Source organism: Juglans microcarpa x Juglans regia, chromosome 8S (genome assembly GCF_004785595.1).
Source record: "Juglans microcarpa x Juglans regia isolate MS1-56 chromosome 8S, Jm3101_v1.0, whole genome shotgun sequence".
Taxonomy (NCBI): Eukaryota; Viridiplantae; Streptophyta; class Magnoliopsida; order Fagales; family Juglandaceae; genus Juglans; species Juglans microcarpa x Juglans regia.
Window position 1 is genome coordinate 18,489,896 of NC_054609.1, and position 101,352 is coordinate 18,591,247.

At 36.4% G+C, this 101,352-nt stretch overlaps 7 protein-coding genes and 1 pseudogene across 11 annotated transcripts; 7 read left to right on the plus strand and 1 right to left on the minus strand.

Annotated features, from left to right (window-relative positions):
- Window positions 1-254: 254 nt before the first annotated feature.
- On the plus strand, window positions 255-5,410 carry LOC121243939. Its single transcript, XM_041142000.1, has 3 exons — window positions 255-531; window positions 980-1,533; window positions 4,002-5,410. The coding sequence occupies exons 1-3, from the start codon at window positions 438-440 to the stop codon at window positions 5,028-5,030; spliced, it is 1,677 nt and encodes a 558-aa protein (XP_040997934.1). The 5' UTR covers window positions 255-437; the 3' UTR covers window positions 5,031-5,410.
- A 1,766-nt stretch (window positions 5,411-7,176) lies between these two features.
- On the minus strand, window positions 7,177-9,895 carry LOC121243940. Its single transcript, XM_041142001.1, has 4 exons — window positions 9,007-9,895; window positions 8,154-8,224; window positions 7,670-8,063; window positions 7,177-7,566 (listed from the first exon to the last, which is right to left on the minus strand). Exons 1-4 carry the CDS (start codon window positions 9,121-9,123, stop codon window positions 7,390-7,392), a joined length of 759 nt encoding a protein of 252 aa, XP_040997935.1. The 5' UTR covers window positions 9,124-9,895; the 3' UTR covers window positions 7,177-7,389.
- Window positions 9,896-20,178: 10,283 nt separating this feature from the next.
- Window positions 20,179-26,322, plus strand: LOC121244579 (annotated as a pseudogene).
- A 4,005-nt stretch (window positions 26,323-30,327) lies between these two features.
- On the plus strand, window positions 30,328-34,859 carry LOC121244580 (disease resistance protein RUN1-like). 2 transcript variants are annotated; one of them, XM_041142712.1, is made up of 5 exons: window positions 30,328-30,836; window positions 31,143-32,244; window positions 32,694-32,969; window positions 33,085-33,921; window positions 34,022-34,859. In XM_041142712.1, exons 1-5 carry the CDS (start codon window positions 30,343-30,345, stop codon window positions 34,631-34,633), a joined length of 3,321 nt encoding a protein of 1,106 aa, XP_040998646.1. In that variant the 5' UTR covers window positions 30,328-30,342; the 3' UTR covers window positions 34,634-34,859. The 2 variants fall into 2 exon arrangements, with proteins under 2 accessions (XP_040998646.1, XP_040998645.1); XM_041142711.1 differs by having other exon boundaries at window positions 30,328-30,833; window positions 31,140-32,244.
- A 19,117-nt stretch (window positions 34,860-53,976) lies between these two features.
- LOC121244581 (disease resistance protein RPV1-like) lies at window positions 53,977-56,505 on the plus strand. Of its 3 annotated transcripts, none has more exons than XM_041142715.1 (2): window positions 53,977-54,470; window positions 56,457-56,505. In XM_041142715.1, exons 1-2 carry the CDS (start codon window positions 53,977-53,979, stop codon window positions 56,482-56,484), a joined length of 522 nt encoding a protein of 173 aa, XP_040998649.1. In that variant the 3' UTR covers window positions 56,485-56,505. The 3 variants fall into 3 exon arrangements, with proteins under 3 accessions (XP_040998649.1, XP_040998648.1, XP_040998647.1); XM_041142714.1 differs by lacking the exon at window positions 56,457-56,505 and adding an exon at window positions 54,768-55,995 and having other exon boundaries at window positions 53,977-54,474; XM_041142713.1 differs by lacking the exon at window positions 56,457-56,505 and adding an exon at window positions 54,764-55,995.
- Window positions 56,506-56,537: 32 nt separating this feature from the next.
- Window positions 56,538-57,760, plus strand: LOC121244584 (disease resistance protein Roq1-like). Its single transcript, XM_041142721.1, has 2 exons — window positions 56,538-56,732; window positions 56,815-57,760. Exons 1-2 carry the CDS (start codon window positions 56,538-56,540, stop codon window positions 57,373-57,375), a joined length of 756 nt encoding a protein of 251 aa, XP_040998655.1. The 3' UTR covers window positions 57,376-57,760.
- Window positions 57,761-58,365: 605 nt separating this feature from the next.
- Window positions 58,366-70,030, plus strand: LOC121244585. 2 transcript variants are annotated; one of them, XM_041142724.1, is made up of 3 exons: window positions 58,366-58,494; window positions 69,262-69,754; window positions 69,793-70,030. In XM_041142724.1, the coding sequence occupies exons 1-3, from the start codon at window positions 58,366-58,368 to the stop codon at window positions 69,870-69,872; spliced, it is 702 nt and encodes a 233-aa protein (XP_040998658.1). In that variant the 3' UTR covers window positions 69,873-70,030. The 2 variants fall into 2 exon arrangements, with proteins under 2 accessions (XP_040998658.1, XP_040998657.1); XM_041142723.1 differs by having other exon boundaries at window positions 69,262-70,030.
- Window positions 70,031-70,196: 166 nt separating this feature from the next.
- Window positions 70,197-71,929, plus strand: LOC121244293 (signal recognition particle receptor subunit alpha homolog). The gene is made up of 7 exons (XM_041142302.1): window positions 70,197-70,231; window positions 70,379-70,404; window positions 70,542-70,660; window positions 70,815-70,940; window positions 71,027-71,110; window positions 71,218-71,439; window positions 71,673-71,929. Exons 1-7 carry the CDS (start codon window positions 70,197-70,199, stop codon window positions 71,676-71,678), a joined length of 618 nt encoding a protein of 205 aa, XP_040998236.1. The 3' UTR covers window positions 71,679-71,929.
- The last annotated feature ends 29,423 nt before the right edge of the window (window positions 71,930-101,352 follow it).

A 101,352-nucleotide genomic window follows, 5' to 3' on the forward strand; every position in this document is an offset into this window, starting at 1 on the left:
AGATGATAATACACTTACTATCTGCTTACCACCCTTTTACTACTCTAGAGTATTTGAAATTTTTTTAATTATTTTTTTAGGTATTTTTTAACATTTTTAATTATTAAGAAAAAATTAAAAAAATATATAATTTTATTAATAATTATTAATTAAAAAAACTTAAAAAAATTAATAAAATAAAATAAAAGAGGGGAGGAAGGTAGAAAGGAGGCAATCATTAGTTTCCAAAACCTCTCCTTTTCCTTCGTCTTGTTGTTTTCTTCATACTTCGACATCTACCCTGTGTTACTTCAGATCATAGCATCGTCAACGTCGCGTCCTTTTCACACTCCATCTTTGACTCTCAACCGATCCTTCCGCGGGACATAGCCAGACCTCAAACTCATACAATATCTCATATCCTCTGCCTCCCTCAGCTGTTCTTTTTCTGCAATTCCATGGAGTTCAAGTTTCGAGCCGTTGATGACCGACAGCCACTATATTGCTCCCCTTCTTCCAGCCTCAGCTACTTCACCGACCAAGCTTCGAGAGGTCTGTTAAAACACATCGTTCCTCTATCTCTATCTCTATCTCATGGTCTTCTGTTTGGTTACTAAGAAAAGGGGAGAAACGATAAGAAAGTAAAATCTTTCGCATATTTTTTTTATGCTCTCTGCTGTTTTTTTTTTTTTTTTTTTTTAAATGGAAAGTCTTTTCATAAAAAGAACAGTTTTTAAAATACCATTTATGAAACTCTGTTACCTTATGCGCCTTGATTGCTGAGTAAACCCAAGAAAAGAAAGAAAACTTTCTGAATCTTATGTCTTATACTGCACTGGTCCACATAGCTAAATTGGATGAGGTTCAGTTATTGAAATTCAGAGCTTTAAAGACCATAAATATCCGTTTCGTTTCTTACTTTCTCTCGGGATCCAAACATTCCGCTCATTCTCTTAAATCTCTTTTATCACTGAATTTTGAGTAAACCCTATATTATCAGCCGGCCTTTCAAGCACTGATCGGAAGCCAAGCCAGGAGCAAATGCGAAACCCGAATGACGTTCGAGAAGCAATCCAGCGGGAGCTTGAGAAGGAGCGGATCAGAGAAGAGATAATAGTAGCGGACATCGCTCGACGGAGGGTGCTCGACGAGGAGGTGAGAAGGGAGGTGATGATGGAGCGAGAGATAGCCATGCGGAGGCTCACAGGCGAAGGGTTGTCATCCGAGGAATTATTGATGAAGGAGCGTATCAGAGAAGAGATAATCGCGGCTGAAATGGCTCGGCGCAGGGTGCTCGAAGCGGAAGTGAGGAGAGAGCTGATGGTTGAGCGAGAGATGGCCATGCGTAGGCTCACGGCCACGGGCTTGTCATTGGAGGAGCCATTGAGAATGCGGTTCGACTCGAGGCTGCCACCGACGTACCCATCTGACGGGAGGACATTTCCTGTTCACGGCAGCGGGTTCGATATGTTTCCAACGTCACTGTCAACGGAAGCTATGAAGCTCGATATCAGGCCTCCATCAGAGATTAGCAAGGATAAGTTGATCATACTGGTCAGTTACCAATCATTCATCACCTTGCTGTTAATTTTGGGTGTCATATACTCTGTTGATCTTATGATGCTTTCATAGAATTCTGATTTATCTATGGAAAACCATTGTGCTATAAATTTGAAAATCTATTGTTTTATGGAGCTTTTAGTTTCTGTTTGTGGAGTCTGTTCTCAGAATTGGGATGCATGCCGTCTTAAATCTATATTCGGTCTTGAATTGCTTGTAGGTTTAGTGCCACTTCGGTGTCTTTTCCCGGTCAGCTTTGTATGACATAGTGGCTATCCATCGTACAGATTATCTTCTTGTGTGAGATCCCTTCTGAATGAACCAACCGGAAATATTCTTGTCTGAGTCAATTACCGGTAGCCTATCTCTTTTGCAGACCTTTTTCCTGAGTGATGAAGATATTTACATGCAATCTGTATTTACATATTTTGGCTGGTTTTACTAGGAAAAAAAACACTATTTTGACTTGTGTATGCTAGTGGTGCTACCCACACCCTACGGGGTGGGGTTGCCCCCTTCCCGTACCTTGCTCCCCCACACCAGGGGCGGGGCGGTGGACACAGGGTGGCAGGGGGCAGTGCCCCACCGCTCACCCCTAGTGTATGCATCTGGGAGCCCTTTTTCTTTAGGACCACCATTTCAAAAGCCAATCCTATAGGGGCATCACAGTCATTAATGGGGGTTGGATCACCCTAGCTTGCTATTGTGATCTTGACAAAATTTTATCTAGATTGGTGCCTCTAATGGTCCTTGAGTATTGTTTTTTGATCTGTGGGTTCAGTTTGAGAAAGCTACCTTTGGTGTGTGCAGCAGGCCACAGTGGTGCCATTGCTTCAATATACGCTCAACAATCACATATGCTCAAATATGATAATAGAAATCATAGTTGTTGAAGTCATATGATCTACAAATTGAGTAAAGAACTTGAACTGTAACGAAAATTAATAGAATCTTAGTTATTTATTCTCTGTTCAAATTTCTCGACTTTCTCAAAGGTCTTGGATTTATGATTTGTTTATGTAACTATTAAGACTGACATTCTAAAAACCTTCAACCTTAAATAAGTGCGGTTTAGTCACAATGATGAACTTGCTTGTTTTTGTTGATTGGTAAACAAAATTTTATTGATCATGAGAAGCAATGATGAACTTGCTTTTAACCTTATGTTTTAAAGGTTGCCATTTTCTTGACATATTGTCTTTGTTGAAGATACAAGATCCAAATTATTAATCTTACGGGTTTTGTAACTGTATTCTCACAGTTATCTTATATAGGCACAAGGAAAGCCTAAGTCACTTTATTTCTAGTTTTTGTGAATCCGGCTATGTTCCAAACTGTACCCAAAGATTTGGGCTTTACTCTGAATTTTGTATGGGATGGAGGTGAATGTGATCTCATATTGCTTGGGAGGGAGAAGTTCTTACGGTGTATAATGATTTCAAGGGGGTCAAGTTCCACAATTGGCTTATCCATATGGAGTATAATCCCAAATGTGACTTAGAATTTCCATGGTCATTAGAAATGATATCAATGTTAATCCCAACTAGAAGTGTGGGACTTGAGCCATGCCATTGAAAAAGGAAGGTCTTGTGAGGATACCAGAGGCTTCTTGCACTATTCAATCACCACCTTTTGTGATAAAGCAGCTTTGTTGTGTTTCTGATTATTAGGATGATGAAAAATAGACTTATGTGACACAATCTTCACTCTATTTTAATGAAGGGTGCTATTTGACAATTGACAGCAGTTTGGGCTGCAATTTATTAATTTGAGCAGTTGGGGTGTAAAGAACTAAACAATTCTTGGTAGGGTTGGAGGGGGAAATGCATATCCTCCATTAAAATCAAAGTGGGAGGTCACACTATTTAGAATGAAATTTGTTATCCACTTCATATCCGTAAGTCTTCCTTTGCAGGGGTTTAAATTTGGTGGATAAGATCTGAAAGGTTCAAATTTCCTTAGGTGCAAACAATCTCTAGGGGCTATCGGATTGGGGGATTTCCCCCTTGAATTACCCGAGGTGCACTTGCGGAAAACTCCTTGCCGAGGGCTTGTGCACTCCCGGGATTAGTCGGGACGCTTTTCCTGGAACACCTGGTGCCAATCAAAAAAAAAAAAAAAAAAAGAAGAAGAAGAAGATATGAAAGGCCGCCTTTGCCACTTGTATTTCTTATTAAAACTGTTGAAGACAAGATAATTGAAAGTTATACTTACTCCATTTTTTCTTAAAGTGTTGGGACGAAGTTATGGGAAATGGTGCTGAGGCTTTCACCATTCATGAGGTGATTGATATATTACAGGAGTTCCTTGGTATGTACTCTTTTTTAGGAAAGGGAAAAAAACATATTTTCTTTGCACATAAGTGATAATTTCGTGTATTAGTTTTGAAAGTTATAGTTAGTCGTGCATATCGTTTGACATTATATACATGAATTATTGGTATGGACATGAGTTCCTTGCAGGCCAAACCCAAACCAAATCTTTCTAGAGCAAAGGAGAAAGCTGTGAAACCATCAGCAGGAAGCCCTAGTGAGCCCCCAACAATTGGTTTGAAGAAGATGCCCAAGGAGGAGTGGAGTTGTGCTCTCTGTCAGGTTAGTGCCGCAAATGAGAGAGGTCTGAATGAACACCTTCGAGGAAAGAAGCACAAGGCCAAAGAAGCAGGGCTTAGACAGAGAATGGGCAAGATTGCCAGCTCAACATCACTGCCAAAGGAATGTACTAAGCCTTCTCAGCTTACAGAGATAACCGATAATGGAAGCTCAGGACTGCAGACAAAAATTGAAGGGGAATCACTTCAGCATAACAAAGTTGGGGTTTGTTCATGCAATAAAGTTCAAGTAACAGAAAATTTGAAGAATAAAGTTGAGCAGGTTTCAGTGCAGAAAAACCAAATTGCAGGAGATTCTAAGAAGGCAAATGGCACAGCAACAGGGCAGGGAGACGAGAAAACAACAGAAAGTAAGAAGCCGGAGAAATTTGAGTTTTGGTGTGAAATTTGTGAAATTGGCACCTACTCTCAAGCGGTGATGGAGAATCATAAAAATGGGAAAAAGATAACCGATACTGGAAGCTCAGGACTGCAGACAAAAATTGAAGGGGAATCACTTCAGCATAACAAAGTTGGGGGTTGTTCATGCATTAAAGCTCAAGTGACAGGACATTTGAAGAATAAAGTTGAGCAGGTTTCAGTGCAGAAAAACCAAATCGCAGGAGATTCTAAGAAGGCAAATGGCACAGCAACAGGGCAGGGAGACGAGAAAACAACAGAAAGTAAGAAACCAGAGAAATTTGAGTTTTGGTGTGAAATTTGTGAAATTGGCACCTACTCTCAAGCGGTGATGGAGAATCATAAAAGTGGGAAAAAGCACAGGGCTCGGCTTCAGAACCTTGGTATAAAAGATGAAGTAGTTGTAAACAAGGTCGCCAAGGCATCATCAGATCATACTCCGAAGGCAGCAGATACAGATTTTGCGGCCAAAGAAGCTTAGGCAAATAAGTCAGATGCAACTCAAAAGACACAAACTTTTGCTGATGTAGAATAATCTGGTCCATTTCCATTAAAAATTAATTAAATTTAGATGGTGGGGATAAAGAAGCTCAAATGATCTGACAAAGGTACAGTTTTTCACTCCAGATTTAGGTTCCAAGTTGCAAGCACTATTTCTGTTTACTTGGAGAAAAATATGAGTAGACCCTGTATATTAAGAAGTGGCTCAGGTTAATGACAACAATCATTTGATGCAGAGTTCAACGATGATTAAAAGATAGGTTAATGACACCAATGTAAGTGTTAACATCGCTGGTTGATTTCAAACGCAGTGATTGTGAGAGTTCTGCGTTGCAACTTCTCTAGGCAACGCTTTTAAAAGTGTAGTTCCTTATCATATTTTTTTTCCATGCTTTACATGAGTCTGCTCATTTGCATATCAACCTAATTATATGAAGAGTATTGCTTAATCATCTCTCCTAACTGGCATCAAACAATTAAAAATTTATTTGTTATATTGTGATATTTTACTTAATTACTAATCATTTGCTGTTGAGAAAATGACTGAAAGGAAGTTGATTAAAAGGATAGGATGATGAATATCATCAGATAAATGATATTTGCAGTCTTAGAGTACAAAAGCCGTTCGGACTCCCTTTGAAAGAAGTTGATAAGTTTAAAGTTTATATAAAAAAAAAATCATTTTTAATAATGAATGCAACAATTTTTATAAGTAATAATCGAGATTTGCATAAACCTAAACTATTCCATGGCCGTTGCTCTCTTACCCAAAGTCATTTACAGGCGTCCTCCTCCACGATCTCTATTCCCTTAACAGCAAACTATCTTCCACGCAAGCTGAAAACAATGGCTCCCCCACCGATAAAACCAAAAATAATCAAGCAGCTTGGCGGCCATTGCTTCCCAAAGATTGGAACCTCCATGAAACTTCCCAAAGATTGGAACCTCCATGAAACAAATAACACGAGTATTCAACAAGGTTAGTCAGAGGTAGTTCTTTATAGAAAAAATCATTGTTTCTCAAGTTTGGATGGTAAGATATTTTCAAATATTCTGTCTACTATTTATTATTTTATTATTACTTTTCATTTACTTTTTACTACTATTCATTACTATTCAAAATTTTATCACGACTTTTTCATTACTATTTACAAAATACCTGAGAATACTTCACTACCCAATCGCATTTGCCTGAGGAAGCTAAGAGCGATTGCCTGAGGAAGCTAAGAGGCCATTTTCTGTCACAACCATTAAACAGAACAAATATAATTATCTTACACAGTAAGTCACTTGGCCAAGCAATTAGAACAACTAAAGAATAGGTGTATGCGAACACATTTGATTCCTGATCATCAATGAATTCCATTGTTTCAACTATATATTCAATCTATAGAACTATTGTTACTTTACACTGACTGGAGGAAAGAGCCCCAAAACCTAAAATGGTAAGCTAACCATTTTTACCCCAAGCAATATAGAGGATCTTCAACACCAATTGAACCAACCAAGATCTCAAACTCTCAAAGCCACCTGGTCTTGCCATGAAATCTTCCATTATTATTTCAAAAGTAATAATGGAGACTTGCATAAACCTAAACTATTCCGTGGCCGTTGCTTTCTTACCCAAAGTCATTGACAGGCTTCCTCCTCCACGATCTCTATTCCCTTAACAGCAAACTATCCTTTTTAGTGGTTAGCTTCCACGCAAGCTGAAAACAATGGCTCCCCACCGATAAAACCAACAATAACCAAGCAGCTTGGCGGCCATTGCTTCCCAAAGATTGGAACCTCCATGAAACAAATAACACGACCTTTTATTCAACAAGGTTAGTCAGAGGTAGTTCTTTATAGAAAAAGTTGTGTTTCGTAAAGTTTGGATAATAAGATATTTTCAAATATTCTGAAAATATCTCACTATTATTTATTATTTTATTATTACTTTTCCCTATTATTTATTATTATTCAACATTTTATCATGACTTTTTCACTACTATTTACAAAATTCCCGAGAATATCTCCCTAGTCCCCACCCAAGGGGAAGCTAAGAGGCCATTAAACAGAACAATATAATTATCTTACACAGTAAGTCACTTGGCCAAGCAATTAGAACAACTAAAGAATAGGCGTATGCGAACACATTTGATTCCTGATCATCAATCAATTCCATTGTTTCAACTATATATTCAATCTATAGAACTATTGTTTCTTTACACTGACTGGAGGAAAGAGCCCCAAAATCTACAACAGAAAAGAAGATTAAGAACATGGAATGGTAAGGTAACCATTTTTGCCCCAAGCAATATAGAGGATCTTCAACACCAATTGAACCAACCAAGATCTCAAACTCTCAAAGCCACCTGGTCTTGCCATGAAATCTTCCTTTTCCCTGCTCGATTGGATCCATTTCCGATATTCCTACAAATCGATAACTTCATATCATTGTGCTGCTCATCACTTCCAACCCTAAGTAAGCTTTTCCTTGATGGCTCAGAATCAGTTGGTAGTTCCTCCTCTGTCTGCAAACAGAAAAATCAATGAGAACATTGGCTCATTGAAAAACAAAAAAGAGCAAATGGGTGAACTTATAGCTCATGCTTCACACAGGTTAGAAAATAATACCGAAATCTGGTTCAAGTCAAAAACCGGAGTCATCTGTCGCTTGGTGGCATCTTTTCCGCTAAAGATCCTTTCCTTCTGGCTCATATCAAATATTGGTGCAGAAGTTTGCAAAGCAGCTCCCTTTCCATTGAAAGTCCTAGCTTTCTGGTTCAAGTCAAAGACCAGAGCTGGTTTCTGCAAATGGGCTTCTGTCACATTGTATATCCTTTCCTTTCGGTTCAAATCAGGGGCTGGAACTGGTGGCCGTAATGCAGCTTCTTTTTTGCTGTAGTTCTTTCTATTTGTAGTACTAGTGCGTCGGATATCAAATTTCTGGGTTTGCACAAAATCTTGCTTTGGCAGTTGGTTGGAAGACTCGTTTGCAATCAAGTGTTTGTATCGTTTCCTCAGAAATCTGCAGATTAAAAATATACAAGATGGCCTAAGCCATGAATTTCATGATAGTAAATTTAACCAAATCCACCAAAAATGTAAAGGAGTATACCGGACTTCCGCGGAAAGGGTCAATTTTTTCTGTTTCATTATCTGCAATTTCCTCTTCATGTCCTCTGTTTCCTGAAATATGCTTTAATATTATATACCCATATCTGGCTACCACAAGAAAATTAAAGCCCTACATAAAGACTAGCCAAGATCTCATAAACCAAAAAAAATAAAAACACAGTAAATAAAATTCGCAAGAGCAAAACGCAAATACATACAGGGAAATTTTTTAACAAACACAGAATACGGGGAGACAAAATACAAAATAAAAATGAAGAGGAAAACAAACAAATTTTACTAGACAATAGTCCCAAACCAAGGAAAAATACGATTGAACTCATGAAAATACTAAATACCTTCAGTTTCTCCCCCAATGGTCAGTTTGGATGATGGGAAAGGTTGGAACACAGCGGAGACTAAAATAGGAACCCACCCTCCATTAAATGCATTAGACATCGTCGATGGCCGTTCATTATTAGAAAGAAATCATATTTCAAACCTCAATTTCATTTCCTTTAATATCAGTTTTTTCTCAGCAACCCACCAGAGGGTGAAGTAAGAAAATAAAATCAACAGAGGAAAAAAAATCGAAGAAATTCAACTTTTTTGGCTTTTCTTATGCAAGATCTTACCTTTCCTAAAACTAAAGCCAAGAAAAATCAAACAAGGTATCAAAAATACTGATTTGTTCAGCATATACTACTTTTCTAAGCAACCGAACACCTAAAACTCTCAAAATCAAGGAAATCTAGGAAACTATGAATTCAACCCACCCTAAAATCAAACAAAATGTCAGATCTGATGAATCCCACAAAATAAATTCCAAATCCGTGGAAACACGTAAATGAAATTACCTTCTGTAATTCTTCAAAGTCCTGCAAAAGACTCTGGTGCTTGAATCTGGTCCTTGGGTCCTCATACACAGCATATGGAGAAGACTCCATAACAACAGCCCGTTTCGTTTTCTTCATCAGAGCACAGAAAGACGGAACCCAAAAGCCAAGAACGAGCAATTATAGAGAGAGAGAAAGAGAGAGATAGAAAGAGAGATAAATAACAAAAAGAATGAGAGACGAGTAAGAAATAATGAAGAGAGGAAGAGGCTAGAGAGACGGGATGGAGATAAAGTAACAAGAAAGAAAAATAAGAGAGAGATAAGGAGGAGGTAAGAAGGTTCTTGCTTTCCCTGTTTCCTCTGTGAAACTCTGACCGAGACAAGAAACCCAAAAAAGCCCACATAGCTCGGTGAAAAATAATGCTCTTTTGAACGACAGTGATGAAGATGGGGATTTTTTGGGGGGTTGCAGAAGGGTATTCTTGGGAACATGTTTTTACGAGAGAGTTGGTTTGGTTGGAGGACATTTGAAAACTTCTATCTTCTCTTTCTTTTCTTTCCCATTCTTTCTTTCCTTCTTTTTTGTTTTTCTTCCACATAAATTTTGGTCCAGCTGGGCCATTGAAGAAAGAGAGAGAGAGTTGGGTGGTGTGGACTCTTCCTTTGTAATTTGATAGGGAGGGCGGGTGCGTGGAGTTTTCATGTTTCTTCTGTCTTTGCATTTGTTGTTGTGGCGTCTGTGTTAGAGAGAGAAAGGGACAGTCTTTGGAGAGAGAGAGAGAGATGAGAGGTTAGACTTGGGGCCGAAAAAAGCAGGAGCTATGTGGTGCTGTTGCAGTATTTTTGTTGTTGGTACTACCTTAATTTTAGGCTTTGAATGGGTTGCGTTGGGTCTGCCAAGGTTGTGATGGGGGGTGTTTCTGAATGGCGAAGCTGCTTTTTCCCCATTTCACATTATTGTAGCATGTCAATTGAATTGGATGTGAATTTACAGGTACAACCAGTTTGGTCTTTTGCTTCGATGTCACGGGTGCTGTCTCCCATCTGTTTCACACCCAATAAAAGCTTTTTCCTGCATTTAGCAGATAAAAGTCGTCCTTTTATCTTTAAAACTCATTCATGGATGGTTCTGGAATGGCAGGCATCCCATAGACATTTTAGATCCCATTCAGGGGTATATTGGTAAATTCACGTTCCATCATCAACCTATTGAATACAGAAACGTTTCCATCCACACCTACCTTCTGGACTTTTGTGTGACAGACACCACCCTACCTGCCTTCCTAGCCTCTAGAAAAAGGTAGAAAAAATACTTTCAAAACAAAAAAAAGTTGGAAAAAGATTACAAATTACACAACCTTGAAGGTAATGTTGGGCCAAGTCCAACCAAAGATGAGATTCTACCGCTTCAAAAACCATTACAATCCTTATTCCTTAAAAAAGAAGGTTAAAGTGCGAATCTGCTAAATGTGGCCCCCTGAATGCCTTGGTGCTACACACTGTGAATTACCCACCATGTTAGGAGCTCTATTGAGTACTGAGTTGATGAATATTGCCCATGAGACTCGGACACCCCTTTCTTCCTGCACAGAAGCTAAATCTGAGAATGTGAAGGAGGAAGGGGGAAGAGAAAAAGAGCTGCAGGGTTTCAAAATTTGGTTTCCTTCTGTAAACAATCTTTTCAGTGACCACGACCACCACCATAATCCTTGTGATTATGATATGGAGAGAACTGTATCTGTGTGCGTGTGACTGTATTTTCACTTGAGAGGAGAAAGAGAGGATATAATTAATTTTCCATTGTCCTGCTTCAGTGCTTCTACCTTTTTATTAATTTTCCAAACTCAAATGTGTATTATTTTGTGTGACATGGACCGACATGTGAGTGTGATAGAAAAGAGAGGTTCTTTAGCCTTAAAAGACTCTGGGAATGATGCAAAAAGCACTTTCATATGCATCCTTGATCATACGCCCACCCATTAAATAAATTTAATAACATTTGTTAAGAGACGTTGCCTAGACAAAAACCTTACTGTATTCTCTCGAAACAAAAACCGAAAAGAAAAAAAGCTCACAACTTTCTCACAGAGCTTGCCCTTCGTCTCTCTCCTTCTATAATCTCTCTCTCTCTCTCTCTCTCTCTCTCTCTCTCTGTGGCTTTATTGCAGGTTTGGTTCCGGAGAAAACTTACGAATCCCGAGCATGGTGTATAAATATATATATATATATATCATTATTGGATTGGATTTGCGAGATTTTTTTGCGCAGTGCGGTCTTCTGGGAACAAATCATGTATTGCTCAGCTCATATGTTTTATGAAATTGTCCTCTATTCGATCGCTTTTATGAAGTTGATATCTTGTTTCAAGATGAGCTGACTAGTTTGGTATTGTTTTTACTTGAAATTTTTATGAGATTGAGCATCGTTATGGTCCAGGGAGTGCTTTGTTTTGGAGGGTAATAGTTACAGTGACATGAATGCTTTATTTGTGAAAATTTTACTACTTCCAAACTATAGAAAAATTTATTTATCATTCATTCTCTCAACATTCATTTAATATTAAATGATAGATTGAAATATAATAAATAATTTCTAATAATTTAATACAGGATGATAGTAAAAGGGATGATATGTAACATTACTATTGACATCTTATAAAACTACGTTTTTTTAAAAAAATCTTGAACTTCTCATGTCTGTAGAATGTGGTTTAGAATACTATGCCCACGAGAATTCTGGTCTAAAAAAATCATTTGCAGTACTGATTCTTTCCTTAAGTTCGTGGCTTCCAGTTTGTCCTGCTCAATGCAGGTAACCTGACATCAAACACAAATAACTGGATATGCAGATGTTATCTTTGTGTTGCCGTAAAATATAACCATATAAACTCAAACTGACGATTGCAAATTTTGAGGAGCTTTCTTTGAGGTGCGTTGTGATGTCTTTGAGAGACCTCTGAGCCTAAGTTCGTGATAGTCTCAATGTATTTGGAGGTTTCTCTCGTGCATGCCAGTGAGACATCCACAAAGGAGATACTGTATCCATTTCCTGACCCTCGTTTGAAACTACAGTGTGTAGGACTTTAATCCCCTACCGGCAACTTGAATGTTGGGTGCTTGATGAGATGAAGCATTTTTGTCTGGCTTGATTTTGGAACTTGTCAAAGTGTCTGCCTTTATTTTCTGAAAGACTGTGGAGAAGCATATATATGATTTTTCACCTTTTTATTCATTCATCGTGATATTACCCTCTAGCCTATAGACATGCATATACACATTCATATAGACATACAAAAGATGTGCTTTTTTTTTTCTTTAAAAAAAAAAAAAAATCATCCAATAGCTTATATACCATGCCTGGGTGAAGAGCTTGGAGAGTTAGGTTGCGTTTGAATGCTGAGCTAAGCTGAATTGAGTTAAGTTTTTTATGAATAATAATGAGTTAAGATGATAGAGTGAATTTTGTAGGGTCCACCTAAAATGAGTTTAAATGTGTTTGGATGTTAAGATGAGTTTAGATGTATTTATGGAAAGTTAAAAAAATTTGTGAATCCCACATATAAAGAAGTGTTGAATTGAAAAAAGTTGAGGTCCCACGTCTAAAGATATTTTGAGTTGATATGAGTTTAATAATTTGAGAATTTGATGTTTTGATGTTAGACTTAATTTAAACTTAGACTGAACTGAGTTGAACTCATATGAGTTTAACAATCAAAGGGGACTTACAGTTCGTCTGCATCACATGTTTTCAGTTATCCCTAAAATAGTTATTTCCTTCTTGTCAATAGTATATGAGATTTGAAATCAAATGAAACATAAAGCTAGTCAATACCAACAATGATTTTTTATTTATTAAACAAACTGCATTCATTAATAACGGACATTACAACTTTGACATGAAATTTTCATTATAAGCCAATTACAACATTAATGGCTCCCCAGTACATAACTGTGATTGATATGGTCTAATTCATGCTGCAAACATCTCTAAGACCACCTGAGAGATAGGACAACTCTGTCCAAGACAGAGTTAACAAACCCCATACTCTGTCTAAAATGGAGTAGAGGACATACTTTATGGACAAAAGTTTAAGAGACACACTCTATGGATAGAAGTCCAAGAAACAATGTTTTTTGTTTTGTTTTTATTTATCTAAAACAAAAGACATAACAAAAGTAAAGATACATGGGACAAAATAACTTACATATTGGAAATATATAAATCCGTATTATCAACTTTGGAGAAAAAAATTACAAACAAAGTGATTGTGATGGCGCGTGAGAGCCACGCGCCACCCTAGGAGTATGGCAGCTAGTTAGGTCTGAAGTAACTAATGGCTTTGGACACAGAAAAGCTGCGCGTGGTGGCAGAAGAGCACCCTTAGCAGTGGCGTATAGATTTCACGCGACCACTTTGGATTGAGCGTGTGGATCACACGCAGCTTCGTTCGGCGAAACACTTTGCCCGTCTGAAGGCTCGATACCTTGGAAAATCTACGGTAGGGCACATGGTGGTTGTCGGATGCCGGACGCTAGAGAGTAGTATATCAGCCTTCTGCCATACTTAACCTTGAAAAAAATAACTAAAAATAAAAGGAAAGAAGAAAGCTAGAGAGGAGAGGGAGTAGGGATGAAGGAGAAAGGAGTCTCCTCTCCCCTCTGCGCATGTTTTGATTTTGTGGTGGTTTCTAGAGAGAATGAGGAGTCTCTCTCTCTCTCTAAAATAGGGCCGGCTCCCAACCCACTTAGAATATTGGTCAATACCAACAATGATTGAAATGACTTCTTTATCACTCAATTAATCATAAAGCAATGCCTCAGAGGAGTGTCAAGTTTTTTTTCCCTTTGTGACAATATTTCTCCGAAGAATCAAGTTTTTGATTATATGGCAATACTGATAATGACTTATATCTCACTGTCAAAGGCCATAAACATATTCTTAGGAACTTATAAATGATAGTGTGGATGATGTCATGTGTTTCTTTGACAGTGAGATATACAGGTGAATATAAGGGAAAAAAGAATATGTTTATGGCGAAAATTAAACTTATAAGGACGATCTTTTTATATAGTATGGTATATTTTATTTGCATGATGGCTTGGAGCTGGACTGACATCACTGGGCTAAGACTACTATTACTTGTTAATCGTAGGCAGGAATTTTTGGAAACATGTAGAAATCCTTATGAAACGGTGAAGAAGGCATATTAGATGCTTGTCCAAGTTGAGGCAGTATGGGTGCAAAAAGAACTTGTTGCATAGGGCTTAAAACTTGCACCTATCTCTCTCTATGCATGCACGTAAGCACTCGTCAGTCGTCATGGGTGCTTACTAGCTAGTTTTGGTATTGGATATTTGATGGGTGAACTAGCAGGCTCATTTATTAGATCATAATCTCTCATGTTTCAATAAGGTCAATATTATTATGTTTGCTGTTTTGACTTGCAAAACACTAAAAACTTGTTTGTAATTATATGGTGTCCTGGTAATTGAGGGCAAAATTGTCTTTCTTGGGTTGGAAGCAACATCAGGATCATTGGGGAAAATAATGATTCTATACATGATATGAAATTCATCACTCTCTCTGTTACTTGGCACGTTCATTGCAGTCACTCATCCCCTTATGGTTTTGGTATTTCCCAATTTAGTAAGTTGGGGATAACCATTGGGGGTGGGATTTCTGGGAAAGTTGAATATTTGACCATGCCAGTATCATTATGTCTCTCTTTAAAGAAGATGTGGACTCAAAGTCGGGGCGGGTCAGGTCGGGTTGGGGGGGTTGGGAAGAAGGGGGGGGGCAGGGGGGGGGGGGGGGGGGGGGGGGGGGGGGGGGGGGGGGGGGGGTGTGGGAGGAATATTTGACCATGTCATTATCATTTTGTTTAGGGAGTGGAAGGCACATCAGCTGGCCTTAGGTTGTGCAGCAGCAGACTCGCGCACACGGGACTGTAGTGGATTTTTTTTTTTAGTTTTACTTGTTCCTGAAGCTGCAGTTTCAGCGGGATTTTTGGTTTTTATTTTTCCGGCTTTCGGGATAGCGTATTTTCATTTCCTTTTAGTGGATTTCCTTTGATTTTATTTCTCTTGCTTTTATGCTTGGTTGGGGTTTTATTATTTCGGGGGATTGGCGCCTTTTGAACTGCTGGGTATTTTCAGAGACCATTTGTTTTGCACTTGAGAGTTTATCTCATTTAGGATTTTTTTTCTTCTCTTAGATTTTAATATGGTTTTGCTTAGATTAATTTTTGCTGCTAGAAATACCATGTGTAGCTAATTTCTGAAGCTTGGGTTGTGGAATGAGACTTGACTTGTTTTGGGTTCTAGTTTAATGCAATATTTTGTTGATGAATATTGATTTCACTAGTTGCTAGTCAGATTTGAATTGAAAATAGAGTGCGGCTCTTGTTCTTGATTTATTGTTGACGTAAGACACAACAAATGCTTGAAAATTATTAAGGCTCCTCTCAGTTGATTGTTAAAGTGTGTTTGGTTAGTAAAGTTATGAATCCCTTAGGGAAATATTGCAAAACTTGAGCATAACTTTTTATCTTCCTTTTATCAATGCCTTGACTGGATTGTTAATCAAGAAAATATTCTAGAAACCGAAACGAGGAGAGTTCTCATACCCAACTCAAGTGTTTGTTAAATCATTTCTTTGGAATTGTTATTTTCAGCTTTAAATTAAAATTTCTGTTTGTTTCTTGTAGGAATTAGAATTACAGTTCTCATCATTTAGAATACCAAAATTTTCAGCAACTATTTCTTGCATTGTTTAATCCATCTTTCTAAAATTTACAAAACCGAGATTCTCAAAGCACAACCATATATTCTATTCTCATTAAATCTTTCTTTGTGAATACATTAATTTCCATTTTGCTCATTGTTTATACATACATAAAGAAAAATACAAAAATGAAAGAATTTTATATTTCATTTTACTTTTTCACACTTCTCATACATCATCATACTTTCCAATTAAATTTCACAAATATTTTGATAGTCCTTTGTCCTTGTGGAAATGACCTTGGAGCTCCTCCATGTACTACTTTAATAACTTCTGCACTTGGAAGATAGATTTAGAAAGCCATCACTTTGAAAATGGAGGAAATAGTTTTATTAGTGAATTGGTTTGGGTTCAGGGATCTTTTTAATTGTGCATATGGTTAATGTGAGGTAGGGGTTGCCATCAATCGACTTTGCACAAAAAAGTAGAATTATTACAAATGCAATCTGCCATACCAGACATCATGAACACAACTCAGCAAGTCGATGACACCCAAAATGTATCCTGGAACTAGAAAATAGTTTGGACCATATTCTGACACACTAACCTCAGATGAAATTCCCTTGCATACTTGCATTAGTCAGTGGAAAACATAATTAACAATACCACACTACAAATCAGAGACAAAGTTCTGCAAACAGTATTTGTTGTTTGTTAGAAATGCCCTTGCTTACTTGCATTATATGGTTTTCCAGGTAATTGAGGGCAAAGTTTTGTCTTTCTTGGGTACAAAGCAACATAAGGATCAATGGAGAAAATAATGGTTCTGTACATGAATATATCTATTTTATTATAATAAGTGGCTATCTAACCGTGAATAGTAACTTTTGTTGTTTTTCCGTAAAGTCATGTTTTACCAAAATGCCCTTAAAATCCTTGATCATTTGACATGTAGTTTCCTTATAGAATTTAATGAAGGATCATGTTTTACCAAAAGGTCTTTAAAACCCTTAACCATTTGACGTGTAGCTCTTTTGTAGAATTTAATGAAGGATCATATTTTACCAAAAGGTCCTTAATATTAAATTAATAATATTTTATTATTATATAGAGAGTAAATAGATAATCTAATATAGATGCAGACTAATGCTCATACTTTGTTGAAATTTAGATTTTTTTAATCTTATTTTTTTGTCTTTCTTTAACCTTGTATTTTCTTTTCCAGACAAATAAGCTACTGATTTTTTCATTTTTTTTTGTTTAAATCATTATGTCAGGTACACCCCAGGATTAGCACACCAGAGGCCGTTCCCTAGTGTGTGTATATATATATATATATATGTATGTATGTATGTAGGAGTATACAAATGTATATATGTGGTATTTCTCAATCTAGAAATTCCTTAATTCAGAAGCCCATGCTTATTAACTCATTATTCTTTCACTTATTTTTGTTTTTATTTTTTGCATTCCTATAGGAACCAACCTGAAATTATTCAAAAAATTGTTCGAAAGGTTTCAAGATTAGTAAAGTGTAAATATTTAAATGTTGCCAAGCATCCAGTCATATTGGAGTCTAGAGTACAATACGTCCATAATAAGCTTCTACTCGAGGGACTGAATGATACATGCATACTAGGGATCTTTGGAATTGGTGGAGTTGGTAAGACAAGTCTGGCAAAAGCGATCTACAATTCATTTACGGATCAGTTTGAAGATAGTTGCTTTCTTGCAAACGTGAGAAAAACTTCAAATTGAGGGCATGTTTTAATTCGATTGCACGAGACACTTCTTTGCGAGATCCTAGGAGACTCAAGTTTGAAGGTTGGAAATGTTGATGACGGAACCGGTCTCATAAAAGAGATGCTTTGGAGTAAAAGGCTTCTTTAGTTCTTGATGATGTGGATCAACTGTTCCAAATTGAAAACTTACTTGGAGGATATGATTGGTTTGGTTTAGGAAGTATAATCATTATAACAATAAGGTGAATCAATTGGATTATAACAAAGCTCCTCAGCTATTTTGTTGGAATGCCTCCAAAGTCACCTAGGTTCTATAGGGTTTGAGTCATTTGATTGCATCTCCTATCAACTTGAAAAACTAACACATTTACCTTTTAATATAAGTGAATCTTTTTCGACTGCACCTTTTGATTTGATTCACTCTGGTATTTGGGATCTTGCACCTACTTCTACTGAGGGGGGATCTTGTTATTTTGTTATCTTTGTTGATTATTCTCATTATACATGACTATACTTGTTACAACATCGATTTGAGCTTGTTCTTTACCAATTTTTTCACAAAATGGTACAAACTCAATTTTCTTGTACCATTAAAGTCTTTTGTTCATATAATGCCATGGAATACATTGACAAATCTCTCCTTGAGTTTCTGAATCAACAAGGCACACTGTCACATTATTCTTGTCCCTGTACCTCTCAACGAAATGGTTGTGCGAACAAAAAACATCTTCATATCCTTGATACTGTAAGAGCTCTTTTACTTTATGCTTCTTTACCTAAAAATTTTTGGGATGAAGCTGCTCTTACCGCTGTAAACACAATCAATCGGGTACACTCACCTATACTTTACAACAAATCTCCTTTTGAATTTTAGGCTATATCAAGGGTACTCTCTTTCATGGTTTGCACTTCTCATCACACTCTTCTTTGCTGATACGACATCTGAACTTTTATGGTTATGCTAGCTTCTAAAAAATATGAGAATTCTTCAATTAATAAGTTCTCATCTTTACTGTGATAATCATAGTGCTATCTAGATTGCACACAATGATGTGTTTCACGAGCGTACCAAACGTATTGAGATTGATTGTCGCTTCATCCGCCATCATCTTCATCATGGTGTCCTCCAGTTACACTCAATTCCTTTTGAAGATAATCTTGCTGACATTTTTATGAAATCACATCCACCAGATCGGCTTGGTGATCTTGTTTCCAAACTCTTGTTGACTTTGCCACCAAAAGTTTGAGCGGAGATGTTAGTGTATATATTTGTATCTTAGAATATACCTAATATTCTTAAAATATTAGGATAATATTTTTAATTTCTTGTAATTATGCTAGGTGAGAATTTTTCCTTTTACATTGTATTTCCTTATTTACTTTGACCATATTTCAATTATATATAGGCCTGCTTTGTATAGTTTGATACACAGAGAAATACATACTTTTATGATTCTCCAAAACTCTTTCTATTTCAACAATATTCCTGAGTTTTAACGATAACTATTATCAATCAACTCGTTCTATGACTTGTCCTCGTGCGGACGGGATTTCTTATCTATTATTTTTCTATTTGTATTTTTTTTTCCTAATATTCTTATTTACATTATCACATCAAGAAAATGTGTCTAACAATTTGACAAATATCTTAGATTATGACGTGGCACAAACCTCATTGGATGACCAGTCGCCTGATCTCTATCAAAGGAAGGTCCCAATTCACCGAGTTTAGAGGCAGTAATAAATGCAGTAATATTTATTACTGGTTTGGATACATAAAATCAAACTTTTATTTTATTTTATATAATTATTATAATATTTTTATAAAAAATATAATAAACGATTTACTTTTTTTTTTTAAAAAAAATCTCAAACAAAAATAATATTAAAAAATAATATTTTATTTAATTTTTAATTTTTATCTCATCTCATCTCATCTATGTAACCAAACTTAAAATTTTCATCTTAATATATTTTATATATTAAAACAATTTTATTTAATAAAAATTTAGATATTTTAAAAAAACTAATCTAAATAATAAGTTTTATATAAAAATCTAATTTTACGGTCAGTTTTTGTTCTACTTGTGTACGTGTTAGAATCAAGCAAGCAAAATTAATTACTAATCTCATGATCTACTACAAACAAATTGATATATAGCTCTGATTATTTAGGCACAAGATAGACATTATTTAACATATATATATATATATTGTATATACGCTTAGTCAATTAGAAATTAACACTAAGCAATAATGGTTAATTATTAAAACAGTACTCAAATATCAACAAGATCCATCTAATTTATAAACATATACATACATATATATGTCCTTGTAGGTAGCCAGAGGGGAGTTTCTGGGTCCGTTCATCGGTTTGCCTTGTGAAAACTCTAGGTACGTAATTGGTCTTTCTCTAGTCTTCCCCTTTCCACGGGGTAGAATTTTGGAGAAAGTTGAATATTTGACCGTACGTGTCATGAGCACTATATATCAATATTTATTCCACTCTTTAAAAATGACTTTTGAATATGTATTAGACTCTACAAGTCATGATGGGGGTAGTTTTTTGGGAAGAAAGGAGAAGGAAAGTTGAACATGCGTGTTGAATATGTGACCATGCCTAATTTATTATTTATTCCAATGAAAGGTACCGCAAGGAATTAATTGCCAAGAAACTCATCGTCTTTGTTTGATTTATCCATTCTCCAAGAAACTCATCAGTAGTAATCCGTCATAGATAAACAATAACTTCTCTTATGGCCTTTCAAGGTCGTGCATCTTCCTCTTCCTTTTTCCCGTTTATTCATTGGTGGAAATATGATGTATTCTTGAGTTTTAGAGGCGAAGATACTCGTCAAGGTTTCACAGCCCATCTTCATGAAGCTCTGGACCGAAAGAAAATAAATACTTACATTGATGACAAGCTTCCAAGAGGGGATGAAATCTCACCAGAACTTGTCAAAGCTATTGAAAGCTCAAGGATTTCAATTGTCGTGCTCTCAAAAAACTATGCATCATCCACATGGTGCTTGAATGAGTTGATAAAGATCCTTGAGTGTAAAAACACAAAGCAGCAAAAAATTCTACCAGTGTTTTACGATGTAAATCCAACAGAGGTACGACAACATAGAGAGAGTTTTGGAAAAGCATTGGTTAAACTTAAGAAAAGGCTCAAGGATGAGACGAAGGTGCAAAGGTGGAAAGCAGCCCTTACAGAATTGGCCAGTTTGTCTGGATTCACTTTAGGAAATAGGTATTTTACTTCTACTCGCTCTTATGCCTTCATTTAAAAAAGAAAAATCTGATCATAATACATCTTTATGATACTTGGGTATGCCTGTATGTATGTAGGAACTCATTAATTCAGAAGCTCCATACTTCTTAACAAGGAAAACCAAATTCGAGAATGGAACCAAAAAAGTTAATGAATTAATTAATAGATCGTTGACATATGTTAACTCAATTTCTTTTGTTTCTTTGTTGTGAAAACTCAAGAGGCTTTGCTTTTTTTATTTTTTATTTTTGCATTGATAGGAATGAACCAGAAGTTATTCAAGAGATTGTTCGAGAGGTTTCAAGATTAGTAAAGCGTAAATATTTAAATGACATTGCCAAGCATCCAGTCGGAATGGAATCTAGAGTAAAAGACGTCCATAATAAGCTTCAAAGTGTGGGAGTGAATGAGACACGCATGCTAGGAATCTATGGAATTGGAGGAGTTGGTAAGACAAATTTGGCTAAAGAAATCTACAACTCATTTATTGACCAATTTGAAGATTGTTGCTTTCTTGCAAACGTGAGAGAAAATTCAAAGCATGACTATGGTTTAATTCAATTGCAACAGACACTTCTTTGCTAGATCCTAGGAGACTCAAGTTTGAATGTTGCAAATATTGATGAGGGAATTGGTCTCATAAAAGAGATGCTTTGGGCTAAAAGGGTTCTTTTAGTTCTTGATGATTTGGATAAGTCGGTCAAAGTTGAAACCTTACTTGGAGGATGTGATTGGTTTGGTTTAGGAAGCATAATCATTATAACGACAAGAGATGAACATTTATTAACTAATTATAATGTTCAGTTACGATATAAGGTGAAGGAATTAGATCAAGATGAAGCTCTTCGGCTATTTTGTTGGAATGCCTTCAAAAATGAAAAGCCTAACCATGATTTTGTAGAACTCACAAAAGATGTACTGCATTATGCTGGGGGCCTTCCGTTGGCATTAACAGTGTTAGGCTCGGATCTATATGGTAGAGATATTCATTATTGGAGAAGTGCTTTAAAAAAGTACAAAACAATTCCTCATAATGATATTCATGAAAAGCTTAGAATAAGTTATGATGGCTTGGAAGAAAGCCAGAAGAGTATTTTCCTGGACATTGCATGTTTCTTTATAGGAGAGGAAGAAGGATATGTTACTAAAGTACTTGATGGTTGTGGTTTCTTTCCCAACTGTGATATCAAAGTACTGATGGATAAGTCTCTCATAACCATTGAGCATGGCAAATTAATCATGCAGGACTTACTCAAAGATATGGGTAGAGAAATTGTTCGTCGAGAATCACCTAATGAACCTAAGAAACGCAGTAGACTATGGTTTCATGAAGATGTTCGTCGTGTATTAGAAGAAACTAAGGTACGTAAGAGTTGCATAAAAAAAAAACATATATAAAAACACATTTCATCTTTTGATTGTAAAATTGGATTGAGAATACATATATGTGAACCCATTTATTTCTATAACTTCATCTACCACGTATTTATCTCATAATAGTTATTTTGTTTATGAGTAGAATGCCTTAAACGAGGAGAAACAAAGAAAAATCTTTTGGTTACAACGAGACAATTTCTTTTTTAACTGTATATCCTTTTTTTTTCTTACATTAAAAGATTAATTAATTGATAGGTAAATGTGAAAGCAAACATGGACATTTTGTGTTTGATCACTAAGTTTGGGACATTCTAAAAATAAAAATCAAACATTAAGATTTTTGTTTAAAAAAAGGAAAATACATGAACAATGTATATAAACAAAATTATGATTCTAGCAAGTGCGTGGTAAAATATGAAGAATTTGATGCTCTGATTTTGTTGGCACAATTTATGCATTGTCTTACTAGGGAACAAACAAGATCCAAGGAATATTGATAGAATTGCCAGAACAAGACTCGATAGATTTGATTCCTGGAGCTTTCACGGAGATGAAAAGTCTAAGGATATTTATAAATCGTAATGCACGTTTTCCAAGAGGGCCTAATTATCTCTCAAACGAGTTAAGAGTACTTGATTGTCGTGGCTATCCAAATCATTCTTTCCCACAAAACTTTAATGGAAAGAAACTCGTCATTTTAAGAATGGATGAAAGCTTGATCAAAGAATTGGGAGATGGATTGAAGGTACATTCGTTTTTTTTCTTTTATATGCTGTAAACTTTCTACAAGCTAACATATTTTTCCTTGTTTTGTTTTATTTTTTACAGAATTTCCGAAATTTGAAAACTATGAAATTCTCTAAATGTGAATTCATAACAAAGATTCCTGATGTCTCGGGACTCCAGACTTTAGAGAGATTGGAAATTAAGTATTGCAATAACTTAGTTGAGTTACATAAATCTATTGGCTTCCTTGATAAACTCGTCGAATTGGAAATTGAAAATTGCGAGAGCCTTACTAGTTTTCCAAGATTCCTCAAGCTGAGATCTCTAAAAGAGCTTATTCTTCGTTATTGCAAAAGGCTGCAAAAGTTTCCTGAAATTGAGAGTGAAATGAAATGTTTAACATGGGTTCAACTAGAACACATGACTGCTATCAAAGAATTGCCTTCATCTATTTGGGATCTCACTGGACTAAGACAATTAAAAATAAGCAAATGCTACGAATTAAGGCATCTCCCTATTGGGAGCCAAATTCTAACTGCAGCCTGTTATTCCGCATTGGGATATTTAGATATATCGGGAAGCAATGTCATTATCCTTCCTGAGTGGATCAGAGGATTTGTTCAATTATCGGTACTTGGGTTGCATAATTGTGTGCAGCTCAAAGAAATCTTAGAACTTCCTCCAAATATAGAAGAGGTAGGCGCTAGTGGATGCATCTCATTGGAGAGTTTTGTTGAAGTATCAAATAAGTTTGAATTCAATACAAGCAGCTGTCGTAAGCTACGTTCGCTTGACTTGAATGGATGCCATAAAATGGTTGTAAATCCTCTAAGGTTTGAGGTATCTCTCTCTCTCTCTCTCTCTCTCTCTCTCTCTCTCTCTCTCTCTCATTCTCATGTTTATCTTTGTCTACTAATAATTATGATGCATGCTTGTTCGACAGGAAAATGTAGAGGACCAGGAAGAATGTCGACTTATATTTCCGGGAAATAAGATTCCAGATTGGGACTACCATTACAAGCTGGAGATTCCAAATAATTATGTATGTGATTGGGTAAATGTTGATTTGCTGTTTTCGGATGAGATTAAAGGAATCATTGCATGTACTGTTGTTCAGTCCGATCCCTCCCAAAGGTCGTCCCGCATTGATATGCGTTGCGATGTCTACTATAATGGTGTATTTCAGTATTCCACGTTTGGAAAATGTATTGATCTAATTGGTGGCTCAGATATTGTAGTCTTGCATTACCACAAACTAGATGGAGAGCATTTCAAACCAGTGGAGGGAATTCTACAACTTGAGTGTTATAGCTCCAGCGGTAGAGACCTAATTAGAAGTATAGGAATCCGTGTGGTATGCAAGCAGAAGGAGATCAATACATTGCAAGTTGCAAGTTCAAATCCCGGTCTTAACGTCCAGCATTGTATGAGGCCGCGTGATAATGACGACGATGATTCAGAGAATGATAAGCACGATGAGAATATTCCAAATGAAGATTTGGAACTTGGGGTCCATTTGGTAGAGAAGCATGAAGAGAAGGCCGCAAGAGATCGTGAAGATGTTGGTGCTCATGATTTTGATGCATCCAGTGAAGAAATTGAAGGTTGGGTAGAAGTAATGGATGGTAAGAGGCGTCGTGATGAAGATGATTGTAACGGCCTGGAATTCAATTGGTATCCTCATCAAAAGAGGCAGTATTCTTCAACCATGGGTATCAGAATGACAAAATTAGAGAATGACGATGAGAATTCAAAGGAAGATTTGGATTTAGAGCTTAAACTTGGGTTGTAATTAAAGGTACAATCTTCAATTTTGTTTATTAAAATAATTTTCTTTTATTAAAAAATAATTTAAATAATAAATTTTATATAAAAATATAAGAAAAACTTCGGTTTCAGCTTTATTATTAATAAAAAAAAAAATCGTAACTTTTCTTATGTATATTGTGTCAGCCTCCCTGTCCTTATAATTCAGGCTTTATGCCTCCTTTTGTGCCTCTTTTATTTGTATTTTTTATTTAGATTTTCACTTGATTTATGCATTTGAAAAAATTTGTGTAATATAATAATTCATATTATTTTTATTTTTCCGTTTCATCAATCAATATTCAGATTATCAATATTTAATGACCGTTGATTCAAGTGATGTACAGTTAGTGTAAAATCAATCGTGGATCAAAGGTTGGTGGCGACTGGCGTGCGCCAAGATTTGTTTTCTACACCGAACCTTAAAAACCGCAGCTATATATTGCAGAGCATTCAGAAAAAAGAGAGAAGTAAATATAGACTTATCCATCTACTACTTTTTTACTATTTTTTTATTTTTTTATTTAATAATTAATAAAGTGACTATCAATAAAATTATATATCTTTAATTTTTTTTCAATGATTAAATATGTTAAAAAATACTTAAAAGAAAATAATTTTTTAGCAATCTTTATTTTTTTTAGTTTCTTTCTAGTTCTTTTTTTTTCTTCGTTTGCAGGTTTTCTCAAAGATGAGAAGTAGGTATATATTTGCTCTCTCTTTTCCGATTTCTTCGAATTCCCCTCTTTTTCTATTTTTTTTTTTTTTTTTTATCATTTGTAGATACACTGATCTCAATTTATGTGGATGTTGTTGTTTTTTTTTTTCTTTTTGGTGTATTGATTTGATGAACCCGATCTAGTATTGATTGGGATTTGATTGGCCTCTACGATCTGTCTTTTAATTAAATTTTTGAGGAGGACTTCGGTTAATATGCATATATTTTTGGGTAGTTTGTTCATAGAAATGGGTAAAGATCAGAAATTGATTTATTAAGTATGATGGTCTATGTCATGTATATTATATGAGGATCCTTCCCTTATATATGAGCTTGCATTTTGCGTGATTAGTGAGTGAAGGTGTTTCTTGTATCCAAAATTGAAAAAATTAATTATAAAATTTAAATTGAAATTCGTGTTTCCTTTTAGTTTTAGTGGAGATTTCCCCTTTTCCCCCCCATATGTCCTATTTTCCAATCCATATTTGAATTTTTGGTTCTTATATTTTAACATTTTTCTAGATTCAATTACAGGGTTTATACAAGTATAGGAGAATGTTAGAGCAGCTACTAATATTTACTCGTGGAGGATTAATCCTCTAGACATGTAAAGAGCTTGGAAATGCATGGATCACCAATTGACACCTTGATCTGGTCTTGTCTTTTGGAAGAGCGGTCTGGTTCAGCATCATACAACTATGATGGTGCTGTTCTGCTTACGCACTCAAATGGACCTTCCATAACGAGCTTGGCCTTGTATTTGTTGCTGTATATCAGCGGATCCTCCATATGTTGTATGTGAACGATCTGCTTGCGATGGTGAGGCGTGAGTTTTTGGAAATTTATGATCCGAAACGGACAGTCTATAGTGATTTTGATGAAACTTTTAGGCAATTGAAAAAAGAAGCTGAAGCTCGTGCTATCTGAAGATTTGAAGAGATAAAAGTAGGTGGTGGGCAAGCCTCTATAGTAAGATGCAAGGGCAGATACAAAATGCTAGATTTGAAGGAGTAATTAACAATTTCCTACATTGATGGGATATATTGCGTAATATTGCGAGGAAGTTGCCTTGCAAGGAACTTCACTCCTCATCTTCCTTCAACAAGCGTATGATCCATATCCTAATGCAACTGGGCAAGCAATAATTTCTTATGCAATTACTCATATCATGGTCAAGGGTAACACATATATATATATATATATATATATATATATCTATATATGTATATATGTACTTGTCTGCCAAATGCCTTGTAAATTTTATTTGAAAACAAGTTGGTTTATTGGCACATTAAGCATTATTACAGTAACTCTTTTACGTCTAAATTCCGATTACACTTTGTAACACAGATGAGTCGGAGAATTACTTATTGTCACTTAACATCATATTTCAACCATCCAGTCATAGACTACAAATTCTCAATTATACATAGATTTCATTGTTTTAAACTACCTACCTCAAAATAATTAAAATAAGATACCACTAAGCCTCAAAATAAACATCCACCTCTCATAATATCAAATCGACAGAGCAAAACAAAACTACTAAATAAACTCTCTGATAATCAAAGTACAATCTTTGTACTTAATTTGCTATGCTCACACAGTTTTACCCATACTTTGACTAAACATTAGAGCAATATTTCACAAACTATTCATATTTAAAGATCTTTTGTATAATATGACTAAACATCTTCATCTTATCATATCATTTCATATCGTATCATTTCATATCGTATCATGTTTAGCCCTCATGGTAGGGTTATGCTATCCCTGGTGGCCAAACCAGACAGTATCATATTGTGAAACTTTTCCTTATTTATTCTCAGAATTTCGAGTGTGCACATATGAAAGAACACACAGAAAAACTATTTTGTTTCTAAAGTGGGTGCACTCAGATCAAAGATGTTGATACTAACCATGTAACATATTAGAATCATCATATCACAACTAGAGTTAGAACATAATCAAAAAAGTCATGCTAAAATTTTTTTAGATGTATATCATATCAAGTAGATTGCTTAACAAATTACAATAAATTTATCTATTTCCCACAAGTCTTTTTTTTAAGACATAAGCTGCTGGTGAAAAATACTTACTTGATGTTACAAACACCGTCTGTGAAAAAAAAAAAAACTTTCGCCCTGAAATCACGTTCGGCGACCAAAACGTCCTCTGTAAAACTAACTTTTTGCGGCGATTTCGTGTTCCTGCAATTAAGTCTGCAGTTAAGAGTGAGCCAAATAATAGAGGTCGCGGTAATATTCTAACTTTTACGGCGAGTTATTGTCGCCGCAAATAAACCTCCCTACGACCCTTTGTTAGCGAGGATATACTAACTTTTTGTCGCCGCAAATAAATATTCAACCCTTATTTCGTCTCTCCCCCTCCCTCCCTCCCTCCCTCCAAGTGCTGTCAACGCCCCCTCCCCAAAATCGAAAACTCCCCCAACGCGCCCCTCCCAGCAAATCAGCGCCGTCGCCGACAGCCACTCTGGCCAAGACGAGCACGCCGTCGCTGGCCATCCACCCTCTCCTACCCCTCGGCTTCACCCTCACTTGTAGATCTCTCTTGGTAACTCCCTCTCCTCCTCCCGATTTCTCCCCCTTCCTCTCTTCTGGCCACCTCTCTCCACCACTTTGAAGTTGATGCACAACCTCAGACCTCCGCCACCACGTCTATCTCTTCCCTCCTCCCTTTCCCTTTCTTTCCCCGGAAACTGCCTCTCCTCCTCCCGATCTTTCCTCCAACAGAACGTGGGGCTTCCTTACGCTTGGAGGCAGCAGCGGTTATTTGTGGAGATAAGAGACTCACGATGTGGAGGGGATCTGGTTGTCTTAGGTAGTGTAATGTTTGAGGTGGGGTGGGGGCACAAACGCATGGTGGGGCTGGGTGTTTTCGGACGGAGTTGATAGTGGACAGTGATACTCCAAGAGGCACCCTGGGATCTGGCGGTACAGGGACGACGACGGATGTTGGCTGGCAGTTGTCTCCATGTATGTGCAACGTGCGTGTGTTCGTTATGTTCTCGATTTGCTGAAACAGGGCCTCAGTGATGGTGGTTTGCGGTGCAGGGTGGCAACGGTGTGGGTGGTTCTCAACCTGCCGTGGCTTGAGGGAAAGAACGCTTGTGGGAGAGAAAACCATGAAATTGAATAACTGAGTGGGTTTTCTATGGGTCTTGGCAGGGTTGTGGCGTGTTGCCGTGTTTGTTGCAGGGTGGTTGCTGGACGTGGAGACGTTCGTCCATGGGCTGGGGGTTGGTCGACCTGGGACATAGCCTTGGCGTGTAAACGTGGGATGCAATTGGCTTGGGCTGGGTGTTACACTTACACTCAATAAATATGAATATTGTGAACAATAGACGTCGTAGAATATATAATGAAAGGAAAGAATGAATTGGATCATTCAATCCGGTCATGAGACAACGTCCAAATAGGACCTGAGGCAACATACATATATACTTCAATCTCAGATGAGATGTTTGTGTTTTGGCACCGAGTTGCTTTTTTATTATGACATAACGGAAGCTAGGAAAAAAAAAAAAAAAAAACAAAGGCATAGCTGTGTCTTCTAGAGATCTGCAACTTGTAAAGAATAATATTACATATAGTCGTAAAATGTATAAATATCGTACAATTACTTTAAAAAAGAGTGAAATTTATTATTAAAAAATTAATTTCTTTTTATATAAATTTTATATTTATTTATTTTTTTTAAAGCGACTATATAATATTTATATATTCACAATTATAAATATTATTTCTCTTATAAAAGGCAATACACTTTTATTATAATAATCACGAGATATTATTATACTTGATTAATTTGGGTTTGGCCATTCTTCGGATTGGGCAGAATATTTGCAGATGAAGGAAATAGTTTTTTAAGTAGTGAATTCGTTTGAGTTCAACAAGCTTTCTAATCGTGCATATAGTTATTGTGAGGTCGGGTTCGCTTTCTAAAGAATTAATAACTTTTATTTCTTTCCCTTTTGCTGCAATACCCAAATAATAATAATAATAATAATTTCGTTAAAAATAATTCTATTTAAAAATTTTAATATTACACAACATTTATGTGACATAATTTAAATCAAAAGATTCATTTTTAAAATAATTCTACTTTTTTTATTCGGGAGGTCGAACTCAAAACCTCCGTTAACTCTATTTGATTTAATGGTCTCCTGTCTAAAACAACTTAGTTTGGATATTGAGATATTCTCAGAATACCTCACTACTATTTATTATTTTATTATTATTATTTACTTATTTTTTATTACTATTCACTACTATTCAATATTCTATAATTATATTTTTATTACTATTTACTGAATACCTGATCTTCAAAATCCTATCTCACTTTCATCACACAATATAAAATGATCCAAGAAAAGAATTTAAATTTTATTTAATGAAAAATATTCCTAAAATGTCAAAAAAAGAAAGAGAAAAGATCTCAACTCTTAAAGCATCCTAATTAACATATTATTTCCATTTAAAATTATATTTACTCCCTATAAAAAAATTATATTTATTCAAAACAAAAATTAACTCCGGACATGATAGGAATAATTCTTGTAGCAAGATTAATGCATGGTTGCTATTTAATTTTGTGGAAATGATTGGTGGCATGGTTTGATTGGAGCGTGAACACTAAGCTAATTAGAACGAATTAAGTATATATCCTCGAGTAAATACCTGCCTAATTATAACACTAGAGGGCATATTTTTCCACAAGACTCGCAGCTTATTTTCCACAAGACAATCATTAAACGCGTATGCATGCTTTTCCTGAAGCCGCGTATGCTTTTCCTAACAAAAGAAAGATGCCAAGAAACCTTTCGCGTGTTATTTAATTTTCTGCTTATAACAAACGCGTATCCTTTTTCATGTGTTAAATGATGCAACGCGGCTTCTAACCCAATTTAAGCAGAGTTGTTTTGCAGGTTTAGTAATCAGTCATAGATAAACAGTGACTTCTCTGATGGCCGTCCAAGGTGCTTCTTCTTCTTCCATTTCTTCCTCTACTCGTTGGTGGACTTATGATGTATTCTTGAGTTTTAGGGGAGAAGATACTCGTCAAAATTTCACTGCCCATCTCCATCAAGCTTTGGATCAAAAGAAAATATACACATACATAGATTACAAGCTTCCAAGAGGTGAGAAAATCTCAGAAGAACTTCTTAAAGCTATCGAAAGCTCAAGGATCTCAATTGTCGTCCTCTCAAAAAACTATGCGTCATCCACATGGTGTTTGGATGAGTTGATGAAGATCCAAGAGTGTAAAAAAACAAAGCAACAAAAGGTTTTACCAGTATTTTACGATGTAGATCCAACAGAAGTACGACATCAGAGAGAGGTGTTTGGAAAAGCATTAGATAATCTTAAAGAAAGGTACAAGGATGAGTTGAAGGTGGAGAGATGGAAAGCAGCCCTAACAGAAGTGGCCAGTTTGTCTGGATTCACTTTAGGAGATAGCTATACTGCTTCTACTCACTAGTATGCCTTCATTTAAAAACAAAAATGTGATTATAAGACATCTTTTATAATACAAGTATACGTATGTGTGTATATCAAATTTACGAACTCATCATTAAATCAAAAGCCTCCCTGCTTCTTAAAGAGGCAAACCGAATTCAAGAATGGAAGCAAAAAAGTTCATTAAATAGATCATCATTGTCATTTGCTTCCGGATAAAAAGCTACGTACTAGTTTTTCTTTTTATTTTTTATTGTAAGAATTCTACCTTACTATTCTTTTATTTTTTATTTTTTGCATTGCTAGGATTGAACCAGAATTGATTGAAGAAATTGTTCGAGAGGTTTCTAAAGTAGTAAAGCCTAAATATTTAAATGACGTTGCCAAGCATCCAGTCGGAATGGAGTCTAGAGTACATGACGTCCATGATATACTTCTACGTGTGGGAGTGAATGATATACGCATACTAGGGATCTATGGCATTGGTGGAGTTGGTAAGACAAATTTGGCTAAAGAAATCTACAACTCCTTTACCGACCAATTTGAATGTTGTTGCTTTCTTGCAAACGTCAGAGAAACTTCACAGCGTGAGCATGGTTTAATTCAATTGCAAGAGACACTTCTTTGCGAGATCCTCGGTGACTGGAGTTTGAAGGTTAGAAATGAAGATGAAGGAATGGGTCTCATAAAAAAAATGCTTTGGAGTAAAAGGGTTCTTTTAGTTCTTGATGATTTGGATCAGTCGGTCAAAGTGAAAACCATACTTGGAGGATGTGATTGGTTTGGTTTAGGAAGTATAATCATTATAACAACTAGAGATGAACATTTATTAACTAGTAATAATGTTCATTTACGATATAAGGTGAAGGAATTGGATCATGATGAAGCTCTTCAACTTTTTTGTTGGAATGCCTTCAAAAATGAAAATCCTAACCATGATTTTGTCGAAATCACAGAAAATGTACTGCATTACGTTGGGGGCCTTCCGTTGGCTTTAATGGTGGTAGGCTCGGATCTATTTGGTAGGGACATTCATTATTGGAGAAGTGCTTTAGAAAAGTACAAAAAAATTCCTCCCAGAGATATTCTTGAAACGCTTAGAATAAGTTATGATGGCTTGGATGAAAGTGAGAAGTGTATTTTCCTGGACATTGCATGTTTCTTTGCGGGAGAGGAAGAAGAATATGTTACGAAAATACTTGATGCTTGTGGTTTCTTTCCTAAGTGTGGTATCAAAGTACTAGTGGATAAGTCACTCCTAACAATTGAGTGTGGCAAATTAATCATGCATGACCTACTCAAAGATATGGGTAGAGAAATTGTTCGTCAAGAATCACCTGCAGAACCCGAGAAACGTAGTAGGTTGTGGTTTCATGAAGACGTTCGTCATGTATTTGAAGAAACTAAGGTAAGAGTTGCACAAAAAAACACATTTCATCTTTTGATTTAAAATCGGATTGAGAGTACATATACGTGCACCCATTTATCTGTATGAGTACATCTAGCACGTATTAATCTCATAATAGGTAATTTGTTTATGAGAAGAATGCCTTAAATAAGGAGAAATTAAAAAAAAAAAAAAACTTTTGGTTACATTTAGACAATTTCTTTTTTAGTATCCTGCTTTCTTCTTATATCAAAAGATAAAATTAATAGGTAAATGTGAAAGCAAACATGAACATTTTTTGTTTGATCACTTAGCTTGGGACATTCTAAAAATAAATATCAAACATTAAGTTTAAAAAAAACAAGAAAAAGAAAGTACATGCACAATGCATATAAACAAAATTATGATTCTACCAAGGTGGAAAATATGAAGAATTTTATGCTTTGATTTTGTTTGCTTTGTCTTGCTAGGGAACAAACATGATTCAAGGCATATTGATAGAGTTTCCAAAACAAGACTTGATAGATTTGAATCCTGAGACTTTCTCGGCGATGAGAAGGCTCAGGATATTTATAAATCGTAATGCACGCTTCTCAAGAGAACCTACTTATCTCTCAAATGAGTTAAGAGTACTTGATTGGCACAGCTATCCTAGTGATTCTTTCCCACAAAACTTTCATGGAAGGAAACTCCTCGTTTTAAAAATGGATGATTGCTTCATCAAAGAATTGGGAGAAGGATTAAAGGTACCGTTATTTCTTTCTTTAAAATATATATATATATATATATATATATATATATATATACTGGAAATTTTCTACAGCTAACATATTTTCCCTTGTTTTGTTTTCTTTTTTACAGAATTTCCAGAAGTTGACTACTGTAAAATTCTCTAAATGTAAATTCCTAACAAAGATTCCTGATGTGTCGGGGCTCCAGACTTTAAATAGATTGGACATTGAGGATTGCAATAACTTAGTTGAGGTACATCAATCTATTGGCTTCCTTGATAAACTCGTCAAATTGTCAATTGTATATTGTCAGAGCCTTACTAGTTTTCCAAGCTCCCTCAAGTTGAGATCTCTAGAAATGCTCATTCTTTCTTATTGCGAAAGGCTGCAGAAGTTTCCTGAAATTGACAGTGAAATGAAATGTTTAACATATGTTCAACTAGAACACTTGACTGCTATAAATGAATTGCCTTCATCTATTGGGAATCTTACTAGCCTCTTGGATTTACAAATAAGCGATTGCTACAGATTAAGGCATATCCCTAACAGCATTCATCAGTTGCAACATCTACGTTGTCTCATTCTCGAGCGTACGTCAGATGATCAAAGCCAATATCCCTTACCCTTCTCCACTGCAGAATTGTTCTCTTCAGATTTATCGGGAACTGCCTTCAATTCCACCTTGGAAGTTTTAGATTTATCGGGAAGCAATATTGTCGTTATCCCTCCTGAGTGGATCAGAGGATTTGTTCAATTACAGTTACTTGAGTTGTGTCATTGCGAGCAACTTCAAGAAATCTTAGAACTTCCTCCAAATATGACTACGGTAAACACTAGGGGTTGCATTTCATTGGAGAGTTTTCCTGAAGTATCAAATCAGTTTGAATTCAATACAAGCAGCCTTAAAGTACGTTCGATTAACTTGAGTGGATGCCATAATATGCTTGTAAATCCTCTACGGTTTGAGGTATGCTCTCTCTCTCTCTCTCTCTCTCTCTCTCTCTCTCTCATACTGTGTACTACCTTTGTCTACTAAAAATTATGATGTTAGCTCACTTGTTGAACAGGAATATGTAGAGGATCTGGAAGAAGATTGTGAACTTATATTTCCAGGAAATAAGATTCCAGATTTGGACTACCATTGCAAGCTGAAGAAGACTCGAAATAGTTATGTATGTGATGGGATAAATGTTGATTTGGTGTATTCGAATGAGATTAAAGGGTTCATTGCATGTGCTGTAGTTCTGTCTGATCCCTCCCAAAGGTCTCCCCGCAATAATATGCATATCGAGATCTACTATAATGGTGTTTATCAGTATACCAGTACGCGTACATCACCTATTGATCCAAGTAGCTCAGATCATGTATGGTTGTATTACCATAAACTAAAAGGAGAGCGTTTAAAATCAGTGGAGGGAATTCTGCAACTTAAGTTTGATAAGGACCAAGGTAGAGTCCTAATTAGAAGTTTTGGAATCCGGGTGCTACGCAAGCAGAAGGAGACCAATACATTGCAAGACGTTGCAAGTTGGAGTCCCTGTGTTAACGTCCAGCCCTCTTCAGAATCAATAATTTCTGATTTAGAGAATGGCAGCCACGATGAGAATCCAAATGATCAAGATTTGGAACGTCATGGGGTCCATTTGGTAGAGAAGGATGAAGGGAAGACGAGATCATGATACAGGTGTGCTCCACGAAGATGTTGGTGCCCATTTTGATGCAACCAGTGAAGAAAATGAAGGTTGGGTACATTTAATGGATGGTAAGAGACGTCATGATGAAGATGATTGCAACTTGGAATTCAATTGGTACCCTCAACAAAAGAGGCAGTATTCCTCAACCATGGGCATTCGAATGACAGAATTAGAGAATGACGATGAGAATTCAAAAGAAGATTTGAATTTAGAGCTTAAACTTGGGTTGTAATTAAAAGGTACAATCTTCAATAAATCTAAGAAAAACTTCGGTTTCAGCTTTATTATTCATTAAAAAATAAAAAAATAAAAAAAAATCCCAACTTTTCTTATGTATATTGTATCAGCCTCCCTTTCTTTCAAGCTCATGCGCGAGGGGGAAGCTACAAGCTGAAGATTTTCTAGAACTTGCCGTCTCTCCTTATAATTCAGGCTTTATGCCTCCTTTTGTGCCTAGCTCTTTTATTTTTATTTTTTATTTAGATTTTCACTTGTTTTATGCATTTGAAAAATTTTGTGTAATATAATAATTCATATTATTTTTATTTTGCTGTTTCATCAATCAATATTCAGATTATCACATTTCTTAACAATATTTAGTCATGACTGTTGATTCAAGTGATGTACAGTTAGTGTAAAATGAATCGTGGGGCTAGTAAAGGTTGGCGGCGACTAGCGTGCGCCAAGGTTGGGGCTATATATTGCGGAACATTCAGAAAAGGATAGGATAACTACAGAGTTACTAGCCTTCTATCACCTTTTTTTTGTTTTTTTTTTTTTATTATCAGTAAAATTATATATTTTTAAATATTTTTTTTAATGATTAAAAATGTTAAAAAAATAATTAAAATAACCAAATTTTCAAGTACATCAGAGTAATAAAGTGGTGGTAAGACGGTAATAACTTATCATTATTCTACATATATCTATTACTATTATATAAGTGGCTATGAAACGGTATGAAACGGAAATTCTTGTTTTCCGTTTACTTTCCGTCAAATCCCCGTTAAATTATTACCGCAGCTTTGGCCTTTCTCTAGAAACCAGACCCTATCTCTTGGTCCCAGATTTTATTTCCTGATCCTTACGGCTCAAAAGCTTAGTCCCAGATCTTTGTTTCTTTTCGTTTTAGATCTATTTTCTCTCTCAGCACCATCTTTCTCTTTCATTTCTGTGTATCCTCGCATGGTGCTGCCGGTGCTGGGGCTGAGCTTTTGAGCCGCAAGGACCAGGAAACCCACATGAGATGGTGCTCGTGCAATGGTGTCGTGCGTTGGTCCAATGGTGTGGTGCGAAGGTCTTGTGCCGTGCGATGGTGCGATTTGTGCCGTGTGCGGTGCGATGTCGTGCAAAGGTGTGTCTGTGCCGTGTGAAGGTGTGATTTGTGCCGTGAAGGTGTGAGGATGCCGTGCGTTCATGCTCGTGCGATGGGTGGTTGTTTTTGTCCGACGGGTACTTGTATGGCCTTTGTTCGTGCGATGGGTGGGCGAAGCCGGGGCTGGGTGAGAGGGACAGTGGAGGAGGCTATTTTCGAAGCCTAGGTGGAGGTTGCCGAAGCTCGCACGGAGGATGGGCGGCAGAAGAAGATTGGGCGACGGAGGAAGAGTTTCGCACAAAGGATGGGCGACCGAAGCTCGACGGTGCCATGTTAATCGCCACCGTCGATTTCCATCTTGGCTAACCCCATCACAGCCTAATTCGGACCGTTGTCGCATCGTCGTTCCTACTTCAATCAGCCCACACTTACGGTAATCTTTCCAGTCCCCTGCGATTGATTTCTTGTGGATGAGTGTTTTGATATGGGCATGCTTATGAAGAGAAAAATTCTGATGGGAAATGATTTCTCTATTTGTTGGAATTAAATTTTGCTTAAACTGTGTATGCACATTCATTGCCAGGGGAAAATGTTCTTAATTTTCTATTTAAGGATAATCGTCTATGAACTAATTGCTTGTCTGAGTGGCACCCAGTGTATAAGTTAGTTTATTGTTAGTGGGATTTTAAAATGAACATAAAAGAAACTTTTTTTGTCTATGCATATTCTACCCCAATTTCTTGGGTAGTGCATTCTACTCCACTGGATGTCCAATTTGAGCTCTTTAACTAGATGGCAAAGGCATCACATTTGATACCTTGGGTTTATTTGACGTCCGAATCTTTTTCTTTAGCTTTCTAATGTAAGTGTCATCTTTTGCTTCGATTCCTCTTTGGTATTTTCCCCCCAGTTCATGTTGCTTTTGTGTGAATAGTGATTTCCATTTTTAATGTTTTTCTGTATTCTTTTGCCATGTTAATATTTCCTTGTAGTTAATAACCTTTTTGGTAAATGTTTGTTCACCTGAAAATTTTATTGTTGAGGCAGATTTCAGATTTTGAGAGATATCATACCGCAGAATGATAAAAAATGAGACAAGGCTTCGTTCTTGTTAGAGGTATGCCTAATGACGATGTTCTTTTTTTATGATTTGGAAATTAGTTCTAATGACTCATAATTGACAATTTTTCATATTTATTTGCAGGTTATCGAGTACATTCAGTTTTTACAAGATAAATTAAATATGTAGGAAGGACAATATCATGGGTGGAGTCCAGAGCCAAAAAATTGATTCCATGGGTAAGATACTGATGGTAGACATCTGTTTCTCTATTTTTTTCACTTTAACCTGTTAATTGTTTTGGACTATTATTTGCTTTTGCATGGCATTCTTAGTTTGTCTTCAGTTTGGAGCTTTGTGTTTTTGGGCTCTATGAATATAGGTTAAATGGGTTGATCGTAGCAGCCTGTACAACATGGTTATGTATATCACATATATATTGAAGATTATGCTTGCTTGACCAGTGCCAAGCACATGTTTTCAACATGGTCCTTTGTTTGTAGAGTTTGCAACAGAAAATTAGGTAGTGTGCTCCTTTGGTACATGAAAATGACCAGAGAGGCCACTAGGCTGATGTTTTGTTTCACACTGGGCTATGTTTGAATAAGTAACTCGGAAAAGTTTGAAATTTAGCCTTTTCCTGCACCCAAGCATTTGGAGGGCAGATGGACCCTAACTCTAGACACAACCCTGCCATTGAAACATGCTGGTGTACCAAAGTCCATGTAAGGTAGGATTGTTTCTTGTGACTGGGAAATAAATGTTCAGGTTTGGTATATGTGACTTTCTGTTTTATGATGTGACAAAATTTGAACCAGAACCAAGACTTTAAAGTGTCATGCTAAATTCAAGTTGCAACATCAATTTTTCGCCAATGAGTGTATACTGTTCATTAATTAATTATATTATATTTTGTTATACGAGGAGTGTTAAGTCTGAATTTTATATGCTTGTGTTGTTTCTCTATATTGAAATCGTAAATTGCAAAGATGACAAGAATTATAAGAATTCTGCGCTTTGATTTACAGAGTCTGTTTAAAGGAAACTTGTTTTATGGAGTCTTGCATTTGATAAATGTGCTTTGTTTGTGTTGAAATCATACCGAGCTGTCGGTTTTCTTGGAAGATTTGAATTGTTTGTAAGTCACGGAAAAAGATAAATTCTTGGAGTGAAATATACGTAAGAAATGTTTGTATGTCACTGCAAATGCATGTTTCTCCTACCTTGAGCCAGTTGTTTCATTTTTTATCTTTGGTAAATTATATCATAGAGTGAGAGAGAGGAGATAGAGAGGGAGGAGACAGAGAAGATGAAAAGGCTATTATTTGTGAATAAAATTAAAAAAGTCAGGGGACTTTTAAGGATTTAATTAAAGAACGGAAGAAGATTGTTTGTGGCAACCATGAACATCTTCAAGAACAAAATCTCAACACAAGTTTTAACTATAAATCATGCTGCTCTAATTTTTTATGTTCTTTTCCTTTCTATTTTCTTAATTTTCTCTGTGGTGTTTGGTTCTAAGAAACTGAAATGTAATTGGGTTTTGTTCTTGAACACATTTGTAACTTAGTTTTCTTGTATTGAAAACCATGATTGATAGCGCAAATGTCATCATAGAATGGCTATTTGTTTTGACAGGTTGCTCAGGTTGTTGCCACCGAGAGGTATATGTATGTATACTTTTTCTTGCCATTGAGTGTTTTTCTTCCTGATATTGTATTATATACTGCATTTTTCATTACTTATATGTGTTTTTCTTTTCAGCACTCCTACTATTTTGAGACACCTGATGTTATTGACCTTCGAAAGTAGCAGAGAAAGGAACTTGAGAGGTGACCTACATTCTGTTGAAAGTTATGCGTATAGTGTTTTAGCATTGGCCAAGAAAGTGAAGGAGAGGTGAGGGCCTTGTAAAGATAGGGAGTGACTTATATTTTCACTTTGATCTTTTATATCTTTTCTTTTCCCCACTTCTCACATTATTGTGAGAATCATATTTTCTACGGCATAATTTTAATTCCATCTACTCTTTTCATGTTGAAACATATACTCTGAAAAATTTTTAACGGAATTATAATTTTTCGTAAACTTTTGTTAAATCCGTCTGGGCATCCAACCTCACTCGTCTCATTGGTTGCTGTAAAATAATATTTATGAGAAAGGAAAATAACGTTTCGAGCACCAACCGCCTCTTCGTACTAATCGCTCTCGCTTCGTCTTCCCCATGAGAGTTCCCTTTTGTCGCTTATATAACCGATGGCATGGGTAATGAGCTCTTCAGGGTTCGCAGGCCTTTTTGGTGGATAACCAGCTCAATATATATGCAGAGATTAATGGTAAGGAAGTTGGTGTGGTTCACAGACGATGGCATCTCTGGAAGAGAGTTTATGACCAGTAATCTAAACATGATGCTCATTCAACTGTTGTCAGGGATATGTGCTTGGGAACCCAAAGACAGATTCATTTATCGATTACAATTCAAGAATCCCATTTTCCCATAGGCTCACACTCATATCAGATGTACTCTATAAGGTATGCCATCTCCTCATCTTGTTGCATTTTTTCTCTCTTGCATTTCACCTCACATTACCATCTAAATCTTCTTTTAGTTATTTTTTATATCACACTGATTCGAATTAAAATGTTCTGTTCTTTAATTTTGTAGTCTGCCAAAGAAAGCTGCAATGGTGATTTTGTGAATGTAAATGATAACAACGTAACATGCCTGTCAGATATTCAAGTCATCATGAGGTCAGAGTCTCTACCAATGCCATCTCTTGATATGCTTAGATATGTACTCTTACCATTATTAAGTACTCTAAGCATCGAGGCCATTCTGAACCTTTTATGTTACAGTTGCTTCTTCAAATCAACACCATGCAAGTTTTGGAGCCCAATTGTCAAGTTGCATCTCCAAAATCAAGTAAAGATTACCTAAGCAGGAGATATATCGAGGAGAACCTTGACGAAAGTCTCCTTTCTACAACATCTCTTGCATATTGGTGCTGGGTAAACACCTCTCTCTCTCTCTCTCTCTCTCTCTCTCTCTCTCTGTGCTTATGTGTCCATGGTTCTCTTGTTATCTCACATTCAGCAGTATTAAAGCATGAGAATAGGAGAGCCTAAAAGGTGTTCTGTGAAATGCCTTAATGGGCGAAATATATTGAATAATATCAGTCTTTTCACTTGCAGCTTCCTTTTACATTTACATATATTTATACACAGAGCCATAACAAACTTTCCTTCTAGAATGGTGACATGTGTATGATGTAGTACATTTATGTTACAAGGGTATTCCATTAATCTGCTCTGATGCATTTGCTGAGTGCTCCTGAGGACTTTGCCGTGTGCCGTGTCCTTCATTGCAGAGTATTTGGTGCCCATTGTTTTGCTGAGTGCTTCTGATCCTTTTGTTGTTGGTTGTGTCCTTTATTGATGGGAAGATTCTCTTCTTCATTTGAGCTGGTATTTATGACAGTGGGTATTCTTTCCTTAGCATGTAGGTCCAATTTCAATAATAATAATAATAATAATAATAAAAGGGACCCAAGCCGAACAAAGGGCCATTAGGCCATAATATTCATACAAAAAAGTGATTACTAAGGGATGTGCTTCCTTTCAGGACTACAATTATGTGCTGTCTGCGGTATGGGCCAATAATAAGAGCGTGTGAGAAGCGTTGGAAGAGGTGCAATAGCAGCTTAGCTTACACAAAACTTTAACAAAGTGTGTTAAAAATAGTATTTTCGTGGGCTTTAGTTCCCACAGGTTAGTTTTTAAAATGAGCTGTGTTTTAAATCAGGTTGGTGAACTTTTTTAGTCAATTGGGTTTGAATTAACTGATTTATCACTAAAAGCCATATGGTTTGAATTAACTGGATTTGTTTTAATGGTTGCTTATTCGCTAAACTTGCATTAATTATGGACTGTTTTAATTTTATACTGTTGCACTTTCTACTTTATGAACAGTTTGTAATTACTTTGTATATTTATTTAATTACTTTATGGTTGGATGTTAAAATCTTGGTTATGCGTACTTATAGTGTGGTGGTAGTATTTATTGTGGCGGCAATGATGCTATTTTTATTTGTCTATGTTATTCTAATTAATCTTGACTTTAATTTTGAACGAATCTTTTTGTTTTCTAATATATTCAAATATGTAATTATTATACTTACCGACTTATTATTATCCAAAGATTTTTGCTAAAGTTTACTTTTTTTGTCTCTATGCATTAAATTATTCATTAATCAAGTGTGTTTTTAACAAATCATATTATTTTTGTAAAAAACCTGTTTAACCTAACTAGGCAAACGTGCTTTGCACGTGCTCCTGACCTAGTATATATATATGTGGCAATGTCGTAATTATCCTTCCCGAGTGGATCAGAGGATTTGTTCGATTATGGTTATTTAAGTTGTGTCATTGCGATCAACTTAGCAATTTAAGTTGAATTGAGTTGAGTTAAAAGTTGAATAAAATATTATTAGAATATATTTTTATAATATTATTTTTATTTTAGAATTTGAAAAAGTTGAATTGTTTATTTTATTTTATGTGAAAATTTAAGAAAATTGTAATAATTAGATAAAATGAGTTAAGAGAAATTATGAAAATAAACGATTCGGATAAATTTTAGAACTTGCTCCAAATATAAGAGAGGTAGACGTTAGTAGATGCAGTTCATTGGAGAGTTTTCCTTAAGTATCAAATAAGTTTGAATTCAATACAAACAGCTTTTGTGAGCTTATAAGTTGGATTAACTTGAATGGATGCCATAAAATGCTTGTAAATCCTCTGCGGTTTGAGGCATGCTCTCTCACTCTCTCTCTCATAGTACTGTGTATACTAAAAGTTATGATGCTAGCTAGCTTGTTGAATAGGAAATCTCATAGGAGTATGAAACTTGTAATCTTATTACTATTCATAAAATTTTCATTTTATCTCATTTTTTAAATATCTCTTAAAAATAGTTGGACACATCTTTGATATTGTTTGGTTACACATATGAGATGAGATGAGATGAGATGAAAGTTGAATAAAGTATTATTAAAATATAATTTTTGTTTTAGAATTTGAAAATATTGAATTGTTTATTGTATTTTATATAAGAGTTTAGACAAGTTATAATAATTAGATGAGATTAGATTAGATGAAATTGATTGTATAATCAAACGAGACATTAATATTTTAAATAATATCTCTTTGTAAAAAAAAAAAAAAAAAAAAAAAAAAAAAAAAAAAAAAAAAAAAAAGAGAAAACTTAATATTTACCTTATTACTTCAACAAAATGTGTAAAAAACATTGACAAATATCACATGTAGGTATCAGCGTCTATGACGTGGCACAAACCTCATGTGACAAAAAGTCGCCACTCTATCAAATAAAGATACCAACCCCGAGTTTAGAGGTAATATTTATACAAAAGGCCTCATCTTAATATATTTTATTTATTAAACAAATTTATTTTAATAGAAAATTAGATATTTAAAAAAAATAAGATAAATAATAAATTTTATATAAAAGTCTAAGAGAAACTTTGTTTTCATCTCTATTATTCATAACAAAATTGCTGACTTTTCTTATCTATATTGTGTAGCCTCCCTTTCCTTCAAGCTCATGCACTTTTTGGAGAAGCTAAAACGATTCTTTGGAATTTGCCATCTATTCAAGTGATGCATAGTTAGTGTAAAATCAATCATGGGGCTATCAAAGGTTGGCGGCCACCCGTGTGCGCCAAGTTTTGTTTTCAACCGTCAAAAGAAGTAAAGAAATAGTCTTGAAGTAGCAAATGCGGTGTAAGAGTATCATTATCCTTTCCTCATATATCCTATTTTCCAATCCATATATGAATTCCTGGTTCTTATATTTTAATGCTTTTCTAGATTCAATAAGAGGGTATATACGAGTATAAGAGATGTTAGAGCAGCTATATACTAATATTTAGTCATGGAGAATTAATCCTCTTGACATGTAAAGAGCTTGGAAATGCATGCATGCGCTCAAGGGATCGCCAATTGACACCAATTAATTTTCCAAGCACAAATGTGTATTGTTTTGTATTGACATAAAAGAGAGGTCATTTAGCCTGACTCTCTGGGAATGATGCATAGACCAAGAAAAGGAGGCACTTTCATGATATGCATCCTCGATCACAATCCCACCCATTAAATAAATTAAAAAATATTTATTATTATTTGTTTGAATTTTTTTACAGCCTTAAATGCTGATTAAAATATGTGACTTAGACAAAAACCTTGTTGTATTCTCTCCAAACAAAAACCGAAAAGAAAAAAAGCTCAAAACTTTCTCGCAGCGCTTACCCTTCGTCCCAAGAAACTATAATTTCGTCTGAAAAGGTTATTAGAAATGAAAACAATTTGTCTATAATTTGTCCCAAAAGGCCTGTCTCAAAAGGTTTCTTGGGAGTCCCAAAAATACTTTTAAAGACAAAATCGGGCGGAACCAGTCGAAAGCATTCAAATGAGTGTTTTTTTTATCGAAGCATTTTCATCCCAAAAATATGTTCGAATGGAACATTTTATGTTCGAATGAACTAGAATCTGCTCTAACACTTTGATTCGAAAGACCGAATTTATTTGATCATGTTTGAATTGACAGAGTGTTCGAACAGTTTATTTCTGTTCGAACATATATCTATGCTCGAACAAAATTAATCTGATCGAACAAGATTCATTTGCATTCGAATTGAAAATATTTGTTTGAATGGGTGGTTCAATGTTTGTGTTCGAATGGTGTATGGTACATTCGAATAATGACAAATGTGTTCGAACAAAATATTATTTGTTCGAATGTTAAGACATGCAGTCTGTTCAAATGAAAAATTTATATATTCGAACATAATTGATTGTTCTCAAGTCATTCAAATGGTTTTGGTTGCTAGTTCGAACGGAAGCTAAAATGCATTCGAAGGTTAAAAATTGCAATTTACCGTTCGAACTGGATATTTTACGTTCGAATGGTACTCATGGTACAGAACTCTTACTTCAAAATATGAAATTAATATTAAATATTGTAATTAAAACATCATATTTGTTCAAATGTTCAAGTCAGAATAAAAAATTAAAAGGCAAGTAAAGAAAATAAGTTCTAGGATTGTGGTGGCATAGAGTTTTGAGACATCATTAATTGCCCCTATTCGAACATTTTTTGGGATTGAATCTCCAGCTCCTTCTGCATGTTTTATTTTAATCTCGCCTCTAAATCCGCTGCCTAATCTAATTGAGTCTACAACTCTCTTTGTGTGGACCTTAAATGTTATATCTCGAGCATTGCTTGCTCTAATTCCCAAGAGTTGTTATTTGATCTGACTTGAGAAGATGATGATGATGTTGAGGAAGGCTTCACACAACGTCCTAAGCATCTCAAATATCTAGAACATGATCCAAGAATTTGAGAAAAAAATCCTAACATCGTTGACAGATGATTCATCAGATGGAGCCGCAACAGTTTCTTTAAGTGATACTATCTTGTCCTATAACAAAAAGATTAGAGATAATATAAACAACAAAAATACTATTAGACAATATAAATAAAAAACTTAAACTTACATAATTTGTTTCTGCTTCGGGACTGATCGAAACACCATCATGATTTGTATGTGATTTAGCATATAATTGGGTCAGATTAAGTCAGTAGGATTTTCTTGTTCGTGCAAAAGAAAAATCTATATTATAAATTCAATCAGAAATAGCTGTATGTTAATATTTAATAGGGACTAGTATAACATTACTAAATTTTAACTAGTCGATGAAAAGATTGAGAACTCGCATAATGGTGTATCGTTAAATTTGCTCTATTTGCTTTGTTCATAGTACTTCGCTGGTATAAAAAGGAAAAAAAAATATTATTTCTATACTTACTTAATGCATCTATCATATACGATAAATAAATATAAAAAAATTACCTAATATGCAGGATCTTCAAACGAATCACAAAACTTCTCCCATTCGTTTGGTGGCATTTATTGGAATGGATTTTGACGTGCTTTTGTTGCACTACTGAATTTCTGATAGTGTACATAACATCTACCTTTGTACCTCTGGAATGCTTTGGACATCAACTTCTCAACCGTTAGTCGATCCTTTAGCCAATCAAAATTAAATTCAAACTTATCCTTGAAAAAATTATAAAAGATTAGTCCAAATACAAACTAATTATAAATTAACATGTTATATTTAATTGTTTTCTAAGTAACTTATTACCAGACAATGATTTTTTATGTGATCTTTCACATCTTGGAAAACTTTAACCCAGGAGAATGTAGTCATCGGTGCATATGTGCAAATAAGGGTACCAACATAAGAAACAAGCCAAGCTGCCGAATCCTCAGAGCCACCGGTGTAATCATTAGGAATATCAACTTTAATTTTTCCTATTTTCTTTACTTTCTCTAAACAAACACCCCTAGTAGTTCCTTGACTTCAGTGATGGCTTACAACAGTTATATAGTAATTAAAGCACATAACATAAAAAAAAAATATTTTATCTTTAAAACAACTATTACTTAATATTAAGCTAGATGATAATTGTACAGAAATTAAGAATACTCTAGAAAGTATCGCAGAGAAGTCTCTGTTGTTATGTAACCATTTTTTATTCCCTTACTCTTGTATAAATATCTGGTCATCTGTAAATGAAATACAGGGAAAAATATTCTTCATTCCAAACTCTGTTATGGTATCAGAGCAGCACGACTAGCTGTCTCTTTCTGATCCATGGCCCTCTCAAATTCGTCTGTCCCAAATACCTCCGTAATCTCCTCTTTCTCCCATATTGTAACCACCAAACTTACATTCGAAAATTATCCCTTATGGAAGGTGCACATTAGCACCTATCTACGAGGCCAAGACCTCTTCCAATTTGTCGATGGCTCAGTGCCTCCTCTTCCTCAGTTTCTGCCAGACCAAACAACCACCATTAACCCAGCGTATACAACCTGGAAAAGAACCAATCAACTTGTGCTTAGTGTTCTTTTCTCATCCCTTTCAGACTCTGTTACAGGGCATGTTCTCTCATCCACTACCTCTTTGGAGCTATGAAATACCCTTGCTTCTATGTTTACTTCTCGGTCATAGGAAAAGGAAGTTCATATGCGTTTTCAACTCACTCACCTTTCCCAGGGTACTCAAAGTATCATAGAGTATTTCGGTAAGGTGCGTTCTCCTGCCGACACATTAGCTTCTACAGGTAATCCTTTACCTGACAAGGAATTTGTAACCTATCTACTTACTGGCCTTGGTGACTCATATGAGTCGTTTATTACTTCTATTTCAACACGGTCTGATCCCATTTCTTCTCATGAGTTGTAACAACTGCTACTAGTCCATGAAAGCAGGCTCTCACACTCGGCTAATAAAAATGGAAATGGCATTGAACCATCGGTTAACTTTACCTCTGCTGGAGATCGTTCTTTTGGCGGATGTGGAGGAAGACAGGGCAGAAGTGGGCGTGGGCGATCTGGCTCATTCTCTTGGGGTGGACGAAATTTTTCCTCCCACACTCAAGCACCTCAACAGGCTCTCCCTCGCCCAACCTGTCAAGTGTGTAACAAAGAGGGTCACGTTGCCTTACAGTGTCGGTATCGCTTCGACCATTCGTATCAGCTCGATGCCCCTCCTTCCTTCTCGGCAAACTACACTTCATCTGGATCATTCTCTAATGACTCATGGTATGCAGATTCAGCAGCTACTCACCACGTGACTATTGATCTTCACAACCTCAATTTGTCTTCGGAGCAGTACAATGGCAGTGAGCAAATTCGGGTTGGAGATGGGTCAACTTTGCCAATACAACATCTCGGTGACTCCTCCTTCTCTTCTCATACTTCCTCTTTTCTTCTTCATGATTTATTACACGTTCCTTCCATAACCAAAAATCTTGTGTCTGTATGCAAATTCTGTGTTGACAACCATTGCTTCTTTGAATTTTATGCTTCTCATTTCTCTATGAAGGAAAACCAGAGCGGGAAGACCCTCCTCATCAGACCTAGTCAAAACAACCTCTATGTTTTTCCATCAGCGTCACCATCTTCCATTTCTCCTTCTGTTCAACTCGGTGAACGCACCTCCATAGCCAACTGGCATCACAATTGGGTCATCCATCACTTAAATTAGTTTCTCATGTTCTGCACAACAACGATTTGAAGTCTCCCCACTGAGTCTTCTTTCACCTGCTCAGATTGTCCCCGTGCCAAGAATCATCAATTACCATTTAGTCCTAGTCGGACCCATTATACAAAGCCCTTACAATTACTTGTTGCTGACCTTTAGGGTCCAGCTCTTTATGTCTCTAGAAATGGTTTTAAGTATTATTTGTCTTTTGTTGATGCGTATACCCGATTTACTTGGATCTTTCCTATCAAATTTAAATCAGATGTTCTTAATATTTTTACCACATTCTTGCCTTACATTGAGCGACTGTTTAATTCTAAATTAATCACATTGCAAACGGATGGAGGAGGGGAATTTGTACCTCTCACTTCATTATGTAAAAAATTTGGAATTACTCATCGTCTCTCTTGTCCTCATACACATCAGCAAAATGGTCTCGTTGAACGCAAACATAGACATATTGTAGAAACCGGGCCTGCCCTCTTGGCCCACACCTCACTTCCATAAACCTTTTGGGCCGAAGCCTTTGAGACTGCAGTCTATCTAATCAATCTCTTACCAACTCCAATTCTCAATCAAAAAACCCCTTACTTTCTTGTCCATAATCGTCCTCCTGATTATAATTTTTTGAAGGTTTTCGGGTGTGAATGTTGGCCTAACTTGAGACCATACAACAATCATAAACTCCAATTCAGGTCCACCTCATGTCTGTTTTTGGGAACTAGCCCAAACCACAAAGGCTACCGCTGCCTTGACCTCAAAACAAATCGGACTTATATCTCTAGGGACGTCCTATTTGCTGAAGATTCTTTTCCCTATTCTCAAACACGGTCCAAGCCCAACAATTCCACTCCAAATCCTCCCATTTTCGTAGCCCCACTTCCACTCCTTACTCCATCTATTCTTGGCCCAGGCCCACCTACAATCTCACAAAGTTCACCCTCAACCTCACAACCCCCCTTCTAATTCCTCTGTCTCTTCTCAGTTGCCTATTCTCAGATCGTCTCCTACCCATCACGTACCTGACCCCTCTCCTCTAATTCCTCCTAGATCTCCCAATATCACTAGATCCCATACTAACTCCTCACGTCCTCGCACCTTTCACGATGGCACTATACCATACCCATCCCAAAATTGCTTCACTGCTATTGTCACTGTACCTGATGCCCCATCAAGCTTCTCTACTACTTCAAAATGGCCTGAATGGGAACATGTGATGTCATAGGAGTTTCTTGCTCTCACTCGAAACTCTACCTAGAGTCTTATGCCACCAGATTCAGCTAAAAATGTGCTTGGGTGTCGCTGGGTTTACAAGACTAAGTTGCACGCAGATGGGTCACTTGAACGAAGGAAGGCACGCTTGGTTGCCAAGGGGTACCATCAGCAGCATGGCATTGATTATGATGAAACATTCAGCCCAGTGGTCAAGATGCCCACCATTCGTCTGATTGTTGCCCTTGCCTTCTCTCATGGTTGGACTTTGAGACAGATTGATATACAAAATGCCTTTTTGCATGGTCCTCTTACTGATACCGTGTACATGCAATAGCCTCAGGGCTTCATTGATGCAGGTCATCCCACCTATGTCTGTAAATTGCACAAAGCAATTTATGGACTCAAGCAAGCGCCCAAGGCATGGCATGCTCAGCTGAGTTCGTGGCTTGTTGGGTACAGTTTTCACTCATCCAGGGCAGATCCGTCACTCTTCATTTACAATCAAGTTGATATCCACATTTATCTCCTTGTATATGTAGATGATATCATCATTACTTCTTCACATACCTCTGCATCCAATAAATTAATTGATGATTTGGGTACTACTTTTCCCGTGAAAGACCTTGGGAAATTGTCTTTTTTTCTTGGAGTAGAGCTTGAGTATTTACCCACTGGTATTTTGCTCTTTCACTGCAAATGCCTCAAGAGGCGTGATTTAAAAAGGCACTAAAATGGTTTAAGGCACCGCTTCATGCAAGCGCCGTGAGTCGGCATGCAAGCAGATGAAAAATTCATCCCTAACCTTCATCCAGAAACGAAAAAATTCTCGTTTTCTTGCAGGAAAAAAAAATCCGTGAAAAATCATACAAAATAACAGATAAGATGTTGAACGTAAATCTCGTTTCATCAACAAATTCACAAGGATTTTTTTATTTACAAACTCAAAAATATTTCAGATCTCTCTGAAAATAAAAACAAATTGAAATAAACAAGGATGAATAAAACATGTATGGGTAAAAAACACGAAAATGATAAACTCTAACAAATAACAACAACCCACATATCGATATCAACACAGATCATGTCCAGACATGTGTTTCAACAAACAATTAATCCACGTAACAATCGAAATCTATACTAAACAACGTGGCACAAGAGTTGGCTCTGATACCACTATTATAAGATTTGGAAGAAAATCTAATAATAAAGAATCATTAGAATACTAACATTTGACCATCATTGATCAAGTATTTGTAAGACTAAATTGTGAACCCTCACAGATTTCTATATGGAGAGTATTTAGTAGGGGGTTTTCAGCCATCTTTCTTTATGTTAATCAAAAATTGTGACGGATGGAGAATCATAGGCCTTTATATATAGATAGGCCAATACCCTTATCCACGATTTTCTAAGTGTTGCTTCCTTCCATCGAGAAATGTAACTGTTGGTTTTATTAAATGAATAGTATCTTTATTTTTAATTACCTAGAGTTTTTAATATAAATATAAAACTAATAAAATAAATAAATATATATAATATATTTGAAATGGTGTGGCATGGTAAGACACCTTTAAGTCTTCCAGGAGGAGACTTGTTCTTTCAGATTAAGCTCGTGCTAAAGATTTGAAAATGATGAAGAGGTAAAGGAAATAGAGCAGGTTTTAAAAAGACAGAAGGAAAGAATTGCTCGTATGTAGTATGTCATACTGCAAGGCATTGTTTCACTAATCTGATTGGTAGTTATAGTAACTATCTTTGCACAAAAAATTAGAATTAGAACAAACGCAATCTGCCATACCAGACATCATGAACACAATTCAGCAAATTGATGGGACCTATAAGTGAATCACATGTCATCTATAAGTCATAGAGATTAGAGTATTTGTTGTTTGTTTGATTTTGTTATAAATCACATGTCATCTATAAGTGAGGTTCTATACAACATTATGGTAAGGACTGAAATTTATCAACTGGACAAGTGCCTGAGGACTTCTAGAAGGCTTTGGATTGAGTGCCAGACACAACGAAAGTAACTCAAAGGCAAAGTCAGAGCAACTTTGGACAAATATAATATTTGACCATGTCATGAGTACTATATATCATTTTGTAATTCTCTCTCTTTCCCTTCTTCCGAGGTGGGTTTTGGAGAAAGTTGAATATTTGACCATGTCATGAGAACTATATATCATTTTGTTTCTCTTTAAAAATGACTTTTCACTCTCGAAGTCATGAATATTTGACCACTTAGTTTGGGACATTCTAAAACTAAAAATCAACATTGATCCCTTTAGACTTTCTTTTCTTTAGAAAGAAAAAAACTTGCGCAAAATATATAAACAAAATTATGATTCTAGAAAGTGGTAAAATATGAAGCACTTTATGCTGTGATTTTGTTGGCAAATTATGCATTGTCTTACTAGGGATCAAACGAAATTCAAGGCATATTGGTAGAGTTGCCGGAACAAGACTTGATAAATTTGAATCCTAAAGCCTTTTTGAAGATGACAAGGCTCAGGATATTTATAAATCGTAATGCACGTTTTTCAAGAAGGCTTAATTATCTCTCAAATGAGATACGAGTATTAGACTGGCACGCCTATCCTAGTCCATCTTTCCCGCGAAACTTTCATGGAAAGAAACTCATTGTTTTAAAAATGAGTGAAAGCTTGCTCAAAGAATTGGGAGATGGAGTGAAGGTACAGTTATTTCTTTCTATAAACTATCTATGTATAGATGTTGTAAACTTTCTACATGCTAACATATTTGTTTTTTTTTACAGAGTTTTCAGAATTTGAAAGCTATGAGATTCTCTGAATGTAAATTCCTAACAAAAATTCCCGATGTGTCGGGGCTCCAGAGTCTAGAGAGATTGGAAATTCTTTCCTGCACAAACTTAGTTGAGGTACATCAATCTATTGGATTCCTTGATAAACTCGTTGGACTGACAATTGCTTTTTCCCCAAATTTTACTAGTTTGCCAAGATCCCTCAAGTTGAGATCTCTAAAAACGCTTTGTTTTTCTTATTGCAAAAGGCTGCAAAAATTCCCTGAAATTGAGAGTGAGATGAAATGCTTAAGATCTGTTCAAATTAATGGCACTGCTATAAAAGAACTGCCTCTATCTATTGGGAATCTCACTGGACTTGAATATTTAGATTTATGTGAGTGCTACAAATTAAGGCATATCCCTAACAGCATTCTTCAGCTGCAACATCTCAGATATCTCAATCTCGGTTGTTATTCAGACAAAAGAAAAAATCGCTTACCCTCCTCTCTTACAGAATTGATCTCGTCACCTCCTCCAATGAATTCAGTGTTTCAGAAATTGCAAAAGTTGAATCTTCACTGAATATTTCTATCAAAAATAGATTTGGTTTTGTTAATTGCTTGCTATTCCGCATTGGAAAATTTAGATATATCGGTAATCAATGTCGTTATACTTGCTGAGTGGATCAGAGGATTTGTTCGATTACGGGATCTTACTTTGAATTATTGCAAGCAACTTAAAGGAATCTCAGAACTTCCTCCAAATATAGAAGAGGTAGACGCTAGTACTGGATGCATGTCATTGGAGAGTTTTCATGAAGTATCAAAGAAATTTGAATCCAAAACAAGCAGTTTACGTAGGTTAAACTCGATTTGAGGTCTCTCATTCTGTCTACCTTTGTCTACTAAAAATCATGATGCTTGTTCAGCAGGAAAATCCAGAGGACCATCCATGCTGTACCCTTATATTTCTGGGAAGCTGAAGACTCCAAAAGGTTATGTAAGTGTGATAAATGTTGATTTGCTCTATTCGGATGAGATTAAAGGAATGATTAATTGTAATGATTAATTTGAAAAAACTGTAATGATTAGCTTGAAAATGTTTATATCTAAGTAATGTTTTGGAAGAAATGAGATGAGATGAGATATAATTATTAAAGGAATCGAGTGTTGCGCGCATGTTGTTGAGCTCAAACCCTCCCAAGGGCAATCCAGTAAAATTCTTATCAGGATCTACTATAATGGTATATATCAATATTGATCTATGTATACGTAAGGTATTTCAATGGGCTCAGGTAATGTATTGTTGAATTACCACAAACAAACAAATTAATATGCTAATTAATTATATATACCTCTGATTATTTACTCACAAGGTAGACATTATTTAACATATTGTATGCTTAGTCAATTAGAAATTAACACCAAGCAATAATGGTTAATTATTAAAACAGTACTCTGTGCGCACACATACGTACATACATATATATACGTACGTACACACGTACATATATACGTTATCCAAATATCAACAAGATCCATCTAATTTAACATATACATATCTAATTCCATTAGTGATTAATCGATCTATAGTAATATTTTGGTTGAGGTTTTTGTGTTTTGGCATTGAGTTGCTAAATTCAGTATCATCATGTCCAGCTTGTACCCATAAATGATAGGGGAGTTTGATCTGGGACCGTTCATCGGTTTGCCTTGTGAAAATTCTCTCTCTCTTTCCCTTCTCCCGGGGTGGAATTTTGAAGAAAGTTGAATTGAAGAAAGTTGAATATTTGACCATGTCATCATGAGTAGTATATATAATTTTATTTCTCCCTTTGAAAATGACTTTTGAAGATGTATTTGACTCTACAAGTCACGATGGAGGCATTTTTGGGAAGAAAGGAGAGGGTAGCCGGTTGTACGTGGGAAACAGCAAAGAATATGAATATTATGAACAAGATTATAACAGAGTTGTATTTTATTTTATAGATCAGTAAAAGTAATGGAAGGATACAATCTCAAAGGATTTGCAATATTATATTGAGCTGATCAAGCTCGTGCTGAAGATTTGAAAATGATGAAGAGGTAAAGGAAATCGAGCAGGTTCAAAAGAAAGAAGGAAAGATCAATTGCTCGTATGTAATATGTCATACTGCAAGGCATTGTTTCTCTAATCTGATCGGTAGTTATAGTAACTATCTTTGCACAAAAAATTAGAATTAGAACAAACGCAATCTTCCATACCAGACATCATGAACACAATTCAGCAAATTGATGGCACCTATAAGTGAATCACATGTAATCTATAAGTCGTAGAGATAAGAGTTGTACAAAGAGTATTTGTTGTTTGTTTGATTTTGTTATAAATCACATGTAATCTATAAGTGAAGTTCTACACCACATTATGGTAAGGACTGAAATTTATCAATTGGACAAGTGCCTGAGGACTTCTACAGGGCTTTGAGTTTGAGTGCCAGACAGCATTGAGAAAGTAACTCAAAGGCAGAGCAAGTTGAATATTTGACCATGTCATGAGTACTATATATCATTTTGTTTCTCTTTAAAAATAACTTTTGACTCTCAAAGTCATGAATATTTGACCATGTCATCTATGGGTGTTATTTATGTTCCTTCGAAGCTGCCAAAAGCTAAGGATCATTTGTGTTATTTATTATTTGTCTCCATCAAATGTTCCTCAAAGAAGATGCCAAGAAACCCCTAATATCTCATTGAGCGTGAAATATTCAACTTTTACGTAATATATTAAATGATGCAACGCGGCTTCTAACTCAATTTAAGCAGAGTTGTGTTATGATAATCAGTCATAGATAAACTCTGATGGCCTTTCAAGGTGCTTCTACCTCTTCCCTTTCTTCCTTCACTCGTTGGTGGACTTATGATGTATTCTTGAGTTTTAGGGGTGAAGATACTCGTCAAAATTTCACTGCCCATCTCCTTCAAGCATTGGATCGAAAGAAAATAAACACATACATAGATTACAAGCTTCGAAGTGGGGAGGAAATCTCAGAAGAACTTCTCAAAGCTATCGAGTGCTCAAGGATCTCAATTGTCGTCCTCTCAAAAAACTATGCATCATCCACATGGTGTTTGGATGAGTTGATGAAGATCCTAGAGTGTAGAAAAACGAAGCAACAAAAAGTTTTACCAGTGTTTTACGGTGTAAATCCAACAGATGTGCGACATCAGAGAGAGAGTTTCGGAAAAGCATTGGCTAAACTTAAAGAAAGGTTCAAGAATGAGTCGAAGGTGGAGAGGTGGAAAGCAACCCTAACAGAAGTGGCCGGTTTGTCTGGATTCACTTTAGGAGATAGGTATACTACTTCTACTCCCTCGTATGCCTTCATTTAAAAACAAAAATATGATCATAATACATCTTTATAACACAAGTATATGTACGTGTGTATATCAAAATTTAGGAACTCATCATTAAATCAGAAGCTCCTTGCTTCTTAACAAGGCAAACCGAATTCGAGAATGGAAGCAAAAAAGTTCATTAAATAGATCATTGTCATTTGCTACGTACCGGATATCAAATTTTAGAAACTCATCATTAAATCATAACTCATTTTATTTTGTTTCTTTTTTTTTTTTTTTTTCATTATAGGACCGAACCAGAATTTATTCAAGAAATTGTTCGAGACATTTCTAAAGTAGTAAAGCCAAAATACTTAAATGACGTTGCCAAGCATCCAGTCGGAATGGAGTCTAGAGTACGTGACATCCATGATATACTTCTACGTGTGGGAGTGAATAATACACGCATTCTAGGGATCTATGGAACTGGAAGAATTAGTAAGACAAATCTGGCTAAAGAAATCTACAACACATTTATCGACCAGTTTGAAAATTGTTGCTTTCTTGCAAACGTGAGAGAAAATTCAAAGAGTGAGTATGGTATAATTCAATTGCAATTTACACTTCTTTGCGAGATCCTTGGTGACTGGAGTTTGAAGGTTAGAAATAAAGATGAAGGAATGGGTCTCATAAAAAAAATGCTTTGGAGTAAAAGGGTTCTTTTAGTTCTTGACGACTTGGATCAATCAGTCAAAGTTGAAACCCTACTTGGAGGATGTGATTGGTTTGGTTTAGGAAGTTTAATCATTATAACAACTAGGGATGAATATTTATTAACTAGTAATAATGTTCATTTACGATATAAGGTGAAGGAATTAGATCGTGACGAAGCTCTTCAGCTTTTTAGTTGGAATGCCTTCAAAAATAAAAATCCTAGCCATGATTTTGTAGACATCACAAAAAATGTACTCCATTACGTTGGGGGCCTTCCGTTGGCCTTAACGGTGCTAGGCTCGGATCTCTATAGTAGGGACATTCAATATTGGAGAAGTGCTTTAGAAAAGTACAAAAAAATTCCTCCCAAAGATATTCTTAAAATGCTTAGAATAAGTTATGATGGCTTGGATGCGAGAAGAGTATTTTCTTGGATATTGCATGTTTCTTTACAGGTGAGGAAGAAGAATATGTTACTAAAGTACTTGATGGCTGTGGTTTCTTTCCTAATTGTGGCATCAAAGTACTTGTGGATAAGTCTTTCAATACCATTAGTGAGTGGGGCAGATTAATCATGCATGACTTACTCAAAGATATGGGTAGAGAAATTGTTCGTCAAGAATCACCCGAAGAACTTGAGAAACGTAGTAGGTTGTGATTTCATGAAGACGTTCGTCATGTACTTGAAGAAACTAAGGTAAGAGTTGCATAAAAAAACACATTTCATCTTTTGATTGTAAAATTGGATTGAGATTACATATACATGCACCCATTTATCTGTATGAGTACATCTACCTTGCATTAGTATCATAATAGGTATTTTGTTTATGAGTAGAATGCCTTAAATGAGGAGGAAAAAAAAACTTTTGGTTACATTGAGACAATTTTTTTTTTTAGTATCCTACTTTTTTCTTATATAAAAGATAAAATTGGTAGGTAAAAGTGAAAGCAAACAAGGACATTTTGTGTTCAATCACTTAGGCTCAACTTGTTTTCGTTTTCTAATATTATTTTTGTTTTGAGATTTGAAAAAATTAAATTGTTTATTTTATTTTGTATATGAATTTGAAAAAGTTATACTGATGAGATGAGATAAGATGAAAGTTTTGTGAAAGTGAACAAGGCCTTAGTTTGGGACATTCTAAAAATAAAAATCAAACATTAAGTTTACAAAAATTGGAAACGGAAAGTACAAGCGCAATGTATATATATAAACAAAATTATGACTCTTGCAAGTGGTAAAATATGAAGAATGTTATGCTCTGATTTTGTTTGCATTGTCTTACTAGGGAACAAACAAGATTCAAGGCATATTGATAGAGTTTCCAAAACAAGACTGGATATATTTGAATCCTGAGACTTTCTCGGCGATGAAAAGGCTCAGGATATTTATAAATCGGAATGCATGTTTTTCAAGAGAGCCTAATTATTTCTCCAATGAATTAAGAGTATTTGATTGGCGTAGTTATCCTGGTTATTCTTTCCCACAAAACCTTAATGGAGAGAAACTCATCGTTTTAAAAATGTATGAAAGCTTGTTCAAAGAATTGGGAGACGGATTGAAGGTATAATTATTTCTTTCTTTTATGTCTTGTAAAGTTCTACAAGCTAAGCTATTTTCCTTTGTTTTGTTTTATTTCTTTGCAGAGTTTCCAGAATTTGAAAATTATGAGATTCTCTAAATGTAAATTCTTAACAAAGATTCCTGATATGTCGGGACTCCAGACTCTAGAGGATTTGAACATTGAGTATTGCAATAACTTGGTTGAGGTACATCAATCTATTGGCTTCCTTGATAAACTCGTCAAATTGTCAATTGTCAATTGCCACTGCCTTACTAGATTTCCAAAATCACTCAAGTTGAGATCTCTAAAACACCTCCGTCTTTCTTGTTGCAAAAGGCTGGAGAAGTTTCCTGAAATTGACAGTGAAATGAAACGTTTGACATTTGTTTCACTAGAGGACATGACTGCTATAGAAGAATTGCCTTCATCTATTGGGAATCTTACTAGCCTTGAGTATTTAGTTATAAACGGATGCTACAAACTAAGCTGGCATCTCCTTAACAGCATTTCTCAGTTGCAACATCCATGTGGGCTCAGTTTCAGTTGTTGGTCACATGAAACGCAAAGTCCCTTTATACCCTCCTCAATATATATAGCGTTTCCAGACCTAGAATCTTTGTCTCTTTCCACACGGACACAATAAAAAATAGATCATTTTAGTCTGTCAATTGGCCGCTATTCCACATTGAAAACTTTAAATATATGTGAAAGCAATAATGTTATCCTTCCTAAGTGGATCAAAATATTTGTTCGATTACGGGAGCTTGAGTTGTCATATTGCGAACAACTTAAAGAAATCTCATAACTTCCTCCAAAAATAGAAATCCTAGATGCTCGTGGATGCAGGTCATTGGAGATTTTTCCTGAGGTATCAAAGAAGTTTGAATTCAATACAAGCAGCTTACGTAACCTAAGTTTGGTTAACTTGAGTGGATGCCATAAAATGGTTATAAATCCTATACGGTTTCAGGTCTCTCTCTCTCTCTCTCTCTCTCCCTCGTAGTACTGTGTACCTTAATTGTCTACTACAAATTATGATGCGGGCTTGTTCAACAGGAAAATCTAGAGGTCCAGGATGCAGATTGTAGCCTTACTTTTTCGGGAAAGAAGATTCCAGATTGGGACTACCATTGCAAGCTAGAGATTCCAAATAGTTATGTATGTGATGGGATAAATGTTAATTTGGTGTATTCAGATGAGATTAAAGGATTCATTGCATGTGCTGTTGTTCAGTCCGATCCCTCCCAAGGGTTTTCCATCACTAATCCTATGCATGTCAAGATATACTATAATGGTGTATATCAGTATGACAAGTATATAACATGTTTTACATGGGACTCACATGATTTGTTGTTGTATTATCACAAACTAGATCATGTAGAGCATTTCAAATCAGTGGGAGGAATTCTGCAACTTAAGTTTCAAATTAGAGGTACAGTCATAATTAGAAGTTTGGGAATTCGTGTGGTACGCAAGCAGAAGGAGATCAATAAATTGCAAGATGTTACAAGTTGGAGTCCCTGTGTTAACATCCAGCCTTCTTCAGAAACAAGAATTATTGAATTATATCCAGAAAGCAGCGAGGAGAATCCAAATGTAGTTTTGGAACTCGGGCTCCGTTTGGTAAAGAAGTATGAAGAGAATGCAAGAGTGCTCCGTTGGGCGTCGTGCTGATGATTTTGATGAAACTTTTAGGCAACTTAAAAAGGAAGATGAAGCTCGTGCTGAAGATTTGAAGAGATTAAAGAAGGTAGTGGGCATGCCTCTTGTTGAGGAAAAAATTAGTTGATTGGCATATTCTTGTGAAAACCTGTGTAAAATTGAGTTGTAACAAGTGTTGAAGCAGTGTAATATGAAAAAGATTGAATTGTGCTCAACATAGCTCTACTGGCGCTCGAGCGGGACCTTCCAGAGAGGTTCGCTCGACTTGCGCTCGACTTAGCGCTCGAGCGGAACCCATACAGAGTGGTTCGCTCGATGTGCGCTCGACGAAGCGCTCGAGCGAAACCATACAGAGAAGTTCGCTCAAGGTGCGCTCAACGTGGCACTCGAGCAGAACCCATCCAGAGTGGTTCGCTCAAGGTACGCTCAACGTGGCGCTCGAGCAGAACCTATCCAGAGAGGTTCGCTCAAGATGCGCTAGACATAGCGCTGGAGCAAAACCCATCCAGAGAGGTTCGCTCGATTTGCGCTCGACGTATCGCTCGAGCAGAACTCATCCAGAGAGGTTCGCTCGATGTGCGCTCGACGTCGCGCTCGAGCAGTTTCAGAAGACAACGTGCGCTCGACACCTTGCTCGAGCCAATGTTCAAGACAACCTAATTTTGAGTGCCATGTCTTGCTGGGACTATAAATAGAACAGGTTATTTCTGTTCTTTAGGTGAAGAAAAATGGAGCAAAAACACAATCTCTTTTCAAGAGCATTTGAGAGAAACTTTTCTCTCATTCAAAGTTGAATCTCTTAGAAGATTTACCTTCACCAAATCACACTCAAGATAAAAACACTGTAGAGTCCATTGAAGTGGACATATTCATTGGTCGGAAGATTTCCGGAGCTGCAGAGATCGAGAGGTTCTTGTGGGATACTATAGAAAGGGTTATTTATGGAGTTACAAGCCAAGATTTAGCTACTACAAAGGTTTTGTAAGTGTTTCTAAATTGGTTGTAACGAACTTATATTTCTATAGTGGATTTGTGGTAGTGACCTACACCCGGAGTGGTTTTATATTTTGAAGAAGTTCTTCAAATGAGTTTCCACTCCGTGAACAAATCTCTGCTTTGATTACTTATGTGATGCATATTTTTATTAGTTGTATGGGTGTCAATATGTTTAGTAGACTAAGAGAATTTTGAACTACACCTATTCACCCCTCTCTAGGTGTTGTGTTGGGTAGAACCACTGCTTTTTCAGTTGGTATCAGAGCGGGTTCACTCTGCTAGGATTTAGTTCCTGAGTGTGATCCTGCTGTAGTGGTTAAAATGGATAGGTCTCAATCTCTAACATCGCCACCATATTTTGATGGTAGCAACTATGCTTATTGGAAAGTTCGAATGAGAGCTTTTCTAAAGTCTATAGATGAACGAGTGTGGGTTTCCTTGACAAGAGGATGGAAACAACCGGTTACAATCGTTGATGGAGTTGAAATTCCCAGAGATGTGGAAGAATACTCTAAGGATGAAGTCAACGAGTGTAATTGGAATAGTAAAGGTCTGAATGCGATTTTCATGGCCGTGTCCCAGGAGGAGTTCGAACGAATCTCCATGTGTGAAATTTGTAAAGAGGCATGGGACATTATTGAAATTACACATGAATGTACCAAGGCTGTCAAGAATTCTAAGCTTCAAATGTTAACCACTAACTTTGAAGAACTTAGAATGAAAGACGATGAAACATTTGATTCTTTCTATGCTAAATTAAATGATGTTGTCAATTCTCGCTTTAATTTAGGGGACAAACTCCAGGAAAACAGGATTGTAAGAAAAGTCCTCAGATCTCTTCCTGAAAGATTTCGCCCCAAAGTTACAGCTATTGAAGAAAGGAAAGATTTGGACACTATGAGGATTGAAGAGCTGGTGGGCTCTCTACAAACCTATGAACATACTCTTCCTGTGTATAAGAAAAATAAGTCTATAGCCCTCAATACCATTAGAGAGGAGTCAGATGAGTCATCAGATGAGTTGGCTATGAGTGACAAAGAAATAGCATTCTATGCTAAGGAATTCAGAAAAATGTTCGTGTCTAGAAATAACAAGAATCAGAGACAAGAGAAGAAAAAGTTTGAAAGATACAATGGAAATTCGAGTTCAGGGAACAAGGAGAGGAGCTCTAAGAAATACACTAATGCTAACAAAGACAAGAGCCAATCAAAGATACAGTGTTATGAATGTCATGGATTTGGACACATTTGCTTAGAATGTGCAAATTACAAAAAGGCCAAAGAAAGAGCTAAGATTGCATCCTTGAGTGAGAGTGAGTCAAAGTCAAGTGACTCATCAGAGAACTCTTCTTCAAAAAGAAACCTCAACTACATGGCATTTACTTCTACTATTGGTGACAAAAGTCAATGCAGTGAACAAGTGTCTGATGATGGGAGTATATCTGGAAATGAATCTGAGTGCGAAGATCAGTTGCAAAAAATATATGAGAAGCTGTACAAGGAGTGTGTTAGATTAAGAAAACTCAACAAAGCACACATTGAGAAAATAGTTTTCTGCAAATGTGAAAATGAAGGGCTTCAAGACAAATTAAATGAAGCCATCAGTTTATCATATCAGTTAAAAATGAAGAATGCAATTCTGGAAGATAAGTTGAGAACTCAAGAAAGTGAGATGATTTTGTTAAATGATAGACTGAAAACCTTTTCTACTGGGAAACATAACCTTGACAAAATCCTAATCTTAAGAAAGTCCTCTAGTGACAAAAGTGGTCTGGGATATGTAAAAAGGGAATTCGATGTGGCTACAACCTCCTATAGAAATGTGGGAAGGACTGTGTTTGTTCGTAAATCAACTGCCAATAGGAATGCCAACATATCGGAAAAGGTTAAGAAATCATTACAGGTGCAACAATTTGCTCCACCTCCAGAAAGACAAAGAGCTCGCAATACAAGCCCTATATGTCACTACTGTTGAAAGATAGGTCATGTTAGAACAGAGTGTTCAAAATTGAAAAGGTACACTATGCATGGTCCTACATCCTCTAAGAGTAAAAATGTGGATTTGTCAAAAAGGGATAAGAATCTCATAAATGCCCCTAAGTATGCCTCACCCTTCATGAGACAGAGAGATTACAAAGAAAATTATGTGTACCATAATTGTGGTAAGGTTGGTCACATCCGACCAAATTGTTATCAGCTTAGAAGGCATCCCATGAGAGATAAGAATAATCATTCAAGGAAAGGGCATCAAAATCTGTGGAGTCAAGTCATGGCCTTAACTAGACAAAATGATAGACTCAATGTCAAGTTAGACCAACTGACTACTAGCCAAAAGGCTGCAAACTCACCAAAAATCATAAACATGTGGGTCAAAAAGGGAGAAAGGAACACGTGTCATGTTGCACACATTGCTCTGAAGACCAGGGATACTTCTTTGTGGTACCTTGATAGCGGATGCTCTCGTCATATGTCGGGTGATAGAACCTTATTTAAAACTGTTGAAGAGTACAAATGCGGAACAGTTACATTTGGAGATGAGGGAAAGGCCAATATAATTGGAAGGGGTGAAATTGAAATACCTGGACTACCTGTCTTGAGGGAAGTCTTGTTTGTTGATGGATTAAGAGCAAATCTACTCAGTATAAGTCAGATGTGTGATAACGGTGCTGAAGTCTGTTTTTCAAAAGAAATATGTACTGTTTCAGATAATGATGGAAAGTGTGTAGTGCAAGGAATCAGAACATCTGATAATTGTTATGGCATCACTCCTAGTTCACAGTACAGTTGCAGTAGCGCTAAAAGTGAGACTACTGATCTTTGGCATCAAAGGCTTGGACATGTGAATCACAGAAATCTATCCAAGATTGCCAAGAAAGAAATGGTGGTAGGATTGCCTGAGCTGGGTAAAGTGGAGACTCCTGTTTGTGGGTCATGTCAATTGGGAAAACAAGTCAGAACAGCTCATAAGAATACAACAGCGATCCTAACCAAACGACCATTAGAGTTATTACACATTGATCTTATGGGACCCTCTAGAACTGAGAGTCTGGGGGGAAAGAAATATATACTGGTGATGGTAGATGATTTCACCAGATACTCTTGGGTAGAGTTTTTGAGAGAAAAGGGTGAAGCTTCTGACGTGATTAAAATATTGTGCAAGAAACTTCAAAATGAACAAGGAAAATCAATAGTCAGAATTAGGAGCGACCATGGAAGAGAGTTTGAAAATTTTAGTCTTGAGAGATTCTGTGATGAAGAGGGTATCAGTCAAGAATTTTCTGCTCCTATCACTCCACAGCAAAATGGAGTAGTTGAAAGAAAGAATAGAGTCATTCAAGAAATGGCTCGTGTTATGATGCACAGCAAAAGTGTACCTACTCATTTTTGGGGGGAAGCTGTGAACACAGCTTGTCACATTATGAACAGAGTCTATCCAAGACCGAGCACTTCTAAAACACCATATGAATTGTGGAAAGGGAAGAAACTAAATGTGAATTACTTCAGGGTGTTTGGAAGCAAATGCTATATTTTGAGAGATAGGGAAAACTTGGCTAAGTTTGACCCTAAGAGTGATGAAGGAATTTTTCTTGGGTATTTCAGAAACAGTCGTGCTTATAGGAGTTACAATCTACGCACCCAAACTGTCATGGAATCAATAAATGTGGTGGTGAATGATGCTCCTAGAGAGGAATTGAATAGTGAAGAACAAGTTCACATACCTAGTGAAACTGAAAAAATGGGTGTTGATGAGCACAATGAAAACTTAGAGACCTTTTCTGGTGAAAAGGTAATTGTCCACAAGGAGCCATCGTCAAGAGTGAAGTTAAATCACCCTCAGGATAACATAATAGGGAAGATAGATGAAGGAACGAGACTGGGGAGGAAAGTGATAAATCAACTGGCTCATTCAAGCTACATCTCACAGATTGAACCAAAAAGAGTTGAAGAAGCCTTAAATTATGAGAGTTGGTTAAATGCTATGCATGAAGAAATAAATCAGTTTGTGAGGAATGATGCATGGCACTTGGTTCCAAGACCTGAAAATTACAATGTGGTTGGTACCAAGTGGATTTTCAAGAATAAGTCAGATGAGTATGGTACGATTGTGCGAAATAAAGTAAGATTAGTTGCTCAAGGGTATGCCCAGATGGAGGGAATAGATTTTGATGAGACATTTGCACCAGTTGCCAGACTTGAATCAATCCGGATATTGTTGAGCATTGCTTGTCATATGTGTTTTAAACTGTATCAAATGGATGTTAAGAGTGCCATCTTGAATGGGATTCTTCAAGAAGAAATGTACGTTGAGCAACCAAATGGGTTCAAGGATCCCCAACATCCGAATCATGTCTATAGGTTGAAGAAAGCCCTATATGGTCTAAAACAAGCTCCCAGAGCTTGGTATGAAAGGCTAACTTCATATCTGTTAGATCATAAGTTTTTGAGAGGAAGTGTTGATAGGACACTCTTCATAAGAAAAGCTGGGGAAGACATAACAGTGGCTCAAATCTACGTGGATGACATTATGTTTGGATCATCTATCGATGCTCTTGCTCTTGAGTTTGCAGAAGAAATGAAAAATGAATTTGAAATGAGTATGGTTGGTGAACTGACATTCTTTTTAGGACTCCAAGTGAAACAGTTGGACGATGGGATGTTTATATCCCAATCAAAATATGCGAGGGATTTGATTAAAAAATTTGGATTAGATGGCAATAGCCATGCCAGAACCCCCATAAGCACAACTGTCAAGCTTAGCACTGATGTGTCTGAGAAAAATGTTGAACAATCCTTGTACAGGAGCATGATTGGGAGTTTATTGTATCTCACTGCGAGTAGACCTGACATTGCGTTTAGTGTTGGGGTTTGTGCTAGATTTCAAGCAAATCCCAAAGAATCACATCTTGTAGCTGTCAAACGTATACTTCGGTATGTGAATAAGACAGTTAATTATGGGATTTGGTACTCTAGAGACTCTAATACTGTGCTTGCGGGCTATTCTGATGCTGATTGGGCCGGTAATGCAGATGATAGAAAAAGTACTTCTGGTGGGTGCTTTTATGTAGGCACTAATCTTGTAGCTTGGATGAGCAAAAAGCAAAATTTCATTTCCTTATCCACAGCTGAGGCTAAGTACATTGCCGCTGGGAGTTGTTGCACACAATTGTTGTGGATGAAACAAATGTTATGTGACTATGGCATTACTCAAGGTGTAATGAGCATTTATTGTGATAATACTAGTGCCATAAACATTTCAAAAAATCCTGTCCAACATTCTAGGATCAAGCACATTGATATTAGACATCATCTCATTCGAGAACTTGTGGAAACACATATCGTAGCCCTTGAGTACATTCCCACCGAACATCAACTAGCCGATCTCCTTACCAAACCTTTGGATGGGCTTCGATTTGAATGTCTTAGAAAGGCTATTGGTATTTGTGCATTGACCTAAGGGCTGGAACATACATTACATGCATTACATGCATTCTCGTTTTATTTGTTTTGTGTATTTTCCCTCTCCTCATGCTCCTCCCTTCTATTAAATTTTTTTTTTGCTTGCTGTTGTATATAGAAAGAGTGCACATGTGTGTGATAAAGATGGTTAGTGATGTCAATTCTGAAATTTTTGTAGACATATGTCGTTTGAAAATTGTATCATGTACATTTACAAGTTACAAAGGTTTAAAACATGTGTACTATGTGTATTTTGTGACCTGCATCACACACTACATTTCTAGCTCAATCAATTGTTGCTTTGCCACCTGTGAGTTCTTGGGGAGGCAATCAAAGGTGTAAGGGAGCTCTACGTGTATACAGAATTGACCACGGGCTAGATGACCTCTTGATTTTATATCAAAATTCCACTTGTGCAGTCTTTGCATTTAAAAAAAAAACAAAAAAAAAAAAAAAGAAAAGGGGAGAAGAAGATGAAGAAGAAGAAGAAAATGGGTCATATTACTCGATAGGCAATACTGATACAGGAATTAAAACAGAATTTTTTTAGGTCCTAGCAGCATTAGGTTTTACTTTCTGTATCATGGAAAGGCTTTCCAAGCACTTATGGTTTCATGTTTCAGCCTAACCCCACTCACATATTTTGGTTGAAACTTCTTGATTGAGTAGGAATTCTATAAACACGCATGTACATCTTACCTGTAATACTTTGTTTCTACTACCTGTGTGAATTGTGATAATATGATGATCTTTTACATGTGATGTGATTTTCAGGCTTCAAAATTGACTTCATTAATGCTTGAATCACTGAATGAGAAATTGTGCTTATATTTGTGAATTCTGGATTTTCGCTCGAGCGAAACTTAAATTCCGCTCGAGCGAAAAAACGTTTTAAAACTGCTCTGCGACAGTTTCTCTTTCCCGCATTTCCTTTTATTTCTGCACCGTTTTCTCTTCCCTCTTCGTGCGATTCTTCTATTAGGGTGCGATTCTTCCCTCTCTGTGCGATTCCTGCACCATTTTCTCTTCCCTCACGGTAAGTTTCCTTCCATTGGGTTTATTTTCCTAATTTTGGTATTAGGATTTGGTTTTTTTTTTCTCCATTGGTTTGTTATATTTGGGGTTTTTAGTTTTGGGTTTCGAAATGGAGATCTTATTTGGAGTGGTTGCTGATTTGTGATTTGGGAGTAGAGAGTGATTCTCTCACTCTTGTATTGAGGAGGTTCATGGAACTCCCAAGAGTCTTTTTCATTTGGTTTTTGCTTGGATGCACACCAAGTGTTCTGTGAAATGCCTCAATGAGGTTTGGATGTTCATTTTCATCATACATCAGCATAACATTGTTCCCATATTCATTCCATTGGGTTAGTATTTGACATTGAGGATTGGGACCTCCATTGGGTTTAAAACCCAACATTGGCTTAGTTGCACTTGAAATGCTCAAAATGCCAAATGGGTTGTTAAATTGTGCTTGTGGGCATGTGCATTGTGCATTTTAAAATGGTTTTTGACAACATTCATGCCTTGATTTTGAAATTTTTTTATATAACCTAATTTTGGCAAAGTATACATTGGTTTGAATCATGCATTGGGCATTTTAGACATACATTGGACATTTCACATTTCCTTTAACCTTGTCTAACAGTCACTGATTATGTCCACAGTCAAAAGTATGTCTCGACGTGTTCGTCCACGCCAAAGTCCTCCTGCCCCCGCTCAAGCACTTTTCCACGATACTCGTGCAAGAGAACTTTACGCTCAGAACTTTTCTAACCGTTCTCCTATTGTCGAGCGGGTAGTCACCCTCGGTGAGCTTTCTGAGACTATTATCCCACATATTTTTGAGTCTCGCCAGTGGCTAGCCTTGACCACTGGTCATCCCACTCCTTCTATGGAGTTGGTTAAGGAGTTTTACTCCAACATTCATGCCATCTCTGATGATGACTCTTTTGATCTTAGTCTCCGGAATATTGTCTTTCGGGTGACTCCGGGCATGTTAGCGGACTTGCTAAATGCCCCGCGTGTGGCAAATCCTGTGTATCCCTATACACGGACTTCCCCTCCTAGTCCGTCAGTCATTGTTGAGTGTCTAATTGGTCCATTTTCTAGTTGGGATGGTAAGTCACCCATTCTAACGGCACGTTTTCCACCTGATTTTCTCATTTTCAGTAGGATAGTCCTTACAAATCTCTATCCTACTGGTCATCAGAGTGATGTGGGTCCTGACCGTGCCACTCTTTTGTATGCACTGATCAACGATGTTTACATAAACCTGGGGAGTCATCTGTGCCGGGTTATGCTTGAGGCTTTTAATTCCCTAAAACACGGACTGGTTTGCCTTTCGCTTGCCTCATCAATAGGTTAGCCCTCTCTCGGTCAGTTGCGCTTCTTCCACATGAGCCTAGAGTCCCTCTTAAAGCTCCTATTGGTCCTAGGACCATGCAACTGAGTCGGGCTCACATTGCCCCTCAACCTCTGGATGTTGAGCATCCTCCACCACCCTCTGGATGTTGAGCATCCTCCACCACCCTCTTCTCAGCCATCAAGCTCTCGGCCTTCAAGCTCACAGCCACATAGCTCGGTACCATCTACATCGGCACCTGGTTTGATCGAGCCCAGCCTTCAGCAGGTCGTTGAGTACCTTGCCCTTTTTGAAGCACGGTTTGATGCACGGTTTGATAGCCTTGATGCTAAAGTTAACAGCCTGTAGTAGCTTGTGACTCAACACTTCAACGATATAGAGGAGCGCTTTGATGATGATGGCAGTCAGCCTAATGGTGATGATGATGATGGCAATCAGCCTCATGGTGATACTTGAGACCCTTGGCTTGTCATGACGAAAAGGGAGAGTAGTACATATTCAGGGGGAGTGGTATAGATATAGGGGCAGTAGCAAGAAAGCTATAGGGGCAGTTTTTGTTTTGTTAGTAATGGTATCACATTGTTTTTGTGGGGGAGCAGCTTTTGTTGTTAATTGCATGCTGCTATTGTTTGTCTATTGAGCTCAATGTCTAATTAATTTCTTAATGAAAAGTTTTTTTATGAAAATTGTGCAACTGACATTGTTTATGCTTATGAGATTATTTATTGCATATTTTTAGTGGTTCGTTTAACCGTTTGCTAAGTGTTTGCAGAAATTTCTCAACATGTTCAAGATTTTGTCTAAATCAAGGGAATCCTATTTGGGGTGTGTCAGGATTAGGTCCTATGTATAGGTTAGAAGTTTTGTCACAGAAATGCCAAAGGGGGAGATTGTTGAGAAAAAAATTAGTTGATTTGCATATTCTTGTGAAAACCTGTGTAAAGTTGAGTTGTAACAAGTGTTGAAGCAGTGTAATATGAAAAAGATTGAAATGTGCTCAACATGGCTCGACTGGCACTCGAGCGGGACCTTCCAGAGAGGTTCGCTCGACTTGCGCTCGACTTAGCGCTCAAGCGGAACCCATATAGAGTGATTCGCTCGATGTGCGCTCGACGAAGCGATCAAGCAGAACCATACAGAGAGGTTCGCTCAAGGTGCGCTAGACGTGGCGCTCGAGCAGAACCCATCCAGAGTGGTTCACTCAAGGTGCGCTCGACGTGGCGCTCGAGCATAACCTATCCAGAGAGGTTCGCTCAAGGTGCGCTCGACATAGCGCTCGAGCAGAACCCATCCAGAGAGGTTCGCTCGATTTGCGCTCGACGTAGCGCTCGAGCAGAATTCATCCAGAGAGGTTCACTCGATATGCGCTCGACGTATCGCTCGAGCGGTTTCAGAAGACAACGTGCGCTCGACCTTCGCTTGACACCTCGCTCGAGCCAATGTTCAAGACAACCTAATTTTGAGCGCCGTGTCTTGCTGGGACTATAAATAAAACAGGTTATTTCTGTTCTTTGGGTGAAGAAAAACAGAGCAAAAACACAATCTCTTTTCAAGAGCATTTGAGAGAAATTTTTCTTTCATTCAAAGTTGAATCTCTTGGAAGATTTACCTTCACCAAATCACACTCAAGATAAAAACACTGTAGAGTCTATTGAAGTGGACGTATTCATTGGCCGGAAGGTTTCTGAAGCTGCCGTCCTGCAGAGATTGAGAGGTTCTTGTGGGATACTATAGAAAGGGTTATTTATGGAGTTGCAAGCCAAGATTTAGCTACTACTAAGGTTTTGTGAGTGTTTCTAAATTGGTTGTAACGAACTTATATTTCTATAGTGGATTTGTGATTGTGACCTACACCCGGAATGGTTTTATATTTTGAAGAAGTTCTTCAAATGAGTTTCCATTCCGTGAACAAATCTCTGCTTTGATTACTTGTGTGATGCATATTTTTTATTAGTTGTATGGGTGTCAATATGTTTAGTAGACTAAGAAAATTTTGAACTACACCTATTTACCCCCTCTAGGTTTTGTGTTGGGTAGAAACACTGCTTTTTCACCTCTAAATAACAGTAAGAAGCAAGGGCAGATGCAAAATGCTAGATTTGAAGGAGTAAGTAACAAAAAGAGTGAAAGTACTTCCCCCAATGATGGTGGGGATGGTGATAATACGAAAGGCCACAACTTGGAGAATGGGCACTCCAGTGGTAACTATGTTCATAATGAAGATTCTAAGGTGAATGGTGGTGTTAACGGTATAGGAAATGGGAGCTCCGACGCTGGGGCTTTTGATGTAAATAAGCTTCAGAAGCTTAGAGCTAAAGGTGGGAAGAAAGCCGAAACCCTTGTTAGCAAGGGCTCTAAGGCAGAGCCAAAGAAAAAGAAAACAAAGAAGAATAGAGTTTGGGACGATTCACCACCTCAGGCCAAATTGGATTTCACAGATGATGTGGGTGAGAATGGGGACAATATAAAGGTTGTTGCAGCAGATCATGGTGAAAGTATGATGGACAAGGAAGATATTTTTAGCAGTGAAAGCGAGGCTGAAGAAGATGAGGAGGTGGGGAAGGACAGCAAGCCTGAAACTAAGAAGAAGGGGTGGTTTTCAACAATGTTCCAAAGGTTAGTTTATTAATTTCAATCCTTTGGTTATTGTGTGTGCATGTATGACTTAATTTAGAGCATACACGTAATTTTATTTTTATGACTTCCATTCACTATCTGCAATCTTTGTAGTTTTAGGCATAGTTATTTGAAGGATATTGCTTGAGTTTTTCAACATTGTCTTTCTTCATGAAAAAAATATGATACTGAGTTCTTCATCTCCATCCCGGCGATTGTTATTTCAACAATTCAATACAATGTTTTGGGCCATAATTTAGTTTTTACATCGTTACTTCCTTTAAAATCTACTTATTTTTCAATTTAGACAGTGCCATTAAACTGTAAATGAAGTTTAAGTGCCTAAGTTACCCTACTTCTGTATCGTAGAGGATGCATGTGCGTGTGTTTTTGCATACATTGGTGCTGTGAGCACACTTATTATATTCTATGAATTTTTGAGTGTAGAGTTTCTTTAAAAAGTCACTTTGCAGGTTGCCTACTGGCTTCTGCAGCACGTGATCAATGTCATGATGGCTGCTTGTGACACTTTCCGATCTGGAGCGGTTGAGCAGCTGTGACTCATGCGCAAAGGCTCCAGGTTGAACATTTGATTTTACAGCCTATTACCAGGCTATCTGGCTTCTTTACTCAGAGAGGGTTTGTTTGTTGAATAAAATATGTAAGTAATACAAGCTGGACCCTCATTGCTGAATTGTCACCTTTTTCTCTTGTAAGATTCTATATTTGAGAAGGGCTTTGAGAAAGATCCTGCCATTGTAGCAAAGGAAGCAATCCGGGAGGCAACACATAATGGTTCTGATGTGGTTCTTGTTGATACAGCTGGTCAAATGCAGGTATCGCGCTTAGCTGGTATTATGTTATAAATACGTGTTGTTATCTGCTATATGTATTATACTGGCTTTTATAGATAATTAGGGCTATGTGTTTCTCTGCCATGTTTGTTTTTATTCCATCATGGCCATTTGATACATGTTCTCCATTTTTCAGGATAATGAACCGTTGATGAGAGCACTCTCAAAGCTTATTTACCTTAACAATCCCGAACTGGTCTTGTTTGTTGGAGAGGCACTGGTTGGAAATGATGCCGTTGATCAACTTTCAAAATTCGATCAGGTATGACTTTTAGATTTAGGATTGTCATCTATTGTTGGGACCTTTTATTTATGGAGTTATTTAAGCTACACTTGTTTTCTATACAGAAATTAGCCGACCTTTCGACTTCAGCTAGTCCAAGACTGATAGATGGGATCTTGCTCACAAAGTTTGATACTATTGATGATAAGGTAGTTACTCCTCAAACAGCAAGGAGTTTTGAGAGTTTTGATTGCTTGATTTGCGTCCATTGTTGTCATCTGTTATGACTAATGTATAACTGAAATTGATGGCGTAGGTTGGAGCTACACTTTCAATGGTTTGCATATCTGGGGAACCAGTCATGTCTGTCGGCTGTGAACAGTCATATACAGATCTCAAGATGCTCAATGTAAAATCGATTGTCAAGACCATGAACTTGAATGAGAATGTGTTGGTTTCATTCTTCATGGTGTGCTGTGTGTCTGTTTGTCACTCGGCATCTATGTTGTTGCATGCTGAACTTTCAGTGTCATCCCTTGAATAAAATTACTTTGCCTCTCACAACTGCTCAAGTTGACTGCTTGACAATTTTTTATTTATTTAATAATTAAGAAAATGATTTTAAGTGTATTGAGATATTTTTTATTTTTTTAAAATATTTAAATATATTAAAAAATGTAAAAAAAAAAAATCCAAAACAACGGGTGGTCACGTTGAGCGGGCTACTCTGGGCCCAACTCGTCATCCCATATGAGCCCATGAACTTGCTCGAAGTGAATCAGTCACTTGCATCTGTTTCTTGTATTATGGTTAATCCCACGCGTTCAATCTCTCTCTCTGCGCACGCTAGTTGAGATTGGGGCTTGGAAATAACTTCCAAAATTTCGGTCAAAGCATAGAAGAAAAATGTCTGAAGTTGGTTATGGGAGGGAGCCCTTGTGTGCTTTACATACAAATCTTATGGCGTTTCTTCATAGAACGATGCTATGTGATGCGTATGGAACAAAAATAATGTTGGGGTTGGTGTCGCTAGACTAGAAATATGGAGAAGTGTTTTGTGAATTGTAGAGAATTGATTGTGAATAGCAGTAAAATGATTGTAAATTGTAGTGAAATGGTTTTAGTAAAATATTTTACTCGATTTTGAAAAATTAGAGATAAAAAGTTGAAAAAAATTATTATAAAATGAAAATATTGTTATAATATAATTTTTTTATTATTATTTTTGTTTTGAGAGTTAAAAAAGTTGACTTGATTTTTGTGTTTTGTTTTGAAGTTTGAAAAAATTGTAATTATTAAATGGAAAAGTTGAAGATTGGAAATTGAAAAGTGTTTTTGTATTTGAATAATATTTAGGAAATAAATGAGATGAGAAATTCTAAGATGATATAAGATGAAACCATTTTAAAAGAATTACTTAAAAGAAAAATAGCTCTCCTGTTTCAGGCCAATTTGTGCACCGAAGTGCACCAATCGCTAACATGTTTAATAAAGCAGAACATTTTGGTTTGAAAATTACTAGTCTTACCATTTGTTTTTATCACTAGTTTTTACCGCTGTGAGTTTTTTATTTTTATTTTTTATTATTATTATTTTTAATGATTAAGTAAGTATTATTTAATAATATTATTAATTTTTTTATTTTTTAAAATATATTTAAATGTATTAAAAAATACATGTAGAAAAATACAAAAAAAAAAAAAAAATCATCCCAAAACCATTAACGGGAGCCCCACCAGGAGCTCCTAGTGGTGGAAGTAGCACTGCTCTTTTGGTTTTACTTGATGTGAATGAGTTTTGGGCAGGATTTGAGCTCAAATGAAAATAACTGAAACGCTTTGTTTTGCTTTGTCTCCTGTCTGCTTCTCTTCTCAGCGTGCCATCTCTTCTCCGCGTGCCTAAAAGCTCCATTCTCTTCTCTCTGCGTGCCTTCTTAGGCTATAGACACTTGTCTGGTCTAGATAAAATAGTCTCCAGTTCCTCTAAGACTCCAACCCAGGCTTCCTATTTTCATTGAACAAAGAGAAGATATAAACATTGAGATCCTGTCCGGGCTTTGCAGGAGTACGAGCATTGTTAACACTACAACACAATTGCTTTTTAGTGACGGTTGGGAAATTGTGACAGTCCCTAGACCGTCACTAAAAGGCATTTTCTGTGACAGTTTCTGGAAACCGTCACTAAAGATAGAATGAGATTTTTTTACGTTCCAACGTATGGGAAATATGCGTTCGAACGTTACATATACGTTCGAATGTTATGTCTGTTTACGTTTGAACGTAAAATGTTTTGGCGCAACCGTTCGAATCTTATTAATTTTACGTTCGAACGTAAAATGTTTGCACTAATGTTCGAACATTAAGTAATAACATTCGAACGTTCATTGTAAATGTAAATTAAATTACTTTAATTTAAAAATTATGTGGTTTTTATTGTGCATAATTTGTGAACAAGTCTAAAAAATTGAATTGTATATATTTATATATACACATTTTGTAATATATAAATATATATTATTGATTTGTATATATTTGAAATGCAGTGATTTAGTATTAAAGTTGAAAAATATAACATCAAAGAAGATTAAAAATTGAAATTAAAAAACGATAGAAATATTCAATAATATTTTTCGTTACAAATATTAAAAATAAAATACAAAATTTGATAGAATGTAGTAAACAACAGTCAGATGATAACGTTATCCGCAAAAGTCGAACTCCGTACCTCCTCAGTCAAGGTATCAACCTTGTCGTTGACGATAGTTACACGATGGGTGAGTTCGGCAACAGACGCCGATATAGCCTCGAGCGATCGATCGATCTTATGATCGATATGCGCAGTCAGCTATGAGATGACCGCATCAACCCAAGCAGGCCGCACATCTCCTGCAGATGTACTCGGCGTATGTTGACTACTACTCCCGACATGACCTGGCTCAGGCTGCGTCGGAGGAACTAGATCCTTTACAGGGGGTGGCTGACGTCCCCTCGCCTGTCCAATGCTACGTCGATGCATGGTCATGTCGAGGGGGCTCATCTGATCTTTGACCCTCTCCTCTGGCTGGGTCTGCACTCCCCGTGCAAGTAATAGTCGGCTGATTAGGACACCATATGGGAGATTATCCGTGGAGACGATGCTCGCCTCGTAACGGATCCTCTGAAAGATGTGCAATGGCAAATCTATAGGATTTCCACGTGCCACTCGTATAAAAAACTGTGCCCGAAGCCGACTAAATGTGGTTTTATGAGCCACATGATCGACATTTGTTGCAACAATAAGGTGCAACATGCGGAAGAAATGCAGTAGATGGTTCTGGTTGAAGGCGTTCTTCCGCTCGATCTGCATGCGATCCCTCCCGGTGAGGATGTAGAAATCATCGTCTTGGTCATCATCCCGAACCTCAACGCCAGTATCCTCAGCCTCTGACTGGCCTGCATCTCTGGCTGATGCTGGCTCACATCCCCGGCCAGTAGATGATGTAGAAGTGCCTACATCCTCACGGGGTGTCGAGTGTGCAAATGTCTCCACTCCTCAACGAATCCCAAGGTGCTCGCCGATGACATCTGCTGATACCTCAATGGAAACACCGCGTACAGTCACGGTGTGAGAGGATGCATCCTGAGGCATGTCACACATCCCCATATAGAATTCTTGAACCATTGAGGGGTATACATTCCCCCTCAATGTGCAGATATTTCCCCAGCCTCTACTGAGGAAAACATCTCTCAGGTTCGTCTGCTGCCAACAGAGTTCGTCGAACTCATTAATTAAGACCTCTCACTCTACCATAACAGTACAAGCTCCGATACGGGCAGTGTCCGACGTGGCTCCTTCCCTCCCTCGTTTCCTAGTTTGCAGTGGAAGAGCCATATCCTGAAAATAGAAAAGGAAAAAAAAAAATTATTTACAATAATGCATTTTTTTGTATTAATTTTAAGATGCTCTGCCGTAACGTTCGAACGTTTTATCTTTAACGTTCGAACGTTAAAGATAAAACGTTCGGACGTTTATTTATACATTCGCACGTAAAATAATGTCAATATATTTACATTCGAACGTAAAACAAATACGTTCGAATGTAACAATGTACGTTCGAACATAAGCAGTAAATAAATATTGGCTGACGTACATTAGGACGTTAAAACATATACGTTCGAACGTATTTGTTTTACGTGTGAACATAAATATGAACGTCCGAACGTCGAAGCATGAATAATGTAGAAAATCATTACGTTCGGATGTTATAATTAAACGTTCGAACGTGGAAGCCGTAACGGCTCTGTAATTTAAACGTCGTATGTTCGAACTTCTTGGTGAAAAGTTCAAACGTTTCGACGCAGGATGGCTGAGTCAACTCAGCCATTATTGAAATCTCAAAAATTTCTCTACACGGTTCTAGATACCGAAATGTCACCGTGGAAATGAAATATACACTTGAAGAAACATTTCTACGGTGACTATTCGGCCAATGACTAGCCGTGGTGGCCGGAAAATGAAGTTGAAAATCCGGGTACCACTTATCCGGTTTTAAACAAAACTCAATCCAAATCTCAATAAAATACATGTTACTTGAATAAAAGATGAATGCCTACCTTTAGTGACGGTTGTGGCGGAGTTGACGGCGGCGGTGAAGGAGGAGTGGCGGCGTGCAACGGAGTAGACGATGATACGTATTGGAAATGTCGTTTCGACGTTCGGTTTTGGCCTTATATACACAGAACGTTCGAACGTACTTATTATTACGTTCGAACGTTTTTCAATTTAATATTATATTATAAATGTTTATGTTATATATTAGGATGTTATATAATATTATTGACAATTAGATTATTGGTTTTTTTGTGAGTGCTTGTTATATTTCTAAAGTTTAGCAATATGTTTATACATATTGTGATTTTATGCTTACTCTTGAAATAATTGTGATTATTGTTTGTGAATTTTGTGAATAGTTTATGAGCTTATGGTGTTTATTGATGATTTAATAAGTAGTATATAGTTATAGATATATAAAATGTAGTATATATATTATAGTATAAGTTAGTATATAATAAAGAATTTAATAAGTAAAAATTTAATATATATTATTGATTTATATATATGGTTTAATTTATATATTATATACATTTATGTTCTCATTTAAAGTATTATGCTATCATACTATACAATGTAGTATATAGTTATAGATATATAAAATGTAGTATATATATTATACTATAAGTTAGTATAAAATAAAGAATTTAATAAGTAACAATTTAATATATATTATTGATTTATATATATGGTATAATTTATATATTATATATATTTATGTTCTCATTTAAAGTATTATGCTATCATACTATACAATGTAGTATATAGTTATAAATATATATATAAAATGTAGTATATATATTATATTATAAGTTAGTATATAATAAAGAATTTAATAAGTAACAATTTAATATATATTATTGATTTATATATATGGTATAATTTATATATTATACACATTTCTGTTCTCATTTAAAATATTATGCTATCATACTATACAATGTAGTATATAGTTATAGATATATAAAATGTAGTATATATATTATACTATAAGTTAGTATATAATAAAGAATTTAATAAGTAACAATTTAATATATATTATTGATTTATATATATAGTATAATTTATATATTATATACATTTATGTTCTCATTTAAAGTATTATGCTATCATACTATACAATGTAGTATATAGTTATAAATATATATATATAATGTAGTATATATATTATATTATAAGTTAGTATATAATAAAGAATTTAATAAGTAACAATTTAATATATATTATTGATTTATATATATGGTATAGTTTATATATTAGTTACATTTATGTTCTCATTTAAAGTATTATGATATCATACTATACAATGTAGTATATAGTTATAGATATATAAAATGTAGTATATATATTATACTATAAGTTAGTATATAATAAAGAATTTAATAAGTAACAATTTAATATATATTATTGATTTATATATATAGTATAATTTATATATTATATACATTTATGTTCTCATTTAAAGTATTATGCTATCATACTATACAATGTAGTATATAGTTATAAATATATATATATAATGTAGTATATATATTGTATTATAAGTTAGTATATAATAAAGAATTTAATAAGCAACAATTTAATATATATTATTGATTCATATATATGGTATAGTTTATATATTGGTTACATTTATGTTCTCATTTAAAGTATTATGCTATCATACTATACAATTTAGTATATAGTTATAAATATATATATAAAATGTAGTATATATATTATATTATAAGTTAGTATAGTAGGAATCGTACGTTCGAACGTTTCAAGTTAACGTTCGAACGTTAAACTAAGAGCGGGAAATTTTCCGCTCGATTAAGGTATCTGTGTGATTATTCAGACGTTCGGATGTTTATACTATACGTTCGAACGTTATTTGATGAAAATCACCAGAAAATTATGTACATCCGAACACCAAATATGTTAACGTTCGAACGTTAGTTAAATTAGTGCGGGAAATTTCCCGCTCAAATATGGTTACACTTTGATGAAATGTACGTTCGGACGTTTAAGTTAAATGTTCGAACGTTTATCTGTAAATTTACGAACGTTCGAACGAAAAATTGTGATATATTCGAACATATATAAGGAAAGTGCGGGAACTTTCCCACTAGATTTTATGTTATAAATAAGAAGGGTACGTTCGAACGTGTACTGTAAACGTCCAAACGTTATGGGCAGGAATAATTTTAGAATATAACGTTCGGACGTACAACTTAAACGTTCGAACGTTTAAACTAATAATTTTAGAACTTAATCAGTACGCGCACGGGAGGAAGCGGATCATTTCTTCTTCTCCCGTGCGCGCAACAGAGAGAGAGAGAGAGAGAGAGGGTGTTAGAGTGAGAGAGAGTTGAGTTTTGGTAAGAAAAAATTTTTATTTCTTGTCTTTATTTGAATTTTATGATATTTATACAATGTGTTTTTGTTATAGAATATTTCTAATAAGTTAGTGTTGTATTTTTTTGAAGGATTGTTTGTTTTGGAAAGTTGGAAGATTTTGATTTGTAAGAGGATATTGTGAGTGCTAGGTATATTTCTAAACTTTATCAATATGTTGTTGTGATTTTATGCTTACTCTTGAAATATTGTGATTATTGTTTGTATAGTTTGTAAATAGTTTGTGAGTTATTGTAAATATGTTGTGATATGAATTTGAAATATTGTGTTTATTATTAGAAATATATTTTCATTAGGCTTTGTTAATACATGTTTATTGCTTACTCAACTTTAGAAATATGTTAATACATGTGGCATGTTATTTTGTGAATATATTGTGAGTTATTATGAATATGTTGTGATATGGACTTGAAATATTTAAATTATTATTTGTGAATGACGTTTGAATATGTTTACATTGTTACAAATATATTGTCCTTAAGCTTTATTAATACATGTGGCATGTTATTTTATGCTTACAATTGAAATATTGTGATTATTATTTATATAGTTTGTAAATAGTTTGTGAGTTATTGTGAATATGTTGTGATATGGATTTGAAAAATTGTAATAATAATATTTCAAATTAAGTAATAACAAATAAAAGTAACTCTTTAAGAATTATAATAATTGAAATTATTGTATAACCATTGAAATTTAAGAATGATAATTAAATATTTATAATAATATTTGAAATTAAGTAATAACAAATAAAACTAACTCTTTAAGAATTATAATATTTAAAATTATATTATACTTCTTTTACAATTTAAGTATAACAATTAAAATTATATTTTAAGAATGATAATAATTAAAATTATAATATAACCTTTAAAATACTCTTCAATAAAAAAGTCTTGAAACTACTAAATAAGTAGAGTTTAAATATGTAAATATACTTATTTATTATAAACTAAAGAGAAAGGAAATAAGGATCAAATAGATTCTTATATAAAAATTATATACTTATTGTCTATATAAGTAAATAACTCACTCAATTAAGTATAACAATTAAGATTATAATTGTGGAATGATAATAATTAAAATTATATAATAACCTTTAAAATTATATATAACAATTATAATCTCTAAATTTTGGTCTAATTGCTTGACTGTCATAGTCTCTTCGGCCTTGAGAGTTGTCAAGGTCGGACAGTTTGTGACAGTTAAGTAATTAGACTAAAATTTAAACATTTCTTCAAGATCATTCTCCCTCGTTGTGTACAAGACACGAAACGTAGGGTCACATAATCTTCCATCCCTCTTTAGTTTAACAATATGGAGATATTGTTGTATGATTTTTTGCTAGATGCGTGTGACATTGCATAAATACCCTTAGACCCGTTTGGGAATCAGTGTACATTTATGTGTCCACTGATTCCTGAATTGTCCAGTGTGGACAGTTTAAGATTATATTATCTGTATTGCACATTTTTGTTACTCGCTACTTTCCACATTTAATATGAAGTTTCGGTGTCTTCTTCTACTGTTCTTCGGGTATACTGTTAGTAGGGTCACAATCCCGATATTTGAACATGTATACTTGGAGAATTATGGAGAGGTGTTGCTGAAATTTCTACTAACGTAGAAATTAGTAGAGTGACGAGATTTGTGCAATATGGAGAATATAATCTCGAATGGGATAGGACCAACTACCTTATCAAAAAAGTAATGAGAATTGGAGCATGACATGCATGTGAATTTTCAATGTACGTGTTATTAATATATAGATGTTTTTAGAAATGGACAAAAATTGGATGCGTCTGGACAATAGACTTGGAAAGGATTACGTACCCTATGCATGTGGAGTAAGAACTTTCATTGATTTTGCACGGGCTTCTGCTGATAGTCGTGGTTACAGTAAGTGTCCATGTCGAGGGTGTAAAAATTTGTGTGCGATAGGATTGGATGAAGTAGAGCGTCATATATTTGTGAACGGTATGGATCTGGGGTATACGCGATGGGTACTGCATGGTGAGCCGTATGAAGGGTCAGCAGATGTATTGGTCGATCATCACAATTATTTGTGGCACATTGATGATAATTATGAGCATGATGAGATGGAGGAGATGTTGGGTGACATTGGAGCTGGGATGTTTATGGATGAGGTTAACGACAATGCCTCAACTGGTGGATCAGGGACTGATTGTGAAAATTTCCCTTCACTGTGGGAAGATGCAAAGCTCGAGCTTTACCCAGGTTGTACAAAACATTCCAAAATGTCGTTTATTGTGCGGTTGCTTCACATTAAATCATTGTGTGAGATGTCGACGAAAGCAATAAACATGGTATTGGACTTATTTAACGAGGTGCTTCCCGAAGGGTCTGCATTGCCTAAGAACTTTTATGAAGCGAAGCAGTTGAGAAAGGGATTAGGATTTGAGTACAAGTCCATACATGCATGCAAGAATGATTGTGTATTGTTCTGGAAGGAGAACGAGGAGAAACAAGCATGTCCTGTATGTGGAGAGTCGAGGTGGAAAGGTAAGAAAAACGTCCCGGTTAAGGTGTTGCGGTATTTTCCCTTGAAACCTAGGTTGCAAAGACTATATATGTGTAAGAAAACAACTCATGATATGAGGTGGCACGAGGAGAAAAGAGTTAAGAATGACGGGTATATGAGGCATCCAGCTGATTCACTTGCGTGGCAGTCTTTCGATAATCAGTATCCAGAGTTCGGGTTAGAAGCTCGGAACGTGCGCCTGGGACTCACAACCAATGGATTCAACCCTTTTGGGAATATGAGTACAAGTTATAGCACTTGGCCCGTGGTATTGATTCCGTACAATCTTCCACCATGGAGGTGCATGAAGGCGCCAAACTTTTTGTTAACTTTACTCATCTCTGGCCCTAGATCACTTGGGAATGATATTGACGTATTCATGCAGCCGTTGATTGAAGAGCTGAAAGAGTTAAGGGAAACAGGGGTTAGAACTTATGATGCATCTAAGTCGACATCTTTTCAGATGCATGTTGCGGTAATGTGGACCATAAATGATTTTTCGGCGTATGAGAATCTTTCCGGCTGGAGTACGAAAGGGAAGTTAGCGTGTTCGACGTGTAATAAAGAAACTGCTAGTGAGTAGCTAAAATTTTCTCAGAAGTTGTGTTTCATGGGTCATCGACGTTATTTACCAGCAAATCATGCATGGAGAAGAGAATGTGCCAAGTTTGATGGGAGAGTAGAGGATAGGATGCACCAAAAGAGTTATCTGGAGAAGAGATAGTGGAACACCTGCAACATGTTAGAGCGAACAATTTTGGCAAAGGTCGGGGAAAGAACAAGAGAAAACGAGCCGTACCAGAATTGAATTGGACAAAGCGTAGTATTTTTTTTGACTTGCTGTATTGGTCGTCATGCAAGTTGTGACATAGTTTGGATGTAATGCACATAGAGAAGAATATTTGTGATAATATACTGGGTACATTGATGAGTATTAACAAAAAGACGAAAGACACGATCAAGACGTGAAAAGATCTTGAGAGAATGAGAATTAAACATAATCTGCATTTGCGGGTGGAATGCAACAGGGTGGTCATGCCGCATACATGTTTTACGATGACGAGGGAGGAGAGGATGGATTTCTGCAAATGGTTGCAAGGTGTGAAGTTGCCAGATGGTTATGCTTCAAATATTGGTAGATGCGTGAGTCCTGATGATAGGAAAATCAATGGATTGAAAAGTCATGATTGTCACGTATTTTTGCAGAAGTTATTACCTGTGGGAATTCGTGGGAAGCTTACATCTAATGTACGTGTGGCCATATCTGAACTATGTATGTTTTTTAAGGATTTGTGCGCTCGGGTAGTAAATCGAGATGTGTTGTCGAAATTGGAAGAAGACATTGCTACTATACTATGTAAATTCGAGCAGATCTTTCCACCATCATTTTTTGATGTCATGATCCATTTAGCAATACATTTACCGCGAGAGGTACTTCTGGGTGGACCGGTGCAGTTCCGTTGGATGTATCCAGTTGAAAGATATTTGGGTCAATTGAAGCACACTGTTGGGAATAAAGCCAAAGCTGAGGGTTCAATAGCAAAGGCCAATATACACGATGAATGGTTAACATTTTGCTCTCTATATCTTCGTGGTGTTGAGACACGATTTAATCGTCAAGAGCGAAATGCTGATCTTGCTACTCCGCCTCCTCGTGAGCTATTAGTGTTTTCCCAGAATATACGACCCTTGGGTGCACAAACATGTTACGATTTAATGGATGGAGAGTTTGATAAAGTTCGGTGGTATGTGCTAAATAACTGACGAGAGATTGATGATTATCTTAGGTATGTCATTTCATTTCTTTGAATAATTATAGTTTTCTTTAAATTAATTAGAATTGTTGTGCTCAAAATATACTTCTTTTGCAACATGTTATAACAGTGACCACATGGACAAACTTAGGACGGAAGGCGTAGAAAATATAGAGGCAAGACACGAGGAAGAATTTTCCGGATGGTTTGAAGAACGTGTATGAACTAAAATCATATATATGTTATATTGTGAAATTTTTAACTCTGGATAATGAAATAATAAATATATACTATTTCAATTTATAGATTTTGGAACAACGTGCTCGTGATCCCGGATCAATTTCTTCTGAATTGTATGCATTGGCCCGTGGTCCCTCAAATAGAGCACTTCGATATACTACATGCACGGTTCGAGGTTATAGATTCCATACTTTGGACCGTGAACGTAATAGAAAGACTCAAAATTGTGGTGTGTTGGTCGAGGGGAGTCATGGAGCAAATGATATTGACTATTATGGTGTCATACGTGATATTATCGGATTGAAATATCTGGGTGGGTCTGTAACATATGTCTTTAAATGTGATTGGTGGGATCTAGGCGGTGGTCGGGTTTCGATACATAGGGATAATCACTTTACGAGTGTCAATACTGCATCTAAATGGTACGAAGATGATCCATTCGTATTGGCTTGTCAAGCTACCCAAGTCTATTACTTGATTGATCCAATGAAAAGTGCTGATGAAGATAGTGGGGAGATAACTTGGCGAGTCGTACAAAAATTTGTTCCTCGAAATATATATATGAAGCAGGAACGAGTGCAGATTACGAGAATAGTGGAGATGAAGATGACACTCCGATTGTTGAGGCATACCAGGAAGATGGAGAGGGTATTAACTTGTTTGTTGACCTCGGTGCACTCGAGTTGCTCCGCTTGTGTAGAGATGATGTCCCAGCCGTACATCTCGACCCGTCTGTATTAAATGATCATTCAATTCAAGTCAGTGAGGAGGAAGAAGAAGAAGACGAGTCAGAAGATGAAGACGTATTTCTATCCAGGCAGGAGGTGGATAAAGATGATGAAGAAGAGGTGTATGATGATGATGAAGATGTTATTGATGGAGATTCTGAAACAAGCATGGAAAATTCATCTGAAGAATAAAAGTACTAAATATTTTATTCATATAGGTGACTATAAAATATCTTGAATTTTCATAATTTCTTCTAATTAATTTTCTTTGATATAATTAATTATTTTAAAGAATGCCATCAAAACGACAACGAATAAATGTGCCTCCGCCAAGTCCAAGTCCTGAATCCATTGAGGACTCCCCACTCGAGGAATCTGTTCCTGAAGATCAAGCTAACACAGAAGAGAACAACAGCCAGTCGCACCTACCAGTAAGGAAATATTGTCGTTGATAATTATATATATAGTTAATACTTTTTTCTCAATAACTATATAATTATAATTATAGTATATCTATTATCATGTAGTTCATGCATCTGCACGTCGCGGTCGTGGCTATACACGTGGAATCTCTCTTGAAAAAAATAGAAGGCATGGTAAACTGAAGATCACAATTCCTGATAATTCCACTGGAGGAGTGGATGATAGTGCAGCAGCGCTTTCCTCCTATATTGGCACAGTAGTTCGAGCTTATGCTCCATTTTATGTGCGCTCATGGCGAGATGTTCCGAATGAGATTAAGGAGCACATTCGAAGTTGTGTGCTGGTGAGTTTACTTTTCAGTACATTTTTTTCACCTAGATTAATATATTATATTTTTTACCTGATTCCCTTATTAGGATGGATTCGACCTCGACTTTGGCCGTAGCGAGGATTTGAGAACCGTGAATGAGTTGATGGCTACACTATTCCGACGTCACAAAGGACGATGTCATGACCACTTCAAGAAGTTTGAGACGTTGGAAGAGGCTGTGCAGTCTCCTTTTCAGCAGATGAAGTTAGATAATTGGAGAAAGTGTTGTAATCTTTTCGCATCTCCAGATTATCAGGTATTTTACATTTATATCTTTTAATTATTTACATTCATATTCGTTTTATATATTATATGTATACATATTACAATTAACATTTTTAATATATTTTGTAGCACTTGAGTTCTACAAATGCACAGAATAGATCCGTTCTGACTGTCCACCATCGTGCCGGTTCAAGGTCATTCCACCGTCTTGCTGAAAAAATGGTAATTAAAAAATTATAGAATTCATTTATTTTCCTGATATTATTTCTGATAAGTACTAATATTATCTTTTTAAAATTGCTAATATTGTCGCTTTGTTAGAAACGTGATGATCCTGAAAACTTTTCCCTCATTCATGTCTATGCTGCTGCTCACACTAATGAGCATAGTGAGTGGATGGATCCTGTCGCTGCAGATAATTATGTAAGCAGTGTTAATTTTGTTAAATAAATTATTTATATAATATTTTAATAGTTTATTTCTTATTTCTATTTCTTTTAATACGTTACTAATTATTTACGATCATTACCTTTTAAATTGCAGAGCAAAATGTTGGAGATGCAGTCGGCTTCTGAGGAATCCTCTCCTAGTGACAGACATATTCACGCAAGTGCTCGGGCCGCAGTCTAGTATGGCAAGAGGTTTGAGACGATCTATCAAGCATAAATGTTCATCCTCCTTAAGCTCATCGGCTTCACAAATTAATAATCTTACGGCAGATTTAGAAGCTGCACGGCGTGAGAATGAGTATATGAGGTCGAGACAACAAGAGATAGAGTCTCTCTTAGAACGACAGTCTCATTTAGAGACGCGTTTGTAGGACCAACAGAGAGACCAGGAGGAAAGAATACACAGTGAAGTGCAAGAGCAAGTGCAACGGGAGATGATGGTGCAAATGGAGCGTGTTATGTCGTTGCAACAGAATCCCCGTAGGCGAGGGAAAAAGAAGAAATAAATTTTATCAATATTTCTGACTAGTTTTAATATCTAATTTTGTGCATTTATAAGACATTGTTACTTGTTAATTGGGTATGTAATATGATACAATTGGTATTATGTTTTTAAATTTTATGAAATTAGTATTTATGATCTGTACGTTTGAATGTAAATAAAAATCGTTCGAACGTTGGTTCACACTGTAACAAACGTTCGAACGTAAATACAATTGAATCATTCGAACGTTAAACTATACGTTCGAACGTACTCACACTAAAACGAACAAACCGTTCGAATGGTAATGCGACTAACGTTCGAACAAAGAACTTGCATTCGGACGCTCCTTCGTTTACATTCGAAATAACGTCCGAACATTAAACGCGCTACGTTTGAACATTTACGTTTACGTTTGAACAAATATTCGAACGTTTATTGTAATTAACGTTCAGACGCATTAACATTCGAACGTAAATATGATACGTTCGAACACGATATCCAACAAACGTCAACTTCTCTCATTCGAACGCCAATCGGTCGGGTATAACGTCCGAACGTTTGATTTTACGTCCGAACGTGAGTTTCTGTGACAATTCATAACCGTCACAAAAAAGGAACGTTTGAACGTTGTACCAAACAAAACACTTCCAACCGTCACTAAAAATATTTTTTGTGACGGTTGAACAGTAAACCGTCACCAAATATTTTCTGTGACGCACTTTAGGTGACGGTCATGGTGACGGTTTCAAACCGTCACCAAATATGTTTAGTGACGGTTTGCCATTTTTTTGTGACAGTTTTCTCTGTCACAAAACACACATTCTGTTGTAGTGTAATGACATGCCGAATCGTATTAGTGTTAAAGATCGGTTTCAGTGACCATGATTTTAATTGTTTTGAAATTCAGAGCCATCAGTGCAAAATAAAAAGAGCATCTATCTGGGCATCAAACATGTTTGTGTGGATCAATAAGTTCAGAGGATGATTCAAACAGAGCATAGTCTAGAGACACATTGCTGGGGAAGTCTCAGACTCTCAGTAAGCATTGAAAGGGTAATATCTATCATGAAAGGTGACTCGTTCTCAGCCTAAAACTCCAGCATAGGCTTTAGGAAAAAGGCATGGCTGCTATTGAAAGCCCCTGTAGAGGTGGGAATGATCGGGACAGAACCCCAAGGGAATGGGTACTTGAAACTTTGATCTTCTTGTGCAAACCAACTTTTTTGAGAGCTGTGAAGACATTTTTCATGGCAGGTACTACTAGGGCAGAGATATTACTGGGGCATTTTATAACTTCAGCACCAACAGTTATGTATGTGATTTTTGTGGCTAGATAGAATGGAAGGACGCTGTTCTTCAGCCAAGTGTCTGATAGGGAAGAAGACCGTCGCGCGCAGGATACCGTCGCACCTCTCTTCATTTCAGTTCTTCTTTCTGATGTTTCTTTCTTTTATCATGTTTATTTTTTTAATAAAAATAACAATTCACAAAAACATTAAAATAATAATTAATACGTGAATTGGTGCGACAACGCTTGAAAAACTGTTTTCCAAAGAAACTTACGTTAAAAATGGTTTACAATCCTGAGTATTATATATCTCACTGTTTTTTATATATATTTTTATGAACTAAGCATCTCTCTCAAAAAGATTAATGCAGTTATTTTTATAGTCAAGCATTTTCTCAGGAATGGTTACTTACTTTGAAAAGACATGAGAAATGTTTGATACAAAACAGATTTTACAAGTGAACTTCACAAATTGATAAGGTGGTGTTTTTATTATGCAACAAATTGCAAAACTCTGGGACCGTTCATCGGTTTGCCTTGTGAAAACTCTAGGTAATCCTTTCTCTCTTCCCTTACCCTTCCCCCGGGGTGGAATTTTGGAGGAAGTTGAATATTTGACCATGTCATGATCAATACTATATATCATTTTATTTCTCTCTTTAAAAATGACTTTTGAAGACGTATTTGACTCTACAAGTCATGGGTGCTTTTTTGGAAATTTATGAAATTTATGTGATAATAGGTTTCTTAGCGTTTCAAGTTTAAGTATTGAAATATCTGTTAAATTGGAAATTTATGGAATTTATGTGATAATCTTATAGGTGATGATTGATTTTTGTTTGGCCCTATTGCATGTGGAAAAACTCAGAAAAGTTAAGAAGTCTAGATAAGCGTGGTTTCTATACTAAACTTTGCATAAAAAGAAATTAAACGAGATTGATTTTAAAAATATGTATGTTTGTTCGAAAGGAAATATGAAAATAACCTCATATATGTGTTCTGAATATGCAGGAAAACTGTATAAAAGAAAATATTTTCTATATGATCGGTATAGACATGAGCTTATTTTGAGTATTTTGTTTTTGAACTATACAAAAAGAGCGAATATAAAATTATGAAGATTTGTACACGTGATGTGAAAATGTTTTGAAACTATTTTTGAATATGTAAAAAGATCTGAATTTATTTAGTACTCTATTTGGATATGTTGTGGCATCTGAAAACCTTGACATGAGATTCTGAAACTGTATTCTGATTAAGTCTGATTATGATACTTTGTTTAGTTTCCGTTACGGCCCAATCACAAGTGATAATTGTAGCATATGACCCAACCACGAGTAATAATAGTAGATACAACCCAACCACGGGTTATAATAGTGGATATGACCCTTGCACTGGCTATAATTTTGGTTTATAACCCTACCACAGAGTTTAAAAATGGTATCTGTCCCGATGTAATACTCTAATTGATGAAAATGAAGTCTTAGATTTTGATATGACAAATGATTTTTTTAATAAGAATGTTTTCTGAAAATTTCGATCTGATATTTTTTGTAACATGTTTTAATTTTGCATTCTGAAAGTAAATGTTTGTGTTTCTGCATTCTGAGAGTAAATATTTTGTTCTGCATTCTGAAAATGCTCATGTTTATATACTAATATATGTTCTCTACTTACTAAGTTGTTGATAACACACCCTCTTACCTACACAATATTTTTCAGATGATTTTGGATATTTCAGCCGATGATCAAGATTATGAAGCATTGGATGAGATGATTTAAGAATAGTGGATTAAGTATATAAAATTTTTTATGAGAATTGGCAACTTTTATTAAGAAATTTTAATATGTTCTGATGACTTACCATTTTATAAAATTGATTATATTGAGGAAATTAGTTTGAATCAAAATTTCAATATGATATTAGGAGTTTAGAGTTTATAAATATATTGTCAAAATGTAAGTTTAAGTGATAGAAAGTAATTCTCCGACCTCTACGAGATCGGGGCGTTACATTAATTATCTTTCTTCAACAAACACGTATCCGTATCCTAATGCAACTGGCCGGTAAGCAATATTCGCCTTTCAGATCATGGTCAGGGGTAACATATATATATATATATATATATAAATGATGAAAGGCTGATGTGTATATATATTAGACTTTTTGAACCAATTGAAAACTATATTATTCTAAAATAGTAATGAATCATTTATTCCGTTTGTAAGCCGTTTTAGTAATTAAGTAGTGAATCCTACCAATATTAGTGAAGAATCGTTAGTAATTTTTTGGTTGAGGTTTTGTCTGTTTTGGCATTGATTTGCTGTTTGGTAATCGTCATCATGTTCATTGTGTAACACCCCGTATTTTAGTGTATTTTTACTGAATGATTATTTTTATTAATTCAAAAATTTATTCTCTTGTTTTAAAATTTATCGGATATTTTAAATGGTTTATTTTATAATCTTTAAATTGTGAGAATTAATTTGTTATGTTTTCTTAATATTTATTTATTGTTGTATATTTAAATTGTTCTTCTTTTTAAATTAATTGATTGTGGGATTTAATTATTTTATTTTCATTGTATCATTACGTTTAATTTATTTTAATGGATTTGCTGTTTTAAAATCATTTTCGTTGGATAATTTTCTGTGACCCAAGATGTGAGGATTGGACCTCATTTCTTTCCCTTCATTTTTCTTTTTCCCTCTTTCTTTTCTTTCCTTTCTTTGTTTTCTTTTTTTTTTCCCCAGCTCTCCCCCCCCCCCCCCCCGCGCTACAGCCCTTCCCCTTCCTCTTCCCCGTGCGTCCGTCATCTCACCCAACCCACCATCGTCGCACCGCCGTGCACCTCACTGCCCCTCCCATCAGCTTCCCCACCGGCCGGCGACACCACCCGACCAATCTCAGCCTCCCTAGCGCCGCCGACAGCCCCCACGCACCACACCAAGCCGCAGCGCTCTCTTCACTCCAGCGCCGCTGTCGCGCCACCACCGGCCACTATTTCTTCACCACTTCATCATTGACCTCTTAGCAACCCAATGCACCTATCCTTGACTCCGATCTACCACCGCTGAAACTCATCTATCTCCATCTCCATTTCGGACTTTTTGGCCTTAAAACCACCATTTGCGCCACTACCCATGGCAAACCACCACCACCATTGGCTTCACCGACCTCTCTAGGCCCTACCCTATCAATTTCGGGTCTTGGATTGTCTCCGTTGAAAAGTGAGTTTTTGAGACCCACGGCCACAGTGTATTTTACACTGTTACGTTGCTAAGCCACCACTTCTTGCAGCTTCATGATCCTTCGGAAATTATAATATAGCGCTGTAAGTATTTTCCTAAAGAACTTTCGTGATTTAAATGTATTTTTACACTAACTCATTTTATCTGTGAACTGGTTGGTTATACCGGACTGAGTCCGAAGAGTTTGGAGGTCGGATGGATTGTGGACGGAGTTATTGTGTGTTTGGTTTGCATTGTTGGTTATTGTTATGGCGTTGTTCATGTACATGGCATATTGCACGCATGACCATGTTTGTAAATGAAACTGGGTTTTCGTGTACATACATTCATGTTCATGTGTTTATTGAAAATTGGGTTTTCATGTGTTTGTTTGAAAATTGGATTTTCATGTGAAATGATTTTGAGTGTGTTTGAAACGACTGGATTGACTAGTTTGAGAAAAAGGAAAAGAGACTGTAGGAATGGTGGTAAGCAGGGATGGTGGTAGAGTCCCACCTGTGATTCCCGCCTACGGTGCACGCGGTAGGGATGGTGGTTGTGTCCCGCCTGTGATTCCCGCCTACGGTGCACGCGGTAGGGATGGTGGTAAGCAGGGATGGTGGTATAGTCCCACCTGTGATTCCTGCCTACAGTGCTCTAATAAGTATTCATTGTGTGTGATAAATATTCATTGTGTGGAAAGGAACTGTAGGGATGGTGGTAGAGTCCCGCCTGTGATTCCCGCCTACGGTGCACACGGTAGGTATGGTGGTAAGCAGGGATGGTGGTTGTGTCCCGCCTGTGATTCTCGCCTACGGTGCACGTGGTAGGGATGGTGGTAAGAAGGGACGGTGGTAGAGTCCCGCCTACGATTCCCGCCTACAGTGTCCGATAAATGGTTCGTTTTATGTGAATCATTTTCTGAAAAAATGACGGACTATATTTTTGGGCCAAAATGGGATTTTGGCGTATGTTGGAAATAATCATTTTTCTGGGAAAAGTGGTATTTTATGGTTGAGTGGATTTTGTCATATGAATGCATGTTGGTTGCATTAATATGTTTTTGTCCCGAGAGTTGTTTGGTTTATACTTACCTGTATTACCATTTTATGGTATCGCAGCTTTTGATGCAGATGTGGATGACGAGCCTTAAGCTTGGCTCCGTTGGCGGAGTGATCTGGGATTACTCCTGTTTCTCAAGATTCGCTTTATCAATTATTTATGTATTATCTTTGTAATATATTTGGGATGACTGTATAACTTTTTAAGGATAATTTGATATAAATATTTGTATTTAATATTCTGGTACTTAGTTGATTTATTTATATTATCCGCTGTGATTTTTACTGTGAACTTTTGCATGTTGCACACACTTGGCACTATCGTTGGGATGCGTGACCCATGTTGTCATCATCCCAACGTCACGATTCCCATGTTTTTTTGTACGTGGGAGTCGGGGCGCCACAGGTGGTATCAGAGCAGTTTGGCTCTGGGTAAAACCATATGTCCCATAGGTGGAGTACCAGAAGTTTTAAAGTTGTGACTTGAAATTATTTGGTTTGAAGTATGTTATTTTAATGGTTTGAATTTATTTATGTTCTTATATTTTGTTGGTTTTATTTATTTTATTGTATACTACTAGTATATTATTTTATTTTATTCGTTTTATTTTATGGTAGGTCATTTTATTTTTTTTAATTATTTTATTGTGTACTGCTTCATTGTTTTCTTCATTTTGTCTTATGATATTTTATTGTTGGTTTTATTCTATTTTATTTTATGTTGTATTGTCGTATTTTAATTTATTTTGCTACAGTTGTATTTTAATTTGCTTGAGTTGAAAGTGAGGTTAGGGTTACGCCATGTCAGGAAGATGATGCGATCGAGAATACTATTGTTAGGCTTGAACATTTGGTGTAGTAGGCCAGAACTCTTGGTGATTGGTTTGTTTTTAATATCGAGGCTTGAAGGGAACGGCATGGTCTGGGTGAACTCTATGGAGTAGGAACTCAAGTCGCAACTGAGGAGGGAAATAGTTTTAAATCGTTTAGGTTAATTGAGATCGTAGCCTCCGTAGAAATTATATAGCGAGGTTATGGAGTAGGAGGTTGTAAGTTCAACGAACTTCAATGTTAGATTTATGAGAAATTCATCTAAGATTTGAGGTCCTATAATTTTTTAGGAAATAAGTTTATGGGATTTAGGGTGGTAGGTTCAACAAGCATTTGAGGGATTACTTAAATTAGAAGTTTTTGATCTTGCCGACATTGATAAGTTGTTTGATAACATTTGGGACTTTAGAATTTTCAAGCTTTATAAGGTGAAATATTTTAGATTTAAGGTCATCGATCTTGAGGATTTCGGGAAATGATTCTTATCTGGTTTAAGGTTTTAAAATTTTCGAGTTGAATGACTGAATTATAATGGGATTAATCGGAGTTGAGTCACTGATATGAGAATTTTTCAGGAGATAACTTCCTTGGAGATGAAAGGTAATGATCTGGTTCGTGTATTTTCTGAGGATTGAAGATGTTGATCTAGTTCAGAAAATGATGTTTTATTGATTTGAGTCTAATCGGAGTGTGTAGTCGAAGCGGGTTACTCAATAGAATGAAGGTTGACAATAATTATTGTGATTATCTTCATGAATTAATTGTGACTTGAGGTTGCCTAGGAATTTAAATTTCGAGGTTATACTTTCTTTGAAGATCGAGCATCCAGTTGGTTAGATTAAGGATATTGCTATTAACTTGAAGAGAGATTGATGGGTCGTCATGTTTGGTGTATGATAAGATCATGGAAGTTGAAGCTTAGGCATCAGAGGTGGATAATATGATCAAGTAGGTGAGTTAATAAAGCATTAGGATCTTTGGGTGATTTGCATTGGTTTTTGGTGGATTGATGATTTGAGCAGTATGGCTTGCTTTGAGGTTTAGTAGTGATGTGCTGTTGAAAGAACTAGTCGTACTGATACTAGCTCATAGGAGTAGAAGTAGGTGGGCGAGTTACTGAGAAGGTTTCAATAATGTTTTGTTGGAGTCAATTGTGGTTCGTAGTGAGTTTAGTCACCGCTAGATTAGATGTTATTAAGAATGTAGGTGATGAGCTTTTGGGTTTAGATTATTGGGTAGAAGTTTATAGGTGCTCTTTTTAGTTGGTCGGGTTGGAATCGAGCCTTTTAAGATATGTTCCTTATCTTAGATGAGATGGACGTATTTTGGGGTGATGTTACTTGTTTGCAATTTGGGATGTTGAGGTTGATTGATATTGGTTTTCTATCTGTGATAGTGGATGTATTTTGAGGAATATTGATTTTGATCAAGGCAGCGGGAGTAATTGAGGAATATGAGAGATAACTCCTAGTTTCGGAAAAGAAATTATTTTCTACCAAAAGGTGGTAAGAGTTTTTCGTTAGTAGGTATGGAGCCACCTTGTACTTGATGGTGTTAGTTTTATGATGACATAAATTTTATGCATGTGGCGAATTATCAGAGTGCGCAGCAGAAGCGTGAAATTTGTGGTTATAGTTAGGAGTTCGGATTTTGTGCTGATCTTGAGGAATTAGTAGTGACTTGAATTTTGGAGACGATACTTGTAGTTGGAGATTAATTACTCAGTTGGACCAATTTTGTTATTGATGGTTAACCTTGGAAGTGGCCATTAGGTTACCAAAGGTAGAATTCAATGGAGGTTTAGAAGTTGTAACATATGAGTTGATTGAGGTTAGCATGGATTATTGTATGGAGCTATTAATCATTAGAATTTATTAGATGTTGTATTAAGGTTCTTGGGAAAATGAGACTTTGGATAACATAGCCACCCTAGGAATACTAGACGTGAGATGCCATTAGAAGTCTAATGCGAGTATGACGGAATTGCCTATGGGAGTAGACTTGAGAGGGCATTACTTACACTTTTGGGTGTTGGTGTTGGTGATGGTATGTTGTCTCAAGCGTGTTCTGGTTGTATCCCCTATCCTGTTTTAGCGTGATGTATGGCCTTACAAATTTCGAGAATGAAATTTTTTTTAAGGGGGGAGAATGTAACACCCTGTATTTTAGTATATTTTTACTGAATGATTATTTTTATTAATTCAAAAATTTATTCTCTTGTTTTAAAATTTATCGGATATTTTAAATGGTTTATTTTATAATCTTTAAATTGTGATAATTTATTTGTTATGTTTTCTTAATATTTATTTATTGTTGTACATTTCAATTGTTCTTCTTTTTAAATTAATTGATTGTGGGATTTAATTATTTTATTTTCATTGTATCATTACGTTTAATTTATTTTAATGGATTTGCTATTTTAAAATCATTTTCGTTGGATCATTTTCTGTGACCCAAGATGTGAGGATTGGACCTCATTTCTTTCCCTTCATTTTTCTTTCTCCCTTTTTCTTTTCTTTCCTTTCTTTTTTTTATTTTTATTTTTCTTTCCTCCAGCTCTCCCCCCCCCCCCCGCGCGACAGCCCTTCCCCTTCCCCGTGCGTCCGTCACCTCACCCAACCCATCGTTGTCGTGCCGCCATGCATCTCACCGCCCCTCCCATCAGCTTCCCCACCGGCCGGCGACACCACCCAACTAATCTCAGCCTCCCTCGCGCCGTCGACAGCCCCCACGCACCACACCAAGCCGCAGCGTTCTCTTCACTCCAGCGCTGCCGTCGTGCCACCACCGGCCACCATTTCTTCACCACTTCATCATCGACCTCTTAGCAACCCAACGCACCTATCCTTGGCTCCGATCTACCACCGGTGAAGCTCATCTATCTCCATCTCCGTTTCAGACTTTTTGGCCTTAAAACCACTATTTGCGCCGCTACCCACGGCAAACCACCACCACCATTGACTTCACCGACCTCTCTAGGCCCTACCCTATCAATTTCGGGTCTTGGATTGTCTCCGTTGAAAAGTGGGTTTTTGAGACCCACGGCCACAATGTATTTTACACTGTTACGTTGCTGAGCCGCCACTTCTTGCAGTTTCGTGATCCTTCGAAAATTATAATATAGCGCTGTAAGTATTTTTCCAAAGAACATTCGTGATTTAAATGTATTTTTGCACTAACTCATTTTATCTGTGAACTGGTTGGTTATGCCGGACTGAGTCCGAGGAGTTCGGGGGTCAGATGGATTGCGGACGGAGATGTTGTGTGTTTGGTTTGCATTGTTGGTTATTGTTATGGCGTTGTTCATGTACATGGCATATTTTACGCATGACCATGTTTGTAAATGAAACTGGGTTTTTGTGTACATACATTCATGTTCATGTGTTTATTGAAAACTGGGTTTTCATGTGTTTGTTTGAAAATTGGATTTTCATGTGAAATGATTGAGTGTGTTTGAAACCACTGGATTGACTGGTTTGAGAAAAAAGGAAAAAAGACTGTAAGGATGGTGGTAAGCAGGGATGGTGGTAGAGTCTCGCATGCGATTCCCGCCTACGGTGCACGCGGTAGGGATGGTGGTAAGCAGAGATAGTGGTTGTGTCCCGCCTGTGATTCCCGCCTACTGTGCACGCGGTAAGGATGGTGGTAAGCAGGGATGGTGGTATAGTCCCGCCTGTGATTCCCGCCTACAGTGCTCTGATAAGTATTCATTGTGTGTGATAAATATTCATTGTGTGGAAAGGAACTGTAGGGATGGTAGTAGAGTCCTGCCTGTGATTCCCGCCTACGGTGCATGCGGTAGGGATGGTGGTAAGCAGGGATGGTGGTTGTGTCCCACCTGTGATTCCCGCCTACGGTGCACGCGGTAGGGATGGTGGTAAGCAGGGATGGTGGTATAGTCCCGCCTGTGATTCCCGCCTACAGTGCTCTGATAAGTATTCATTATGTGTGATAAATATTCATTGTGTGGAAAGGAACTGTAGGGATGGTGGTAAGTAGGGATGGTGGTAGAGTCCCGCCTGTGATTCCCGCCTACAGTGCATGCGGTAGGGACGGTGGTAAGCAGGGATGGTGGTTGTGTCCCGCCTGTGATTCCGGCCTACGGTGCACGCGGTAGGGATGGTGGTATAGTCCCGCCTGTGATTCCAGCCTACAGTGCTCTAATAAGTATTTATTGTGTATGATAAATATTCATTGTGTGGAAAGGAACTGTAGGGATGATGGTAAGCAGGGATGGTGGTAAAGTCCCGCCTGTGATTTCCATCTATGGTGCACGAGGTAGGAATGATGGTAAGCAGGGACGGTGGTAGAGTCCCGCCTGCGATTCCTGCCTACAGTGTCCGATAAATGGTTTGTTTTGTGTAAATCATTTTCTGGAAAAATGACGGACTATATTTTTGGGCCAAAATGGAATTTTAGCGTGTGTTGAAAATAATCATTTTTCTGAAAAAAATGGTATTTTATAGTTAAGTGTATTTTGTCATATGAATGCATGTTGATTGCATTAATATGTTTTTGTCCCGAGAGTTGTTTGGTTTATACTTACATGTAGTACCATTTTATGGTATCGTAGCTTTTGATGCAGATGTGGATGACGAGCCTTAAGCTTGGCTCTGTTGGTGGAGTGATCTGGGATTACTCATGTTTCTCGAGATTCGCTTTATCAATTATTTATGTATTGTCTTTGTAATATATTTGGGATGACTGTATAACTTTTTAAGGATAATTTGTTATAAATATTTATATTTAATATTCTGGTACTTAGTTGATTTATTTATATTATTCGCTGCGATTTTTACTGTGTACTTTTACATATTGCACATACTTGACACTATCGTTAAGATGCGTGACCCGTGTTATCATCATCCCGACGTCACGATTTCTGTATTTTTTTTGTACGTAAAAGTTGGGGCGACACATTTTGTACCCAAAGGGCTGGGCATGGCATGTTCGTTACAGTAACTGATCCCCTCATTGCCATGATTTGCGTACGTATTTCTCAGTATATATTTAGTAGTCTCGGATGACTATTAGGCGGGCGGAGTTTCTGGGTCCGTTCATCGGCATGCATGGTTTGGCTTGTGAAAACTCTAGGCAATTCTCTCTCTCTTTCTCTTTCCCTTTTCCCGAGATGGGCTTTTGGAGAAAGTTGAATATTTGACCAAGTCATGAGCACAGAGCACTATCATTTTGTTTTTCACAATTTTAATAATTGTCATTGCGCTTAATCTTGATTGTTAGATCAAAAGTCACAATCAAATAAATAAAAAATAAAAAACCAAAACGGAATTATGATATTATATCACAATCTGAAATGCAAAACAGGAAGTGGGAGGTGGTTAGGTAGTACTTGTCTCCCAAATGCCTAAATTGTTTTAAATTTTATTTCGAAGTTGGCTTATTGGCCCAGAGGAAGAACCGTGTCTTCTAGAGATATGCGACTTAACGCACTTTTATTGGAAAGTACAAAAATACAACAACAACAAAAAAACTCATTCCAAAACCACTAGTTGGAGCCCCAACAGGAGCTCCTAGCGTTGAAAGTAGCACTGCTCTTTTGGTTTTACTTGATGTGAATGAGCTTTGGGCGGGATTTGAACTTAAATGAAAATAACTAAAACGCTTTGTTTTGCTTTCTCCATTGTCTGCTTCTCTTCTCAGCGTGCCATCTCTTCTCTACGTGCTAAAAGCTCCATTCTCTACTCTCTGCATGCCTTCTCAGGCTATAGACACTTGTCCGGTCTAGATAAAATAGTCTCAAGTTCCACTAAGACTCCAACCCAGGCTATAGGGAAGAAGACAGTCGCCCTCAAGCTACCGTCGCGCCTCTCTTCGTTTCAGTTCTTCTTTCTGATGTTTCTTTCATTTATCATGTTTTTTTAATAAAAATAACAATTCACAAAAATATTAAAATAATAATTAGTACGCGGATTGGTGCGACAACATGCTTGAAGAACTGTTTTCCGAAGAAACTTACAATAAAAATGGTTTACAATCCTAAGTATTATATATCTCACTATTTTTTATATATATTTTTATGAACTAAGCATCTCTCACAAAAAGATTAATGCAGTTATTTTTATAGTCAAGCATTTTCTCAGGAATGGTTACTTACTTTGAAAATACATGAGAAATGTTTGATACAAGTGAACTTCACAAATTGATAAGGTGGTGTTTTTATTATGCAACAAATTGCAAAACTCTCGGACCATTCATCGGTTTGCCTTGTGAAAACTCTAGGTAATTCTTTCTCTCTTCCCCTTACCCTTCCCCCGGGGTGGAATTTTGGAGAAAGTTGAATATTTGACCATGTCATGATCAGTACTATATATCATTTTATTTCTCTCTTTATAAATGAGTTTTGAAGATGTATTTGACTCTACAAGTCATGGGTGCTTTTTTGGAAATTTATGGAATTTATGTGATAATAGGTTACTTAGCGTTTCAAGTTTAAGTATTGAAATATCTGTTAAATTGGAAATTTATGGAATTTATGTGATAATCTTATAGGTGAAGATTGATTTGTTTAGCCCTATAGCATGTGGAAAAACTCAGAAAAGTTAAGAAGTCTAGATAAGCGTGGTTTCTATACTAAACTTTGCATAAAAAGAAAATTAAACGAGATTGATTTTGAAAATATGTATGTTTGTTTGAAAGGAAATCTTAAAATAACCTCGTATATGTGTTCTGAATATGCATGAAAAATGTATAAGAGAAAATATTTTCTATAATGACCGGTGTATACATGAGCTAATTTTAGACATTTTATTTCTGAACTATACAAAAAGAGCGAATATTAAATTATGAACATTTGTGCATGTGATGCGAAAATGTTTTGAAACTATTTTTGAATATGTAAAAAGATTTGAATTTGTTCAGTACTCTATTTGGATATGTTGTGGCATCTGAAAACCTTGACATCAGATTCTGAAACTGTATTTTGATTAAGTCTGATTATGATGCTTTGTTTAGTTTCCATTACGGCCCAATCACGAGTGATAATAGTAGCATATAATCCTACAACGGGGGTTAAACATGGTATCTGTCCCGATGTAATGCTCTAATTGATGAAGATAAGGTCTCAGATTTTGATATAACATAGGATTTTTTAATAAGAATGTTTTCTGAAAGTTTCGTTCTAATATTTTTTGTAACATTTTTAATTTTGTATTCTGAAAGTAAATGTTTTGGATTCTGCATTCTGAGAGTAAATATTTGGTTCTGCATTCTGAAAATGCTCATGTTTATATACTATTATATGTTTTCTACTTACTAAGTTGTGATAACTCACCCACTTATTTCCACAATATTTTTCAGATGATTTTGGATATTTCAATTGAAGATCAAGATTATGAAGTATTGGGTGAGATGATTTAAGAATAGTGGATTAAGTATAGAAAATTTTCGAAAAGTATTAGCGATTTTTATTAAGAAATTTTAATATGTTATGATAACTTGGCATTTTGGAAAATTGATTATATTGGAAAAATTAATTTAAATCAAAATTTCCATATGTTATTAGGAGTTTAGAGTTTATAAATATATTGTCGAAATATGAGTTTAAGTGATAGAAAGTAACTCTCCGACCCCTGCGAGACCAAAGCGTTACGTTAATTATCTTTCTTCAACAAATGCGTATCAGTATCCTAATGCAACTGGCCGGTAAGCAATATGTCAAAACCCTAAGGCGGGAGGCCACGGGCCATGCCTGGACAAGCAACCTGTCATGCCCAGACAGCCCATCGGGGGCTCTGTTGGCATAGCTTGATTGTCCACTGACCGAGCCCTTGGAAAATGCTAGGCCAAGGTCACCCCCAAGCAGGCAGCGCATAGTCAACGAGCGCGAGCGAGGTTGTCAGACCTTACTCAGCGCAACGCCAGACTGCACGCACGCCTAGTGCGCACGTGCAGCGCGCACGCATGGGCTACGCTCACACATCGCGCTCATGCATGGCCTGTGCATGAGCACAGCGCGCATGCACATCCAATGTGGAATTGACAGTGCAGCTACCCAGCAGGCCTACACTGGCGGGCATGCCGCTCAACACCCTGACTTTGGTCAGAAAGTCAGGGCCTTGTCACTCAACACCCTGGCCTTGGCCAAGGCCATGCTGCTCAACGCCCAAGCACCATTAGCCTGGGCCATGCAGCAGCTTGCCATGCTCAAGTTCACCACGGTTCAACCCAACATCACACCAACAACGCCCAACCCGCACAACCTGGGCCACACATGCAGGGACCAAGGACCAACCCAGCAGGCCAACCTGAAATCCCACGCACACCAATAAGCAGCCCATGCCGTGGGCTCATCCAGGCCACCCATCGCTCACCAATGGCACGAGGCCTCAACCAAGAGGCGTGGAACCAGCAACTGTTATCTTCTTTGTAATTATTATTATTTGAATGCTAGTATAAGTAAGGCACTAGGCCATTGCATTTCTTTATCTTTGAACATTTGGACAATTTGGCTTGTAAGCCTTGAAGGCACTCATGTGCTCAGACACTTAGGCTCCATTGGATGCAATACGTGAATCCCAAAGGAGAAGGTTAACCCTGTGCAATTCGTGAATCAGGGTAACCCATTGCTATCATTGTTTTCCCTTTATCAATGCAATTCTTAGGTATTTCAATATCGTGAATTGTTGTTTATTGCATTGCAATTTCCTTTATTTGTTGATCATTTTCCATTACTCAAGTGGGGCAACACGTAAGGCAGCCACAAATCGTCATTGAAGGGCGCTCAACCTACACTAGGCCACCATAGTCGAGTTAGAGCAAGGACATGGACAAGCACGGCAGTTATTGCTAACAGCCCAAGCCACATGCTCAGACTTGGACACTTGGACACTTGTCCAACCATAATCGCCTCCCTACTTTGTAGGAAGTAACTACAAGCATCAGAAACTGTCTAAGCCAACCACCCACTTTGCCAACCCACAGCCAACCACCTACTTAACCACTTAAAACCGCCCAGCAGCTCTGCACATGCATGCATGCCCATCAGCATTTCGCCCAAAAACATCCATTGAACACCCATTCGAGTTAATCCAACACCATCCATAGCCATCACCGTCAAGCAAGTGGCAAATCATCTCGGTCATCATGGCACAAGGAGGGGCGCGACAGCTTGGTGTCTAGGGACTTGACCGAGGTTCCTATCACAATATTCGCCTTTCAGATCATGGTCAAGGGTAACATATATATATATATATGATGAAAGGCTGATGTGTATATATATTAGACTTTTTGAACCAATTGAAAACTATATTAATCTAAAATAGTAATGAATCATTTATTCCGTTTGTAAGCCGTTTTAGTAATTAAGTAGTGAATCCTACCAATATTAGTGAAGAATCGTTAGTAATTTTTTGGTTGAGGTTTTGTCTGTTTTGGCATTGAGTTGCTTTTTGGGTATCATCATCATGTCCTTTGTACCCGTAGGGCCGGGCATGGCATGTTCGTTACAGTCTCTGATCCCCTCATTGCCATGATTTGGGTACGTATTTCTCAATATATATTTAGTAGTTTTGTCATTGCGCTTAATCTAGATCGTTAGATCAAAAGAAGTCATAATCAAATAAATAAAAAATAAAAAACCAAAACGGGATTATGGATATTATATCACAATCTGAAATGCAAAACAGGAAGTGGGAGGTAGTTAGGTAGTACTTGTCTCCCAAATGCCTAAATTGTTTTAAATTTAATTTCGAAGTTGGTTTATTGGCCCAGAGGAAGAACTGTCTTCTAGAGATATGCAACTTAACGCACTTTTATTGGAAATAAATCAATTTGTTGTCCAAGGAAAATCTTCAAAAAAATCTGCACATAATTGGCAATT

Bases quoted from the DNA above. Each gene is read 5' to 3' on its own strand.
- LOC121244581 (XM_041142714.1), top strand. From the start codon at position 53,977: ATGGCCTTTCAAGGTGCTTCTACCTCTTCCCTTTCTTCCTTCACTCGT. The intron at 54,475-54,767 runs ACTACTTCTACT...CATTATAGGACC, and splicing joins TCACTTTAGGAGATAGGTAT to GAACCAGAATTTATTCAAGA.
- LOC121244584 (XM_041142721.1), top strand. From the start codon at position 56,538: ATGAAAAGGCTCAGGATATTTATAAATCGGAATGCATGTTTTTCAAGA. The intron at 56,733-56,814 runs GTATAATTATTT...ATTTCTTTGCAG, and splicing joins AATTGGGAGACGGATTGAAG to AGTTTCCAGAATTTGAAAAT.
- LOC121243940 (XM_041142001.1), bottom strand. From the start codon at position 9,123: ATGAAGAAAACGAAACGGGCTGTTGTTATGGAGTCTTCTCCATATGCT. The intron at 8,225-9,006 runs GTAATTTCATTT...AGCATATTTCAG, and splicing joins ACTTTGAAGAATTACAGAAG to GAAACAGAGGACATGAAGAG. The intron at 7,567-7,669 runs GTATTATTTTCT...TTCTGTTTGCAG, and splicing joins TTGACTTGAACCAGATTTCG to ACAGAGGAGGAACTACCAAC.
- LOC121244585 (XM_041142723.1), top strand. From the start codon at position 58,366: ATGAAGAGAATGCAAGAGTGCTCCGTTGGGCGTCGTGCTGATGATTTT. The intron at 58,495-69,261 runs CCTCTTGTTGAG...ACTGCTTTTTCA, and splicing joins TAAAGAAGGTAGTGGGCATG to CCTCTAAATAACAGTAAGAA.
- LOC121243939 (XM_041142000.1), top strand. From the start codon at position 438: ATGGAGTTCAAGTTTCGAGCCGTTGATGACCGACAGCCACTATATTGC. The intron at 532-979 runs GTCTGTTAAAAC...CTATATTATCAG, and splicing joins CACCGACCAAGCTTCGAGAG to CCGGCCTTTCAAGCACTGAT. The intron at 1,534-4,001 runs GTCAGTTACCAA...AGTTCCTTGCAG, and splicing joins AGGATAAGTTGATCATACTG to GCCAAACCCAAACCAAATCT.
- LOC121244580 (XM_041142712.1), top strand. From the start codon at position 30,343: ATGGCCGTCCAAGGTGCTTCTTCTTCTTCCATTTCTTCCTCTACTCGT. The intron at 30,837-31,142 runs CTATACTGCTTC...TTGCATTGCTAG, and splicing joins GGATTCACTTTAGGAGATAG to GATTGAACCAGAATTGATTG. The intron at 32,245-32,693 runs GTAAGAGTTGCA...TTGTCTTGCTAG, and splicing joins ATGTATTTGAAGAAACTAAG to GGAACAAACATGATTCAAGG.
- LOC121244293 (XM_041142302.1), top strand. From the start codon at position 70,197: ATGCATGTGCGTGTGTTTTTGCATACATTGGTGCT. The intron at 70,941-71,026 runs GTATGACTTTTA...TTTTCTATACAG, and splicing joins AACTTTCAAAATTCGATCAG to AAATTAGCCGACCTTTCGAC. The intron at 71,111-71,217 runs GTAGTTACTCCT...TTGATGGCGTAG, and splicing joins TTGATACTATTGATGATAAG to GTTGGAGCTACACTTTCAAT.